Raw genomic sequence first — 113,251 nt, forward strand, 5'->3', positions numbered from 1 at the left:
TTATATTTGTACATGTTTATACACGTAGAAAAAAGGACTGAACAGAGAAAACATGTCAAAGTGTTACATCTGGGGAGTCAAAGAGAACAGGGTTGTTTCTGCATACAATTTCTACTGTGAACAGCATAAGTTCTTTTAACCTTTAAGGAAAGTAATAAGTAAAAAATAATAATAATAATAATAAAGAGGAAAAAATAAACATCAGTATAAATCTTAGAGAGAAAAAAGAGTTAATCTTTTTTTTTTTTTAAAAAGATTTATTTATTTATTTTAGAGGGAGTACTCAAGGAAGGGGCGGGGCAGAGGCAGAGTGAGAGAAAGAATCCCAAGCAGACTCCACGCTGAGCACGGAGCCGGCACGCTGAGTACGGAGCCTGCACGCTGAGTACTGAGCCTGACACGGGGCTTGATCCCACAACCCCAAGATCATGACCTGAGCCAAAACCAAGAGGAGGACACCAGCCAAATGAGCCACCCTGGTGCCCCGACAGTTAATCTTTAGAAGCACACACAAATATTTCATAGAAAACTTTTATTTTAATTTACTATACATATTTAAATTTTAGGAAGTTACTAGGTCGATGCACTTTCCTCTGTAGGTTTAGTTTGATCTTCAGTTACCTGTAAATACATGAATACTTTAATTTTCTAATAATAACCACTTTTAGTTTTACCCTTAGCCCACCATTTTAAATCATTCCACAGTCCTCCTATAATGACCCTTGGTCTTTCTCCTTTATTAGTAATTATTATAGAAAGTTAAGCAGAAAAAGAAGAAAACGTACAAGGCCAGGTTCCCAATATAAATTATCAAGTAAGGTACAACAATTTCATTAAAAATATAATCTGAAGCATATAGCTAGGCTTCTCCAGTTTGTCATTTTATTTTTCAATTACAAAATGAAATCATTCATGTTAGAAAAATACCAGCAATGCTGTAACACAGTATTTTAAATCAACAGATTTTCTTGGGAGGTATAATTCTATTTTAAATATAGTATATTATGGGTTTAGCAGAAACAGGTATCTGTACATCCATATTTCTATTCTGTGTCACTCAAACACATCAAACAGCTAAACTTACTCCTCACCATCCCGACACCCACCACACCTCCACATTATCTATCTCAGTGAAGGTGTCCACGCCTGCCATTCGGGAATCCACGGTTCTCTTATGTGCATATTCAATCCACAGTCCTACTAATTCTACCCAAGTGGCTCTCACTGCCACACCTCAACTTGAGGATCTCACCACCTTCTACCCCTTTAACAGGGCTGCTGGGTTAAGTCACAGCTTTCTTCCACGCTGCTCCAGAGTAAGCTTTTAAACACGAATAGCTGACCCATAGTTTACTCCCTTTTTCAGATTCCCCAGTGACCCCCAATCACCTCCAGGAGGGGGATGTAAATTCTGTATTATGGAAGACAAGCCCTTCATATGCTATTTCCAACAGACTTTGTTGAACTCATCACCCACCCTACATAAGACTGTACGTCCAGATGGATCTTATACTCATCGCGCTCTCCATTCCTCCACCCCTCTAGGCAAGCAGCTTCCTCTGAGATATCCACCAACCCCTCCCCAAGCAAATTGTCTGCCGGGCCCACTTTAGTCATCCTCTCAAGCCAGCTTAAGCAACACCAATCCCTGGGAACCTCCTTTAACCAACCCGCCAGCCTGGTTTGGGTCCTTCGCTGTATGCCAGAACTCCACATGTACACCCAACTGTCTGCTTCCAAGTCTAGTCATCCGTTAAAGTAACTTCCCTGAGGCCAGTAAGTAGGTTTTGTTCATTTCTGTACCTACAGCTCCTGGCACCTAACAGACATCTCAATCAACGAACTGTATGTTTAACCTACTTTCTTCAAACAAACAAAATGGACAGAAGAAGGAAACCGAACCAGAATAAATGCTGCAAAAAAGCTACTCACTGATTCGTATTATATACTCTAGGCTACTTCCTCTACTGTTTTTCTACATTTATTATATACTCATTTCTTCTCTAGTTTCCTAATCTAAAATGATCATTATGGTGAAGGGGACTAAGAGCACACTAATCGTGATAAGCACTGAGAAATGCACAGAATTGATGAATCATTATATTGTATACCTGAAACTAATATAACACTGTATGTTAATCATACTTGAATATATATATATATAAATTAAAAATAAATAATAAAATGACTGTGACCAAAGAGACAAAATTATTCTATCCATTCAAAAATACTTTCTTTTCATGAGAAAATTACATGTAATCTTTACACAAGAACATTAGACTAAGTGCCTCAAAAATAAATTCTATCTGTAAATTCATTAATAAAGACTAGGTTTGTACATCATCATAAAAAATAACCAATAAATACTTACCAGGTAACCCATGTACCAAAGGTTGGGCTCAAAATTTGGCATGACACATACATAATAATCCCGGAATGGGTTAACAGACTGAATGTAAATGTACTAGCAAAAACAACTGGAAAACCATATGAGGAGGTATATAATCAAGTGGAGATTGTAAGAATGGATATTTGTTCAGAGATTACTTTGCAGCTTTAAAAAAAAAAGACCGCAAACTAAAAAAAAAAAAGAAGAGAAAAGAAAAAGTTTGATGTATGTTTGCAAGCTTGACTAGAGTGGAAAATTAGGATGACTAGGAAGGGTTCATGGCCAGATTACATGGAACAGCTATCAGATAATGTAAGTAAAGGATGAGCACTCAGCCTAGGAAAGAGTAAATAGGGATAGAATAGGTCAAGAAATATAATCATTCCTACTTGTGAAATCTAAATGCTAATGACACAGAATGAACTACAAAACACAAGTACTCAAATACTGTTTTTCAGGACATTTGCACATTTAATATGTCAACCAAAAGTCAAGGCATTTTTAAAATACATCTGACAAATCTTAACCTTTCAATGCTCATTTAGTTTACGAAAAAATTACCGAAGACCTAATTAACACCACTGGACCCACTAAGATCTATTACTACTATAAAGCAGTATTCTTATTCTTCTTCAAGTTCCACAGTTTCATTTCCATGATATTAACAAACAAAAACAGGAGAAATGCCAAATTACAACTCTTCTCTTGCCAAGATACTACTGGGGTCACCAACTATAACACCGCTTTAGCTACTGAGACAACTAGTTACTTTTTTCTTTCATTTTCTTTTCTTCCTTCTTTTATTTATTGTTGTGTTGTTGCCTGATTCCAATAAAAATTTCTTCATGGAACAGTACTCATTAGCTGTCAAAAAAACTTACCATTTTCCGAGATCTTCCCAACAGCTTATCCCAGATGGTAAAATGTGCCTTGAAAAGAAAAGATTCACTATGAATTAAATAAAGCAATAAAGTTAAAATAAAAGGAAATGAGTGTTATATAGGTTTTAAACAAAACAAATACATAAGTCAAGCAGTACTAATGAGGCTAAGCAGTTACAAAAGTAGATTCGAGTAGGGGGAAAGGTACTTTACGGGACAGCTGGTTTGTTTGGCATGTTAGAAAAACTGACGTAAGCACTGAAAATGCCATTCTTCCTCTTCTGTCCTTCCTAATCATTACCATCACACACAGCATTCCTTCTAATGGGAAGCAAAACTCTGCTCCACTTTCCCATGGGCTGCAGTTCTTTCCTTAAATAGCCATTTTCAACAAACTAGAAGTCATTCTTAAATCACTAGCAATCACAAGGAGAGGTTCATCAAGAACCAACGGTGACCAATGTTGACAGATGGTGACATCTTCACGCTGAAATGGCAGTTCTAGAGGATTTAGCAAATTACCCTAAAGAACAAGTAAAAACTAATGTAGAAAATAATAAAATCATAGAATCAATTTACTTAATCCTTAAAATTTTTATATAGTTGGGGATTCTCAGAATGCATAGATGAAAACTGTGTAAAATGCATTAAGGACCACATCAATTTTACTAAGTCATTTAAAGGTGATACTGAGGGATATAGGTGGGCCAGTGACTGCATCACACTGAATGACCTGGTAAAATCTATTATAAAAGGTAAAATTACTATATGCACGTGTAAGCCCTTCTGGAGAAAAGGGCAGTGTTGTATGTTTAAAAGGAAAACCACACCTGACTCCAGCAGAATGGACAGCTGGTGCAGACCCTACGGTGTGGCTGGAAGACCGTGGATGATGGAGAAAGTAGTGTGAGACGTCAGAGAGGCAGGCAGGGGCCAGATAATGTGGGGCTCTGTGAGACAAGATAACAGGGTTGGGATTTTTACAAGAAGCCCCTGGAATGTTTAGGGCAAAGGGATTACATGATCTGATTTGTATATGAAAAAAGTCCTTTTGGCTACTAAGCAGGGAATGTGCTTCAGGGGGGCACAGTGAAAGTGAGGAAGGGGTGAAGAGTAAAAGGGGCTTGGAAAGGGTGGTGGTAGCAGATGGGATGCTATGCAATGGAGGGACTCAGGGCATGTTTCAGAGTTAAGAGTTTAAATGCCTTGATGATGAACGGGATGGAGCATGGATGGGAGGGAAACAGAATCAAGGATTACCTCACAGCTAAGGAGATGATGGTGTCATTTACTGAAATGCAGAAAGCCAGGAAAGGAAACAGGTACGTGGAGAAAAATCAAATATGTCAAGGACAAATGCTAAAAAGTACAAAATGTTGATGAATGAGATGAAGGATTTAAATAAAAGATATACTATGTCCAAAGACTAGAAGATACAATTTAGTAAAGATGTCAATTCTCCCCAAATTGATATATAGGTTTAATACAATTCCTATCAAAGTCCCAGTAAGACTTGTCAATACAGAAAGATTATCCTAAAATTAAATGAAAAGGCAAAGGACCTAAAATAATTTAAGCAATTTTTTTAAATAATAATAACATGGGATGAATTATTCTACCTGATTTCAAGAACTGTTTACTGTTACAGTAATCAAGGCTGTGATACCAGCAGAAGGACAAACACACAAATCAATGGAACAGAATAGAGAACCCAGAAATAGAACCATACAGATACGGTTTTTAAAATGATTTTTAATAAGGGTACAAAAGTAACTTAATGGAGGAAGGACAGCCTCTTTAACAAATGATGCTGGAGCAATTTGACATGTATAGGCAAGGAAAATGAACTGCAACCTAAATCTCACACCTTATACAGAATTTAGCACAAAGTGGACCACAGACTTAAATATAAAACTATGAAACTATGAAACTTTTAGGGGGGAAAAAAAAGGAAGAAAATCTTTGGGATCTAGGTCCAGGCCAAGAATTATTTGAATTAACACCAAAAACATGATCCATAAACAGAAAAACTGATAAACTGGACTTCATCAAAATTAAAAACTTCTGATTTACAAAACTTCTGATCTTTTGTTAAGAGGATGAAAAGACAAACTACTGACAGAGAGAAAATATATGTGAACTACATACCTAACAAAAGACTAGTAGCCAGAATACACTAGGAAAAAAACTCTCAAAATTCAACGGTAAAAAAAACAAACAATCCAATTAGAACATAAGTAAAAAACATAAACAGACTTTTTGCCAAAAAAGACATACAAATGGCAAATAAACACATGGAAAGATGCTCAACACAATTAGCCAATAGGAAAATGCAAATTAAAACTACAGTGAGAAATCACTACAAGCCTATCATAATGGCTAAAAATAGTGACAATGTCAAATGCTGGCAATGATCAAAAAACTGATTACTCACACATTGCTGGTGGGAATGGTAAAATGGTACAGTCACTCTGGAAATAGGTTTGAGAGTTTCTTAAAAAACTAAGTACGTGCCTACCGTATGACCCAGCAATTGTACTCATGGGCATTTATCCCAGAGAAATGAAAACATATATTCACAAAAGCCTGTACACAAATGTTCATAGCAGCTTTACCCATAATAGCCAAAAAACTACAAACAACCCAAATATCCTTTAACAAGTGAATGGTTAAACAATACACAGTAGGTCCATACCACAGAATACTACACAGCAATAAAAAAGAACCAACTATTGATACACATAACAACTTCGATGAATCCTCAGAGAATTATGCTGAGAGAAAAAAGCCAATCCCCAAAGATTACATAATGTATGATCCCATCCATGACATTCTTGAAATGAAAATTTGTAGGAGCAGAGAACAGACTAGTAGTTGTCAGGGGTAAGGAGGTGGGGGTGGGGCAGAGGAGAGTGGATGTACCTATAAAGGGCCAACAGGTGAGGCCCTTGTAAAGAAATTGTACTGCATCCTCATTATGTCAATGTCCATAATCTGGCTGTGAAATCTACACAGATTTTGAATTATCTGAAAATCCGAAGCTGAATTAAAAAAAAAAAAGCATTAACAAGGGGTGGGAACAATATGGAAAATAACAGACTCTGGGTCATGAATAGATTAGGAAAATGAGGGAGGAGAGCCTGCCAAACCTAAATTCTCCAAAAGACATTCCAGAAGGGCTTACCAATATGCACTCCAATAATCCTCAATGCACCCTCCTCCCCTATACTAATTTGAAAAATTAAAATTACTATCTCAGTCTGATTCAACTTTTTCAACTAAATCAGTTTACATTCCGGGGAAAATTATTTTTATCATAAACCAGAATTTACAAAGTATTAGTGTCACACAACTTAATGAAAATTATAATGTATGTCCTTCAAATTGGTATAAAATCAAGACCAGACTCACACCCATGCCCAAACTGGACAACCTGAAACTTTAAGCTTTACTTACTCTTAAGTGTACAGGTAAAGACAGACCCTGGAATCTTCGTACAAGACTCAACGGGGTGGCTTGAAGATTGTGAACTGCTGACACTTCATACTGGAAACAAATACTTGTTCTTGGAATAAGAGGACCCTCACTCACATCAATGAAGTCACCAAATCTGATTTGATTTTAAAAACAAACAAATAAAACCTCAAAATCAAACCATTTACAGTAGTTTGGAAAAAATCTATTAATTCTCTTTGGGACAATGTCCCTAATCAAGAACATTCCATGTAGCTCTATTCAGTCTCTATTGCTCCTGACACAACAATCTCAAGTGAAGAGGCTAAAACTATGAAAATTAAAGTCAAGTGAACCTTGTTCTTTATTAGCACTGATATAACTTTATAGAGATCTTTAAGATCACTGAACACATCATGCTATCGAGTGAATCCAATGTCTAAAACTGATCACCTACAACCTTGTAACAACTCATTGTAATAGAGTTAGGAACTCAGCGTATACGACGGATTGTCCAAAGAGCAGCTTTGTAGAAGAAAAAAACTTAACTCTGAATCAAGAAAACATGAGGCTGAGAAAAAAGATACAGGTCACAAAGTCACTTCTGCATATGCATTATGCATTGTCATACCTCCCTCATCTCTGTATCAGAAAGCACATTCCCATTTTACTTACTTATAAGTAACGTAAGTAGTAATTAGTCAGTATTCATATTTGTACATACACATGAATTATGTTCAATTCATAGCAATGCATATTTTGCCCACTTTCAAAATTAACTTTTAAGAATCACATTTTTAAATAATGGTTTCAACTCTTGAAATGCAGAAATAAAAGTACAAACAATAAAATGAGGAACAGAAAACACAACTGCTCCTGAAGATAATTTAAATCTTCCAGTTACCACCATACCAAAATAATGAACAAAGCAACAGAAAACAAGGTAATAAGAATAACAAAATTCTTGGGTACAAATTCATCTTTTTCAGTCATACACTATATCCGGGTAACAATAAAGCTAAGTCTTCCTATAAATTAGCATGATAACCAATTTATTTTTACTTACCTGTGTAGCTTAACTATTCTCTCAGGGTTCTGAGATGCCTTCTCTTCTATGAAATCTGTTTTGTACCTAAAAAGCAGCAAAGAAAAAAAAAAGTTTTACTTCTAAATACACAAAAAGGAGTTTAAGGACCCCTCCCTTTCTCTTCCGCTTTAGCCATAGTTTTTTAAAGAGGGGTTTACACTTGGAGCTTCCCCTTCACACCTCACGTGCTTCAGTCTGGCCACAGCCTCACGACTCTCCCAAACTGTTCTCCCCAAAGCCCTAGGTACCTCCCTGGTTTGAACATAGCGGACACCTTCCTGTCCGTATTTCCACTGCTCACGCCCGTCTCTCCAAGTGCTCTCGTCCACCAGCTTCCTTGACACTCCCTACTGCTTGTTATTTTAACTCTCTGGCCACTCTTCCCCTTCCCCACCCTTCGGGGGACCCGCCCTACAGCCTCTTTTCACCAAGCATCCTCCCTGGGCTAGCTCCTTGACATGCACAGCTTTAATTCCCACTTCTGCGTTCCTCTCTCCCCACAGTTCAGCTTCTAATCCACATCCCTCTTCTGAGCCCTGAACTGAAACCCTCCTGAACATCTACTAGACTGTTCCACAAGTATCTTACACTCTGCAAGTCTCTAACAGAACAAAAACTTACTCCTTCTTTTCCCACCAAATGTATTCTTATTCCTGAGTTTCCTAGCTTAGTAAAGGACACCACCAACCACCCACATGTCTGAGTGAAAAACTTCATAGATTTCCATGATTCCTGCTTCTCCTGCCACACCCCCTCCATCCAATTCATTGCCAAGTCATGTCAATTCTACTGCCTAAATGTTTCTCAAATCTACCCAATCCTGTCACTACAGTTAATAGCACAGACGGAACTGCACAGCCCAGGTTCAAATCATAACTTTACCACTCACTACTAAGAACCCTCTTTATCCCAAAGCTAAACAAATATTAGGTGGGTGTATGGCAAGGTTGGGAAGCATTAGTTCACAGGAAAACATCTACTGACTGCCACACCCCTTCTGCCAAAGCCCCCCATACATTTTTTTTTTAAAGATTTTATTTATTTATTATTTGACAGAGAGACACAGTGAGAGAGGGAATACAAGCAGGGGGAGTGGGAGAGGGAGAAGCCAGGCTTCCCACTGAACAGGGAGCCTAATGCGGGGCTTGATCCCAGGACCCGGGGATCATGACCTGAGCTGAAGGCAGACGCTTAACGACTGAGCCACCCAGGTGCCCCAACCCCCCATACATTATTAGGGCAGCCAGTTCCCTTAAATATTTGTCCCTCTTGACCCACCTCTAAGAGATGCACCTGTCCCCTGGGAGTCAAAGCCACTCAAGGCTCCCCGTGCAGCAGAAAGGCCCAATCAGTGATCTACCTTCAACCATCCAAAATTCTCTGTCCCCTCAAACTTGTCCCCAAACCATCCCTACACCTCCTTCCATACATTCAATGTGGAAAGTGGGATGGAGGGAATGGGAAATCTCGTGGAATGAACATCTAGAGTACACTACGGTAGCTATGGAGCACTTAAATGTAATTAGCCCTAACTGAAATGTGCCTTAAGAGTAAACTACACCAGGGCGCCTGGGTGGCTCAGTTGGTTAAGCGACTGCCTTCGGCTCAGGTCATGATCCTGGAGTCCCGGGATCGAGTCCCGCATCGGGCTCCCCGCTCAGCGGGGAGTCTGCTTCTCCCTCTGACCCTCCCCCCTCTCATGTGCTCTCTCTCTCTCATTCTCGCTCTCTCAATAAATAAATAAAATCTTAAAAAAAAAAAAAAAAAGAGTAAACTACACCAGACTATAAAATAACATCAATTTTGTAATATTGGTTACATGCTGAAATAACATTTTAGATAAACTGTTCAAATAAAATGTATTATTAAAATTAACTTCAACTTTTCTTTTGACCTTTTTAATGTAGCTACTAGAAAATCTAGTTATATAGATGGCTTACATTATTTCTCTATTGGACAGCACGACCCTAGAACTGTAGCACAGGAAGTGTCTTGATATGTTTTAATAATACAAGGAATTTTCTTATAGTATCAATGGTGGTTTGGTTCTACAGAACTATCTGCAGTCCAGTTCAGTTAAACTAGTACATTCCTACTGCTTTCTAAGTACACTGGTTCTAGGATATGTGAAATATTATAAACTATCCCTATGAGAACTTACATTTCAATTTATAAATACCTAAAGAAATTCCAATCTATAACCTTGAACCATTTGCAGGGACGTATTCTGTCTTCAGAATCTAGTATCCATGTTATTTTTTTGCAATGCAGATTTCCCTACTTAATTCTAATTTGAATTAGATTAATATTAAAATATAGTTTACTTTGTTACAATTAGTAGAAGTGAGAAAGGGAACTGAGGACCCAGGGAGGATTTAAAACGTTGGCAAAGAAAATCCACCAGATGGATACTTCTGGTGCAGAAGACTAAGCCCTGGCTGTGTGAATGTTTTATTTTGGCGGTTAGCTCCCTCCAGAGCACTGGCATTCTCCATCTCACTCCTGTCATTTCAAGAGTAGGAGGGTGAGAAGGAAAGACTGCCCAATGAACAAAATAATACGGTTCCGTGTATGCTATCACCTGATGATGGGAGGAAAAAGGGGAAACACACCTTGGGGTTGCTGTGAACTAAAGGACTTCTCTGGCCAAAGAAACAGAAAAGTAAGACAAACAGAATTATCGAAGGCGGGGGTAGGTTTTTTTCTCTGTGAAATATATTATGAGATGAACCAAAGTAAATAGGCTAGTACAGAAAAAGAGATCTTAGATATACATCAGATATAAAGATTCTTAAGAGCTGAATTGTCTTCATTACATATAACTTTGGGAGGTTGAATCTCACTTCCAAGGACGCCAACACTTACTTGTTGTGCTGAAATATTTCTAATGCCACTTTTGCTTCCACTTCCAGAGTTTCAAATGGAAGGTCTTTATAAATTAAAGTGTGAGCATCTTTCGTGAGGGAACGTAGGTTCTCCTTCAAAATAAAAGTATTAACTTTTTGTAACAATTGACTTAAAAGCATTTCTCCATAAGGCAGATAAAATTGTATGCTAAATATTATAAATCCAACTAAAAGAAAAAGCAAAAGCAAATCTGTTAGGAAAGAAAGTTATTAATTTATAACAATTAAATATTTAGACCATAAAAGGTAGGGTTAGCAATTTATCTCAACTCTACAAACTATGAAACTTGTAATTTACTTGTAATTATTAGCCTATAATAATTATTAAAAATAATCCTACAAAGAAATCTTAATAAACATTTTATCCAAATTATACAACCTTATAGTTTATTAAAACGTGATGCAATTTAAAATGCTAATAAAGGGGTGCCTGGGTGGCTCAGTCATTAAGCGTCTGCCTTTGGCTCAGGTCGTGATCCCAGGGTCCTGGGCTCGAGCCCCACGTCGAGCTCCCTGCTCCGCGGGAGGCCTGCTTCTCCCTCTACCAGTCCCCTTGTTTGTGTTCCCTCTCTCTATGTCTCTCTCTGTCAACTAAATAAATAAAATCTTTAAAAAAAAATGCTAATAAAAAGAAAGATACAAAAATGTGCTTACATTGTGAGTAAAACTAAGCTTTTTTAAATGAACAGGGAAAAAAATTATTGTTTATGTCATTCAAAACGTTTTACCAGGAAATGTAATGCCATCATTTGCCCTGCCCAAAATACAGCATACATCTAATATTAAAAATTCCTGTTTAATGAAAAGTCATTTTTATGCAATTAAAATGATTGATTAGTACACATTAACAATATTTATGAGACTTCTAATAAACACTGTAATTGAGTTTTCATATTATAAATCATTACTAATACAGAAAAGACCAAGCACTGTTACGCAAGTAATTTCTGTAATAAAATTCTTTCCATAAGCTTCCTATTAGATTTTTTTTGCATGAAATGACTCTTCTCCATTCTAAAGGGACAATTTATTATATAACAAATCCACATTCATGATTTTATACAACTGTTACTTGAATGTAACTCTCCACCACTTTTTCTAAATGGTCCACCCAACCCCATGGTGCCTGCAATTAGCTAGTACACTTCCTTTTTTATTTAAAGTTTTGTATTTAGGGCGCCTGGGTGGCTCAGTCGTTAAGCGTCTGCCTTCGGCTCAGGTCATGGTCCCAGGGTCCTGGGATCAAGCCCCACCTTGGGCTCCCTGCTCGGCGGGAAGCCTGCTTCTCCCTCTGCCACTCCCCCTGCCTGTGTTCCCTCTCTCACTGTGTCTCTCTGTCAAATAAATAAATAAAATCTTAAAAAAAAAAAAGTTTTGTATTTAAAAAAAGGAAAAGGAGGCAGCAAGTTTCACAGATAATGAGAACTGAATCTTGATCTCATTAGTTTTTACTTAATTCCCCCAACAAAGTGAGAATCCTTTCTTAAATTTGAGGGCATATCTGAAAAAGAACTTACACTGACACAAGTTCAGAGTTCACAAAGAGTTCCAATACCTTCCCTGCATTCCCCCCCTTTCTTTCCTACATCTCTTCCCTCTCCCCTCTCTCCCTTTCTCTCTTTGTTCCTTCCTCATACCCTCCTCTCTCCTGATCTTAAGCAATTTGAGCAGGATTATAAAAGAAATAACTTCCAAAACCAGAATTTAAACCTGGATCTGTACTGACTCCAAAATTTTGCAATAAGGAACTACAATATTTCACTAAATCTAAAATGTACCACTAAGGAAAAAACACTACCAATTATAACATGCTATCTACCGTAAGACACATTTTTTTCCAGAGATAATAAAATGTGAAAAAAAATGTACACAGTAGCATTGATAAAATGGTATGGTACATCACCTTTCCTTTTCTGATCTCCAGACTTCCAATCTGGAGGACATACAGTTTTGCTTAAGAATCAGGCATTTGCCTCTTCTCCCCAGTGATAAGTGAATTTCTAGGCCTGACGTTTGAAAGTGATCAGCACACCCTCCTGACAGGGCATCTGATCTAGAACTTCCTTGTTAGCCAGGTGCTACCCAACTGCGGGACCAACAAGGAGAACACTTACTACGCAATCAGGTCATTCACCAAGAGTCTAGTTTGTTGCTATTTGCGTTAGCTTCCTCGAAGTCTGCTTCTTAATTCACTCTGTCCTCTACCCCTATCCCTCCTCCCAAGGTGACCTCTGTATGTAGAGAGACCTCACAGTATGCAACAGGCTAAAATGGTTTAGGGCAGTGGTTTTCACATTGTGCTCGGAGGATCCAAGAAATAAGGCTCCAGGCTTCCCACCACCACAACAACCAAGATGATTAAGCTTCTGTATTTTATATTCTGGGCATCTTGAAAACCACTATCTTAAGAAATAGAATGAACAGTATACCAGGAAGAAAGTACTTCAAGCAGAACAGAAAGCTTCCATACAACCGACCACACAGTGAATACCCCCATTATCTGCCTTTATCTTGAATTCACTGAAAAAGCAACAACACAGGTAGGTATGTAGGTATGTAAGTAGGGTCTTTTAAATTAAATATTCTCAACATGCAGTATCACTCAACAATATAGGAATCATTCTAACAACGAAAGGTACAGGTTCTAAAATTAATATTCCAAACACTATACTTACTTTTGTCGGCATCCACTCATCAAGTCGCTTATCCAGAACTACATCATAGCAGAAGGCTCCACAGATTACTGTAAATCCAACCAAAATGAAAGGCAAAGTCAAATCTGTTATGGTAGAGGGACTTACTGGCAACAATGGAATATTTAGACCATAAAACGAAGGGCCAGCAATCTCTCTCAACTCTACAAATTATAAAACTGTAACCATTATCCCAGCTCTTGACAGAGTTCTACCAACTTTCCCCACCCAAAAAACTAACTCACCTTTTGTAAACCCAAAATCACTAGTATGTTTTTAAACATTCATGTTTTCTTCCAGAATATCACTATAGAGATTTCAAATAGTTACTAGACATAAAAATTCCAAAAGCATGAGATATTTAATATGTAGATGAATGACTAAATGGATATAAAATGCTGAATTTCCTTTTCAATGTCTTCTAAACTTCTTCATTTTTGTTGTTTTGCTCTTCTTAGAATCATTCATTGAGCTTTTTAAATATTTTTGGTATATATACTTCTATATTTTTTAAAAAATTACAAATGTGATCTTAGTGTACATACTGATGCAAAATCCTAGTTTTACCAAAATTACAAAGAGTGTGTGTGAACTCTTCCATCTCCCCAAAATGGTTCCTCTCCAGAGTCATAGACATTTCTGGTGAAATGGTGCCACCTAAACATAGCTTTCTCCAGAATTCTATTTATACTCTCATTTCCTCCTCCTTCACACATTTGATTTTGAAATACATGCTTAAAGTGGTGGGAAACAAATACCGAGACAATATAATTATGTGAAATTCATATTCAAGAGAAACATTCTCCTCGAATTCCATTATGTAATTACTGACCTCCAATAATTCAGTAAGACGGATTTTGTTACCCATTATAAAAGGAACATATGTATGACAGTAATTTATAGTATATAAAATTAGACATAAGCTCAAAAAAAAAAAGAAGCTCTATAAAATATCAAAAATAGGTACCAAGGGGTGCCTGGGTGGCTCAGTTGGTTAAGCGACTGCCTTCGGCTCAGGTCATGATCCTGGAGTCCCAGGATCGAGTCCCGCATCGGGCTCCCTGTTGAGCAGGGAGTCTGCTTCTCCTTCTGACCCTCCCCCCTCTGATGCTCTACCTCATTATCTCTCTCAAATAAATAAATAAAATATTTTAAAAAAAAATAGGTACCAAACTACTCAAGGATTACAAAAATATGTGTGCATATGTGTGTGTGTGTGTACCTTACCAGGAACTTCGGGAGCTCTAACCAAACTGACCACATATTCATCTTTGAATGCCCTCTCTATCACACAGCCCATCATCATGGCACAAGAACGCCAATAAGCCTAGAAAAATAAAATACACACAAACATAATACACATTAAGATTCACTAACATTTCTTCAGTATTAAAATTTAGGTTAACTTTTGCCTTAGGAACTATTTGTCCATCCTCAGCATGTAGCAAGTGAACATCAGGCCATGACATTACCTCTCCCAAGCAAAAAGCACAAAAGAATGAAGCACCAACTTGTGCTGTTAGCGGTGTTTCTGTGCAAGATATCACACACTATAATGTTTGTCAAACAACAGATAGTTTTCCTATTTGGTAGCAACTTTATCTTTAATCCAAAATAAAGGTTAACAAACTTGTGCTAAAATTAAAAAAAAAAAAAATGTATTACTATAAACCTGTTTATACCACATATAACAGAGAGGGAAAAACAACTTTTAAGAATTTATGACTCCTACCCTCTGCCTAAGATCACACAGCAATCACTCAAGTTATTCATATTTACAGCAAAGCAACCTCACTATGAACTGGGCTTTCATTTTACCAGCACATTTGACCCATAGGCATGCCTAATATGGCTATCCATGCAATGACCTGATCAGAGTCATAAAGAGAAACACAAGTCCAGCACCAGACCTGCCCATCTTATGTCCCATACTGGACTATAACTGGGCACTTGAACTTCATAAGCTCTTCTCCACATCTGGAGACTAAAAAAGTGGGCTTACTTGGTTGTGTGCAGCAGAAACCGCTCCAGGATGTAGTCTACAGAACCACATAAACATACACTAACAATAAGTACAAACCCCGGCCTTGAAGGCAAGTAGCAAAATGCACCTCCTCGGGCGCCTGGGTGGCTCAGTCGTTGGGCATCTGCCTTCGGCTCAGGTCATGATCCCAGGGTCCTGGGATCGAGCCCCACATCGGGCTCCCTGCTCCGTGGAAAGCCTGCTTCTCCCTCTCCCACTCCCCCTGCTTCTGTTCCCTCTCTCGCTGTGTCTCTCTCTGTCAAATAAATAAATAAAATCTTAAAAAAAAAATGCACCTCCTCATCTATCCTACCTCAATGTTTTTAATGTCTGTTGAACTCCAGAGGCGGAATGCCTAGATTAAAATCCAGGGTCCACTATTTCCTAAACTGGTAAGCTTGGTCAAGTTACTGAACCTCTCTTTGCTTCAGTTTATTTATCTGGAAAACGGGAATTATAGTATCCATTTTTATGGGATTTTTATGAAGAGTAAATGAGTTAATATCTATAAATCAACCAAGATAGTGCCTGATACATAATTAATCCTTGATGTGAGCTAGTATTATCGCATCTATCATTTTCTTGCTTAAGTGTTTCATTTCCAGATGTATTTATTGAATACCTGTTGTATGTAAGTCAAGGACTAGGTCCAACAACGGACATGATTGCTGTCTTAACAGAGCCAAGAATCCAATGCATTCAACGGTTCATATTGCAAGGCAATATTAAAATGTTGTATCTAGAGACATTAGCCAGGTGCGATGAGGCCCTAAAGAAAGGAGGGATTCATTCTGACAAGATCCCACAGAGCAGGTAGCGCTTTAACTGAACTACAAAAGAGAAACAGGATTTTAACAGGGAGGAAAGAAAACACCCAGAGTTGAAGAAGAACATCAGGAAAAGCCAGGAGGCCAACACAGCCTAAACCATTAGTGACCAAGTCCTCTAATGTGGCCAGAGCAAAGAGGAAGTGGAAAGCTGCCGTGAAAGTGAAGCTCGAAAGCCAGGCTGGTGTCAGATCACACAGGGCCTGGAAAGGGACAGGAATAACTTTCAGGTCATTCCTGAAAGTTACCAGGTAGGGAAAAAAGTGACACAATCCTTGGTCATGTCACTTAATAAAACTCCTAGTATTAAGACTTTCGTATTAAAAATGGGGGCAGAAGGCAGAGTTAAAAAGTTACTGAAATAATCCAATGATGATCAAAGGCTGAATTCAAGCAATAGAGGGAATGAAATACAGAGAGTGATCAATAAATGTTAGTAGAACAAAGACATGAATATAAAAGAGAAGTCATATAGTTTTCCCAAACCAAAATACAAGTTCAAGGATTTTTTGAACTGTGAAAATGCTTAATCTAACAAGCAAAACATTGATTATCTAGTACAACACTTGACCTTGGCCATATTTGCCCATTTCAGGCTCTGTAGCAAATGGATTTTAATAAATAAAAAAAGAAGAAGAAGAAGAGAACTAGGGGGGAAGAAAAGAACATAGAGGCAGAAATACCTTATTCACTTCTCCTGGATCACGATCTTTGAAAGTAAGAAATTCAATTTCACAGGATTTGGTCAAAGGTTTATACATGTCCCAAGGCTGTCCGTCCACAAGAGCCAGAATGGACTTCCTGCAGTACCACTCACTTAAATCTAGGAATTTAAAATAGATCGAAGGTCTAAATCTGACAAAACCCAAAGTGAAAAGTTACATGTTTAAGTGCTACATTAAGAAATAAAACAACAGAAAAGCAAGATTCTGCAATGACTTCCTTCAGGAGAAAAAAGTCTTACATCTTACATCTATAACTAATAAAAAAAAAAATAATACCCAACACATCCAATGTATTCTTAACAATATTGCCCAAACCATTTACAAAAATCATTAAGGCTAAGTCTAATTTCAAATTAATCTGTCAATTATTAAGTAGTAAAACAATTTTCCAGGAGCGACACTTAAATATTAAGAGAGCAGCATCATGGATATATTTGGATATGTGCACACACAACTTAAAAGAGAAAATATATAAATATACATCCATAGTAAATCTGGTCTAAATGGGTTTGGGGTCTTGCTCCCAAACCACCTCTTACTTCCCTAACATGGCCTGTTCAAGTTAAATACCGAAAACAGTTTTTAATTATCAGTATGAATTCACATATAAGCCAATCAGCTCTGGTCTGTTCTCTGAGCAGAATGCAAGTGCAACTCCAACCCTGATTAGATGTTTTTCAAGTATACAGCTAGTGGTCAAACCACAGGCACAGGGTCTAAATAAGTTCCATACAGAGGGGATCAGATTTGTTTTTGTTCACTCATTTGTATATCCAGAACCTAGTACCACGCCTGTAGCATAGTAAGTACTCAAAAGTGTACTGAATGATCAAAGGTATGAATGATAAGCAAGTGTCAACACAGGAGTCATGCTGAGGTTGCTCATAGGCTTCATCTCTACGTGTGAAACGTATAAAACTCCTTAAGGACCTGTGCTTTGTCTTAACTTCCTCTGTAATCTTAATGCCCATCACACAGCAAAGAAATGTTCACAAAACAAGTAAACAATGATCATAAGTACTAATTCAAGTACCCAAGTAAAGGCAGATCCAGAGCAATACACTAGCTTAATCTTTTAACTAAAACTGTTAATTACTTAAATGGAATCATTACTGAGTTTTCCAAAAGTTTAAACGATGCAGCTAGTCACATATATGAGTGAGCATGCTGGCGTACAGATCTATGTTGGAAGCTTTCTAAATTTCAATATTACCAGTTCTATCAAAGCTACTTTAAAAGCATTTTGATCAAAAATAATCTATAAAGAGGCCCTGTTTCCTTCATTCACACACCGAATCACACAGAGGGCACAGTTATCTCCTTTAAATATGAACCCAACACATACTTTGACCCTCATCACATTCACCCCATGCACATTTCCACTTACACATTTACTACACACACGTGAGTATGAACAAAAACAAAACACACAAGGAGGCAAGTGGTAAGCAGATAAGATTTAAGGCAGGCCATAAAGAGCTAGAAAGGAAAAGGAGGCCCAAAAAGCTGGTCATCCAAGGCTAGGGCAGTCCCTCTACCCAAAATTGCTTTGATGGGAACCATCACCCCAGAGTGCTGTCTAAAAAGGGCAAGGGCACTAGTAACACCTCTTCCTCCTTGTGCCTGAAACAGTTACAGCACCCCAAACCCAGCCAGATTCAAGCAAGTCCCGGGACAACCTGTGCATGACAGGACCAGTGTTTCAAGACCCACAGGACCCTCAAGAGCTAAAGACAGCGAACAGAGAGTAAGAAGCTCTGTAAAGGAGAACTTCTCCAAGTTCAGGGAGCAATGACCAAATCTTGCCTCCTCTGAACCATTCCTTCCGTATAGCTTATGTAAAACAGTCAAAACTGGATCCTGATTTGCTACTTACGCATAGCACAACTAGAGGGAGTTGAAATGTTTTTATTCATCACAAAGATTGTGCCAGGGTCGGTTTTCCCAACGTGTTTAACTTCGATCTTCTCAGTGCGAGGAGTTAATGATAACTGCCTGTTCTTCTCTTTATTAAAGAGATCATTCTGCATTTCTATCAGTTCTGTCAGTGACAGCCGAGAAGCTGGCGAGGTTGCTATCAATCCTGGGTAGAAGTGACAAGAAATAGCAACAGTGAAAGAATGCCTAACACAGCCCGCACCATGTTCCTACAAGGAAAGAATGGGAGGCAACAGAACTGTAAAACGCCGCTGGCCAAGATGCACTCAAGAGATCAACTTCAACCGCTTTCTAAGATTAATAATTAAAACGCCAACGGAAAAAACCGCAGCTAGCCCAGATCCACACCTTTCAACTTTGCTCTTTCCCCATCAGATCTGTATTGCCCACCGATTTTCTGTCGTATTCCAATCTGTGCTTTACAGTAAGAGGCAAAAAGTAGCCAGGAAATAGAGTCAAAGTCAGACCAGTCATTGGGAAGGTGAGCAAAGTTGTCGCTTTCTAAGACCTTGGGGACAAGAAAGCTCCAGGGGACTGGAGCTCCCTCGCCAAAACGAACAATACCTAAAGCGAGAAATGCCGAGCTTACTTGCCAAACCCTAAATCACAGAGGATTTGACAAAGCCAGTACGAGTACTCCAACGGGAAAATAAGGACATGCTTGCACCGGGACGCGGGCTCCTTCCCAGAGGGGCCCTGAGCTCCTCCCGCGGCCCCGTGCCCCCTGCGCCCCCAGATTTGGACCCTCAGGCCGGGAGGGGGCGTCCGCCACAGCCGGGACCGAAAGACCCTCCTCCGCCCTTAGCCCCGTTGGACCTCCCAGGACCCGCCTCAGGCCCCATATGAGCAGACAATCCTTCAAGCCTCGCTTTCCGTCCCCACCGCCGCCGAAACTCACTCCAGCGAGCCCGGCCACCTGGGGCGGCCCGCCAGAGGCGCAGCGCCCACATCCCCAGAGCCATTGCCTCCTTCGCCGCCGTAGGAACCGCCTCGCGCAGGTCCTCTCTTGCCCTCCTCCCCGGAAACTCTGAGCACGCACCCTGCGTTCCGTAGAACAGTTTTGTTCCGGTCCCGACGCTCGGGCCGCGCGCCGCCACTAGGGGTGCGCGTTTGCGCCTCGATGAAGATTAGTGGCGGGAGGTTCCGCGTCAGGAGCTGGGGTACGTTCCAGGGGTGCGGAGGGTGACCCGTCCGCCACCCCCGGGGGCTCTGCAGGGAAACACACTTCCTCTTTGGAGTCGCACAGTTCGGACGGCTCCATCACCCGCTTGCCTCCGCGGGTTCGAGCCCAAAGAGCTGGGCGAAACCCTTGCTTCCCGCAAAGAATATTTCTGGGGAGAAAAACTGGGGAAAGACGACTTCGGTTGACTCTTGCTTTCGTGGTCAGCCCGGCGGGTCACGCTGATGACATCTTAACTCTCTGTTTTGCAAGGGTGAGTTCTTAGGTGGGCGGAGGGGCCTGTGCCAGGGTTCTCCATTTATTAGGCCATTGAAGGGAACTCTATAAGCCATAGAGCTCTTTAGAAATTAAATTAGTTGATGTAGTGTTTGGAGAATAGAGAGAGCATGTTAAAGGCTCGTGATGCTCGCAGGCCCATCTAGGGACCCAGAGACAGCGGGTACCGCAGGACCAGCCTCTCGAGAGGATCCCTGGCTGTGTGCAGGATAGAAATCAAACGCGAGCCAGCAGGAGGGGAAAGCAGAGTTTGTTGAAGGTCTAGAGAGAGTGCAGATACAGAGAGAACGGAAAAGAGAGAGCCTCGTCTTTGCTTGGGGCCTGGGAGTTTTTATCGAGGACCATGGTGTCCTTGTAGGCATCCAGGAACCAGTTAGAACAAAGATGAGGGCTCAGGCCTTATTTCTTTGAGCCAGGGGGGTCTTGGTGTCCAGATATGTAGCTCTGGTTGTCTGGAATACCATATGATCGCTTCCTCTCCATTCTCACCAGAATAGGATAGAATAGAATAGATGTTACCTATTCTAAAGAAATCATTCACTCCTTGTCCCTTACAAAGAGGACACACACTATTTGTATTATAAGACGTGTAAAGTGGGGGTGCAGGTCCTAGCAAGAACAGAAGCAGGAAAGGGAGCAGAAAGCAGATTTTTATGGAGTCCTTCAGTTTCCCTGTCTCACTGGGGTGGAATTTTTGTCTCTTATCCCAAGGGGCCAGAGTAGTGCATTGCGCACAGTAGGCACTCAATAGAATGTGCTGAATGATTGACTGCCTTTGCGGGAAGTTCCAGCGCAGCGTCTAACTCCTTTGCCATAACAGCATGTTATTGCTATCGAAGCAAGCATAACCTAGGTGAGGTATGATAATGATTTTTATTCAAAGTTGTCGAATGCTGTGGCTTTACTTGAGCCGTTAAATTTACAAATTAAGCCCGTGGCCTTTCCTCCTCCGCTCCGACTTGCAATGGGAACACAGTGCCTCCAGGGGGCGGCACCGGCTAGAGAACAAATACTAGGCATTGTTTCCCGCCCTCCCCGCCCCCCCCTCAACCCCATGCCTTTCCCTGGGGAATTGGGTGAAATGTGGTCAGGAAGTAGACTTCCAGCTTTAAGATAAATCAGTACTGGAGAGGTAATGTCCAACATGATGACTATAAGTAACAATATGGTATATTTGAAAGTTGCTAAAAATATAAATCCTCAAAGTTCTCATCACAATCTCTGTGAAGCAACGGATACTAACTTACTGTGGTAATCCTTGTGCAATATGCATGTATTTCAAGTCTTTGTGCTGTACACCTTAAACAGTGTTGTGTGTCAGTTATAAAACTGGAAGAAAAATAAAAGACTCCCTGCCTCCATACATGTGTCTCCTTGTTCTGAATTTGATATTCACAATTGCTCAGGGAGTGTCATTCCCTTCACTTTTAAAATGAGAAACCTTAAGTAAGCAGCCGATCTTGGACTTAAAGCCGGTCAAGTTTTTCTAGGCCATTTCTCATTTAAAATCCTATTGCAAACCATGAAATATACATATACATCTGTGTGGGATGTGTGTGTGTCTTTTGCTTCCTCCTTAAATTTGCATACACTTACTCCCTCAAAAGATCTTTGTTCATCAGTCTTTTAGATTTTAACCCCATCTAGTTGCCTTCAGAACATTTTAGAGCAATATTGAACCAAAGCCTCAGAACATAAATTTAAGCAAGTTTAATCAAAAATCAATCACAGTGGGAGCAGTAATTGGAAGCCCAAAGTATCACAGAAATTAACTTGGTTGGAAGGATGTTAGTAATTGTAATGTCCAACAAATGTTGAACATATGCCATTCATTCAGGTTTATTCATTTTTGCAAACCTACTCACTCAATAGGCATAATAATCTTTATTTTCCAGAAGAGGAAATTCAGGTTTGGAGAACCTGAGAGACCTACCCAAAGTAGATCTTTGGTCAAGAATTCCCTCAAAATATTTCCTTATGCTAAATCTCCTTTCCGGCCTCCTTTATCAGCTTTCTCCCCAAATCTTAGTCTCACTCTCTTGAGTCTCTCTCCCAAACACAAAGAATCATCAGGTAAGTGGAAGTAAATATCAAAGGTCAGCCTAGAACATCTTACTGTGCCAGAAAACAAGAAAATTCTCAAAAGACAGGCAGAAGCATGTTAAAAGGATGCAGGATCTAGCTTGACAAGATCCAGCTTGACAAGACCTCCCATTGTACAAATTCAGGACAGTTTAAACAACAAAAAGGACAATGATGAAGGATTATAACATTATATATGTTAAAAAAAAAAAGTCCATGAGTCCATAGTGATACTCAAAAATAAATGGGAGCAGAGAGGAAGTTTTCTTTACAAAATCCACATAATAGAATAACGGAATGGGGAAAAAAAACTCACCACTCTGCAACTACCCATACAATAATTGATTCAGAAAGGGATCACCTATGGATGCTAAAAGCAGTGGGGAAAATTTGTTGGGAATCAGGATATTCACCAAAGATCTAAGTATCACCCCACAGATTATCCCCACAGAGGGATAAAGGAAACGTCATTGGAGAAATCTGGTGGACACTGCCTTAACAAAGTGGTCAAAATTTATCATCACCCCAAGGGGGACAATCTGACATTATTTGCGCCTCCTGGTTGTGATATAAACAATGTGGCATGTGTAGTATTCCTACCATAACTGTTTAATCTAAATCTAAAGAATCATGAGGAAGAGAAATCGGATATATCCAGGAAATGATACATTCCACAAACAACTGGCCTAAGCTCTTCAAAAATCTCAGTTTCATGAAAGAGGAACCAAAACAGTTCAGGAACTGTTCTAAATTAAAGGAGACGAAAGAGATAGATGACAAGTAGCCGTGTAGGATCCTCACTTGGGTTTTGGATCAGAAAGAAAAAAAGATTCCAAGGATATTATTATTACAAACTTGAACATGAACTGTATGGTAAATAATAGCATTGTAACACTGTTGTGTTTCTTGGACCTGATGACAGTATTATGGTCATGCAGGAGAAAGTGCATGTTCTTAGGGTACAATGTGGAAAGGTTTAGGGGTACAGCATCATCATGCCTATAATTCTAATGGCTCAGTAAAAATCAAGGGCTTTATATCTAGAATGGGAGCAAGAGAAATATAGCAAATGTGGCAAAATGTTAACAACCGGGGAAGCTAAGTGAGGTGTCAATGGTACTACCCTTTCAACATTATTCTAAAAATTTTCAAAATAAAAAATTGAGGGAATAACCACAGTGGTTTTCAACCACAGAAGTTTGTTTTGCTCACATGGCACATCAGGGGGTGGCAGCTACAGGACAGTTGTGGCTCAGTAACTTTATTCCAGAATCCAAGCTGTCGAAAGCAGCCCTCTGCCCGCCCCCCTACCCCCTTCCCCTCCCACCGCGCCCCCACCACCCCCACCAGCATGAGACTTGTGGTTCCCTGGCGGAAGGAAGGGAGAGCAAGGTCCGCTCAGTGCACTGGTTCTTTTTTTTTTCTTTAAATTTTTTATTGTTATGTTAATCACCATACATTACATCATTAGTTTTTATTGTTATGTTAATCACCATATATTACATCATTAGTTTTTGGTACATCATTAGTTTTTGATGTAGTGTTCCATGATTCATTGTTTGTGCATAACACCCAGTGCTCCACGCAGAACGTGCCCTCTTTAATACCCATCACCAGGCTAACCCATCCCTCACCCTCCTCCCCTCTAGAACCCTCAGTTTGTTTTTCAGAGTCCATCGTCTCTCATGGTTCGTCTCCCCCTCCGATTCACTCCCCTTCATTCTTCCCCTCCTGCTATCTTCTTCTTTTTTTTTCTTAACATATATTGCATTATTTGTTTCAGAGGTACAGATCTGTGATTCAACAGTCTTGCACAATTCACAGCGCTCACCATAGCACATACCCTCCCCAATGTCTATCACCCAGCCACCCCATCCCTCCCACCCCCCACCACTCCAGCAACCCTCAGTTTGTTTCCTGAGATTAAGAATTCCTCCTATCAGTGAGGTCATATGATACATGTCTTTCTCTGATTGACTTATTTCGCTCAGCATAATACCCTCCAGTTCCATCCACGTCATTGCAAATGGCAAGATCTCATTCCTTTTGATGGCTACGTAATATCCCATTAGTGCACTGGTTCTTGAAAGCTTCTCAGGCTCACTAGCTCCTGGCCTCACAGTCCCTTAGCAGGTCCAACGGCCAAGCTCAGTGGCAATCGGGCAGGCAGCCTTCTTGGGAGCTAGTAAATGAGGTTATAGAATTCAAGGAGAAAAGCAGCTCACTGACATCTAGACCCTCCCAAGATCCGTTATTCTCCCAAGATCACCAGCTGAATGCGGACTCAAACTCAGATCCATCTCCAAAGCGTATGCTTTATTTTTCTTTCTAATTCATGGTTTGTTTGGGGTTTTTTAATCCAAATATTTGATTTTACATTTTCAAGTTATTATGCATTTACTTGCTTGGAAAATCAAGGAACTATATATTATAGGGCATACTTAGAAAAGTTTCGCTCCCAGCTCTTGGTCCCCATTCATTCTTCCCAAAACCTCACACGGGATACCACTGTTACTAATTTCTTGTGCGTTCTTGAGAGTTCCGGGTGCCTCTATCAGCTAACCCAAATAGATAAACTCCCTGTCTTCCTCCTTTATGTTCCCAAATGCAGCATACCAAACACATAGTTCTTTGCCTTGCAAAACCGTGCTTTTCATCAGCTTGAATGTGTTAGTCTGGTACTCCTGAGGAGCAGATGCCAAAACAGAATTAAATATGCAAGGATTTTCTTCCAGTGAGAGAAGAGGGGAAGGCTGGCTCCACATGAAGTAGAGGAGGAAGAGAGCCTGGAGGCATTCCTGACTGCCAGAGCAGGCTAGGGAAGCTGGTCAACACCATGAAAGGAGGGGGCACAGTCCTTGAGCCCAAGTCCAGAACTAGAAGGATCCCAGATATTCCCAGCCTGCCAGACTCAGTCTCCGGCTGGGAACAGTGGGTGGGAGGTGTGCCCTCGGAGCAAACAGGGTGGATTTCAGAGTTCAAAAGCAGGGGCTCATGACCCCCCCACCCCCATAGGTGGAGGTCTATGAAGCATTTGAAATAAACCATATTTAAGAAATCAAATAATTAAAGAAGCACTTGCTATGCATTTTATATTTACTATGTAATAAACACACACACACACACACATTTCTATCAATGATCTCCATACCCTCCACTTCCACCTGGCTTGAAAGGTACAGACAAACACACAACTCCTAAGATTATAAGAACAGAGGGAAAAGCAGGTGCAATCCAAGCCTTTTCTATTAGTGTGATACCATGGGGCAAAATGGTACCTTCACTTCAACATCAATCCTTACTAACTCCTTAACGGGCTTAGGTAGCAGTGGAGTGTGTGTGTGTGTGTGTGTGTGTGTGTGTGTGTGTGTGTGTGTATTTCCGTGGGCTTCTAGAGAAATGAAATGCACTTGAATATAAAAATGTACATACAGATGGGGCGCCTGGATGGCTCAGTCAGTTAAGCCTCTGCTTTTGGCTCAGGTCATGATCGCAGGGTCCTGGGATAGAGCCCCGCCTCGGGCTCCCTGCTCAGCAAGAAAGTCTGCTTCTCCTTTTCCCTCTGTCCCTCCCCCCACTCATGCTCTCTCTCTCTCTCTCTCTCTCTCTCTCTCAAATAAATAAAATCTTTTTAAAAAAATAAAGATTAAAAAAATGTACATATAGGAGCACCTGGCTCGCTCAGTCAGTGGAGCATGCGACTCCTGATCTCAGGGTTGCAAATTCAAGCTGGGTGTAGAGATTACTTAAAAATTTAAAAAAATTTTTTTAATATACAGAGTCCACTCCTGCTAGCATTCCTCCTTTAAACTATTCTATTCTTCCTTACACCACAAGAAAATATTATCAGTTCTTCCTTATTAGTAAAGAAGAGAGAACCAAGCATACAGATCACCGAAGTATAGAGTTTCTTCTTAGGTAGTATTTTCTATTTCATTTTACAAATGTACATGCGTGTGTGTGTGTGTGTTTGCCCATGTGTGCATGTGTAAGAATTGTGTTAGGAAAGTAAAATTTTTGTTTCTAACCTTCATTAATAAAGACCAAGTTATGTTTATTTAAAACACTAACCATTCAGTAAGCCTTGAAAACTATAAATTAAATTGCAAGTTGAACGGAGAGTCTGGATCATTTATTCCAGCCACCTCATTTACTAGAGAGAGAAGATGACTCACAGAAAGACTAGTATTTGGCTCAAGATTGTACAGAATGCTGCTGTAGCATCTGGGATCACTGGAAACACCAGGGCATGTGGAAAATGCCAGGACTCCCGAAATTGGCATACACTCCTTAAAATGCTCTGAATCATCCCACCCCGCTGCAGCCACACCAAACCCTTCATTTCATAGTTCTGTGAATGCTGCAAGAATTCTCTTCCCATTTGCTTAGGATTTCAAAGATGTACTAATCCCTCAAACACATGTTAATATGGATTTTCTTTGATGAGAAGGCACAGATATATTCTCCAGAAGTAAGCTCCTCCTTCAGTCCTATTTGAGACTGAGAAAACCTATAAGAGTACCCTCAAGTTCACTTAGAGTCCTTTAGGACGAGGGTTCATGGTGAGCGAAAATGGGGAGTGGGGTGAAAATTGGCCAAGGTGGTGCTTTTTTGGTGAAACAAAATCCTTTCCTCCAGAATCCCTCTCCCTAATTATACATAACTTCTTTTTTCCCACTTTTTATTTTTCTTTTAAACTCTTGACTTTCCCTGTCTAATTCACTATTCCTTGACTATGACACTGGCCTGTCCTCCCTCCTCTCTCCACCATCCAATCTTGACCTGCTCTGGGAAAACATACAAGCTGGATCCTGAACACCCAAAAGCAACCCACACCCACTGACTAACTCATGAAATGTGGTATTGGGAGGAAGTGAAAGCCTCTGTTAGATCCCAAATGTCTACTTCTTAGCCCTGTGACCTGGGGACAGCTGGACCATAATTTGCTTAACCATACTCTCTTTCATGTACACTTAGGATATTTGAAATATTTTGCTGCAATGAGCATCTGTCTATCTAAAATCTGTACACTGGTGTATTTCTTCAGAAGAGGTTCCTAGCAACAGAACTGCTTGGTCAAGGGTATATGTGTTTGAAATTTTGATAAGGGCTGCCAAAGTGTCCATCAAAGCCATTAAACAAGACAAAGCAGAGATAGGTTTATTCCAGATGACAGTTGCAAATATTATCATAGTGGTAAAAGGCCACACTTTCATACATCTTTGACTTGGTGAATGAGGTCCAAGGTCACACCCTCTAACCTTCCACCTTCCCCGTTTCATATACAAGAGCCTTCTTAACTTGACCTGGCATTCATCTGTTGGCATCATCAGAAAAAACGCAAACTCAGAGCCAGTTATTTCTTGACAATCTTTATTTCAAAGGGCTGGATTATATCTCTCAATCCTATTATAAAAGCATATACCACCTTATTGTATATCTTCAATAGCAATGAGTTGATCTCTCCAGACTTTGTGTTTTCCTCTAGATTCCGTCTCAAATGGTTTTACATTTTTTACTGCTGTTTTATGTTACACAAACAACATAGTCTCTCTATAAAAGTGCAAACACATAGAGAGTAAAGCATGAGTCATCCTTCCCAATCTCGCTGCACTATATATCTCTATATTTCTATACCTAGATCTCAGATATTCTTAGTTTCTCAATCCATTCTTTAGGACTCAACTGCTCCATATACTGTTCAGGTTATTCAATAAATCCCCAAGAAGTGGCAAAGGCAATTAAATATAGGAACGACAAGAATAAAGAAACAGAAACTCCCTGAACAGTTCTCTCTGTGACAACTGTGGGAGTATTTTGATAACCGTTGGCAGCAGGACGCTGCATGTGATGTGGGGAAGGAAACCTTGGCATTCAAACAAGCAAATGGTTTGGCGACAGTTTATTAAATTTCTGCAATGCTTGCAAATGCCAGTAACAATTTCTCAGACTGCAGACTTACGACATGTGACAGGTTTGAGAATGGTTCACAATTGTCATCAAATAAATTACCCTTCAAAATTAAAAATCATAGGGACTCTGAATAATTTTCACTATTAAAACAAAAGCTCCCTAGAGTTTATGTATTTAACTTGTGTGTTTTGGTTGTTTCCTTGCCACAGAATCAGAAGGCAAGCAAAGGCATCCAAGTAAAATTATAATTAAATCTCACTGGTAAGTTTTTATCAAACTATTAGATCTTTTTTGTGCAAAAAAAAAAAAAAGAAGTCCACATTCCTTCCTAAATGTATATCTGTAAATGCCTTAATTAAAAAAGATTTTCAAAGCAATAGCTAACATTATACTGTAAGGAACAAGAATAAGAAGACCAAAGCTAGCAAAAGGTAGGAAATAATAAAGATTAGAGCAGAGATCAGTGAAGGAGAGAACAGAAAAACAATACAGAAAGTCAATGAACCAAAAGTCATTTATTTGAAAAGATAAATTTTTTCTTGGTTAGCTAAACTGACCAAGAAAAAAGAGAGAAAACACAAATTACCAAAATCAGGAATAAAAGAGGAACATTACTACCAACCTTATAGTAATAAAATAGATTATAAGGAAAACTATGAACAACTATATGCCAACAAATCAGAGAACTTAGGTGAAATGGACCAGTTCCTAGAAAGAAACTACCAAAACTGACTCAAGAAAAAAGATTAAAAATCTGAATAGGCCTATAACAAGTAAAGAGATAAAATTGGTAATTTTAAAAATTTCCTACAAATAAAAGACCAAGTTCAGATGACTTTATTGGTGAAGTCTACCAAATGTTTGAAGGAAAATTAATACTAATTCTTTGCAAACTCTTCCAAAATATAGGAGAGGCAGGAATACTTTTTAGTTCATTTTATGAGGCCAGAATTATTCTGATATCAAAACCAGAAAAATATATCACAAGGAAAAATAAAACCACAGACCAAAATCCCATATGAATATAGATGCAAAAAACCTTCAACAAAATACTAGCAAACTCAATCCAACAACATATAAAAAGATTACATACCAGGACCAAATGGGATTTATCCCAGAAATTCAGGGGTAGTGTAATATATGAATATCAATCAATGTAATACACTATACAGAATAAATGACAAAAAAACCCATAATAATCTCAACAGATGCAGAAAAGGCATCCTTTCTTGATAAAATCCAACAACCTTTCTTGATCAAAACACTCAACAAACCAGGAATAGAAATGAACTTGCTCAACCATCCATAGCTAACGTCATACACGATGGTGAAAGACTGAATACTTTCTCTTAAATCAGGAACAAGAAAGAAAAAAATGTTCACTCTTTCACTTCTGTTTAACATCATACTGGAGGTCATATCCAGGACAATTAGGCAAGAAAAAGAAATAAAAGTGCTCACTTCAGCAGCACATACACTAAAATTGGAACAACACAGAGAAGATTAGCATGGCCCTTGAATAAGGATGACACACAAATTCATGAAGCATTCCCCCCCCCCCCAAAAAAAAAGGAAAGAAGGAAGGGAGAAAGAAAAGCATCTGGATTGAAAAAGAAGCAGCAAAAATATATTTGCAGGTGACATGATAGTGTACGTAGAAAATCCTAAGGAATCCACTAAAAAAGTATTAGAACTAATAAAAAAGTACAAGAAGGTTGCAGGATACAAGATCAATACAAAAAATCAATTTCTATTCCTATAGACTAGCACTGAAAATTCTGAAAATAAAATTAGGAAAACAATCCCATCCCATTTACAATAGCATCAAAAAGAATAAATCACTTAGGTATAAATTGAGTAAAAGAAGTGCAAGACTTGTTCACTGAAAACTATAAAACATCACTGAAAGTAATTAAAGACCTTACAAAATGGGAAGATATCCTATGTTCATGGACCAAAAGACTTAATATTGTCAGGATGGTAATACTCCCCAACTTGATTTGTAGATGCAGTATAATCCCTATCAAAATCCCAGCTGGCTTTTGAAGAAATTGACAAGATGATTGTAAAATTCATACAGAATTGCAAAGAACCCAGAATAACAAAACGATCTTGAAAAAGAAGAACAAAGTTAGAAGACTCATACTTCCTGATTTCAAAACTTACTACAAATCTACAGTAATTAAGACAATGTGGCACTGGCTTACAGATGGACATATAGAATGGTGGAAAAATTGAGAGTCCAAAAATAAATCCTTACGTTTATGGACAATTGATTTTTGACAAATGTATCAAGACATAATAGGGAAAGAATAATATTTTCAATAAATGGTGCTAGGACAACTGGATATCCACATGCAGAGAATGGAATATATTTACCAAGATATATCTCCCATACCAGACAATATACACAAAAGTTATATGACTACCTCACAACATATACAAAAAGTTAATTCAAAATGAATTACAAATCTAAATGAAAGAGCTAAAACTAGAAAACTCTTAGAAGAAAATATGAGTAAATCATTTTGACCTTGAGTTAAAGCAGTGGTTTCTTAGATTAAAAAAAAAAAAGCATAAGAAAAGAAAAAATAAATTGTACTACATCATACTTTGTGCACAAATCATCAAAAAAGTGAACAGATTTCCACAGAATGGGAAAAAGAAATCTGTAAACCACATCTGACAAGAAATTTGTATCCAGAATATATAAAAAAAACACAACCCAATAACAAAAATGGGGCAACTAATCTAAATTAAAAGTTGGCAAAACATTTGAATAGACATTTATCAAAGAAGATACAGAAAATAACCAGCAGGCATGAAAAGCAAGGAGAAGATGCTCAACATCGTTAACCATCAGGGAAATGCATGTCTAAACCAAATGAGATACTACCTCACATCCATTAGGTTGGCTTTAATTAAAAAGGCAGTTTTGACCAGAGCTGAGGAGGGTATGGAGACACCATAACCTACACACTGCTGGTGGGAATGTCAAGTGGTACGGCTGCTTTGGAAAACAGGAACTCCTCAAAATGTTGAGCGTACAGTTATCATGTAACCTAGCAATTCAACTCTCAGGCATACACCAAGAGAAATGAAAACATACATCCACACCAAACGTCGTACCTGAATATTCATAGCAGCATCAGTCATAATGGCCAAAAGGTGGAAACAACCCAAATGTCCATCAACTAATGGATGAAAAACAAAATGTGGTGAATCCATACAACAGAATATTATTCACCAGTGAAAAGGAATAAAGTATTGATACATGCTACAACATGGATGAGTCCAGAAAACATTATGCTAAATGAAAGAAGCCCATCACGAAAGATCACATAGCGTATGGTTCAATTTATATTAAGTGTTCAGAATAGGAAACTATATAGAGACTGAAAGTAGGTTAGTGGTTAATTACGACCAGGGAAAGGGGGTTGAGAGTTGGGGGTGAATGCTAACAGATACTAAGTTTCTTTTAGGAGAGACTAAAATGTTCTAAAATTAGATATGGTGACGGTTGGGGTGCCTGGGTGGCTCAGTTGGTTAAGGGTCAAATCTTGATTTTGGCTCAGGTCATGGTCTCAGGGTCCTGGGATAGAGCCCTGTGCCTTGGAATCCAGTTGGGATTCTCTCTCTCCCTCTGCCCCTCCCCCCCCACTTGCTCGTTCTCTCTAAAATAAATAAATAAATCTTAAAAAAAAAGATACAGTGATGGTTTCACATCCCCCTAAATATACTAAACACTGAATTTATGCTTTGTTCAAATCCCTGCTCTCCACTTCTTAACCCTTGACTTGTATTAGCTTATTTGCACCTCATGTTTCTAATTAATCATGAAAAATTGGAGTAATTATAATACCTTGTAGCACTTGGGGACAATTAAAGCATTGGCATTCAGCTCATTAGTAGGTATACTCGGGCGCCTGGGTGGCTTAGTTGGTTAAGCGACTGCCTTCGGCTCAGGTCATGATCCTGGAGTCCCGGGATCGAGTCCCGCATTGGGCTCCCTGCTCGACGGGGAGTCTGCTTCTCCCTTGACCCTCCCCCCTCTCATGTGCGAGGGGAGAACGAGAGTTCTCTCTCTCTCTCAAATAAATAAATAAAATCTTTAAAAAATTAGGTATGCTCAAGGAGGTCGGTTTTTGTTATTGGGAGTAACTTTCACACTGTGACCCTCGTGGGTGGGACTTGTTCTGGCCCAGATTTGGATGATTTCTCATTTTATTTCACATGGTGATGACAACAGTTGCCTTCGCTGGGCTCCCTAACCTAGCAGAAGGCACTAGATCTCTCTGCTACGCCGTGTGTTGGCCACATGGTCATTTGGATACAGGAGGTAGTTTAGCGCTTATCCATAGTTAAATGGAATTATGTGTTTTTAATTAGAATAGTCTCTGCATCAAGTGTGTAGCTAAGGGTACTCATTACCTCATTCTTAGAAAAATAATTACACATAAATAAGAGTATAAAGAAATGCATTTAGAAGGTAGTGAACATTTAAAGCATCAGGAAAAGGGAGTGTATTTACAATTCCAGTTTGTAAATCTCTCACTTTTTTGTAATCTGATTGTTTTTTATTCAACTCAGGTTAATTTTCCTGTTGGTATAAGTCATCTCTGATAATCATTCTATATTTATTCTCATCCCTTTCCTTTGCAATCCACAATATTTAGATGCTCGACAAGCTGGAAAATTCAACCCATTGTCCTCTACAATAAAAAATTTCCATCATGTTTGTCAATGAGAATTTGAGAATCCAGGTAGTAATATACAACAGATATCCCAAATGTTGGTAACTGAGTATTTATAAACAGGTAGTCTGGCTGACTTTAACCTGTGCCACTTTCATGAGACTTTATAATAATTTAGGGCAATGCTTCTATACCTTCCCTGAGTAGCTTTTTTAGACATTTTTCCTGTAGCCCTTCCTGACATTTTATTTTTAAGATTTTATTTTTAAAGAACCTCCACACCCAATGTGGGGCTCAAACTCACAACCCTGAGATTAAGAGTGGCATGCTCTCGGGGTGCCTGGGTGGCTCAGTCATTGGGCGTCTGCTTTCGACTCAGGTCATGATCCCAGGGTCCTGGGATCGAGCCCCGCATCGGGCTCCCTGCTCAGTGGGAAGCCTGCTTCTCTCTCTCCCACTCCCCCTGCTTGTGTTCCCTCTCTCACTGTCTCTGTCAAAAAATAAATAAAATCTTTAAAAAAAAAGAGTGGCATGCTCTACCAATGGAGCCAGCCAGACACCCCCCACCATGACATTTTAATATCACTGATATACAGTTGACCCTTGAACAATGTGGGGGTTAGGAACACCAACCCCCCACACAGTCGAAAATCTGCATATAACTTTTGATTCCCCCCAAAACTTAACTCCTAATAGCCTGCTTTTGACCAGAAGCCTTATGGATAACGTGAACATAGTTTATATGTTACATGTATTACATATTGTATTCTTACAATGAAGTAAGCTAGAGAAAAGAAAACGTCATTAGGAAAACCATAAGGAAGAGAAAATACATTTACAGTACCGTATTTATCCAAAAAATCCATGTATAAGTGGACTTGCGCACTTCAAACCCCTGCCGTTCAAGGGTCAGCTGTACTATATATCTGTTTAAGCTTTTTTTACCTCCAACAAAATAATTTCCTCCCCCTTGGGGGCAATATTGCGCCCATTGAGAACTGATGGCCTTATTCTAGTATTCAAATTTCATATGGTAAGAGAAAGTAGGATGAACTAACTTCCTCCTGCCACCTGTGATTTCAGTAGCAGAAATGCATTCGAAAAACATTCGAATATTGCTCTGCTAATTCGGAGTGGTCCACGGATCAGCAGCATCACCGTCACCGGGTAGTTGGTTAGCAACGCAGACTCTCAGCCCCACCTCAGACCTACTCCATCAGCAGCTGCGTTTTAACGCAATCCTCTGTTAATTCAGATGCCCGTTAGCCTGAGAAGCATTGGTTTACAGGACAACCCTCTACTCAGCTGGGAAACATTAAGATAATGTGTGAATGGAAAAAATGCATAGGCCTTAAAACCAGTTTTTAAGTAACCCACACCTTCCTCTCAAATTCTGACTCATACACAAAGTTTCTTTGGTCATCAATATTATTTTTTAAATGTACAACTGGGTGTGTTTTGTTTGTTTGAGAAATGATAATTTCATTTTCTTCTAAGCAAGTGAAAAATCCCCATGAGGCCTCAACTCGCTGCCCCGCCTCCTCACCCCCACCCCTGTTGTTTCTCTCCCAAAAAGCAGGTGTGTTCCAATTAGTTGGAAGAAACAAGATAAATAAAGAGAAGTTTCTCTTTTTCTCCCCAATGAATTAGCTTTCCAACTTCCAGTCAAGGCCTCCATAAAATTAAGCTTGTTTTGTCAGTGATAATTTCTCTTGGATCAAGTAAGTGGGTGGAGCAGATAATAAGGCAAAGAAGTTTTATCTACTTTACCGGTTCGAAGAGCCAGCAAGTCAGCGTGGGGGAGAGAGGATACTGAATTAATTCAATACACTTTGGTTCCTTATTTATAAAAAGAGTTAATTTTTAAATTAATTTTTGAGGGGATAAGAATGAAATTTTGAAATGTGTGTGAAATAAATGAAAACTCTCAGCCATACAGAGAAGAAGACATAGTCTGACAAATGCCATGGACCCACCACCTACTTTAACAATCTGCCACATTTAAGTGCTTCTAGATTTTTCTGAAGCATTTTAATATGAATTATAGAAGATGACAGTTCACCGTAATCTTTCAGGGTTTTTTTTATAAGGATTTTTTTTTACATAAAACATGAGTTTTACTTAACTAAGACTTTTGAGGTTAAAACAAAACTTCCATTGTTATTCCCATCACTTTTTCCCCAACCAGCAGGAGATGAGAAAAAAAACCTGGACCTGTTAGAATTGGCCCAAGTACCAGCAGCTGAGACTTTATTTTTTGATGTTTCCAGAAGAGCCTTGACAGCAGAAAGCAAAGCTCTCTAATTCTACACTATTGATGAAGACCGTGGTCAAGTTAGGCCAAAAGCCAAAGCTCTCCCCATGGAAAAACACTGTGGAAGATTTGGCTCAATACCAGCCACTTTTTCTTAGTTAAGACTCTCAGCTAACATGTTGGAGCTTTTAAATGCAGAAAGAAGGGAGTGTGGAAAAGAGATAAGAGGCAGATCAGAAGAGAGAAGACACGGAGTGTCTTATAAACCCCAACTCAAATGCCAGGCAAAAGGCATCTCTTCCTTCTATCTCCTGATATCCCTTTCTATTCTAACACTTGACTTACTAGGATAAATTTAAATATATTTTATTTATTTTTAATTTATTTGACAGAGAGAGACACAGCGAGAGAGGGAACACAAGCAGGGGGAGTGGGAGAGGGAGAAGCAGGGCTGGATCCCAGGACCCTGGGACCACAACCTGAGCCAAAGGCAGACACTTAACGACTGAGCCACCCAGGCGCCCCCTAAATATATTTTAAACAGTTAATGAGACGTGTGTGTTGGTGCATGCGTCGGTGCGTGCACTTGCGTGCGTGCGTGTGTGTATGTGTAGTGGCTGGGGGTAGGAAGAGAAAGAAAAACTCTGTAGTTGAGTGGAGGTTGCTTATCATATTAACATCTTTCCAGCCCCAATATATGGTATTGTTTTTAGAAGACTGGCTTATTCTTCATTTTTAAATTGAAAGACTAGAACATAAAAGTTGTCCAGTTTTATTGTTGAAAGTGCCTTTACAATCGCATACCTCAGTCCCATCTTCTATATTTGAGGAACTGAAGTTCCAGAGGGGTTAGCTGTCTCATCTAAGAGTATATCTAGGAAAAAAGAAATGTTGCTTTTGGAATGGCGCGGGTATCCTCACTTCTGATTTTCAGTACTCCAGGCTGTTTGGTCCCTATCCTAGGAAGGAGTAACCAGGATGGCCACTTACCCCAGGGGCTCTAACCCGGGCATCCTGCTTGTTAAACAGCATCCATCCCCATGGGGCATTTTCAAAGCCTCCAGTGTTCCCCGCCATTGTGTTCACTGGCTCCAAGCCAGCAGACAAGCATTTGAACTTCTGTGCCTGGGATGATGCCTAACACTTCAGGGAATCAACAGCCTGGCTTTCTTTATGATATTACACTTCCAGGAAAAAAAATATTTTTGAAAAGTGTTCTAATTCCTAAGAGGATTTACATCTAAAAGGCACAAGACAAACCTTAAAAATTCAGTGAGATGACAGGGTTTTAAAGGATATCATGTGAGAAAATATGCCCTCTCTTGACTTTTCAAAAAAAATAATAATAATAAGTCTTGGTTTGTGCGGTGGACAGAATGTTGTCACTTAGAGTATTATCAGTGTCGAAACTAAATGTTAATTTGAACTACTTTTCATCAGAGCCAAAAGAGCATTCTGGAAAGACTGAAACTATCCACCTGGCCTAAAAGAGACAGATCCAAGAACACAGTGGAATTCCTAAATCCTTGCGAGTGAAAAGGCATCATTCTGTCCCTTGTCCATCCCGTCCAGTTTTTGCCAGAGCAAGGTAGATCAAGTTCATTCGTGTTCTCCAACACCTTCCCAAGGATCTTAAAGATGAAAGAATGCACTTGAGATGCTGGTAAGAAAAGTTCTTTTAAGTATAGAGTTCCATCAGCATTAAGAATTTGATGATTATGGGGCATCTGGGTGGCTTAGTCAGTTAAGTATCTACCTTGGGCTCAGGTCATGATCTCAGGGTCCTGGCATTGAGCCCCACATTGGACTCTCTGCTCAACAGCAAGTCTGCTTCTCCCTCTCCCTCTTTGATCTCTCTCTCAAATAAATAAAATCTTTAAAAAAAAAAGAATTTGATTATGCAAACCATTAAAAAGTTTATACAGATATATTAAAGAAAAATGTTTGGGATATAAATATCAAATAAATAATAAACAGCCTGTTTTGCTACACGCACTTCTATTTATCTGCCTCAGTTGGAGTACATACTAAATTCCATACTTCAAAGAAGTGCCTTGAGGACTAGGCCCAAAGAAAAAGGGCTACTATCTTTTTCAATCTGTAATTCAAGAAAAATGAAGCAAAATGCAAAGAATATTTTTTAAGTCATCTGTTTCTTTGTTGGCACAATGGCAGAAATACTCTTTTGGCAAATAGGTAAGAGACTCTACTACTAAAAACTCAATACTGCTATTGCCAATTTGAATCAAAAGCTGGCCAATTTTTTACCCACCAACTACCTTGAGGAAATAATTAGACAAGAGCACAAATGTATAAGAATGTGCATCACAGTATGTGCTACGGCAAGTGCTGTGAATTGTGTAAGAATGATGAATCACAGAACTGTACCCCTGAAACAAATAATACATTAAAAGTTAATTTAAAAAAAAGAATGTGCACCACAATTTATGATGTTAAAAAAACAAAACAACCTCAAAGTATATAAAATATGAATCTGTAAAATAATTATTATATCCCTACAGTAAATGCTAAGTCACCATAAGGACCCATGCTGCAGCAGATTGATTGACTTGGAAAGATGGTTACAAGAGTGGAGGGAACATGGCAGTGTCAGAACTGGAACCATGTCCTTCGGCCACGGACCAACTGGGTGTCCTGGGGCAATCTTTTGGACCTCACTCCTACCCTCACTTCCTCTGGTATACAATCAAGGAGATAATAGAAATACAGTACTTAGCAATGAGATTAGCGTATAGAGATATTGAAGCTATTGACTTTACAAAGATATTGTTAGGTGCTTATGGACCGAAAGTTTGTGTCCCCTCAAAATTCACATAATGAAACCGTAATCCCAATGTGATGGTATTTTGGATGTGGAGCCTTTGAGAGGGAATTAGGTCATAAGCATGGAACCCTCCTGAATGGGATTAGTGCCCTCATAAAAAGAGGCCAGAGAAGCAGCCAGTTCTCATTCTGCCATGTGAGGATACAGTGACAAAGTGGCTATTTGCAACCCAGAGGAGGACCCTTGCTAAAAACTGATCATGCTGGCACCTGGATCTTAGACTTCTGGCCTCCAAACTGTGAGAAATAGATTTCTGTCATTTAAAGCCACCTACTGTCTGGTCCTTTGGTATGGCAGCCTAAAGAGACCAAATTATTGGGTTAAAAAAAAAAAAAACAACTTACAGTCCAATCACATTCTCATCAAAGATATAGGGATCTGTATATTCATCCAGTAGTCAAATATTTATTGAGCATTTAATAACTGACGCTTTGTTAGGAAAAGAGGCTATAATAATGAACTCTGCCTTCATGGGGTTCAATCTATTACTAGTGCCCGAGTGTGACCACTTGAGTTTAAAATCCCAGCTGTGATGCTAGAGAGGAAGGAGGTAATGCGAACTTGTAACAGTAGGATTTGATCCAATCGGGAAAGGCAGGGAAATTTCCTGAGGAAACTGTACTTTAGCAGAGACAGAAGAATAGGCCTTGACCAGAGGAGACGGGGGTGTATGGGAAACAGTGCACACAAATGGTTAAGCACATTGAGTCTGTAGTGCGTCAGGTGCTCTTCCAAACCTCCCTCTACCACCCACAGGCTGTTGTGAGTCTGGTCTGTGGCTCATTCTCTCTGTCCCAATGACCTCACCTGTAAAACAGACATAATAGCTTTCCTTATTTAACGTGATTGTCATAAGAGTTAAAATAGAAAAAATGAAAAGAGCTTAGCATGGTGCCTACTACTTGGAAAATGTTTAATAAATACTAGATAACACTGAAAGCGGGGAGAAAAGAATGAAGATCCAAGCACAAAGGGGGAGCAGGGTATGCAAAAGCCCTCTGGGAGCATGATGACAAAAAGGGAAGGAAGCCATGTTGGTCAATCTGCTTTTATTCTGAAAGCTCCTGGAAGCCACTGAAGAATTTAAGCAGTGAGCATTCCATGGTCTCCATCATTCTCCCTTTCAACCTTGGTGCTACAGCCCCACCTGCCAAGGCTCATTCTCCAGCACTTGTCACAAGGCCCTCACACATGATGTTTCCTCATCAAAGACTGTTCTTTCTACCTATTTTCTCCTACCTCCTTCAGATTTTAGGCCATGTCACTCCCTCAGAGAAACCTTCCCTGACCTCCCAACCAGGCAAAGCTTTATTAACAACTATCCTAGTGTGCAAGCTTGCTTTGCCTGATTGAGGTGTACCTCCCTAACCTACAACTCCAGAGATGAGACACTGTCTGTTAACATGCTTCATTGTGTCCCCAAACATTAGCACAGTGGTTGGCCTCTAATTTCATATTTCATATTAGGTAATGGAAGACAGAAATGTTGAAAGAGAAGGAGAAAGGTTAAAAAAAAGTGGAGAAAAAAATGAGGTAGGGTGAAGAAGTGATGAAATCGACTCAATTTTAGACTTAATTTTAAAATTTTAAAATCAACTTAAATTGATTGTGGGTGGCCCATCTGTGTACTGATGTTCTAAAAACAGGGAAGAGTGATCTGGAGTTTGAGAGATCTAAGCTAGAGAGACATGTCTACTAAGGAGTCATTAGGACATGGGAGAAAACCCAAGCAAGGGAATGGGGAATAGCAGGACCTGTGGCGACAGATGGTTTGGGGTCACTACCTGCATGAACGGGGGCAGGTTGCTAAGTCCCTAGGTCTCCTTTAAGAACCAGAGAAGGATAGTACCCTATCACAGCCAGCCACACATCCAATAGCATGCTTCCCATATGTCTAGGTTGTCTCATACCCCGCTGGTCACCCAGAGTACCCTGAATATTAATCATACAGAAATGAGACTCTCCTACTGGCTTATACTGGAGTTTCTCAAGTACGGACTGATATCTGTCAGTTATAGATGGGACTATTAAAATATGCATCATTTTACCTTTCCCTAGCTCCTGCACTGGGTTGTACAGAGATCCAAAGAGAAAATGCATATGAAAGGACTTTGAAAATCTCAAAAGAAGTCAAACAAATGAAGATGTCATTATCATGACAGAGATCAAGTGACAATATTCATGATGTCTTTTTCTTCATCCTAGGGGAAGTGAGAAATGCATTCCGTTGGAGTCCATCTTTTCAGACACGTTAGCAGTTAACATGGGTCTTGTAAGTACGACAAACCTGGGTTTAAATCTGGCTCAGTGATTTCCTAGTTGCCCCAGTCCTGAGTCAGGGACTTAATTTTTTTAAGTCTTTCTTCTCATCTGTAAGATAATAATAACAGCACCACTTCACAAATTTGTTTATTAGATAACACCTATGAAGTGCTTTGCACAGTGCCAGGCATAAATAGTACTTAATAAATATGAACATTTATTCATTATCATTATCTTTAGGAGTGTTCTGGAGAGCAGTGAGCAAATGGAAGAATCACTGAATCTTGCCCAAATTCTTTCAGCATCCTCTCCTCTGGGCTGTATTGCCCCAGATCCAAGATGTTGAGTTAGATGGCAGAGCTCCCTGCAACTCAATGGAGAGTTCTCCATTCACTCTTTAATTAAGGACATATGTGAAGTGTACTCTTCCCAGGCAAGGGAAGAAATCAGGTGATAACTTGTGTCAAGTTGTATACAACAAGGCAAACCTGTTCCCAGACAATGCAGAGGGCTCCATGCTGTTTTGGGGACTGCATCAGAAAAGATCACAAGTGTTCATTCCAGGCCTGGCTGTCTTCTTATCTTGCTGTGTGATCTTGAGTAGGTCATTTCACCCTTTGGGTCTCATTATCTATCATATTTTATTTTTTTAAAGATGTACTTATTTAAGGGCACCTGGGTGGCTCAGTCGGTTGAGCGTCTGCCTTTGGATCCGGCCATGATCCTGGAGTCCTGGTATTGAGTCCCGCGTTGGGCTCCCTGTTCAGTGGAGACCTTGCTCCTCCCTCTGCCCCTCACCTTGTTCATGCTCTCTCTTTTTCTCTCAAATAAGTAAATAAAATCTTTAAAAAGAAAAAGATTTACTTATTTACTTGAGAGAGAGAACAAGCAGGAGGAGGGGCAGAGTGAGTGGGGGAAATAGACTCCCCGCTAAGTGGGGAGGTCGATATGGGGCTCAATATGGGGCTCGATCCCAGGACCCTGAGATCATGACCCTGAAATCATGCCAAAGTCAGACGCTTAACCCGCTGAGCCACCCAGGCACCATCATTATCTATCATCTTTAACTGTGACATGAGAAAGGGGAGAAATGGAGGGAGGAATGGAGTTGTGAATTATCTCTAAGTTCTCCCCAAGTTTTAGTTGTCATGATTCCGTGCTTATAGACTAACTGGTGCCTGTCCATTCTTCATTGACCCTAGCAAATGTTTGTTAGATGCTAGCTCCTCCCCGAAGGAAATTTCATGTACAAAAAAATCATTTTCATATTATCTAATTCCTTATGAAATTGCTAATTGTCACTCAATAAAGAAGCCAGCCATTGAGTTGGTAAAAAATGTGCTTTTAAAAAAGAAAGAAAGCGTTAATAATTTACTGATTGCTGGTGAAGTTCACTTAGTTGGTACCTCAAACCACCTTAGTGATGTTAAGTCATTTGAGAACAAAAATGTGAAAGAAAGATATTCCTGCTTGTAGTAATTAGAACCAGGGTCTAGTGAGGGGTTTGTTTGTTTGTTTGTTTCTCTTGGAAGAAAGTTTTGCTACGATTTACCTGAAGAAACGCGTCACTTTGGGAGAGTAATGAAGGCTACATGCTGGAGACACTGTGGGTTTCTCTGAATAGGTTTATTTGACTGGAAAGGGATGTGGTTTGAGCATGAGCCATGAGTGTGCTTGTGGGCATATCAGAATGAAATGTTGAAATGAGGATTATTCCGGAAAGTGATCTGAGGAGAAAATAATGAGGGATAAGTAATGAGGATCCCATTAGTTAAAGACCTTAAATTCTATCCATAGTTTAAAATTATAGGAGAGACACGGGAATTTGTGTCGTTCTGGAAATGAAAGGCTTTTTTTTTCTTTTCTCCAAATTGCAGAATGTAGACACACTTTCCAGCACCTTCTCCACACCCATGAAGAAAAATAACCCAGCCAACACAGAAATACCAGATCTGAGGTGTTGTGAGAAGTCCCTCAATTTAAACCCAGCCCTTCTCTCTATTGTCTGTTTTAGTAAATGTGCCTTGACACCCTCTTCAACATTACCTTGAATTCAGAATTAAAGTGGGTGGAAAGAATAAAAAATGGTATGATGTCCAAAAGCACCATGTTCCCATTTATGTTAACCTGACAAAACTGTTTATAGTGTCAGAGTGATTATGACACTTGGGGAGAGGGGGAGCCCAATATGATCACAGAAAAAAAGCGAGTTTGAGGGACTCCCTGTATTTCCTCTTCATTCCTCCCTACAAGCTGCCCCATGCTCCCTGGGGCAAGGATTCTTACAAGAAGAACAATAATGAAAGCAACTCCCAATTACTCATGGATGAAGCAATATTAGCTCTTGCTAATCCTTTCATCATCTGGCTCCTGACATTTGTAAGCATTTCCTTGTTTGTTTTTATCTTATGCACTAGTTTTATACCTTATTAAGTATAGAACACAAGTCTCTTAAGTTTTTTCCTACAAGTTTTTCAGAGGCTTGCTTTCTCTATTGTTCAAGTGGTCAATGCCTTCATAATTGCTAACTGCAAGAGAAATTCTCGATCCCCTTTTTTGGCATGTGATGTTGTAAACACCTCTTTGCTCTTATTTCTCTCCCAGTTTCTCTCACACTTTCTGACTGCTCTTTTCTGTGATCATTCCCTAGGTCTTCTTTTGTTTTAATTTTGTTGCTAGATTTTGCTTTTTTTTTTTTTAGAGCAGTTTTAAGTTCACAGCAAAATGAAGCAGATGGTTACAGAGACCTCCCATATACCCTCCCCCCATTATCAACATCCTCCTACCAGAATGGTATGTTTGCTAAATTCATAAACCCACATTGACACATCATAATCACCTAGAGTCCACAGTTTACATTAGGGCTCACTCCTGGTGTTACACATCCTATGGGTTTGGACAAATATATATTGGCATGTATTCACCACTGTAGTATTATACAGAGTAGTTTCACTACCCTAAAAACCCTCTGTATTCCACCTATTCATCCCTCTGTCACCCCTAATCCCTGGAAACCACTGATCTTTTTGCTGCCTACATAGTTTTGACTTTTCCAGAATGTCATATAGTCAGAATCAAACAATATGTAGCCATTTCAGTTAGTGGCTTCTTTCACTTAGTAATATGCATTTAAGGTTCCTCCAGGTCTTTTCATGGATTCATTTCTTTTTAGCTCTGATTATTATTCCACTGTCTGCATGTACCACAGCTTATTTATCCATTCGCCTACTGAAGAACATTTTGATTGACAATTATGAATAAAGCTGTTCCATGAGCAGGTTTTTGTGTGGACATAAGTTCTCGACTCCTTTGGATAAATACAAAGAAGCATGATGGCTGGAGTGTATAGTGTGATATTGTGATATAATAAGAAATATATATTTGATCTTCATCCCTGGTTCCTTGTACAGAGCTTCTAAAATCCTTATCATTTCCTGAGTGATGGGGTGACAGGAGCATCTTTTGTTATATTTGATCTTAGTCCCTGTTTCCTAACACAAAAGCTTCTAAGACACTTGGGAATCTCCAGAATCATGAATGTCTTTTGAATGCTAATGAGATGTCTAGAGGTTGGGGGGCCCTAAATAGGCTGGTCACTAGAAAGACCAAGGCATGATTAGAGGGGAGAGGGGCTGGAGATTGAGTTAATGACCAATGGCCAATGGTTTCATCAATCATACCTGCCTAATGAAACCTCCATAAAAACCTCTAAACTACAGGGATCAAAGATCTTCCAGGTTGGTGAATGTATCCATATGCCAAGAGGATGGCACATCCCAATTCCATGGGGCAAAAGCTCCTGTGCTCAGGACGCTTCAGACCTCACCCTATGTATCTCTTCATCTGGCTGTTCAGTTGTATTGTTCTTTATAAACAGGTAATAGTAAGTCAGTACATTTCCCTGAATTCTGTGAGCCATTCTAGCAAATCAGTCAACTCATTTCAAACCTGCTGGAACTATGCATGCTCCCCATGTTTCTTATTCAGTTAATGTGCTATTTATAACTACCACATACATCCATCCAGGCTAAAAAACTCAGTTCCCTTCTCTGCTTCGTCCCCTCTATACCTAATCAATGACCTAATCCTGCTACCCAGGTTTATGAAATATCTTTTGAATCTACCTGCTTCTTTACTTACCCTATTTACTTCATACCTCATCTCTTTCTCAGAATATTGCAATAGTCTCCAGACTTGTCTAACATTCTGATTCTCTTATCCCTAATCCAGTCTATATTTCCATACGTGTCATCATTTTAAGGCAGCAATGTCTTGTAGAATGTTCTGAAATGATGGAAATGTTCTATATCTGCACTGGCCAATAGGGTAGCCATTACCTCCTATGTTGCTACTGAGAACATCAAATATGGCTAGTGTGACTGAAGAATTGAATTTTAGATTTAATTGATTTCAAATCTACATAGCTTCATGGATCTAGAGGCTACCATATTACACAGCACAGTTCTAAAACGTGGATTTTTTTTTCATATCCTACCCCAGTGCTTTCAAAAGGTCTTTAACTATAGGATAAGGTCTAGGGTTTCTAGTATGGCACTGAATGACCCCCATAATCCAATCCCCTTTTCAGTTCTTGCCACCTCTTCTGCACCAATCCCACATATAAACCGGCACTGTAGAACATTGCTTTACCTAAACAAACCATAATTTTTAGGTCTTCCAGCTTTTGATCCTGCTCTATCCTCTACCTAGAGTGCCCTTTGCTCATTTTATTCCTTTCAAAATCTGTAACTTTCCATGCCTAAATAAAGCCATGCACACACCCTCCAACAGAGGAACATTTCCCTTATCCTTGACCTTGAACAAGCCAGTAGAATCTCTCAGCCCAGTTTTCTCATCTGCAAAGTGGGAGTGATAACATTTTCTGCCTTACAGAATTGTTGGGGGATTAGATTAGCACTATCCAGACTCCACCACTGAGAAAGCACTCAATAAGAACTGCTGTTACTTTTTTCTGTTCTCCCACAACACTTATCACGTAGTATTAGAGGTCTTTCCAGATGGGACTCTTTCTCTCTCTCAAGACTATGAGCTCATGAGCAGCAAAGACTCAATCTTGTTCATCATTGTACACCAGCATCTAGCACAATGTAGCTATTTGGCAAATGCTTTAACTGGGTGACAAATAATGGAGTGAATCAATTATTCACATAGGATGTCACAGAATACTAATTTAAAAAAGTATGCCTTTTTTTGTGTGTATCTTTAGGGAGGAGCAAAAGAGATATACAGTGGCAAGAATGAAAAAAGAGAACGCCATCAACTTCTCTTGTAAAGCATTACATTTTTCTGGTTGCTACCCAGAAAAACTGGCATAGGCCTGTTGTTAAATCTGTGTCCCCTCTCCTTGCTTGACTGGAGTATAGCTCTAACGTTTTGGCCATTTTGACTATTTGGGTCCTCTGCCCCTCCCTGCCTTGGGCATCAAGCTTCCATCACTGTCACCAAGGAAACAGCAGGGATGTCTCCTTTCTCACAGCTCTGCATATCTCAACTCTGGTCGCCTTTGTCCAGTGAGCTAAATTCTTCATATGCACCCCCACTAAATCAACTGTCTTCTATTCAGTATTTTATTCATTATTCTACCTTTAAAAAAAAACTGATGTATAACAATTTCTTCTCTTGAGGATGGTCCAGATCTGTCACTATTCTTGAATGCACTAGACATTTTTGGTCCCTGGGGAGCAAATACAAAAATTGTTTAGCCCTTGGAGTGTGTGCAGTATAAGTGCAGGTCAATTTTAAAGAAGGCAACAGGGCATTCATAATGGGTTTCCCTTTTAAAAGCACAGTAGACCAAAAATAAACCTGACAAAGCGCAGCTGTAGAGTTTTAACATGTGGAAAACTCCACAGGCAGCGGTTATATAACTGGAAAGAAACATGATAAATATTTTACACCGTTAGATGAACTTCCAACTCTGACACGTGAAAAGCAAAGAACACAAAACACACCTCAACTCTCCAAAGAGCAAAAAGCTTACACTGAGAAAGGGCCAAGACTATTGCTAAAATCGGAGCCCTGCCTTCTAGCAAGAGTCTTGATTGCTTTTTTTTCTTTTTTCTTTCTCTGGCGTCCAAGGCGGAGCCGGCGAACCCCATCTCCCCCACAGCGCCTCCCCCGCAGCTTCGCCCGTTGGCCAGAAATTTTCCAAAAATCTCCACCCCTAGGCTGAAAACCCAAAAAGTTTTGTGCCCAGAAGAAGGAAGACAGGAGTTGGAGCGAGGCAGGCAGAATTGCCCTCCACCGCCGCCTCCCCCCCCACCAGCCCCCGCGGCCCGCGCCTCCCCCCCACCTCGGCTCCTCGCCCCGGGGACAGCCGGCAGCCCCGCGCCGGACCAGACACAAAGCCGATCAATCCCGGCGGCGCGGGGGCGGGGGGACGCCCTCCAGGGCTTCCCTTCCGCTCCTCGCCTCCTCCTGCCCCCTCATTAGGACCCAGCCCACACCTCGTCCGGCATCCACCGGCCCTCCCCCTCCCACCCTTCACCCCACAAAAGCAACAGCCCAGTCCCCCCCCACCCCCAGCCCGGGGACAGGCCAGACCTGCCCCTAGGCTGCCCGCTGAGAAGGCGCCCCCGGCAGGGGGAAACTGACATCCATCAGGGTCCGCCCACCTCTCCCCTCCTCTCCCCGGAGCGAATCTCTCCTGCGCTCCCGCCCCAGAAGTTGAGGGGCTCCCGCCCGGCCTGCCGCGCTCCGGCCGCCGGGACCCTCGGCCTCGGAGGAGCAGCCAGCTCGGACCCCGGGAAGATGGCGAGGAGGAGCCGCCACCGCCTCCTCCTGCTGCTGCTGCGCTACCTGGTGGTCGCGCTGGGCTGTGAGTTGCTGGGGTACCTCCACCCTCCCACCCACGCGTGCTGGGACCCGGCCCCCCAGACCTCCAGCCCCTGGACGCGGCGCTAGCGGACGGCTGTCTCCGGGGCCCCGGGCTGCGGGTGCGCCGCGGGGAGTCTGACTTGGCACCCAGCGAGCGGGAATCAGGGCGCAGGCTGGCGCGGGGGCGGTTTATTCGGCTTACTGTAAACAGCATCTGATTTTGTCAATTCTGGGTGGAGAAAATTAAGAGCCCACACCAGCAGGTTTCTCACCTTCTTCCAAAGTTCGGGTACGTTTTCAAAGACGCAGGGACGCGAACAGAATGCAAGAACTCACTAACTACTTAGAAGATGCTAGGATCTCAAGATGGCATCACAGGGAGGCAGGCGCCGGCCACACGCGAAGTGCCAGAGAAGGAAGCGGGTAGTGCTAGAGTTGTCTTGGTTTCTGAAGCTTCCTACTGTACGGGTAAAACGCAACGCACTTGTGGGGCAGGGGGATGAGGGGAATTCGTGGCCGTTGGGCCAGAATTACTTGTATCCTCCCCACCTGCACATCTATCTATATTCAGTTAGGGAAGTCTGGTCTGGGGACTCCAGCCCGCTGCTGTGTCCTCCGGGGACGTCCGCAGGAATGATTGTTAAAAAAGAGGCAGAAGCTGAATGAACGAGTAGCGGGGGGACGTCCCAAAGCCTGTTTCACGGGGTGGTTCTAAACAGGATTTTCACGGATTCTGGGCTCATGAGATTTAAAATCCTGGGAACGTTTCCTATTAGTTTGTTTTCTTCGCATTAACTTTTTAGGAAAATGGAGGAAATCGACATAGATCTTAAGCACTTAGGCAATGAAGTCCTTTTTTCTATTGTTTTTCTTGTTTTCCTTTATCTTTCTTTTTTTCCTCCCGCCCCCCCCCCCTTTTTTAATAGAATGGGTTGTTATTGTTGCTATTCAAGTTCTGGTAATATTTAAAATAACCCGCCGGATGAGTGTCTAATGCCATAATAGAAAATGACTTTTTCTCACGCTCTTATTGCCGAAGTGGGTATCGCTGAACTCAACGTGATATGAGTTTTGTTTCTTAGTGGGGGAGGAAGGTGCAAGTTGTCTCAGTGAAGGGGCATGTGCTGACCTATATTATAGAAAATTGAACCAAGAAGGCAAATCTTCACAATAAAACCATTATGCAATTTTGAAATTGGTATCGTGTTGGAAACACAAAGAAAAAAAATGCAGTAATGGTAAAGGGCAACAAAGAGACAGGCTGGAGAAATTGTCACAAAACTGCTGGGAAAGTTATGTATTTTGTTGACGATCCTAAATTTCAGTTAAAAGAGACTGACTTTAGAATTGCCACTAATTAAAAACAGAGAACATGGTTTTTACTCTTCTATTCTTATTCAGTGATCAAAATAGAAACAATACACCCTAAGTTTGAAAGTGTAGCCAAGAAATAACCAAGAGGCAAACACGGGCTTAGATGAATGAGCAGAATAACCTCTTCTTCAGACTTTGGGTAAATCAAACCATTGGCTCTTCTAACCCTGACTCCTATGGGGGAATAATTTGGGAGTATGTGTGGATCTTTTCTATGCTGTTCCCAGGATGCCAAAAGGTCTGGCATTGCAAGAATGCTTTCTTTTCTTTGTGTGTGTGTGTGTTTTTTTTAATAAACAGTTATTTTATAACAGTAGATTTAAAGAAATATTGTGAAGATAGTATGGAGAGTTCCCATGTATACCACATCCACTTTCTCCTTTTATTAATATTTTACATTAGTATGACACATGTCATAATTAGTGGAGCAACTTTGGTAATTATTATTAACTAAAGTCCACACTTTATTCAAAGGTCCTTCATTTTTTTTCTAATGTCCTTTTTTATTTCAGGATCTCATTCAGGATACTCTATTACATTTAGCAGTACTGTCTCCTTCGGCTCCTCTTAGCTGTGACAGTTCCTCAGACTTCATCTTGTTTTTTATTATCTTGACAAGTTTGAGGAGTACTGGTGAAGTATTTTGTAGAATGTCCTTTAATTGGTGTTTTTCTGATGTTTCCTCATGACTTCTGTATCAGTATGGGCTTATGAATATTTATTTTATACTTTGGATTATAGTCCAATATGATTTTATTTATTTTAGTACTAAAGTTCTTCCAGCTTTGGCCATTGGGAGTTCTTCTAGTGGTTTCTGTATCCTCTGACATATCACCATCATTTTATATATATATATATAATGCATTTTATATATATAACTTTATATATATAATGATGGGGGATATGTCAGAAAATACAAAAATGTGCATATATATATATATATGCATCTTTGTTTTTAGCGCTTCCTTAGCACTCTGTGTTCATTTCTGGCAACACAAAGTGCTTCAGGCTGATCTTGTATATTTCCTGCTCCAGTCCTAGGATCAGCCATTTCTCCAACGAGTGCTGGTTCGTTTTATTGGAGAATGGTATTAGAAACCAAGATGTGAGTCTACCACCATACCACCCTGAACACCCCTGATTTCATCTGATCTCAGAAGCTTAAGCAGGGTTGGGCCTGGTTAGTGCTTGGATAGGAGAAACCAAGATTTAGGCATTGGGTATGCTCATTGCTATCAGAGTGTTGTTGAAAAACAAGAATGTTTTTCAGGGCTAAGTTTCACTCCACAGTCCTATTTGTGATTGATCCATTCAGTTTTCATGTCCAACTCCAAAAACAGAATATTAAAGGCTTTGTATATATCAGACACTGTTCTAAGGGCTTTCTTGAATATTCTCTCTTTTTAAATTCTCAGCAGATGCATGAAACAGAACAAATCTTCAGCTTACATATAGTGGCCCCCAAGGCTCAAGAAAGCTCATTCATGTAGGCTGGAAAGAAATGGAACTGGGGTTTGAAGACCTGAGAATTTGTTCCACAGATAATTGGACTTCTGTCTGAGCACTTAACTCCTTCCACTGTCTTCATTCAAAAAAAAGACTCTGTGTATTTCTTACTCTCTAATTACATACTCATCTTCTTAATATCCATCCCCAATATAACTACCACCCTTTTGTCCCAGTCCTATTTTATATAATATCATGCTTATTCCATTCTTTCCTTTTATTTCTGTTTGTCTGTATTCTTATTTCTTTCTTAGTAGACTGGAAGACTTTTGTTGTTGCTGCTGCCACTGTTATTTGGACTATGAGTTCAGTGTACCTGTTGATACATGGACATTTACTTGTATGTTTAGTGAAACTCTATTTTTCTTTACCATGAAAGTGGGAACTCCACGAGGGAAGGAATTTCTTCATGTTTGCTCACCACTGTATATACAGTGCTAAGCAAAGTGCCTGGTTAATAGTAGGTGTAAATAGACACCTGTTGATCAGATGGGAAGGGCATGAGGTGGAGTAGGTGGAAAAATGGATGGATGCAATTAATGATTTGCTATATAAATCATGAAGCCCTAACTAATGCTAAGTAGGTGAGGTGTCCGATTTCTCAGAGGTGACACTTAAGCCAAGCAGTTGAATGTGAATGAGAGCAGTGTGCTGTTCCTGACACTACATGGCTGGTAGCAGTTGGTCCTCAACTCTGGACTGGAACCCAAGCCAGGCTACTTAGCCTGAGTCTGTAATCTCTCATCAACTGATAAGGGCTTTGGAGCAGGGAAAGGTCTGGATCTTCTGCAAAATCACAAAGTCCTGCCCCGGTGGTGAAACTGACCCAAAAGAGCACTCCAGGGAAGCAGTGCCAGGAAAATTTTGCCCTCTGTAAACATTGTTAAGAACAAAGCATCATCATCACTTTGCGGAGGAGGACTGGTTCCATCCTGGCATGGTCTTAATTATCTGATGAACATAAAGGTCAGATTGGGCTTGCTGGTAGACCTGATAACGGTTTTAAAACTGAGACAGAAATGACATTCAAAAGGAAGAAGTCTAAAACAGAAAGTAAGCATAAAGAGAACAGCAAATTCCCTAAGGCTGATAATACTCATTATCCTTCCACCAGAGCAGTTTAGTGAGAGGAGCCTATGTGCATTTACATATGTTTTCTCTACCCATGGTTTCTATCACATCGGTTTCCTCCGGTTGGTCGGCATTGTTGGTAGAGAAGATGTGTTGAACTATGGAAGCTAGAGCTGCTGTGTTTGTTGAAGTGGGACCAGAAGAAATCTGTAAAGGCCATTATTTAAAATAACCTTTTCATCCCATAGCACTACTGAGTCGGTACTCCAGTATATCTGTATTGCCAGATTGATGCCTTGAGGAAGATGAAGGTGAATATAGAAAAGGGGAATCGGAATCTAGGTCAAGTGCTTTCTTTGGCAAAAGCAGAAAAAGAAAACTTAAAACTGGGTACTGTTTTCCTGGGAGGTGTTACTGTTAACGTGACCAGAACTCAGAAAAACAATCCAACTATATTTGTTTTCTATTGGTGCAGAAACAAATTACCACAAATTTAATATAACACAGATTTATTATCTTAAAGTTCTAGAGGCCAGAAACCTGAAATAGGTCTCCCTGGGCTGAAATCAAAGTATGGGAAGGGCAGCTATCTTCTGGAGGTTCTAGGGGAGAATCAGCTTCCAAGCTGTTTTTTCCAGCTTATAGAGGCCATTGGCTGGTGGCCCCATTCCTCCAGCTTCAAAACCAGCAATGCTAGGCTTCTATAAATCTGGTTTTCTTCCATATACCTCCCTCTTGCACTTACAAGGACCCTTATACTTACATTGGACCCACCTAGGTAATCCAGATTAATCTGTCCATTCCAAAGTTAGCTGGTTAGCAACTTTCATTCCACCTACAACCTTAATTCCTATTTACCATGTAAAATAACACGTTTTAGGCTCTTGGGATTAGGATGTGGACATCTCTGGGAAACCATCACACCAACCAAAATTAGGATGTGCACAATAACAGTGTAATCAGCATTGTAGCCAAGAATATTCTAGATCCCATGGAGCAACCTTAACTTTAACCTTTAAATTACAATTTATAGTGATATAGAACTGTATGTTTTGAGTTCTATTTCAGATCACATAGTGTAGCAGTAATAAACATGTACTCTGATGCTAAAATCTGTGTCCATTTACTAGCTAACTGTATGATCTGGTACAAGCTATTTGATTTCTGTGTGTGTCGGTTTACTGACCTGTAATGGTGACAATCCCAATAATAGACTTACTTTGTAGAGGTAGGTGTAGGGAGAATTAAATGTGTACACATGTATAGCACACTTAGAAAACTGGTCCTGTTGTTGTTGATAATATTTGGGGTCAGTGGAGTTAAAGATTCATATTACCATTTATAATGGATCTCCTACATTTCTGAGAGTCCTATCCAAACACAAATAATAGGCTGTTACATAAGTATTATACTAATATAAACAGTTTGTTTTATTCACTTTTGTTATTTAAAGGGTTTATTTTAAAATGTGTTTTTTAAAGTTTTATACACATGTATCTGTATTATTATAAAATACTCACACGTATATATAGACACCTGTCTATCTAACTACATGAGAAGAATATGCTAGGCAAGTGAAGGAGGGGGGAAGTCGTCTCAGATATGGAGGGAAGAGTGCCGCACAGAGGTACTTGAGCAAAAGAAATCAGGAAATGGAAGAAGTTCCTTATGGCCAGAGCATGGAGGACAGGGGAAGACAAAAGGCAACAACCAGGGGGCGAGAGGGCCTTGTGGGACAGATTTAGGATTTTGAATTTATCCCAAAGACTAGGAGAAGCCACTGAAGGCTTTTAAAGACTGAGTATCGGATTTGCCTTTCAAAGAGAACACATTGGATGGAGTGTGGAGAATGGGCAGGATGGGTGGGTGGGACATGGAAGTGGGGAGCCCAGTTAGATGTTATTGGAACGGTCCAGCGTTACTTCCTAAGTATTCTTTTATACGGCTTATTGAAAACATGTACATGCACATATAAAATTAGACATTTACGTTCACCCACAGAAAATCTACATTCACCCACAGAAAATCGTTTCAGATCTGAAATGTAGTTAATTAAACTTAATCAGGGATTTGAGAAAAACATCTCTTTGGTTTTTAAGGACTTTTTAAAAATGGTGTATACTACACGTGTTTCCAACTCTCTCTTCAGCTCCCAACATCTAAACGTGAAACTAGCTTTTGGGGCTACTATTTATCATCTTTCAATATTACTCTCTCCCCTCTGCCCCACGGGGTTTGTCTTCCTTCGGCACTGTTTTACCTCATTCCTATCTTACCATCCTTAGGAGGGTGATTGGATTAGATTTGATGGAGAGAAGAGTGGCCTTCTGTGTTACTAAGTGTGTGAAGGTATGCCTGTATGAGAGCGACAGAGACACAGAGAGAGATAGACAGAGGGATAGAGGTGGAGAGAGGGGGAGGAGAGAGGGAGCAGGGGAGAGAAAGAAAGAGAATGTGTGTGCTCAAATGAATGCCTGCTAACAGGACCCGACTCTTGGAATCCTCAGGCCAGTGAAGGGTTTGGAAATGTTTACAGTTTTAAATTGTTCCCACATTTTATGAACAGAGAAGCAAAGAACTACGGAACCTAGTCCCATGAAGGTTTTTCAAGAGCTACACTCTTAGCTCTCCACTGTCTTGGCTCAAACAGTCCTGAGCAAGAATTCTTGTGATCTTTTTTTTTTTTTTTTTTTTTTTTAGTTTAGAGGGAGAGAGAGAATCCTCAACCCCAAGCAGACTGCCCACTAAGCGCAGAGCCCGAAGTAGGGCTTGATCCCAGGACCCCGAGATCATGACCTGAGCTGAAATCAAGAGTAGATGCCTAACCGAGTGAATCACCCAGGCACCCCAAGAAACCTTGTGATCTTAACAGATGGGAGTTTTAGTTCGTCATTGAAGAATTTTGCCTTTCTCTCTCTCTTATGTCTTGGCAGTTTTTATTTGTTTTGTTAGATTTTCTGTTTTGTTTTAGTTTTCAAAATTTTTCACAGGGACAGTTTGGGACTGAGTTGTTTTTATGCTGGCAAGGAGTGAAAAAGCCTAATCTGGTCTTTCTCCTTTATTCTAGGTGTTTCCAGTTCACTCACTTTCCTTTTTCCAACTGAGCCACCCAGGCGCCCCATGCAAAAATTTATTTTTACTATTATTATTTATTTTTACTAGTAATTAAACCACAATGCAAAGCTATGTCTCACAAATAGGACTCATGATAACATCTTGCAGAGGCCTTTAAAATCCTTAAGCCAAAGTGCAGCAGGGGTTACCTTCTAGTTAAAACCAACAAAAGTAAGTCGTGAAACAAAATGAATATAACGAAACGAAGGGAAATAAACTCCCAAACCAGTGACCAAATCTAGAAAGGGAAAAATCCCAACTCTCATGCTATGAAAAAAGTCCAGACCAGAAGGTAAGGGCCAATGCCGAGAAGACCAACACCAGCACTAGCTGAGACTTATAGACAAGTGCAAACTGGTGCTATTTTTAAAGGAGACCAAAGAAGAAGTAATGGCCTCAAATAAAAAGGGAACATGTTGAACTACTGGGAAAGTGCTAAATTTGAAAAGGGAGAATTGTGCTAATGTCTTTAAAAATGCTCTAGAGGCGCTTTAAGATAGGAATGGATTCTAATCAGAAGTTGAACTCCCACCGTGGAATAAACAGTAACTCAGGGTCTATATTTGTTCAGTAATCTAAACATGCAGTCGGCTATGTCATTAAAAAAAATAGGATAAAAATTCTACATAAGCTGGTGGGAGCCGTGGATCATTGGACTTTGGCCCCACACAATGCTTTTGGTCCCAGAACAAGTCAGGTGCTTTCATGCCCTGCCTGTGTGGGTGTGTGCCAGCGAGTGAACAGCTCTGCCATTTTGGATACAATATTTCTCCTTCCCAACCATCTTCTCTGCTGTTGTGTTGTCATTGTTGCCAAATGCAATTACTCCCTGAAGGTCTAAACCCCTTCTCTCTAACCCTCTCCAGCTCATCCGTTCCTCAAAGCTGAAGTCTCCCACTATATTACACTCCTGGTGTTCTTGGTATGTTCCTGGTTCTCTTTCGTACTTACTGGGCGACACTGTTACCATGTTTACATGTGTTTCTCTCTGGATTGTGAGTTTGTCAAGGACAGAGATAATACATCTGTCTCTAGCACCTAGAATCCTGCCTGGCACATAGTCATTCTCTAATACTTAATTGAATAGAGGTAAGTAACCTGGAGTTTAATGTTTATTTGTTTCTTAGCTTTGTAAAATGACATTTTAATACTAAGGCTCCCAGGACATGTGTAAAATTAATATTCCCTAATGAATGCATAATTTGACTGCTCTTAGAACTTCCTTCTCCCTCATGAACCATAGCCTCCTTAGAGTTTAGACTTACAAGGTAATATAGAGACTGGTCTGCCCTATAGAGTTTTAAGAAATTTTGCTGATTGCCTGAGGCCTTCTTGTATTGTAAAAGACAAAACAAAACAAAACACACACACACAAAAACCCGACATAAGCTCCTCTTGAATTAGTAAGCATTGATTAAAGTTTCAGAGGAATCCAACAATACCTTTTCACAAGTTGCCTGAGATAAACTACAACACAGGCTGTTGGAGAGTTGTACAAGTACTCTCTACGAGTACAAGCAGGCGATTCCAGACTTCACCCTCATGGTCCAATCTCTTTGCCACTCAATTGATAGCTTAGCAATCCATGTCCCTCAGTAGGCAAAAGTTTACTAAAAGAGAGGGGAGGGCCTGATAAAGTGATCTTTATTTCCAAACCAAAGATGGTTTTCCTAGGCATTCTTGTCGAGTAATCATATCTTCTTGTGGGATCTTGACACCTGCTTATTAGCAGTGAAAAACTTTCTTCTGGATCCAGGTGACTCATCAACTAGGTCCAAGGGTGTTCTTTCGTTGCAAATGCCAAGATTAGATGCATCCTAAGATTTTCAGCTCTATTGTGCTACTCTCCCAGAAAATCTGAATGAGGATGCTGAAATGTTCAAAAAATACTGCCTGGAGCACTGGTTCTTCAGACTTTTTTAATCCCTTGTTCTCCTTTTCTTAAAAAGAGCGTATGGCCCAACATATATTTTTGGTAATGAATTATATATATGTATTTCTGTATCAATAGATTGTATTAATTATAAGATACATATAAAATAAGTATCAGACAAATGAGATAATGAAAAATAAATCAGCAGAAATGCCCTTGGGCAGAAATGAGGTAATGGTTGCCCTATATTACAGCACTTGATAAAACCTCTATCATTAAAACACTGTGAGACTAGCACATGAATAGAATGACAGACCAGTAGAACAGAATATGAAGTCCAGGAACTGGCCCAAGTTCATTTGGAAATTTAGTATAGATGTGAGATGTATCTTTCCACTTATTTATCTATATATAAAGTAGGAGCATCTCAAACCATAGAGAATGCTTAATAAATATTGTTACAATTGGGTAGCCATTTGAGGGGGGGGAAATGGGTTGGATCCTGACAGTGTACATGAGGATGAACTCCAAATGAATCAAAGATCTAAATGTCAGTAAGTAATAAATTCACCCTCCAAAAAATAACAGAAGCATGGATGCATTCTTTTAAAAACTATGTATCAAAAGGACATCTGCTTGAAAAAAATAAAATACCATACAAAAATCAAAAGGCAAGTGACTAATTGGGAAAAAGATATCTGTACCCCTAAATCTCAGCCAAAGAGTATTGTCACTGATATGCAACAAGCCCTAAAAATGGAAAGAAAATAAAAATATAAAGGACAAAATGGAAAAATGGCACACATACAACACAAACCCCAGAGAGTTCCCAGAATAAAAATTTTAATAGTTCTTCAGATATGACACTGCGCTCAACATCACTTAAATGCAAATTAAACTGTCACAAAGATAATATCTCTTCCCTGCCAGATTAGCAAAAACACATAACTCATCTGCATCCTCAATTATTGAAGCTGTGTGCAAGCAGACATTCTCACTGCTGAGGGGCTATGTAGTGATCTATCTGCTATGGAGAAGAATTCAGCAATATGTAGACAAATTGCATGTCTACTCTGACTCATCAACTCTACTACCGGGAGCCTGTTCCAAAGCTGTATTTGCAAAAAACAGGACATGATCCAGGCATGGTATTATTTATTTCAAAATTCTTTATTATAAAGAAGATTGAACACAATCAAAAGCCCATCAGTAGGAGATTGGCTGAATAAAGAAGAGAATGGTATGCAATGTAGCCATAAAAAGGAACGAGGGTGATCTCCATGTAGAGGTATAGCAAAGGAAAAAAGCAAGGTGCAGAACAGTATAATGTAGCATGCTCTATTTTGTGTAAGAAAGAAATACTGGAAGGTTAAATGAAAACCACTCACAATGGGTGGCAAGGGGCAGAAATGGAACTGATTTCTCTTAATAACTTATTACATAGATTTGGTTGTGTAAACTTAAATGTTTTGTTTCAAAGATAAATTCACCAAAACAGCCATCTAAAAAATTGAAAACATATGGACAGAAATGAACCTACTGTGTCAAACTAGTGATGTAACCATGCGGAGGAAAGAATTTTTCCCGTCTGAGTTTGGAATATAATATTCCAATGAGTAGTAGAATTCATTTTAAGGATAAATAAAGCTGCAAATATACTTTCAATGAAAATTATTGAAAGCAGTGGTGTTATTTTGAAATTACACTACAGGATAATGCAAATCAATAATTATAATATAGATATCAAGATTTTCAGGGAAGGAAAAAAGAGATACAAGTGTTATGTTTTAAAAAACAGTAAAAGTCCTATCATGTATATTTGAATTGGAAATATCAGTATGAACTCCTAATGCTTTTTTTGTTCCCAAACTGCATATTTCCTATCTCTGTCCACTAAAAAAAAAGCCTAGATGAAATCACAACCTGTATCAGTTCATTTTAATGAAGTAACAACCTAAAAAAATCTCAGTAGTTTGCCACCATACACATGACTTCTGCTTTCATCCCCTTTTGGTGGCTCCATGTCAGCTCTGCATGTCCTGTTCTCATTCCAGGCCCCAGGCTGAAGGAGCTGACCCCGTTTGGGACAGACAGTCCTCGTGGCCAAGGGAAAAGTGAGAGACGGACTAAACTACGTGTTGGCTCTTAAAGCTGCCACTTACCAGGGCATATGTTCATTGGTCAAAGCAATCGCATGGCCAAAACTGCAACTGGGTTGGGGAAGTGTATCTTGCCAGCCAGGAGGCCCTGGATATCACGTGATAATAAGTGGGAAGGGAAAGAGTAGTTGGGAATAATAATAAAATCTATCCTACAACACTATGAGAGTGAGCATACACACTGTGATCTCTAAATACCATTCCACACTAGCAGTGACCGGGGAATCTTTGGAGGAACAACTGATTCCATGTTTAGGGTTGGGTGTATTTGAGTCTGGAAACACTTATTTTGTTGTGCCAGAAAGCCAGAGAACTCTCAAAGCTAATGGGGTCGTGTCTAAAGGACACAGGAATCAACATGAAAAGTCTCACTGTGGCCAAATTAGAGGCTGTTTTGAGAATCAAAAATATTGAAGGCAATTGATTTAAAGATACCACACATATTTTTAAATGTATCAGTTATAGACAGTAAAAAGAGTCGATAAAATTAAAAAAAATAAAAAAATAATCATTACACTTTGGTCACCATTAGAACCAACTACATCAGTGGCTCCCTACCCTGATTTTTAACAATCAAACTAAAGAAGCCTTCATGCTGCTTTCCTTTATGTTTGTATATATATATAACATATAAACTTAAGTGACAGAGAAAATTTTTCTTTATAGAAGTCAAGCTAGTAAGTGTGCAAACATAATAGGAAAAACAGAATCTAATCATCATCACCTTGCAACATGTCATTGGTTCAGGATGGGATTATTAAAAATTAGACAAAATGTGATGGGGACCTTTAAAATGGAAGGACCAGTCTGTTATCATCTAAAACCACTGATTAATCTTAGCATTATTAAAAGTAGGACAATCACTGTACGATACAACAGGAAGCATGTGGCATCCCCTATGTAGTGTTTGTGCTCATCCCTCAAGAAAATAATAATAATAATTGACCTTTATCTGAATCAAGCTTCTAGGCAGGCTACCTTTTCTTTACAGGAGGGTAGATGCACAGATTAAAGACACGGACAAACTTAGAAAGTGAGTTGTTCTACAGAATAACTGGCTAGGTTTCCTCAACAAGTCAATGGATGGGAGGAAAGTATATGGAGCAGGTTAGCTCTGGATTAAAAACAAAACAAGACAAAAAGCTTAAGAAGCAAGTGTAATGCTGAAATGCAGATGTTGATTCAAAAAAGATATTAGGTGAATTTGACTAGGGCAGGGTATAGATTATACTAAGGAATGAATTATAATTTGTTATTTTAATGTTATTTTAGCCATATGTCTTTAGTTTGTATTGATACTTCCTAAAATAATAAAGAAAATTGATACCTATATATGATTTGCTTTAAAATTTCTCAACAACAAAAAGGATAGACGAAGTAAACGTGGCCATCTTTACAACTGTCGAATCCAAATAATGAGTATATGGAGTCTATTGTTCTGTTCTACTTTTGTGTGTATTTGAAAATTTGTCACAGGGGCACGTGGCTGGCTCAGTCAGTAGAGCTCTTGATCTTGGGGTTGTGAGTTCAAGCCCCATGTTGAGTGTAATGATTACTTAAATAAATAAATCTTAAAAAATTTGTCATAGTAAAAAAGCTAAACCTATAAAAAAAAGAATGTGATAAAAATTTCAGTATTTCTTTTCTTAAGCCCTCTGGGTTTTATTGGACAATCCACCTTAGGGTCTACTGGTTTAAAGAGAACATAAATAGACCAAAGTGAGTCTACTTGAAATATCTGCTCTCTTAAACTCTAAACCATCTTAACCAGTATAAGAAACCTGAATTCTGTCTGAATGGGCCCCTTTTTAATCTAGCTAGTCTGTTTCACACTAACTGAAAAATAAAATGCCTGCAAACAAACTGAACATGCTGTCATTAACGAACTCCAACATCCTGGGTTATATACAAAGTCTGTTAGTAAATCTGCATTAACAGCAATATTTTTCTTCATAATGTGGTGTGGACTTTTCAGTTCATTTCCTTTGAAAGGGACTTTAATATTTTATTCCCTAAAATCTAAAAGTACCCACTGGATGAGTACATGTCAGAGTCATAGACCGATGACAAGAAAAGATGAATATGAAAAGGAGAGTTGATTAAATTCCTAAAAATTTAAAGTTTTTCTCTTGCATTTATTTAATTGAGGACGGTCCAATCAAGCCTCTTTCGTCCACCCTCTGGCTCTTCCAAACAACAGAAGAGACTACTTCAGCTTTTTTTAGTAGGGTAAAGGCATATCCAGTGCTTAACATGCCAACTCAAGCACATTTCAGAATTGCACACACTTCCTAAAATATTCATTTAATGCTCAAATTCATGTCATTAAAACTTAATATCAAGTTCCAAATGAGTTCTTTATATGATTTAATTTCCCATAGTTCCTTTAACCTTGAAGACCCAAAGCTCTAAGGATTCTCTGAAGAAGACTCTGGTTGTGGGGAGAGAATGAAAGAATTAGAGGCATTTCGAAGCCGCCCAGAGCCTGTGCCAGGAGCTTAGGCACACTCTCATTGTAGCCATTTATGTCAGAAATGATTTCTATGTGAAATAACACGTTCCCCAAATACACCATGAATTCATGAGCAAGAGAATGTAGGCATTAGTAGAGGCAGGAGTTCACCTCACCTCCCATCCCATTACCTCTTAGAGTGGAAGCAAGACTGCATCATATTCCTTGAATAGAATTTAGAGTCCTAACTATATGAACAAGCAAGCCATGTCCCTCTTGCTTGCACCATTCCACACATTCAACTATTTGTCTTTGGGGGTGAGATACTGGAATCTGCTGAGTGATGATGAGATCATTCAAGACAAGCCTTTTTCATTCCATGGGCTGGAACATTTGAGGAAATTGATTTCTTATTATTAGAAAAATAAAAGGACACATAATTTTGGAAATCAGATACAGAAATACCTCTTTTAGAGAGTAAAGTTACCTCACCAATGAGTGTGTTGAATATATTTTTTTTTTCCCAGAGGACGATGGATTTTCATCTTTTACCTGAAAGAATATCAGTTACATTTTCCATGACGGAGTAACTCAGGGGTACATTCACACTGACTGAAATGGTGGGCAGAATCACGTTCACTTTTTATGTTGATTAATTTTATAAATTAGGGTTCCCAGTCTATTTGGCAGGGGTACGTTATTGGATTCATAAGTTAAATGTCCAGGTGAAAGGTCTCTACTGGAGGGTCAGAGGACCTCCTTATACTTCAAACCATAAAGGTTACTTGTTTACAAGGAAGCAAAAAGTATGGCATAAATAAAACGGAGCTTGGGATGCAAAGACCTAAGATTGTGTCAGTTCTGCTTAGTTTTTGATAAAGCTAAAAAAAAAAATAGAAAACTATTTTATTTGGATCTTGTTTTCCTTATTTGTAAAATGAGAGGGTTTGATTTAACGATGATTAGAGTTCTTCATAATTTAACATTTTGTTTTCAAATGGGAAAAAAAATGTACCATACTTAGATGCTAAAATTATTTTGTATGGTGTTGAGAACTTGTTTACATTCTAAACGGCCTCTTTCAGAGTTCTTATTGGTTAGAACACAGAGCTTGTTTTGAAAAGGAGGAAGAAATGGCTTGGTATTCATGAAGTTGATTGTATATTATGTATAAAGTCTCTATTTGATGCCGTAGTCGTCAGGAAGTTGCTAGAAGTTTTGAAGAATGAAGCAGTATACCAAAAGATGGTATTTAGGCTAACCAATAATTTTGAGCCTTACATATAGGATAGACTTAGAAGGAAAGAAGTGACAATAGCCCAAGTATTAGGTAAAAAGGTACAGAATTAAGGTAGCAGCTGCCAAAATTGTTTAGGAACAGTTAAATCCAGAAGACATAGAAAATAGAAATTGGTAAGATTTAGTGGTTGATTAAATATGGGGGGACATCAAAGACATCAAAACAGTAATTTCAAGTTTGTAAATTTGAAGAACCAGAGAAATCATAATGTTTACATTGAGAAGGAATGATTATTTTGTGTATGTCAAGAGGCAACAAAATATCCGACTACACATGTCTCTATAGAGCATTGGAAAGAGGATGAAAGTATAAATCCTCTTGTACTTATCCCCTGTACTTAAGTGGTAAACAAAAATAGGGAGATTCACTCTGGGAGAAGACATTCTCCGGGAGAATACTCAGAGGTTGGATTAGTAGGGGCAAAGGACTGAACTCTGGAGCATGTGCTCAGTTAAAGAATATAAAATAGCAGAGACAATGAAGAAAAAGTGCCCAGGGAAATAAGAGACAAAGTGGGGAGAAATTTTGCCAAGTCAGTTGTTATCTGGAGGCCAGAAGTCCCAAGGGACTTCAAAGTGAAGCTATGGCTAACCTGAAGGATTAAAAAGAAGACATAATTAGCATTTGAATGGAACTTTACGATTGGCAAACGCTTCACACAAATTATATTACTTAATTCTCCTGTAAACATTCCTGTGACGTACCGGGAACTATTTTTATCAAGGTTTCATAAATGAGAAGCAGAGGCTTGGAATATTTTTAGGGAGACACAGAGGCAGGACTTGAAGTTAGAACTGCTGACTCCAAATCCCATCTTTTTTTCCCCCCTATGTGGGAGATGGAAACACTGGAAAGTGTAAGGGAAGTTAGAAGGCTGAGGAGATTTTTAGGGGAAATGGAAGGCAATCTTTTCTGGTGTTCAAGGGCACAAGGAGAAGAGAGGGGAATCTCTGTCTTGTCATGTATGGATTTAGAATCAGCATACAGTATCTCACAGGGGCACTGCAAGGATGACTCATTTTTTCTGTCATAATAAGAAAATAATTTGAGTATTCCGTTTAGAGTGTGGGTAATGGCTTAAAAATCTTAATATGTTATTAAAATGCCTTCTGACATTTAATGTCTGACATTTAGTAGTATAACCACTACAAATGTGTGGTTGTCTCTTAACACATACAAATGTCTTCTGTTCACAACTCAAATTGAATTCAAAGCAATATTAACCTGAGGGTAAGCCATAAGCCCGAAATAAGTATTTCATGATCTGAAAATATTGTTTCACTAAATGGGAAAAATATCCAAACATGAGCTCATCCAATATTGTTGAGGGATTTATTATGAAATTTAGTCACACTGTAGCATCACAGATCATTTGAAAGGGAAATAGAAAAAGTCCCCCATAATTTTCTGGCTTTTTTCCTAGAAGTTAATATCAAAAGAAAAACATGAATATTGTCATAAGCAAAAATAAATATTTTCATATATCACACACTTCCTAAATTTTTTGTATGTATTATATTTTAAATTGCTACGTGCTATCTGATAGTAGGACACAAAAGATTTTTTTTTCTTTATTTTGAAAAGAAGAATAACTCTTTCAGCTAATTTCTGTGGTACCATTTTGTAATTTCTTCTGTCTTTTACTACTTCCCAACTTTAGTTTCCATGGGAACAGGATCAGTCAGAAAATATTTGGGACTCTTTCAGAATGTTGAGTCCAAGATTCCTAATTAGGCTTCAGGCACTTGCAGTTTAATTATGAGTGTCTGCGTTATATCTTTGAAGGTAACGAAAACTGGGTTAAGATTTCACGATATGTTTGCCATTTCAAAGATTTTTATTAAAAGATTTGGATCAGAGAGCTTTAAAATCATTTAAGTATGTGGGAGAACATGCCTGGAAAGAAAGAAAGAAAGAAAGAAATATCTTTGGGCATACTATTCTTGACCAAAAAGAAAACTTAAGAGACACCAAGTATCCCAGTTAGATGATCAAAATTGGTTAAATGTTTCTTAGCTGAAAATGTTATCCTTGGAAATACAGCATATTGTGAGTAGGCAGAATTATATTGGGCTCAGATTTGGAGCAGGGAGTAATTAAAAATCAAAAGAGGTGAGAGAAAATTACAGAATTGAAAAGTCACCAAACTATACCAAAAAGGTCTCAATAAACCCTGTGTCCTCCCCAATACCTCCTTTCGTAGTTTTATCGTGAGAACAATTACCACCAGTGGAACATGGGAGATCATAGGTTTACCCTTAAAATATTAGCTTTATAGGCCATGTGACATCAGCTGTGTAAGTGGAGAATACTCAGTTTGTAATAGTTTGTAACGCAAAGCTTTCAGGTTTCTATTAGCTGAATGTGGGTTCAAGGAATTTGATGGGGAACTACCAGTGGGTGCTGCTGCCCCAGGGAGTGTTGCGGAGTTTGATTGTCACAATGTTGGGTGGATGCTATACACCTGCTGGGCAGGGATCTTTGTGCTGGACAGTGTTGTAAAATGAAGAACTTCCCTGTGTCCCTCGCCCTTCATCCTTCATCCGGCAGTTCCCACTGCATGTTCATATAAGTGAAAACTTTATAACTATCTGAGCCTATAACTTACATTAATTTAGCTGTAAACAGAATTTTTTTTTTTTTGCACAGCCTTAATGCATAACTAAATATCCACAGTGAGTCTGTTCTTTATTTTCCTGTACCGTTTGGAATGGCTTCAGGTCTTTTTCTCTTAAATCGAGTTTAACATATTAAGTATAGACAGACTAATACCTGAATTCTTCATCATTGTGTATGCTAATGTACTCATGTATAAACATTTATAAATTGAAATATATAATATTTTACTATATATTGTTCTATTTTTATTTCTCTTTAATATTAAAGGAACATTATGTTTAGTTTTCCAAATTTTATACATGCATATATGTTTATATGTGTATATGTATACACATATGTACATAGAAAATGTTATATTACCCATAAATTTTGTTTCAGGATAGTAAAGGGGCATGAAAAATTTATTAGAAAAAGAGGTCTGGGGTGCGTGGATGGCTCAGTTGGTTAGGTGTCTGCCTTTGGCTCAGGTCATGATCTCAGGATCTTGGGGGGGGGGTCCCTGCTCAGCAGGGAGTCTGCTTCTCCCTCTCCCTCTGTCCCTCCCCCACCCCCCTCGTGTGTGTGTGCTCTCTCTCACTCTCTCTCTCTGTCTCGCTCTCTCTCTCTCATGCTCTTTCGCTCTCAAATAAATAAAATCTTTAAAAAAAAGAAAAGAAAGAAAAAGAGGTTCTGGGAGTGCTGAAAACCAACCAATTAAAATAAATGGTTGCAAATTACATGTATTTCATGCCTGCAGTAAATTCTTCAGTTTGTGGAAGACAGGAAACTTATATATTCTATTTTTAGGGAAGCAGTTTTTTCCCTTTTCAGTGTTCATTTTTAGCTGATGTGAGAGAAAAAATTAAATGGGAGAAAAATATTAAAATAATGACTATAGAGTGCACTGAAGAATAACTGTTCATACGCACCCGTGTTTCACTAAAATATGTCATTTTTTTCCTTTTATATGTAGTTAGAGTGAGGGTAGTTTAGAGTTATGCCATGTGAAAGTTACTTTTAGATTTTTGTGCAAAGAGACTATAAACTTTAGTATTATCAAAGAATTATTAAAGTATCACTAGAGCCTAATACTGTATTTTAATTCAACTAGTATTTGTGGGTCTAGTATGCCAGGGGGTGTGCTAAATTACAAAGATACGTAGTTTATACCATCTTTAAAATATCTTTCATGCTCTATGTAAATATAGTTTATAGTATATATAAAATGTACTAAAAAAGTTGATACATCTCATTTGAAGACATGTTTAGTTTTGTTTGCAACAGACATTTAATTATCTCTTATTGTGTGTGAAGTATGAAATATGTCAAACAGTTCCTAACATTGTCATGTTCCTAATGCTATTCAGTGGAAGACACAGATATGTAAAAGATAGTTTGTAATAAAAAATAATAAAGGCTTATAAAAGTGCTGTATCAGAAGAAGGACTAACTATGTACAGAAGGATAGAAGGGGTTGGGGAAGGCTTTGCCTTTCATAATGTTTGAGTGGGGCATTGAGTTATCTGTGGAAGTTCCCCATTTGTCAGGGGAGCGTTGGAAGGAGGGGATTTCAGAGAGAGAGAATGGAGGATGCAAACACCCATGGTGTTCAAAGAGCAGTGGGAGCCCTCTGGGGGCAGGGGGAGGACTTGAACGCATCGGGCTCCTTGCTCAGTGGGGAGTCTGCTTCTCCCTCTGCCTCTCTCTCTCTCTCTCTCAAATAAATAAATAAAATCTTATAAATAAATAAATATAATCAGAGTGTATTGTGAGAGGGTACCTCATGAAGGAGTGAGGCAGATGAATTGAAGCCTGTGCACATTCGTGTTCACCCTTAGCAATTTCCCTCCTGAACCAAAGAGCCATCTCTCCCTCCGAAAGCTAGTTTCTTCCTGTGCTCAGGATGACATTCCACCAGTCTCCTTGGGTCCTTTGTTTCATCCTCCCTTATCTATCTTCAACTTATCTTTATTACTAGCTCTCCAATCATGGGCTACAAACATGTTAAAGTCTCTACAATTGCAGTGGGAAAAAAGCTCACTGTGATTCTGTAATAAAATTCTTAAATTGGGGATCTGCATTTGTCTCCGTTTTTGTAGTGACCATTCAGCCCACCGCAAAGTGCTCCTTTCCCATGCCACTGAAATTGCTATCATTGTATCACCAATGATTTACTAGTCTCTAAATTTCCAGCTTACTTTCAGTTAAAACCTTACTTGACCTCTCTGGAACATCCAATATTGTTGACGCTCCCTCCTTGAAAGTGTACCCACCCCTGACTTCCATGACATCATTCTGTCCTAGTTTTTCTTGTTTCTCTGATTACTTCTTCTCAGTCTTCTACAGAACTTTCCCTTGGGCTTTTTCCTCTTTTACTCTACTCCATTGTTCATACTCTAAGTTATATTTCCCCTTGGAGAGTCACAGTGCTCCTCAGCATGCTAAAGGCTCTAATAACTCCTACAATAGAGAGTTTTGTTTAACTCTTTTTTTTTTCATGGATTTTATCTTTAATCTCTATATCCAACATGGGGCTCAAACTTACAACCCCGAGATCAAGAGTTGCATGATCTGGGGTACCTGAGTGGCTCAGTTGGTTAAGCATCTGCCTTTGGGGTGGGTCATGATCCCAGGGTCTGGGGAAGGAGCACAGCATCAGGATCCCTGCTCAGTGGGGAGTCTGCTTCTCCCTCTCCCTCTGCCTGCCTCTTCCCCTGCTTGTGCTCTCTCTCTCTCTCTCAGTCAAATAAATAAATAAAATCTTAAAAAAAAAAAAAAAGCTGTATGTTCTACCGACTGAGCCAGCCAGGCACCCCTGTTTAACTTACTAACTGGGTGTTTCCCAAACATTTATGACCACAGAACCCTCATCTTTCTTTTTTTATTTTATTTTATTTTATTTTATTTATTTGAGAGGGAGAGAGAGAATGACAGATAGAGAGCACGAGAGGGAAGAGGGTCAGAGGGAGAAGCAGACTCCTCGCTGAGTAGGGAGCCGGATGCGGGACTCGATCCCAGGACTCCAGGATCATGACCTGAGCCGAAGGCAGTCGCTCAACCGACTGAGCCACCCAGGCGCCCAACCCTCATCTTTCTATAAGACACTAAAAGTCAGTGGCCAGTCTGAGGAGAGGAAACAGGAAAGGAGCATCAGAGAAGAGAACCAGGAGAGAATGTTGTCACAAAACTATCAAATGTGAAAAATCATACAAGGCTATTTAATTTTATCAAAGTGGATTTTGTCAAGATGTTACTTAAGAGCTTTGACAGGAGAATTTTTTTTTAAAAGATACTTATTTATTTATTTATTTGATAGAGAAATTGAGAGAGAGGCAGAGCATAAGCAGGGGGAGTGGCAGGCAGAGGGAGAAGCAGGCTCCCCGCTGAGCAGGGAGCCCTATGTGGGGCTTAATCCCAGGACCCTGGGATCATGACCTGAGCTGAAGGCAGACGCTTAACTGACTGAGCCACCCAGGTGCCCTGACAGGAGAACTTTCTAGAAGTGGTGAGACTTAGGAGAGGCCTTGAAGATTGGAGAGAATTTTAATGGAGAGGAGACAGAGCCTCCACTCCTGTGCACACCTCCCCTCCAAGGGAAGGCTGTGTGAAAAGGATAAGGAAGACTATCCATTGTCCTTGAGATGTAGGCATGGCTCAGAGGAGGGTGTTTGTTAAGGTTTAAAGGGGAGTGATTGACTACATAAGGTTGTTCTAGGTCATTATTCTTGGGACATAAATGACTATGGAACATTTAAAAAAATTTACAGTGTATCGCTGAACCTCCAAAAAGAACTCCTAAGACACAAAGCACACTTGTATTAAAGTAGACACCCCCAAATTAATTTATTACTTAATACATTTATGATGCTTGTATTAGAGTTCTCCAGAGAAACAGAACCAATAGGAAGTGGATATAAATGAAAAGACTTATTTTGAGGACTTGGCTCATGGGATTAAAGAGGCAGACAAGTCCAAAATCTGCAGAGTGGGCCAGCAGACTGGAGACCCAGGAAGAGCCAGTGCTGCAGTTCAAGGCCAATGGCTGTCTGCTGCAGAATTCCCTCTTGCTCAGGGGAGGTCAGTCTCTTGTTCTGTTCAGGCCTTCAGCTTATGGGAGGAAGCCCACCCACCTTATGAAGGGCAATCGGCTTTACTCAAAGTCCATCCATTTAAATGTTAACCTCATCCAAAAACACCTTCACAGAAACATCCAGAATAATGTTTGACCACATATCTGGACATTCTGTCCCATCCAAGATGACACAAAACTAACCACAATGCTATTTTAAATTATATATCAAAATTTTCAAGCAAGTAATTTTACTTTAAGAAATAAAACTTCTTGGGTGCCTGGGTGGCTCAGTTGGTTAAGCAACTGCCTTCGGCTCAGGTCATGATCCTGGAGTCCCGGGATCGAGTCCCACATCGGGCTCCCTGCTCGGGGGCCGGGGAGTCTGCTTCTCCCTCTGACCCTCCCCCTTCTCATGCTCTCTCTCTCTCATTCTCTCTCAAATAAATAAATAAAATCTTAAAAAAAAAAGAAAGAAAACTTCTCACCTTGTGTTATTAAAATAGAATTTATTAAATGGATATTTAAAAAAATAAGAACAGTGATATTTGGCTTTTAAAATCACATTTTAGGTAACTCTTCCATATACTACATACTACTACTACTGTGTAATTTTTTGCTGCAGCACAATATGAAAATTAATTCCGCACAGTGATGTTGTGATAAAGTGTTTTCGATTTCAAAATTAGCTGCTTCAGAATCTTTCATTGATTAATCTTGTGCAGCTCATCCCTTAATTCAAAAAAATTAAGCATAGCACTTTATATTCCATTTCCATTTTCTCCATAATTAACTTTGTTTCCATTCATTTGGCAAATATTTATTTAGTATCTACTACAAATCAAGCAATTCTTGGGTTGGAGTATCGGTATAGGCAAGAAAATAAAGCTCCCTGCCTTCAGTGCATAAGTACATTATATAGTGTGTTAGAAGGTGATGGGCATTGTGGAAAAAAGAAAAATCAAATCAGAATTAAGGAAATCAGGGAGTTTGGAAGGAAAAAGGTCAGATGGAGGTGGGGTTGCAATATGGAAGATGGTGGCCAGAGTAGACTTCATTAAGGAGGTGTCCTCTGAACAAAAACTTGAAGAAGTAAGAGAGTTCATAGACATCTGAAGGAAGAGTCTTTCAGGCAGAGGGAACAGTCAAGCCTGGCCTGTTTTGAGGATGAGTATGGAGGCCAGTGTCCCTGGAGGAATTGAGGAAAGGAGGTTGAAAGGAAGCAAGGCCAGACTGCATAGGGCTTCCAGGCCAATGTAAAGGTGTCTACCTTTACTCTGAGGAAAATGGAGAACTGGCCCAAGGTCTTGAGCAAGAGTGCCATGATCCGATTTAGCATTTTAATGGATCTCTCTAGCGGATGCGTTGAAATTAGATTTTAGAGGGACAGGATAGAGTAGAAGGCCAGTCAGGAGTCTACTGCAGGGATCCAAGCAGAGATGATGGTACTCAGAGCGGGTGGCAATGGAAGTGGTAAGAGGTAGTTTTGGATGCATTTTGAAGGTAGAGCTAATAGGATTTGCCTGATGAATTGGATATGAGCCATGGTAGCTGCAATCATTAAGGGTAAGTGCAAACTTTTTGGCCGGAACAACTGAACGAATAGACTTGCCATCATCTGAGTTGGGGTAAGTGGGGCAGATTTAGAAAGAAAGATGAGGTTTGGACATAGTGTTTGAAATGTCTGCTAAACCTTCAAGAGGCAGAGTTAAATAGGCATTTGAATCTGAGTACGGAGTTCAGCAGAGACATCTAGACTGGAGATATATATTTGGGAATTGTGAGTATCTGGGGGCATTCAATGCCATGAGTCGGGATGACCCCATTAATGCAGGAAGCCTAGGCAGAGAAGAGGAGATGACCAAGGATAAGACCTGTGAGAAGGAAAGCTAGGGAAGTGTGCTGTCCTGGATGTTAAGTGTGGAAGGTGTTATCAAGGTGAAGGGTATGGTGAACTGTATCAATGAAAGTAGTTAGGGAAGACTTCGCCATCGTAAGTCATGTTTTATAGATGATGAGGCACAGCCCAAAGAGGCTGCAGCTGACCCAAATATGTCACAGCAAAGATGAAGAGGAGGTCGAATTTAGACACAGGACTTGCCTCTCGGAGCAGCCACTGTAATGAAGACACCATGCTAATCCTTCAAAGAAGGGAGACAAATATATAACCCTGGCCATGCATTCTCTGTGTTTGCAATCCATCCGAATACGTGATTATGGCGGAATCATTTGTAAAACACTACACTTGCCTCGGCACATTGGATAAAAAGCACTGTTGAGCAAGAGGGGAGAGCTAAGAGTCAAGTATTTGTAGAGAATCTACTGTGTGCCAGGAAGTAGGCCAAGCAATTACATACTTTATTTAATCTTATAACCAATTAGGGAAGGCACTATTAGGTTCATTTTACTTCAATGGAAACTAAGGTTTAGGTTAAGGCTGTCGCTTGCCCCAGGCGATGTGACCGGTAATTCAGGGCACTGGTAGTCAAAACTAGCTGGGTCTCATTTCATGTCTATCAGTTGTGACTTCCTGAAGACAAGGAACGATTCTGTCCCCAGCTGTAATAAAGCCTTGGGCCACCTTTCTAACAGATGACCCTTTCTTCACCCATCTGGACTTTAATGTTGCTTTTTGTTTGATTTCAGATATTTAATCAAAAAGCCAAGCTGTTGAAAATGGTGCTGGTGGTGGTGGTGCAATGCTATTTAGCACTTTATCCCATTGGATGAGAAGCCAGGTCTGACACCACCTTATCAAAATATGAAGGGCTAAGGTTGCCTCTACAGCATTTCAAAAATATCCGGTGGATTCTGTCATAAATGCAGTCATCCTCAAGCTACATGGGACACCCAACAACAATTTCACCTGAATTTTTTGATTACAATTACTTTTAGACACCATATTTGGGCACAACTACCTTTGTCCATTTTTTAAATACTTCATCTGAAAAAGTTTCAAAAATTGGATCTCTAACGGCACATACTCATTTCCTGACCTGCTCAGGATGCAGCTCTGATTGGAATGTATGCAGATCGTCTTAGTTCCGGCTGCTATAGCGAAAATACCATAGGCCGGGCAGCTCAGAAACAAATACCTATTTCTCACAGTTCTGGAGGCTAGAAATTCCAAGACCAAGGTGCTGGCAGATTCCGTATCTGGTGAGAGCCTGCTTCCTGCTTACGATCTGTCACTTTCTTGTTGTGTCCTCACATGGCTGAGATGGAGGTCCCTTGAGTCTCTTTCATAAAGGCACTATTCCCATTCATGAAGGCTCCATCTTCATGACCTAATCATCTCCCACAGGCCTCCACCTCCTAATCTCATCATACTGGCCGTTAGGATTTCAACACACGGATTTTGGGGGAGGGGACACAAACATTCAATCCATAACACCGATTTTCATTAAACCATTCCTTTTACTGGTCTAGATGACTGACCCTAAAGAGTAGGTTTTGGTGTTAGCTCATTGTTGGATGTGTAGAACCCGTTTTGAAATAAAAAGAGTGAATCTGGGAATTGTCTTTATGGAAAGAGAAGGGAAATTATAGTACCTGGTTGTAAAGCACCTGAGAAATCAGGGTAACTAATTCTGAGTAGTGTTACCTGACAGTTGTAAAATATGACAGCTAAGCAATGCCAAACCATTGTTTCCATGTTCAGCATTTCAAAATAAATCATTCTTGTTCCTCTGGCTTCCTGAAGACTAATCAAAGGAAGTGTGAAGCAACAATAAACTGGGAGGGTTTCCCTTAGGTTTCAAATCTCTTCTGGAAGCATTTATGGTAATAAAAGTTAATTAGTAACATATGTATGAACTGTAAGGGTGAAAGCTTTTATGAACCATCATCCAGCAGAAGAGTTGAAGAATAAAATTCATACAACCCCTGTATTTTCCAGAATTGAAATTTGAGAGGGAGAGAGAGGGCAGGGATGTGCTAAGTTGTTGGTCATATAAAATCCATAGTATTTTAAAGGTTGAACTATCAGGCAGTGAACTCTGGAGATCACTTTCTTGATTATAAGTGGTCAAATCCAGAAAGCTAAATAAACTCATTAATAAGAAGAAGCCCATAACTGTGTGCAAAGATGGATTATTAGAGTCCTCACTAAGAAAATTGTACCCCCAAAGTCTTATTCTTGCAAGTTTTGTTTTTTTTCCTAGAGAGAGTGCATGTACAGGCGTGCTGGGTGGGGGAGGGGCAGAGGGAGAGAGAGAATCTCAAGTATACTCTGTGCTGAACACAGAGCCCAATGCAGAGCTCGATCTCACAACCCTGAGATCATGACCTGAGCCGAAATCAAGAGTCGGGTGCTTAACCGACTGAGCCACCCAGGTGCCCCTTATTTTTGCAAGTTTTACAAAATATGCACACATTTCTAGGCCCTCCCACCTCACCCTCAGAACCTTAGGAGATGCTCATGCGAGGGAGAGCCCCAAAGCTTTCCCCTTATTAAATTCATGGTCAGTCCTCCTTCCTTTATGTGTTTATTCATTATATTTTATAAATCTTCTAATTCAGGAAAAGATTTAAGACATTAGCAGTGCTCTATCTTCCTCTGAGAAATGCAAAGATAACTTCATTTGCAGATTATAAATTTGACAGATTAGGAATATTAGAGAATATTTTTGACATTCTGTGCTGATCCCTGTAAAACTCAATTTGTATTGATTACTGCATGTTTGTGCTTTCAAAAAAATGAAAACATTGGATGCATCAAGTGATTCCCCAAATTCATTCAGTAAAGCAGAGAAGTAAGACTCTGGAGGTACAAAGATTGAAGATGGGTGTGAAGCCATCTTCAGAGTGTCTGACAGAATCACGTTTGGTATGACTTTCTCACAATGCCTCGTGCCAGTCTGAGAATGGGGGGAGGGAGAAAGGTCTGTGGAACCGAACTAACTAGATGTCAATGCACATCTTTGCTTCTCTGCGTTCGAGCGTTGTGACCTTGAGCAAGGACTTCTCTCGATCGTCATATCTGTCCAGTGAGGATTTTAACACAGTGGAGTCACATCTTACTTAGATGCTAGGTTCTTAAGGGGAAAATTTATTCAGAGTCAAAATCACCCTTTTAATTCTTTAGGTCATCATTAACTCACCAGAACACCAGCCACGGATAGCTCTAAAGCCAACCACAGCTTTTATTTTTCCTTGCACTTCGGTGTATGGTTTCCTTTTCTCTCATTAAAAGGAAGGGCCAGAAGGGTTGCCTGGGTGGCTCAGTCGGTTGGGCCTCTGGCTTTTGGTTTTGACTCAGATCATGATCCCAGGTTTGTGGGATCTAGCCTGCTCCCCACTCAGCAGGGAGTCTGCTTCTCTCCCTCTCCCCTGGCTCACATGCTCTCTTTCTCTCTCAAATAAAGAAATTAATCTTGTCAAAAAAAAAACGGGGGGGGGCAGAATATTCAGTTTGAAGACGGAAGGACAGGTCTATCTCTGTGTCTCTCTCTCTCCCCCTCTCTCTCCTCTCTAGACCTACTATGGTTGAATGATAGTGAGATAGATAAGTATATTAACCTAACTCCTGATTCCTACTTCATTGGGAGACTTTTTACCCTATAAATATTTATCCATAATAAATACTGGAAAGTACTCTATGTCTGAAACTAATACTACATTAAATGTTAATTAATTGAATTTAAAAATGCAAATATAAAATTAAAAAATAAATAAAAATTAAAAGTCTCCTTTAATAAATAAATACATACATACACACTGGATAGTGTTATTTTATCTGTTACTACTAGCCCTGTGCATCTTTTCTATATTTGTTAGTACAATAATTGTGTATTAGTGATTGTCAACCACATGGCTACTAATTTTCATTTTTGAAAACTTATGAAATAACTCATATGCACAGTTTTTATAACTTGTTTTTACCATGGTACTCTCTGTAATGTACTCTTAGAACCAAAACCTCTGTAACACATCAGTTTTTCCTCATCATGTTTCCTATTAAAAGTTACTTTTTAAATAACACTTTTATAGTAAATTTAAAAATTGTGATATAAATATAAATATTTATTCTTAGTCATACTAGATTATCCTTAGTCACACAAGAATATTTTAAATGATTGATAGACAATGTAAGAAATTTTATTCTTAGAGTTGAGGGAAAAGAAACACAAAAGATTTCATTTGGTTAGGGATTACTTGACTTGGAGTTGTTAGCAGTTATGGAAATAATCATCTCTTAACATCATTTTTTTTTAAAGATTTTATTTATTTATTTGACAGAGAGAGACACAGTGAGAGAGGGAACACAAGCAGGGGGAGTGGGAGAGGGAGAAGCAGGCTTCCCGCTGAGCGGGGAGCCTGATGCGGGGCTCGATCCCAGGACTCCGGGACCATGACCTGAGCCGAAGGCAGACGCTTAATGACTGAGCCACCCAGGCGCCCCTCTCTTAACATCATTTTATGAACTTCTGCCAGTGATTTTGGAACACATCCAAAACTATTAAAGATGTTTTGTAGCTAACTTTAAAACAATTGTTGACCTCAACCAGCAGACCTACATGACAATTTTTTGTTTGTTTTCTTTTTTCACTCACTCTGGAAAGGTGAAGAAAAAATAAAAATCAGTTCAAGAAAGCAGCCAACAGAGACTCTTCCTAACATCTGTTAGTGAAATGATGATAAAAAATCCAACATTTTGTTTTCATAAAGCTATTGGGTTCAAGTTAAAAAAAAACAAACAACAACAACACAACACAACTGAATTCCAAGACCAGAAAGGCTTAAAACAAGGTGGAAATCTTATAATGTATAATTGTCTTTTTAAGATTCAGAACTTTCTGTTTAAATAAGTTCACCATAAGGTACCTAATTAAAAAGCAAACCTTGAAGTAAATAGAACCAGAGGAAGCAATGTAGCTAGAAGACACTTAAAATCACAGAAATAAATATTCAGGTACCAAGAAATAATATCTATTTATAAATTTACTAAAACCAATCCCCTTTATAATTGTTTTGCATTCATAGTTTTGCCAATTCAATCAATCCTCTCTTTTTTGATGTTTGGGACATTTTTTTTCTATTCAAACATATACATGTAAAAGTAATGAAGAAATTAATAAAATTCCTGAGTTAGCAGCCACTATTTTCCACAGAACTTTTTAAAGTGATTTTTGAAAATTTGAGAAGTCTTTCTCAAAGGACGTTTTAGCAAGTAGGAAACTGGAATTGAGAAAAGGGGAAAATAATTGGACCCAGTTCTAAATCTTCCAGTCTCAGATTGGACTAACATTCACTTCAAATGAAAGACAACCCAAGCCTGCTGAAGAAAATAAACATTCTCAGTAGGCAGTGCAGTGTTTGAAAAGTTCAAAGATACGATGATGTGGAGGGAACAAAGATTATCTTTTTCTATTTTGCCCAGATTTTCCCCTCAACTGGTTTCTAGGGAATATGAGTCTTCATTGTTTTGTCTAAAAAATCTACTAAAGTAGTTCAAAAATCACAAGAAATGCCTGTCACAATCCGAATTTCTCTGAGGGCACTAATTTACGCATTGCTAAAGGAAAAAAGAGGCTTTTTCAAAGTGTGCTTTGAAAGTTTCACAGAATAATGATTTGGAATCAAAATTATTGGGAAAACATTCAGTGATCATGTCATTTAAACGTAGGTGTAACACAGAATGAACGTATGAGGTCCTGGCTTTCCTGGCTTGGTCAGCTTAGTGTCTTCCCTCCCTCTGTTCTCTGAAGATCTGGACCCTCTTTGGGATCTACAAAATAAAACTGGGGAAGGAGAGGAGAAACTGGAAAAGAAAGGCATATAGGGGTGAGGGTAGGGTTTAGAGGACTATGGGACATTCTGGTATGTGGCAGAGTATGTGGAAAAAGGAAAAGGGGGACACTTAAAAAGTTTGCTTGGACCCCTTCATTTTTTTTTTTTTTTAAACACAAGCAAAAGCGGTATTTTGAAATCACTCTTTGGTGACGTGACACCTCTCTTAAGACTGGGCCACGTAGGTCACTGCTTTATCCAAATGTATTTACAGCAGCTGTCAATGAAAGCAATCAGCTCAATTCTACATTCTTTGCAATAGACACCAGCTTTGCCGATTTGCCTAATGAAGATGTTTGCAATTTAGAGATATAGAACCTGAATAGTTGAACAATGTTAGATAGGAGAACTACACATTTGAGGCCTGTAGGTTTCTAAGAGTTTTCATTTCACAATTACATTTGCTGTCCAGGCTTCTCAGGGAGGGGGGGGGAAAAGTTACCCCAAATAGCATGTATTCCTTAGGAGGGATGAGGTCTTAGGACAGTGTCATAATTTACATGTCAGTGTCCATATAGATGAATAAATCAAAGATGGCGTGTTCTATGAAACATTTTTCACTCCTTCCCAGAAATGTAATACGTTATTTCATATTCAAGAAATTCTGATCTCTTAGGTACTTTTTTTGAAATCCTTGAACTCATGGTTTTTTGGTCCTCCTTTAGTCTATTTATTTCTATTCCTGGGTCTTCAGTCAGCCTACCTGCTAAGTCTAAAGCAGTGGTTTTCCACCAAGTATGATTTCCCCACCCCCACCCCCTGGGGGCATTTGGCAATGTCTGGAAACATTTTTGGTTGTCATGACTTGGGTTTGCTACAGGGGAGATGGAGGTTCTACTGGCAGAAGCCAGGCATACTGCAAAACATCCTGCAGTGCACAGGACAGCCCCCCACAACAAAGGATGAGCTGGTTCCAATGGTTAATAGTGCCAAGATGGAGAAACCCTCATCTAGAGCCTCCCCGCTGAGATTGCCATGCCCTGCTACTTCTCCTACTTTTCCAGTTACCGCCGCCCAGCTTCCGTCTTCCTGTTGTGCCTTCCTTATAACCACCAATTTCTCACCTTATCCCATCTTCGTTAGATCAATGGACCTTTCCACCCAGCGTCCTTGCTAATCTGCAGTCCTTCCCCATAGTTTTGCTTGGGGGAAACACGATGTGGGGCCCAGTGTAGTAGTATAGTAATAAACTCCATGGGCTTTGGGAATAGACTGGATGAGTTCAAATCCCAGCCCCACCACTTACTACTCGGATAACCTTGACCGAGGTTTCTTACCCTGTCTGGGTCTCAGTGTCCCCACCAGCAAAACAGGTGGATAAAGGGGCGCCTGGGTGACTCAGTTGGTTAAGCGGCTGCCTTCGGCTCGGGTCATGATCCCAGGGTCCTGGGATCGAGCCCCGCATCGGGCTCCCTGCTCAGCGGGGAGTCTGCTTCTCCCTCTCCCTCTGCCTGTCTCTCTGCCTACTTGTGCGCTCTCTCTCTCTGTCAAATAAATAAATAAAATCTTAAAAAAAAAAAAAAAACAGGTGGATAAAAATGGTGGTACCCGACCACAGAGAATTGTTGTGAGAGTTAAATGAGTTAATACTTGCAAAGCACTGGGAATGTTGCCCAACACCTAAGTGTGTAATAAATGTTAACTACTGTTGGAGCGTCTGGTTGGCTCAGTCAGTTAAGGATCTGACTTTTGGTTTCGGCTCAGGTCATGATCTCAGGGTTGTTAGGTCGGCCCCACGTCCATTGTGGAGCCTGCTTAAGATTCTCTCTCTCCCTTTGGTCCTCCCCCCCCACTCTCTCTCTCTCTCTCTCTCAAATAAATAAATAAATCTTTAAAAAAATGAAATTTTCTATATAAGTTTATGAAAGCAATGATGATCTCATCATCGTCATTGTCGTATTATAATCAGATCACACCAGCCACTGGAATTGGTCAGTCATTTCAATCCTATAGACCAATCCTGGAAAATCACTGAAATTTTTGGGAGAAAAATAAAGACGTTCTGCTTGCATTTTTCATCATATTTGTAATACAAGGTTTATATACAGTATGTATTATATATACATTTCCTAGTCAAAAATATGTTAAATGACCCATTTCTATACGATGTAGGTATAATCAGGGATAAGTTTGTAAAGCGACTTAAACCCTTAAATAATTAGCTTTTATCTTAAAGGGGCAATACCTTAGGCGCTAGATTGCATACTAGGCTAAATTAAGGACAAAGACGCTTGTTTAACGATCAGGCTTGGGGCGCCTGGGTGGCTCAGTCCCTTGAGCGTTCTTGGACTCTTGGTTTGGGCTCAGGTCATGATCTTGGGGTCCTGGTATCTAGCCCAGAGTCAGGCTCTGCACTCAGTGGGGAGTCTGCTTCTCTGCCTCTCCCTCTGCTCCCATGTTCTCTAAAATAAATAAATAAATCTTAAAAAAACAACAACAACAACAACAACAAATCCTTTCACAATCAAGCTTGTGAAATTGTGTTGTCTGTCATGGGCCCCTTACAGATCCATGGGTTTTGCTTTGTGAAGGGAGGGCAGAAAACCACAATACAGAAAATGGAAGAGACATAGAGGGTTTGGCTTGGTTTTTCTTATTTTGATACTTTAAAACCTATGGGTTATGAATGTGTGAAACCGTCACCAAACTTTAGGCCAGTTTTCCTTAATGTTGCATCCCATTCAGATATTTGCAAGTGGCCTTTGGTACTATTTTAATTATCCTATCTGTTTTAATCTTTCAGATCATAAGGCCTATGGATTCTCTGCCCCAAAAGACCATCAAGTGGTCACAGCAATAGAGTATCAAGGTAGAGTAACTTATGCTTTTCACGGACTGTGTTGTTCAAAGACTCACAAGCATGACGTGGGTGATGTTATCTATTTGTTGGGACCCTGTAGTGTTACCTCACACTAGTTCTTCCTTCCAAAATGCTGCTCTGTGCTGTTTCCACTTGAGAACTCTTTCTCCACCTCCTCAGTGGAAATGAAAGACCTGATGTACAAAGAAGGCCTCTAATTGCATAAATTATCTGCCACAAAGCAGATCTAATTTGTGAAACTGGTAGACAGAGGTTTTGCAAAGTTTCCAGCCAGCTGGATATGGCAAATGGAAATTAACACCGCAAACCCCACTCTACTTAATGTTTTTAAGATGACATTAATATAGCCTATTTTGGGGTGCCATTTTGTTATGTATTTTAGCTTCTTAAATATTTTTACAATAGGGAGTTGGTGTTTAAAGGATATAAACTTTCACTTTTGCAAGATGAAAAAGTTCTAGAGATTGGTTACTTAACAATGTGAATATACGTAACACTACTGAATCATTAAAAATCATTAAGGTGGGAAAAAGTTAAAAAGTGTTAAGATGGTAGGGCACCTGGGTGGCTCAGTCGTTAAGCGTCTGCCTTCGGCTCAGGTCATGATGCCAGGGTGCTGGGCTCGAGCCCCGCATCGGGCTCCCTGCTTGGTGGTGGGAAGCCTGCTTCTCCCTCTCCCACTCCCCCTGCTTGTGTTCCTGCTATCACTATGTCTCTCTCTGTCAAATAAATAAATAAAATCTTTAAAAAAAAAAAAGTGTTAAGATGGTAAATGTTAAGATCTGTGTACTTAACCACAATTTAAAAAAATTTTTTAAAGACTCTAATACCCAAGGGAAACTTTATAAGGGCTTTTTTAAGTTTACTTCAAATATTGACCACCTACTACTATTCTGAAGGCTCTTTTACCTAGAACACAATAATACTAGGCAACCAGGAGAATTACTATGTCCTAAGTGTGATGCTAGTTTGGGCCAGAGATTGCAAACTTTTAAGAAACAAGTTTCAAATGTGTCTGAACTCTCGTCTTCAGGCATGTCTTAGGTTCCTGGAGTTGGGAGAGACAGGTTTGAAGGAAAGAGACAAAGATTAAAGGAGAGAACTGGGTGGGAAGGAACTAAGTAGATTAGTATTTAGCTAGTACTTACAACAGTGCCCAGCACACAGCGTTATATGTGCTTCTCCAGTAAAAATATGCTACAGTAAGAATGGGCCTGCCATTCACAAGTAACACATCACTTGATAACAAATCACTTAAGTCACTATTTCAGTTGATGAAGTCCTAATATATTACATGATTAAGCTAATAAAACACTCAACGCTTTATCATGAATTAGTTTTAAGTGGAGAGACGTGGGAAGAGCAAATTTGTGATTGGGAGTGATGTAGGGCTATGGAGCACTTGAAGCGGGAGATAATCAGACCTGGACAAGGGGTTGAAAAGGAGACTAGAAAGGCTAAAAGAGGGATCACACATTGAGAGGATGAGATGGGCCAGGACTCTGTGAGGACAAAAGAAGTGAATTGCCCTCCTTTGTACTTTCCTGAAGCTTCTCACTGTTGGGCCCAGTGGGTACCATGAATATACATCCCTGCTCTCCCCCACCCGCCGCCACGCAGGCCCTATGGCATGATACCTCAGTTAGGATGCCGAAGTTAAATTCTACAGTCTTACATTACTTTTAAAAAAAAATGTATGGAGGCAAAATTCACATAACATCAGACCAGCACATTCACGTGAATGGGTCAGTGGCATTTAGTACATTCACAATGCTGTGTAACTACCACCTCTGTCGAGTTCCAAAAACTTCCAGCAACTCCAAATTAAAATTGTGTACTATTTACATTACTTTTTAATGTGTATTTTATTTTTAATCTAAAAGAATCCTTCTATAATTTATTGCAATCAAATGTTAGTCTTACTCCTGAGTAAGTGTTTTCTATTTTTATTTTTTGTTTCCCCTCTGCTCTTTTAAATTAAGAATTATAGGGGCACCTGGGTGCAGCGTCCGACTGTTGGTTTCGGCTCAGGTCAGGATTTTGGGTTCCTGAGATAGAGCCCCACATGGGGGTGTGGGGGCTCTGCGCTCAGCGGGAATCTGCTTCTCTCCCTCTGCCCCTTCCTCCACTCACGTGTGCACGTGCTCTCTCTCTCTCCCTCTCACACACACACAAATAAAATAAATAAATCTTTTAAGACAAAGATTTATATTTTGATCCTATTTTATATGTGCCCCAGTCGTTCCAACTTGGCTCTCCTTAAAGCAAAAATAAATTTCTATCTTCTTCCACATTTTAGTTGTAGCATATTTCATGCAATGACTTGATTTTAGTTAAAGTGTAAAATATCTTGTGATTTGTGTATATGTGTGGGTGTGTTCCACCTAATTCATTTCACTTTTTTTTCTCTTGTCTCTCTGATGTCAACAAATCATGAATTAATTCCTTCTTTGCAGTACTGCTGTTTTGTATCACTTCCCACAGTGGTGCCAAGAACAGAATGAGACTGAAGTGATAGCAGCTTTGCTAAGCTTATAAATTATATAAGCAGACTTTATGCAGAATGTCCAACCCTGTGAGCTATAAATCAGGTTAATAGCATGCTTTTCTTCACAGAAGTAATTTCTTGGTAATTCTTCAGAGCTGTGTTGGTCGTGTCAATTCTATTTTTGCTTGTATAAGATTTTGATGATTTTTAACTTGAGCACAGAGGCTAACATCAAAAGATAATAGCAGTACAGAATCCTAGAAAAATTAAAATTCACAGTGATTTCTATCGATGTGATCCCTAAAAGTGACTATTTTGCTACATGAAAATAGTTATTGCTAATACGTTTTTTCTAAACAAAAGAATCATCTTTCCTTGACCCAAAGGAAACATATTTTGGGGAATGAAATGATCATCATAATAAAAAAAACTTGGTGCATTTTTATGCGTTTGTATGCCTTGTTTTGAGAAAATATGATTTATGTCTGTATCCTATCCTTTGCTGTCTCAAAGGTAACGGTTTTAGTTCAAATTTGAGTGATTCTTAGGTAAATTTGGGTTGTAGAAAGCAGGGATTTCTATCATGTCAAGGCATACTTACAACTACAACTAAAAGAAGTTTCTCAGGGGTGAAAGCAATAATAACCACTGATGGAGCACGCACCATGTACAAAGTACCACACACACCCAAGTGTATTGATATATTACCTCACTTAAACTTCACACTAGCTTCATGAGATGAGCACTGTTATATTGTTTCTTTTTACAAATGTGAGTATAGGGACGCTTGGGTGACTCAGTTGGTTACGCGTCTGCCTTCAGCTCAGGTCATGATCCTGGAGTCCTGGGATCAAGCCCCACATTGAGCTCCTTGCTCAGGGGAGAGAGCCTGCTCTCTCTCTCTCTCTCTCTCTCTCTCAAAATAAATAAAATCTTAAAAAATATATGAGTATAATGTTCAAAAACAGTTAAGTAATTTGCCCAACCTCACACACATAGTGTATGGCAGAGGTCCAACTCCAAAAGGCCATGCCTTAAACTACTACCTTATGGGATAATAACCCTAAGGGCTACATACAAGATTATACTGGTTGTGAGCGTTGCATTTTAACTGAAAAGAGAGAAGAGAGTCCATGGTAGTTAGCTTCTCAGTTCATCTGGTTCTTTATCCTCAGATGTTGACCCCATGATTCCAGCTGCCTTACTGTTTCTCCCAGTTCCAGAGGTCATGGTGTTGGCACCTTCAGATCGAGGCACTGACCGTGGCCTTGCTTGGAGTAGTCCCAAAGAAACACGTGGTGAATTCCAATTTCGAATTCTACGAAATTTGTACTCAAATTCTAAGGAATTCTAATTTCTTTTTTTCAGTCTTTGGTCAAATGTCACTCTCTAAATGAGTTGAACTCTGACTACTCAGGTGTTTTGTAATTGAAAACCAACACTCCTGATCTACTCTGCTTTATTTCCATAGCACTCATTACTTCCCAATGTAGCATTTAATTCACTTTATGATATTTCTTGTGTGCCTGACTCCCCCTGCAAATTGTGAGACCTGAAAGAACAGAGATCTTTGTTTTGCTCACTGATTTAGCTCAGGAACAATGCTGGACACACAGTAAGTACTCAACAGTTGGATGACTTAGACCATCTCTACACATCCTCCATGGTAACTGTGAGTGAGGCAAGAGAATGGTGTCACTGCATTTAGGAAAACCATTGGTTTCATTTTTGAGTATAATTTCTGCAGAGGTTTTCCATAGAGCAATGAGGACAGAAGTCAAATCTTCTTGGTGAAAAGGGCTCTGTGTGTGTGTGTGTGTGTGTGTGTGTGTGTGTGTGTGTGTGTGTGTGCCTGTGTATGTAGTTAAATATATGAAACAATGTGAACAAGTACAAATTTATTCCTAAGACCTGAGCGTATGGGCTAAAAATGAGTGTGGGTGTGTGTTTAATTGTTGGAAACCCAACAAAATACGGGAAGGAAACCTATCTCAAACTCAAGACTCCGGAAAGTCACCACCCATTCTCCTTAATCAACAGAACAGAACTGTGTTTCCTCAGACAAGTCCCTCAGCACACATTTGTCTTTGTAGCATAATTGTAAACATGTCTGTAAAATGATGTCTCTTTGTCATGTAAAACCTGCTCTAAAAACTTTAGGCACCCTTGAAAACAATTTTGTGGGTTTTTTTCCCCCTTGCCTTTCTTTTCTCTGTCCTATTTTCTGTTTTCCATTACCTTGTATTCTGTTTCTGTATTTCTAGCAATGTGTGTGGAACTAAAAGGAAAATTAGAAACTACATATAACAAAAAGAAAAACCACAATTCTATCACGCAGAAATCATCACTGGGTTAATATTTTCATACATATTTTTTGGCTTTTTGTCCATATCTATGTGTATATTAATAAAACCTGGGATGATACAAGTATTGCTCTCTAATCTACCATATCATATAATATCCTGAATTTTTTTATTAACATATAATGTATTATTGGTTTCAGGGGTACAGGTCTGTGATTCACCAGTCTTACACAATTCACAGCGCTCAACATAGCACATACCCTCCCCGATGTCCATCACCCAGCCACCCCGTCCCTCCCACCCCCCACCACTCCAGCAACCCTCAGTTTGTTTCCTGAGATTAAGAGTCTCTTATGGTTTGTCTCCCTCTCTGGTTTCTTCTTGTTTCATTTTTCCCTCCCTTCCCCTGTGATCCTCTGCCTTGTTTCTCAAATTCCACATATGAACGAGATCATATGATAATTGTCTTTCTCTGACTGACTTATTTCGCTTAGCATAATACCCTCTAGTTCCATCCACGTCCTTGCAAATGGCAAGATTTCATTTGTTTTGATGGCTACATCTGAATTGTTTTTTAAAATGGCATTAAATCTTTAAAAATAAAATCTTAAAAAAATAAAATGGCATTTAATCTGCTACATCAGAATCAGAGGTATGGAAAGGATTTTGAACCTCCTCTAGTCAAAGATGTGTGCTTTTGGGATCAAACTGAATGCCTTGTGGGAAAAAAATGTCTCAGAAACATGAAGATGACACTCTAGAGAGCGTGACTGAAATGTACTTTAAAAATACTTACAACCAGAGGTTTCCTTTTGGCAACTCAAAGCAGTTGGCCAATAGGTGCTGGACTTCCCTCCCTCCCCCCAGTCATCTTGTTTGGACAGTTAAAAGAGGGGGTTCCTTCGGAGGTTCCAAGAATTCTTTAATGGCATAACTACAGTAAATTTCCTGCAATAAAGTGACTTAAATGCGCTACAGTGAGGCAGTTAAACTTGATGCCAAGATTAAATCTTCTCATAATTTATCTGGATAGAGATAAGGATTAGGAACCCATGATTTAGTAGAAGATCATATCGGGTTTGTACCAGTATATCCATAGAGAGGCTTATCAAAGAATGGGTCTGAGTGAGAATGTACATGTTGAAGGAATGTTTGTGGATCCCACAGGCTGCACTGAGTGCCTTTCTCTGTTTACCTCCATAGCGCTCATGGCACTATGAACAATGGAACAAAATTACATTATCTTATTTATCTCTTCTCCCAGGCTGTAAACTCCCTGACGACTGAGACTGGGAATAGTAAGATAAATGATAAATAATTGATCATAACTGCCATTTTTAAATTACTTAACATGTCCAGGCATGTGTGCTTTGCATGTATTACTGTATTTGAAGACTCACTACAACACTACGACATACTATCTTAATTCACAGATGGTAATTGAGGCTCAAGAACTAGGGTCAGTAGCCTAGTGTCATGCAGTTATTATGGAGAAGAGCTATAATGCTTTCGATTCATCTTTGGGTTAAGCCAACATGGTGCCCATTAAAGTAATTTATGAATGAATGAATGAAAGAATGAATGAATGAATGAATGGAAGTATAAAGAAATAGCTTAAGGCTGTTTAAAAAATTTACTTAAGTAAAATATAAATTCATAGGGACAATGAGAAAACAAGTATTTTTGTTGTTGTTCTTAGAGGTTATTTTAGCCTGTAAATATCCAAAGAAGACCATTTCCTCCAGATTAGAGTGGAAGAAACTGGGCCGGAGTGTCTCCTTTGTCTACTACCAACAGGCTCTTCAAGGTAAGAAGCTGTAGACTTGATGAGGTGAGAGCAAGAGAACACCAAGTGCAGCCTGGGTTCTTTAATTTACAAATGAGAACAGGACAGGACTAGTTACTGAGAATGTGGGTTTTTTAAATAATTTTATTTTGTTTTATTTTATTTTATGTTATTTTCATCGTGGTAAGTATACTCTTAATCCCCTTCTTCTATTTCCCCCATTCCCCTACCCACCTCCCTCTGGTAGCCATCAGTTTTTTCTCTATAGTTAAGAGTCTATTTCCTGGTTTGCCTCTCTCTCTCTCTCTCCCTCTCTCTCTCGCTCTTTTTTCCTTTGCTCACTTGTTTTGTTTCTTAAATTCCACATATGAATGAGATCATATGGTATTTGTCTTTCTCTAACTTATTTCATTTAGCGTAATACCCTCTAGCTCTGTCCATGTTGTCGCAAATGGCAAGATTTCATTATTTTTATAGCTGAGTAACATTCCATTGTATATTTATATACAATATATATATGGGCTGCTTCCATAATTTGGCTATTGTAAATAATGCTGCAATAAACACAGGGGTGCATGTATCTCTTTGAATTAGTGTTTTTGTATCCTTTGGGTAAAAACCCAGTAGTGCAATTCCTGGATTATAGGGTAGTTCTGTTTTTAATTTTTTGAGGAACCTCCATACGTTTTCCATAGTAGCTGCGCCAGTTTGCATTCCCACAGGGCACAAGGGTTCCTTTCTCTACATCCTCACCAACACCTGTTGTTTCTTGTGTTTTTGATGTTAGCCATTCTGACAGGTGCTAGGTGATACCTCATTGTTTTGATTTGCATTTCCCTGATGATGAGGGACGTTAATCATCTTTTCATGTCTGTTGGCCATTTGTCTATCTTCTTTGGAAAAATGTCTGTTCATGTCTTCTGCCCATTTTTTAATTGGATTATTTATTTTTTGGGTATTGAGTTGATTCAGTTCTTTATATATTTTGAATACTAACCCTTTATCAGAGACATCATTTGCAAATATCTTCTTCCATTCCGTAGGTTGCCTTTTAGTTTTGATTGTTTCCTTCACTGTGCAGAAACTTTTTATTCTGATGTGGTCCCAATAGTTTATTTTTGCTTTTATTTCTCTTGCCTCAGGAGACCTATCTAGAAAACTTGCTACAGCCAATGTCAGAGAGAGCCTGTGTTCTCTTCAAAGATTTTTATGGTTTCAGGTCTCACATTTAAGTCTTTAATCCATTTTGATTTTATTTTTGTGTATGGTGAAAGAGAATGTGTTTTGTAAGTGTGAGATGAAACCAGCAATGACTGAGACCTAGAACGCAATCACCACGAAAATGGAACAGAGAACAGAAGAAGGTGAACTCCATGGAGACCCTGGACCCTTCATGTCTCAGCTCAGCCCTAAAGGATGTAAAATGGAATGGTTCTTGCTGGCCCAGTAGATTAAACTCTTGAGAGAAAGGAAAAAGAGATGTTGTGGAAGTGAGATGAAGGGTCACTGCTCGGTGGTAATAATTTTACCCTATTTCCATATCACCATCTAGAAAGCTAGGCCATCACTAAGAAGCCTATGCAGTTAAGACTTAGACTTATGGCAGGGGAAGGTAAATACAACTACCTTTAACCAGTGCTGTATTTTAATTCTTTGTTATACATTTCTTTCCACTTACTGTTTTTCCCGTTGAATATATAATGAGCTTTTAAAGTATTGATAATAATGGATAAAATGCTATGATGTATGGTATTTACCTCAAAATAATTCATTGTTTAGATGTACAGATGGAATAGGATAGGCCATGCATGGATTACTGTTATCACTGGGTGATGAGATTTATTTTACAATACTCTGTAATTTTTTATGTGCCTGAAATTTTCCATTATAGACATTTTAAAAGTTGCAAATATAGTTTAACAAGTATAAGAAGCATGGTATTATTTTAGAATGTTATGCATCACTTTAATTTTAAAGAATTAAACACATGAACAAACGTCCAAAGTCCATAAAAAACTTAAAATACCCCTCTTGTTCTCATCAGTCAAGATAAGACCGCTGTGGGCTGCAGGGCTGTCTTTGTGTGAATTTTCTACTGTTGCCAATATATCACCTGAATGTTCTATAAAACGCTATTTTAATTCTGTACATATTACTACCAAAAACTAATCAAAAGAGTGTTTTTAAGACCCCTTCACCTTTTCTTTTGTGGCAGTATGATGTGGGCCACCACACATAAAGTTACTGTTCCAGCTAATTGAACTAGATGCTGCAGTGTCTTCTGAAGGTGGGAATGTTTGTATAAGCCTATTAGAAAGGGGATGAGGCAGGAATGAGGACTGAATCCTCTGAAATATGAGAATATTGAACTGAATGTTCTTTTGTGAACTGTACGTCATTCTAAAAAACAAGAAGAAATTTGAAATAGCAGCATCTGCATACAATGTTTTGAGTTTTTATTTTTTATTTAAATTCAATTAGCCAAAATATAGTACATCATTAAATTCAGATATAGAGTTCAATAATTCATCAGTTGCGTATAACACCCAGTGCTCATCACATCACGTACTCTCCTTAATGCCCATCACCCAGTTACCACATCCACCCACCAACCTCCCCTCCAGCAACCCTCGGTTTGTTTCCTATACTTAAGAGTCCTTTATTATTTTTTAAATTGAGTTTATTAATAGGAAAATAAATGCCTTCGTCACTGAATGAAGTGACTTGAGGAAGGTAGTATATAGAAAGTTATTTGCACTGTTATTAACATCATTGTCTTCTTTTTCTAAAAGGTGATTTTAAAGATCGAGCTGAGATGATAGATTTCAGTATACGGATCAAAAATGTTACAAGAACTGATGCTGGGAAATATCGCTGTGAAGTTAGCGCCCCATCTGAGCAAGGCCAAAACCTGGAAGAAGATACGGTCACTCTAGAAGTCCTAGGTGTGATGTGCTTGTATCTGTGGGATTACTGTTCCTCACCCTCATCCCCATCCCCCAGGCAACCTGGCACCCCAGTCAGGAAAGTTCTAGAAATCACCAACACCACTTTCCCTGTAAAATCTTGGCTATTGCCCCTTTTCACCTCATTCGCCGCTGAAATTTTACTCTTACAAATTTGTTCTGACAAAATCTCTTTTCATTTCAGATTAAAGTAAATCTTAATGGGCCTATCTTGTACATAGGAGCCTTTCCCCTAAGAGTTTATTTTTCAGTACCTTTCAGTATGTGCAGTCTATCTCTTACCGTATAAAATCCTAACACATGAGATGACAGAAAAGCAATAAATCAGAAAAGTAGGCCAGGGAAAGTATTAGAAGTTATTTGGTAGAAAAGAAAAGAAGAGAAGAGGAGAGGAGGGGAGGGGAGGGAAGAGAAGAGAGAAAAGAAAAGAGAGAAATTATTTGGTAAAGAAGGGAAATTAGTATTTATTGTGCAGCTAGTATGTGTTAGGCTCTTAATTTTGCTTAATTTTTCACTGACAACTCCATTTTTATAGATGAGAAAATAGAAGCTAAATGATTTTCCCAAGTCTACACAGCTAATAAGTGTCTGGACCAGGATTTGGATCCTGGTGGGATTAACTCCAAAGCCAATATATTTAGCTACTATGAGAATCATTGATAGATATTAACAGCTCATGTTGACAACTGGTGGAGGAACATGATCTTTTCTTCTCCATCGATGTTAGTATAAACTGCTGATCATAGAGAGTAAAATTAACTCCTCTTCCTTTTTCTATATAACCCAGGGTCTTTCTAAAATACTAGTGATGCACTAGTATAGCAGAAATTTAACTCAGAAAACCCTGCAGAAGATTCCACTGGTGTATTAGTCTTCTATTGTCACATAACAGATGATCACAAACCTAGCAGCTTAAAATACCACCCATTTATTGGCTCACAGTTCTGTAGGTCAGTCCAGCTCGACAAGGCGGGGCTCGCTGCCTAGGGTATCATAAGGCTGAAATCAGGGAGTCAGTGGGCTGAGTTCTTGTCTGGAGGTTCTGGGGAAAAGTCATTCTCCTTGTTGGCAGATTTCAGTTCCCATGGCTGTACAACGGAAGACTCCATTCCATGCTGGCTGTGAGCTGGGGGCCACACTCAGCTCCTGGAGGCACCACATCCCTTGCCACGTGACCCTCTCCATCTAGAGTCCAACAGAAGCATGTTGAGTCACTCCTGTGCTCTGAATCTCTGACTTTCCCTTCTGTGACCACCCACAGAAAACAACTTTTCAAGGGGTCATGGGATTAGGTCAGTCCTACCTGTGTAATCTCCCTTTCTTAAAAGACAATAGATTTGGGACCTTAGTTACATCTCCAAAATCTCTTCAAAGTAGTACCTAGATTCGTGTTTATGGGTCAGGCCTGGAAATGGCATAGATGACATTTCCCACATGCCATTGGCCAGAACTCATGCATATGACCCCATCTGGGTGCAAGGGGGCTGGCAAATGTGCCCATGAAGAAAGGAAGTGGATCTCTTGAGCAAGTAGCCAGTCTATCACAGGTGTCCAACAAGCCCATCTTAACATGGCTGTTAAAATCCTTGTTTAGCTTATAAATAACCAATGCCATTTGACTTCCCTCCGTCAGTGGCCCCAGCAGTTCCAACCTGTCAAGTACCCAATTCTGCTCTGAGTGGAACTGTGGTAGAGCTGCGATGTCAAGACAAAGAAGGGAATCCCGCTCCTGAGTACACATGGTTTAAAGATGGCGTCCCTTTGTCAGAGAATCCAAAACTTGGCTCCCAAAGTGCCAACAGCTCCTATACAATGAATACAAAATCTGGAACTCTGGTAAGGTCATTTCAAGCGTTGGTCTCATAGTTGTCTTATATTTGGAGAAGAAAAATTATTAGAACTAAAATCATGGAGAAGAGAGGGCTGATACCATTTCTTACCTGGAGAGAGGAAGGGGCAGTGGGAAAGATGGTTGTCCCTGCCCAGGGAAGTGATGGAAAAGGTACTACCAGAGATGGGAAGACAATATAGAGAACTAATAATAATAATTTTAATAAATTTTTAAAAGATTCATTCTTTCACTCTACTAGTATACAATAACATTTAAAAACTAGACCCTCTGGTTAATAATAAAGCATATTTGATAGAGTGGCTAAATCATAAAGCATATCGGTGGATGTGGCTCCTTTTTTTTAAGTTTTTTTCTTTTTTTAGAGTTTTTTTTAAGATTTTTTTATTTATTTATTTGTGAGAGAGGGAACACAAGCAGGGGGAGTGGGAGAGGGAGAAGCAGACTCCCCTCTGAGCAGAGAGCCCGATGTGGGGCCCGATCCCAGGGCCCTGGGATCATGACCTGAGCCGAAGGCAGACGCTTAACTGACTGAGCCACCCAGGCGCCCCTGGATGTGGCTCCTTGAGGAGGACCACACTCCCGCCCTTGCAGCACCAGCAGGCTCAGTCAGCAGGTCCGATAGATTTTACACTGAGAACTTGGGCAGAAAAACTGCCGTCACACATTGCTATATTTACTTTTCAAATTTATTTTTTCTCAGAGTAGGTGATAAAAGCCCCAAGGCAAGTTTGATATAGATTCACTTTCCCCACTTAGCCACAACCCTTGAAATATCTTATGATGTCAAAGGGATGCACCAGGGCAGAACAAGGGTGGGTTCTTTCCTGAGAAATAGGCAACAAAGACTCCAGTGTATGGATGACAATGACTTCCTTTTAATTACCAGTTATGTCCTAGTAGATCATTTATGGTTTTAGTCTAACTTACCGTTAATACTTACCCTTGGCCTTCATTCCTGGTGAATATTTTTATAGTCTGGCTTTTGGGACAGTGAGAGAGGATTTCATAAAGTGAAATACACGAGGGGAAGCTTTCTGTCCCATCATGTTAAAGTATACAGAAAGAAGGGGGATGTAGGTAGTGGGTAATGACAAGTGAGAAAGAAAAGGGAGTTAGTAGATCAAAACCTGGCTGCTTTTAGGAACATGTATTGCCTGAGGATCCAAGACAATGAGGAGGTGCTCTTTAGAGATTCATGGCTGTCACGGCTGCGGTCAATGGTGACCATGGCAGTATTGAGGGTGTGACAGGAGGGCACTAAAAGCATGATTCTGGGCACCCCTCTCTCCCTCTGTGCTGGTCCTGGCAGGATCCTTTAAGGCATTCATGACCCACTGCATCCCCTCCCTCCCTGCCTCTCTCCTAACTAACTTCCTCTCTCCCTCCCTTCCCTTCCTTCCATCCATCCATCCATCCATTCATCCAGCCAGCCATCCATCTTTGCTTCCTTCCTTCCTCTCTTCCTTCCTCCCTTTCTCCCTTCCTTTTTTCCTTTCATCTATCCTTCCTTCCTTCCTTCCTTCTTCCCTCCCTCCCTTCCTTCCAGAAATTCACCAAGGGGATAAATCCACTAATAACACTTATGAAGCCTGTTACACCAAAGTCTTACCTTTCAGTTGTTTTGGCAGAGAATAGAAGGAGCAAAGGTTAGACCTTTATCCTTTCAGAATTTTCAAAAATTCCACAACTGATAGAATTTTTAATCCTATAAGCTAAACTGATTAAGATTTTCCTCGACCCTCTGCTACTTCCTGGTAATAGCTCTGACCCTCTAGAGGAAGTCTTCATCATTTCCTGCTGTAATGAACTCACTTGTGGCTGAGAAAACTGCATTAGCCCTTTCAGGCCAAGGAGGCCTTCCTTTACAAATGGTGTTTCCTGGGAATTAGAAATACTGACAAAACTTTAATACTACCATGTGCTGTAAACTTTAAAATGCCCATCACCTTCCTAACCATACCACTTCCTCAGTAGCACAGAACAAAGACACTTCCCCATACATATTTAAGTCTTTCTCTGTCAAAATAAACAGGAAGCCAAGCCTACCCCTTGAAGGCATGGCAAAGTTTTGAATTCACAGTAAAGACATCAAGTCCTAAGTCATGAAAAAGGAGAGACCAACTTAATACTAAAAATCAAGAGACATATGGTTACTTGAGGATCTACTTACAGATTTATGGCTTAAAATATATATTTATTTTCCTTCCACAAATAGCAATTTAACACTGTTTCAAAACTAGACAGTGGAGAATATTCCTGTGAAGCCCGTAATTCTGTTGGACATCGCAGGTGTCCCGGGAAACGAATGCAAGTCGGTAAGCATGAAATATTGGGAGGGAACAATGGTTTGCGGTCAGAGCGCGCATGTACTTGGGGACGGGAAGGAGCAAGGGGTAGGATTGTGCCTGAGTGATTGGAAGAATAAACCAGAGGGAATGTTTAAAATTAGCTTGACATAATGTGTTGTAAAAAGCAAACATGCTGTTCTTAGTCCATGTCCCAAACAAGCCAAGAATATTTAGCACTCTACTTTTCAAGTTTTTGAATTTTTCAAATCATTGTTTTAAAAATATGCTTGTCTGGGCAATCTTCTTTCAAACAGAAGCTAAGAGTCTTGTAAATTGCTCAGGGTCAAGGATTTGGTATGGAGTTCAATTTCCAGCTCTGTCACTTACTAGCTACATATTCTTGGGCCAGTTATTTAACCTCAGTCTCCTCAAAATAGAAGTAGTAATATGCTATCTTTATTGGGCTATGGCTCAATCAGTAGAGCATGTGACTCAATCGCGGGAGTCGTGAGTTCAGGTCCCACATTGGGAGTAGAGCTTACTTAACAAAAAGAAAAAATAATTTAAAAGAAAAAAGAAACGGACCTATCACTGGCCCAAAGGATAAGTTTTCCAAAAAAAAAGGAAGAAAAAATAATTGATATTTGAAAGTGTTAGAATAGCACTGGCATATTGTGAACACTCTCAAGAGTTGGCTATTTTAGTGGTTGATAATTTTTTCAATCCCCTAAAATACAGTGCTTTACTTATCCCAGTGTGGGCTCTCAAAAAAGACATGTCAAATGTAGTTATGAATCTCTATTTGCTATAAAACATAGCTGCCATATATTTCACAAAATAAGCTTCCTAGTAGTCAATAAAAGCAGACTCAGGAATCTTTTCAGATTATATGAGTTTCAGAGCAAACATGTTTTTTTCATTTCGTTTTTAATAATTTGGTTCAATTCTCCCTTTGTGAAAGCCCTGTGTTTTGAAAAAGACTGTGTAATAGGGCCAGCTGGAGATGGCACCTGTGGGGTTAAAGGTCACTCAGGAAGGCTGCAACCTGAAGCAGAATACCCACGGCCCCCCTTGGTTCAGGAGCTTGTCCTCATCTTTGTTAGGTCAGAAATTCATGGTTTCAGTGTGCTCAGAGATATGCAGATCTATGCACACTAATTTGTGCTGTTCATGTACAGTTAAACTCTTGGCATTATTTTTTAAGTAAAATATAATCTTATTAGACCTCAGAATGCTCTAAAGTGTAAGATATTCAATAGTGTATTCTAATTTCCACAAGTGTCTTTTTAAAATTCAGGGATACATATTATCCACCCAATTCACTCAAGTGTTGGTAGTTATAGTCAAACATAAGCGTTTGCTTAAAATACCAGAAGGTATCCCTCTTAGTGCTCCTTTGGAGTTATTAGAAAAATTCATCAGAACATGTTTAAAATTAATGCATTGATACAGGGTTTTCCTAACTTCATTCATTCATTCACATACTACCCTCATGTTTTTTTTACTGTAACCTTATACCACCTGCACTATTTATTCTTTCTTTAAATGGTCCCATTTAATTTCAATGCCTAATTTGGCCTCATCTCAAGAAATGATATCTGTGATGTCGTGGTCTTAACATACTAGTTACATTTTTTCCAAGCATGCAGTAAATAAAGAACAGTTAAAATTTAATACTTTGTGCTTTGCTAGTCTTACCACTTTAATTTGATCACTATTTTCACATATCTACTCTTTCTGTATAAGTTGGCTTAAAAGTTAAAATTCGTTCATTCAATGCTCATCCATTGATCTCAGATGTTTCATGCCCTTGGGTTGAGATTTATATCTTTTGATACATAAGAATTCATGAAATCGCATGTCAAGTTTCCTTCGTGAGTTAGCACCAATAACTTATAACCCAAACCAGAATCTGTTCTAAAGAAGCTCTTTTTGAAGTATAGAAAGAAAGTCAGTCATGGATCTGATGATTATTCCCAAGCTGCCCACTGGAGAACTCCCAGGAGACCCCACTCATACTTAGCATTTTAACAGTTTGGTTCCTTTCCTTTCAGTTAGAATAATGATACCTTCCTTTTATAGTGCCCCTTTTTTTTCAAATAAAAAAATATTTTTGTACATGTTGTTACATTTTCTCTTTAGTGAGGCATAAGGCAGTTATAGAACTTACTCAGTAACTCACAGTCAATGGCAAATAGCATGAAAACAACTCAGCTCTAACTTACAAGGGTTCTTCCATTTCACTGAAAAAAAGTAAAATAAAATTTATACCATAACTTACAGGATAGGACAGTTTTTTTATTAGAATCTGCCTTTAGGTTGAATCCTTCATAGATGTCAAGTTCATTGACAAACTATGGGACAGATTTTTGTCCAATAATAGCCCTAAGATTGAAACCTTCACAGATGACTACTACAAAGAAAATAGTAGGTACAGTTTGGTTCTGTAATTATTAACTTAATTTTGCCTTAGATTATGATTATTTTAGATTTTTCCCTATTAACTCTATTTTGCTTTAGATTATGAAGAATATTATGGCATTTTTTCCCCTGTCCACTATTTTTTTAAGTAAATAAGTAGCTGGATCTCAATGACCTCTCAATGCTTAAGCAAAAATGAACTGAATTTTTTTTTGTTGTTTGTTTGTTTTTAAGATTTTACTTTTAAGTAAAATCTATACCCAATGTGGGTGGGGCCTGAATTTACAACCTTGAGATCAAGAGTCACGCGCTCTACTGACTGAGCCAGCCAGGTGCCCCTAAAACTGAACTGAGTTTATGCCAAGCAATAATTAATGTTTTCTACTCTGGTCAAATTGCTCAGCCTTCCAAAAGAGGTATTCAATTTTCTTTTGTAAAAAAATCAATTAATATTTCAGATTTATGAGAAAATTAATAACCCTTGGCATTAGAAAAAAATTTTGAGACCAGAAAGTTTTATGATAAGCATACTCACTTAAATAATATTTCTTAAAAAAAAAAATCTTTCCCAAAATGTGCAGTGCTTTTAAATACCTAAAATTACTGTTGAGAAAGTGCTACCTAATATTTTCTCCAAATTAATCACACATTAGTTAATACTTGCTTTTAAAAACAAGAACCCTTTTATTATGCTAAGCGAAATAAATCAATCAGAGAAAGACACGTATCATATGATCTCACTGATATGAGGAATTTGAGAAACAAGACAGAGGATCACAGGGGAAGGGAGGGAAAAATGAAACAAGATGAAACCAGAGAGGGAGACAAACCATAAGAGACTCTTAATCTCGGGACACAAACTGAGGGTTGCTGGAGTGGTGGGGGGTGGGAGGGATGGGGTGGCTGGGTGATGGACATTGGGGAGGGTAGGTGCTATGGTGAGCGCTATGAATTGTGTAAGACTGATGAATCACAGACCAGTACCTCTGAAACAAATAATATATCATATGTTAAAAAAAAAAAAGAGAGAGAGAGGTAGTAGGAAGGGAAAAATGAAGGGGGAGAAGTTAGAGGGGGAGATGAACTATGAGAGACTATGGACTCCGAGCAACAAAATGAGGGTTTTAGAGGGGAGAGGGATGGGGGGATGGGTTAGCTCAGTGATGGGTATTAAAGAGGGCACATTCTGCATGGAGCACTGGGTGTTACACACAAACAATGAATCATGGAACACTACATCAAAAACTAATAATGTAATGTATAGTGACTAACATAACATAATAAAATAAAATTTAAAAAAAAACCAAGAACGCTTTGAGGAATTGTTCCTTTAAAATGTATAGGTAATTTATATATTAATCAATACATAGGAAGTATCCAAATGACAGAAGGGTGTGGCTCATGAAATCCTGAAGGACAAGCTGGAGAAATGTGACCCAGGTTAAATATTTAGATGGATGGATTCACACAGTTGGATCCCATACCCAGAGGGTGTAATAAATTCTATTATATGAAGGGAGGTGTATAATAGCCTGTTCCATAGTTCTTTCCCTAACAAAGTCATAGTCATCATTTTAATTAATGCTTTGAATGAGGATATTTTTGATGCTGTTCCCAACTACATAAATATTGATCTTGGAAGATTCATAATCTGATTCTTGGACAACAGAATCAGTATCTGAGAAAACCTTGCAGGTTGGTCACATGGTAGTGATTTCAAATGTGGGTCCAAAAAATCCAGTTGTATTAGGTTAGAGGAAAGATGACTTAATAGCAACAGGAAAAAGTCTTGGGGAGTTTAGTTAATTTTAAACCTAATGGGATGACAGTTTAATGGCATATATGTATGTGAGTGGGTATGTGTATGTAAGTACACACACACAAGCCCAATTAAATTCAAGAAAGATGTTTCCGACTGTTATCTTATAGAACAAGAGTGGCATGGCTTTCTTTGGGGCTGAATGAGTTTTCCATTATTGGTAAAATTGACACAGATGATGGTGTAGAAGAATTTTGAGTAGAACTGGGGGTGTGTGTAAGTTGAATACTTGACCTCACTGAACTTTGAAGATCATGATATTTAATCCTTTGAAGTATTATCTTCCCAAGTGAATGCAAGAGAATACCATACACGTTATTTCTGAATCATGGAACTTCTTTCAATTTAAGATTCTTGCAAAACTTAAGTCTGTTAATATTTTCAATCAATTTTGAACCTTGTCCTGGAATGAATCAGTTGAACAGGCTTCAGCAGCATGAAACTATCCATGTTTATGGTATAGCTGCCAAGGGGAGCTTATTTGAATTTTTCAATTTAATAACTACATCTGTCCATCTCTTTGGCCCAAATTCATGCCTGGTTTATTTTGCATTCCAGATGATCTCAACGTGAGTGGTATCATAGCAGCTGTAGTGGTTGTGGCCTTAGTGGTTTCTGTTTGTGGCCTTGGCGTGTGCTATGCTCAGAGGAAAGGCTACTTTTCAAGTAAGTGAGTTTCACTCTTCTTCACTGGACAACTTCCTGTGGATGTAGAGTTTTCTTACGAGACCTTGTTTCTCCTAATTAGCTCTAACAAACTCTAGAGTATTTTTCCTTGCTTTTTCTGCAGTAGAAAATGTCCCAAGTGACATGTAGGTGAGTTATGAAGCACCTTGGCAAACAGAGGGAGAAAAGGCAGAGTTTCCTCATGTCAACATTCAGGAAACACCACAGACTATGTGAGAGGCACCTTGGGATGGCATAATGGGGTGATACTGATGGATAGTCAACGTACATGGATATTTATAGTATATGGGCATGTATTTAAGAGCCCTTTAAGTTAGGAATTATATATCTCAAGATGTAAATTGATTTCCAGTTTTATCATAAGTCTCATTGAAATAAATCAGTGGAACATTTTATCAGTGTAGAACAGTGGAATGTTGAATGTCAACTTTAGCACAACTGTATATAGGATTGTTCAATAAAAACTAGAAACCTGTAGTATTACAGTTGCTTCTGGACAAAGTTTTTAATTCTTTGAGTTTAGACCTCTTATAACTCCAAACCCCCATTTGATGATAAAATACATTTGTTATGAATGAGATGAAAAATAATGATGTTTTATTCTCTTAGTGTATTTCTTTACTCCCAGTCTTTAAAATCATCTGAGAGCTCAAAAGCTGCAGAACTACATCGAGTCCATTGGGGATAATGTACAAAGCAGAATGTTTTCATACAATAGTAAATCAATTTATAGCATAAGCAAGTTTTAGACCCATTGTTTTACAGTGAACATTAATTTTAGAATTTCGGTTTAAAAAAACATACTAACATAAAACTTAACCTATAAATAGATATTCAGTGTCATAAAATGTTTCCATGGCATTGTTTCAGTAATATTCCCTATAATTAAGAATAGCTGCTCTGTGAATTAATAGCTCTTTTCCTTGGTGCTCCAATCTTAGTCTAGTGTAAATGTAACTTTATGAATGGAATCCAGCTGAGGCCCCCTGCTGGTCACTAGTGAAAGTACAGACAGATAAGATTACTCCTGCAAAATTCTTGTCATCCTTATCTCTACTTGCAAAGAGTATCTGAGTATTTTTATCAGAAACTTGGTAAACACATTTTTCTTAAAATACTGAATTAATTAAAGAGTTGACTTGGGTATTAGGAACTCATTAGTGAAGAATATTACTCCCATCCTCAGCTGGCAGAAAATCTATCCAAGGGGATTCATTTTCTTGAACTTGATTTCAGACAGGAGTTGGCAAACTATGACCAGTGGACCAAATCCAGCCTGCCACCTGTTTTTCTGTGGCCCACAAGCTAAGAATGGTTTTTACAAATGAACATTTACAATCTGTTTGATAATAAGGAACACTAACTTTGAATCCCAATTAAGAGAAATGTTATCTCCCTGTCAACAAAAGAATTCTATTTTTCTAATTAATAGACCTATACTAAAGGCTTTGATTATTATTATTATATTTTGAATTTTATTAATAAAAATTTTTGGAAACTTGGTCTCTCATATTATATAAGTACCTACTTAATATCCTCAATTCTACCTCTTGGCCCAGACAAAGCCTAAATGTTTGCCTTGTGGCTCTTTACAGAAAAAAGTTTGCCAACCCTTGATTTAGGAAGTACAAATGTCACCAAGAGAGAAACAAGACTGAGTAAAAGAAATTAAGCCTACACTTGCTTTTATATGAATATGTATCATACCGTATTAACTCTTGCATTAATGATATACACTTATTCTTTTGTAGAAGAGACCTCGTTCCAGTAAGTATACTTTTCTTAAATGCATGCCTTTCCCCCACCTTAGCTAATTTTCTGTTAATCATCTGTTTAAAGTCAAACATGGAAAGTTGGGTTATTTGTGAAGGTTTTATCCTATGGGAAATGACTCAGATTCATCAAGAAATACATCCCACTTCATTCCTCATGCCTGTCAATGTTGTTTAATTACCTAGAGAAGACATATAGTCACTAATTTGACACTGTAGGCACTTCCATAGTACTACTTTAAAAAATATATTTGTTGTATTTTGCTAAATTAAAAATTTTCAAATAAAATTTTACTGAACAGCCATTTTCACATTGAATTGAATACTTACTTTGTGCCCAACACTTCCTAGAGAGTGGCAGTACAACAGTGAACAAAACAGGCCACACAACTCTCTGCCTCATGGAGCTTATATAGAGAAAGGTGGAAAGTAAAAACACTTAGGTAAACTCTACAGTATGTCAGACTGTGATAAGTATCGTGGAGAAAACTAAAGTGGGTAAGAGAATAGAGAATGCACAGGGTAGGAATGGAGATTGTCCTTTAGGGTGGTTAGGTGGTTCATTCACAGTGATGTTTGAGAAGGACCTGAAGGAGCAGAAAGAGCAAATTAGGCAGATACTCATGAGAAGAGCGTTCAAGCAGAAGAGAAAGAACAGATGGAAAGTTCTAGAGGCCAGGCACACCTGGAGTAAGTATCTGAGGCACGTTGAGGGGATTTGGTGTGGCTGAAACGGAGTGAGGACAATGGAGAGAAGGGAAGAGTGCACAAAAGTAGTGGAGGCCAGATTACATGGAGCACCTTCTAGGCAGTGGTGAGGAGTTTGACTTTGATTCTGAGTAAGATGGGAAGTCATTGGAAGGCTTTGAGTCAGGGAGTAATATCCTGTTACTTAATTCTTAGATGCTCACATTCACTGCTCTGTTAAGAACCAACTATAAGGTAGCAAAGAGTGGAGGAAGCAGGGCGACCAGTTAGGAAACTACTCAGTAATTATCCAGCCAAGAGAAAATGGTGGCTGGTTCCAAAGTGATGGTGTTGGAGATGTGAAGTGATAGGATTCTGGATACATTTTGAACAAGTTACTGATTGGTTGGTTGTGGATGTGGGAGAAAAAGAGAAAAATCAAAGAGAGCTCCATGGCTATGGGAAGAAAGATGTTACCAATTACTGAAATGTTTAAGACTTTGAGAGGAGCAGGTTTGGGAGCATTAGGAGGGAAGGTCTGGAAAATTTGGGAATTTTAATATCTGAGATGCCAATTAGGCTTCCAAGTAGAGATAATTAGTAGATAACAAGATATATAAACGTGGGGCTTGGAGAAATAACTAGGGTTAGCAATTTAGGAATCATTGGTGCATGAGATCACCAAGTTTAGTAGATAACCAAGATATATAAACATGGAACTTGGAGAAATAACTAGGATTAGCAATTTAGGAATCATTGGTGTATGAGATCACCAAGTTTATGTGCACTTGATTTGTGACTGTCCTTCCGGTGTACATAGAAATGGCAGACCCAACGCGGGGCAATGGGCATTCCTTTCTACTCTCAGCGGCCTTAGCTGCCATTGATTTCCTGTTCCTAGACTTCCTGCTCAACCCTGGTCGCTCAGTCTAATCCTATCCCAGTACAAGTCCAAAATGAGCTCCAAGTTATCAGGACTGGCAGTAGCAAAGGGGGAGAGTTCAGAAAACAGGGTTGCCTGATGGCATAGCTATCCTACATCCCACCCCAGGCAATTGTGAGGGCTTCCACTTTTATTGAGGAAGATGGAAAGTAATTGGAGGGTTTTGAGCAGAAGAGAGCATCCCTACCATGGGGAAGATTATTCTTTTCTTTAATCACATTGTCTCTTAGGTAGGTAGGAATCTGGGAGGCAGTATCTTTACTCCTAGACACATCTCCTGCCATTTGTCAGATCCATGGCCCTTAAAATTTGTTAGATAATGAATTGGGTGTTATATTAATTTGCTACGACTGCGGTCACAAAGTGCCACAGATGAGTAGCTTAAACAGAAATTCATTTTCTTACAGTTCTGGAGGCTGCAAGTCCAGATCAAGATGACAGCAGGGTTGGTTCCCTCTGAGGGCTGGGAGGGAAGATCTGTTCCAAGCCTCTCTTTGCTTGGCTTGTACATGATCTTCTCTCTGCTTTCACATTGTCTTCCCAATGCCTGTGTCTGTGTCCACATTTACTCTTCCTATAAGGCCAGCAGTCATATTGGATTGGGGTCCACCTAATGACCTCATTTTAATTTAATTTAAAGACCTTATCTCCAAATACGGTCACATTTGGAGGTATTGGTGGTTGGAACTTTAGCATGAGTTGTTAAGGAAGACACAGTTCAGTCTGTAACAGATGACTAGAACCTTAGTTACCATGTAAAACTTTCTTTCCGTGGGGAAAAAAAAAATGAATTTTGATTATAGTGCTCAAGTTTTCAAAGGGCTAAATGTTAAAAAATTGCTAAGTGAAAAGCAAGTCTCTGTTTGCACATCCCAGAGAAATCTTTAGCCCCAGGCTACAATGAGATACATAGGGCTTCACAGGCTGATACTTTGTTATGTGGCTTTCTCTGTGGAATATTGTCTATAAATATAAGAAATTCAGTTAGGCTTGCTGGCATGTTTTAATATTGTCTTTTATATTCCACAAACAGGAAGAGTAGTTCTGCATCTAAAGCCACCACAATGAGTGAAAATGTGAGTATTTTTAAAGCATATTTATAGATCAGATGTGTTTAGGAAATAGGGCAGGGGAAATGAAATAATTGTACAGAAAGTGATGGATTTTCACTTTTAATATACTTTGTGCGAGAGTCTACGACTGGTCCTCAGAAGGAGGTGAGTGACCGTTAGCTTCCATCCTCTGCCTGGAATGGTATGATAAAGTTGCCTGGCACTTGTAGAGCAATGGGGCTTTGCCTACCATTATTTTTCTCATGATGTTTGCTATCATTAGCCTCCTTAGCATCATTAGGTCTGGTGTTATCAGCTCCATTTCATAGATGAGAAAATTAAAATCCAAGTTCTCACAGGATCATAGTTGTGGGGCTGGATCCAGGCACCTGGATTCCTGTCAGCTTGCCCAAGCAGATGGCTTCCCCCAGATCTATGATTCCAGGACTCTCCTTTGGTTATTCAGAGAACTTGGAAAATTTAGGAATATGGAATATCCTCCTCTGCTATTGCCGAAAGGAGTATTTCAGAACTCCCTGAAGGGATACAATAATTAGCCAATTCAGATGGTTTAGGCAACATAATTTGGACCCTTGTGTACTTTTGCATTTGTGAACACTACAGTGAAGCAGTAAATACCATCGTTGCTCAGATTTTGTAGCTCTTTGGATGGATATTCAACCTTCTGGATTTTTTTCAGGAATATGAGAGGTAAGGGAGGAAGGTTTCCAGTGTTTTTGGAGGTCTAAGCCCTTTCTTGAGAAATGGAACACTGGTTCTCTGAACTCCTTGGCACTCAATGGCAAGGATTCTCTTAGATTTCCTACGTAAAGCTCGGGGTAGGCAGTGGACACTGGTATTTTAAACACTTGAGTGACTCTAATGGACACTAAATTTACGACCCATTTATTGTCCCATAGACTTTTTTTCTGTCAAAATTTGATTTTTTTTAAATTGTCTACTCCAGAATCTCTCACAGAAGTCATTTGATTTTGTAGTTTACTGTACCACAGTCGTATTAAATTCTTTGATTAGCAGATAAGCAATGTGTAACTCAGTCATATTTGTTCCTACAATTTATAGAAAACACTCCTTAAATGTGGAACAAAGTAATCTCATCCTTCCAAACAGTAGGAGACACTTTGCGGCTGAGTCGGAAGAGCAGAAACCTTTTATTTTTTCATTGTCTTCCTCTTGGTTGCTCTCATCCACTGAGAGGTCAAGCCTTCCATTCTGGTTTTGCCCTAGAGCACAATTTCTCAGTCTTGGCATTATTGACAATTTCTCATCATTCTTATATTGTAATTTCCCTTTTGAATTCTTACATAATGATCTCTTACGTTCATTATGTATGAATTTTGCGTAGTTTCCTTTTGGGGGAGCTGTACTGTGCATGATAGGATGCTGAGCAGGAGCATACCCCAAGCAGATAAGATTTCTCCCATTCTAATTCTCACTCTGACTTCTTTACTCTTTAGGCAAAGTTTCAGAGACCTCGTCTCCTAGTATTTATTTAATTCCCCATAAAATAGATTTAGTTAACTATATGCTGGTTTTTACCTACCAATTCTCATAGTGCACATAGCTTTATACTGATAAAATTTATATATTTCTTTAAATATGAATTAATACATTATACTTAAACTTGTTTTTTTCCTTTTCCTAGGATTTCAAGCATACAAAATCCTTTATAATTTAAAAGAATTCCACCTTTGAGATACACCAAAACCACAGTTGTTACACAAGTTATTAAAAGATTATAAAACTCTGCTTTGTCTTACACTTGCAAAGAGGTACATGAGGAGATGAATTTGGTATTTCGTGATAATTTTTATGATCATTAAATTACTTGAAATTGTTATTTTAAACAAATAGTTCTGTCAGCACCTAAATAAAATCCAGTCTGGCTTCTTACCTCTGGACTAAGTTAAAAGAATCACAAAACTTTGTAAGATTCTGGGATTTATGAAATGTTAAATGTCCTAACTCCTAGAGAAACTTACTAAAATATATGATACTGATTGTGAAATTAATCCACGGAGCATGAAAATACAAACTGTGTGCACCCTCTGTGCAGGAGTCTGATTTAGAGGGTTCAGAAACTACTGACAGACGCAAAAGGAACCTCTAGTCTCATTTCTACCAGAATCCTCTTTTCTCCCCTAATACAATCCTTACTCCACTGCTCATTTGTCACTAATCTATTCACAGAAGGGAGGTAGGAGGAGTGGGTCTTATTCCCAAGGATTTGTACTTTGTGTTTATTTTTATTTCTGGGGAACCAAAAGCAACATGAAGAAAAATACCTAATGACCAGAGCTCACTCCCTTGGCGTGTGTCATTGATTTTTTTCATTAAACGTAATTTTGAGAGTCAAACACAAACCCAAGTGTCTTATTTCACTTGAGTTGTTTTTTGCTCTTTCCTTCCTCTAAGACCCCTTTGAAGAGGATCAGGGACCTTGACCTCAGAACTCATCACTGGACCCTCCACACATAACCTTGCAGATACCTTTCTCTGCCTGATGGTAACTTCATATTGATTTTCAAATAATTTTCTCTGAAAACCATGCAGTGAAATTCTGGGCTGGGCCGAGTCCCTTGCTGGCCAATCCTGCTTATTGCAGAGCTGGGGATATAGAGAGGAGAAGGGGCTGTGCCCTACACCTGTGCCCTGCTTGATACATAGAAGACACAGGAGAAACACTGGCTGAAATGAAAAATCAGTCTCATCATCTGGTTTCTCCACTGATTAATCATAACGGCGTCCAAGCTAGGGTTACAGAGTGAAAATTCTAATGATCCGTGTAATAGTAAGAGCAATGAGACTGTGTTAAAAAAGCATAATCTTCTATAACTTAGTGTGCTTATTCAATTCATGTAAAATATGGGTGATAAAATATGGGTAGGGGATTTCTAGTTCTGGGCAAATCTGGGTGAAAAGGTTACTCACAAAATTTGTCAGCTTTGAGCATGGTTAAGCTGCTTTTAAAGGAGTCCGTTCTTTTTTCCCCTCAGACAAAGCAAGTCCCGGGATTTACTGGACAAACGGCTTAAGCACTAGCGTGTACCTGGACACCACACCAGGTCCCTGGGAAGATGCCTGTTGTCAGACTATACCTTGTGCCCCACTTGTCTGTGGCACTGGGTGCTTCTCACCAGACTCCTTCCAACATTTTCTATAAAGGGCCGGATACTAGATATTTTAAGCCATACTGGCCTGTTACAACGACTCAACTCTGCCTTTGCAGCACAAAAGCAGGCATAGACAGTAATAAACAAATGGCATGTTTGTGTTCCAATAAAACTTTATTTCTAAAAACAGCAGGCACAGACAGGATATGGCTCCTATACGTGGTTTCTCAACTCCTGGGGGTGAAGCACGAGAAAACCACCTGTCTATAAACTTTTGCAAAAATTAGGCTAAATGTTGCTCATGCTTTGATTTGCTTTGGTATGAGGAATGCTTTCTTCCTGCATTGCCAAGTGTCAAGAGTATATGTGAGTCTCGAAGTTGGCCCTTCAGTGGGCGCCTGGGTGGCTCAGTTAGTTAAGCGTCCGACTCTTGATCTCAGCTCAGGTCTTGATCTCAGGGTTGTGAATTCGGGCCCTGCATTGGGTTCCTCGCTGGACTTGGAGCCTACTTAAAGAAAAAAAAAGAAGAAAAAAGATGGCTCCTCAGGCATACCTACCATCACATAAGATCAATTTCTTCAATTTAAATGACACAAATCTATATTGTGGGGAAAAACACACAGTGCCTTAGCTTTACTAACAGATGAAAGCTTCTGATCCACTTGGCTAGAGGATTCATCTTATAAAGTATTAACATATAACACTTTCTTTGAGTTAAATATGTATTATACATTATCTTAATATACTGTATGTAGCTAAGTAGAAATCGTTGTGTGGAGAATACCTTCTCCCACACAAAGGATACAATATAATATTGTGCTCAATATTATATTCACTTGTGTCTGGACTTGTGTTTTCCATTTGCTTTTGAGGGACTTGAATATTAACAATTGGTAAAACCTCATTATAATTCATAGAGCATTTTGATTTTATTTTCCTGCAGTGAAGTTGTGTTGTATAAGGATTAGGGCTCTGAAATCTCTAATAGCAACTTCTGTTTTAATTATCATTGTTGCTTTTGTAACTAGATTTAATTTATTTTTAGTGGGAGGTTTAACCTAACTAAATGTGGAACAATTGTTTTAGTACAACTTTGCAAAGAACTTCCTTCATCTCACGAGTGCTTTTGTTTGATTAAAGGCTACATTAATAAAAAAAACTTGTTCAACTTTTTAGACCCATTTAACTGGTGCAGGGCAAGAGTCATCCACCTATTGTTCAGCAAAACCCGGGAAACTACACCCTCTACCATCTGTAGCTACAAGGCTAGCTCTTTAGCTGCTTAAGATTAGAATCTCATCTTTCTCTGGATGCCTGCCAACCTCTCAAATGCAGACGAAAATGCTCTGCAGAGAAAAAGTCAAAACTATTGAACATTTTATATATGTCTGCCGGGGGCAGACGGAGGTGAGGGTGTATACAATCTCATTCATCTCAACGATACTATATACCACGAGGCACCTGCGTGGCTCAGTCAGTTAAGCGCCTGACTCTTGATTTCGGCTCAGGTCGTGATCTCAGGGGAGTGAGATGGAGCCCCGTGGAGCCTGCTCAAGATTCTCTCTCTTCCTGTCTCTCCACCCGTCTCCCCTAGCGCGCTCTCTCTCTTTCTCGCTTAAATAAATATATATTTTTTAAAAATAAAGCTGGTCATGTCATCACTGGCAGACAAGGAATCTGAGACTCAGCGTCAGTCCACCAAGTTCAGGGAGGTAAATGAGGACTCCCGGTTTACAAGACCCAGGTCCATGTGATGCAGGATGTTCACACTGGGTGTTTTACTTAGCTCCTTTTAAATTTAAATTTACATTCCTTTTAACTTCTTAAGTTCTCCTCTGGTGCCACACCTCCCCTTCACCCTTAGTAACCTCTGGCAAGTGGACCCCTCCGTAGGCTCACGGCTGGTAACACTGTTCCGTCTTCCCTGTCCGCACAGCCCAGGCTCAGTGCTGTGGTGGGCCGTTCTGTTCTCATCCACTTTCCCCTCACCACGGATGCCCAAATCTCTAATCTTATTATTATTTTTTTTAATGTTGAAGCTAACCGTGATGAATACACTTAAATGCTAGCACTCCTACCATTCCTGTCTCTACATCTGCCCAGCTTCTACCTCCCCTTACTCATCACTCCGCCCTGCGCTGGCTCATTCCGGGACTGTCACTGCTGTCACCCTTTTCACTCAGGCCTTTGTTACTATCTCAAGCCTTATCTTCTGGGACCTTCCTCCCTCAAATACGCTCTCTTCTTAGTCGGGACTTCTAGAGCAAGCAGTCCCCGTCTCCCTTTTCGCCCTTCCCCTTGCTAAAAATCTTCCGCTTTTTTCCGTGGGGGCTAAATGCCTGAGGCGGGAGTTCAGGGCTTCCCCCGCCCCCTCACATACACGTCTCGTCCTATTGTCACAACCTATCTATCTAGCCAAATGTTCCACTGTTCTACTTTGCCTGCCTTATGCACCCGTCAAACTGAACTAGGGTCATTTTATTTCAAGAACGCAATGTTTTCCTCCCCTGGAATGCTGATTCTCCTGATCAACAAAATTGGTAAAATCTATTTACTATTTAAGGGACAGCTCAAATTTCACCTTCTCTATGAGGCTTTCCCTCATTCCTCCCGCTGGAAGAAGTTTCTTCTTTGAGTCTCCATAGCACTTGGTTGATTTTTTAATGGCAATTATTGGTTTTTAGTTCATAATACACTATGCATGTATTAAATAGTATCTGATGTGTAGTTGGTATCTAATAAATGCTGAATGAATTTTTAAAAACCAAGAGCACTTGTGAAAGGGCAACTAAGAAAATATTGATAAAATTTCTCCACAGATTTATATTATTAATAAAGTATTGTATTCTGCAATGTTATTATAATCCAGTTCATTTATTATGCAAAGTGACACAAATTATTGCTCCATGAATTAAAGCTGGACAGAAACTCTTTCCCTCTTCTCCCGCTCCTTTGTTATTAGGCATCCATTCCCACGCAGTTCTTAAAAAGATTTTAAGATACTTTTCCAACTTTCAAATTTTAAAATTTAATTTTCCATCCTTTGTTTCTTGTTTCCAGTTTTCCATCCTAATTTTCCATCCTTTGTTCTATAAGAGTTTGGGACACTTTTAGTAGTAATAGCTGGTTAGGAAATTCAAAGTATGTACATTTTTATTTGTTGACGATACTGTTAAAAAAGAGACAGCGTACTCTCGTGTTGGGCGCATGAGCCCGGTGGGGCCGGGGAGGCACCAGCTGCCGCGCGGGGAGGAGGCCGCAGCTTGAGGGAGGCCCTGACCCCTCTGCGCCTGTGTCTGGCAGAGCCGGTGTGAGAGGAAGAGACAATCCTTCCCTGCTGCCCAGATAATCAAGAGTTTTGGCCGGACCTTTGAGCACACACCGAGAGAGTGAGGAACCAGACGAAAAGCAGACTAGGGCGCTGAAACGGATTAATAAGGAACTTAGTGATTTGGCCCGTGACCCTCCAGCACAATGTTCTGCAGGTCCATTTGGGGATGATCATGTTTCATTGGCAAGCCACACTTATGGGACCTAATGACAGGCCATATCAAGGCGGTGTATTCTTTTTGACAATTCATTTTCCCACAGACTAGCCCTTCAAACCACCTAAGGTTGAATTTACAACAAGAAGTTATCATCCAAATATTGACAGTAAAGGCAGCATTTGTCTCGATATTCTAAGATCACAGTGGTCTCCTGCTTTAACTATTTCTAAAGTTCTTTTATCCATTTGTTCATTGCTATGTGATCCAAACCCAGATGACCCCCTATAGCCAGAGATTGCACGGATCTATAAAACAGACAGAGATAAGTACAACAGAATATCTTGGGAATGGACTCAGAAGTATGCCATGTGATGCTACCTTAAAGTCAGAATAACCTGCATTATAGCTGGAATAAACTTTAAATTACTGTTCCTTTTTTTGATTTTCTTATCCGGCTGCTCCCCTATCAGACCTCATCTTTTTTAATTTTATTTTTTGTTTACCTACCTCATTCAATCACACGCTCATCTGAGAAGACTTAAGTTCTTCCAGCTTTGGACAATAACTGCTTTTAGAAACTGTAAAGTAGTTACAAGAGAACAGTTGCCCAAGATTCAGAATTTTTTAAAAAATGGAGCATGTGTATTATGTGGCCAATGTCTTCACTCTAACTTGGTTATGAGACTAAAACCATTCCTCACTGCTCTAACATGCTGAAGAAATCATCTGAGGGGGAGGGAGATGGATGCTCAGTTGTCACATCAAAGGAAGCAGCATTATTCTAGCATCCAGTCTTTTTTTTAAGCTTTCCACTGTTAGAGATTTGAGGTTACATGATACATTTTTTTTTAAAGATTTTATTTATTTATTTGAGAGAGAGAGAATGAGAGATAGCACGAGAGGGAAGAGGGTCAGAGGGAGAAGCAGACTCCCTGCTGAGCAGGGAGCCCGATGTGGGACTCCATCCCAGGACTCCAGGATCATGACCTGAGCCGAAGGCAGTCGCTTAACCAACTGAGCCACCCAGGCGCCCTACATGATACATTTTATGCTCATAACTGATGTGGCTGGAGAATTGGTATTGAATTTATAGCATCAGCAGAACAGAAAATGTGATGTATTTTATGCATGTCAGTAAAGGAATGACCTGTTTTTGTTCTACAGAGAATGGAAATTGGAAGTCAAACACCTTTTGTATGCCAAAATAGGGTCTCAAACATTTTGTAATTCTCATTTAAATTGTTAGGAGGCTTGGAGCTATTAGTTAATCTATCTTCCAATACACTGTTTAATATAGCACTGAATAGATGATGCAAGTTGTCAATGGATGAGTAATCAACTAATAGCTCTGCTAGTAATCGATATATTTTTCTTCAATAAAGTTGCATAAACCAAAAAAGAGAGAGACAACATACTCTAAAATGGAGACATCTGTGCTAAGTCCAAATCATCAAACCAAAACTTTAATACCAAACTTAACTAGAGTTTCAACCTCTCCCAGGAGTGGCATCTAAAACCAGTCAATCTGGAATTGCCTGGTCTGGCTAGTGAGGTAATCTGCCCCATAGACCCCTCCAGTCCCCTAAAGGAAGGTGACCTTGCCACAGCCAATCCACTCTGCTTGTTAACTTCCTTGTCCCACCCCCTTCTGCCTATAAAAGTCATTTTGTATAGCTCTTCAGGGCACTTTTCTATTTGTTAGACTGGATGCTCCCTGGTTCATAAATTGTCAAATAAAGCCACTAAGGTCTTTAAGATTTCTTCAGTTGGATTTCGTTTAACACTTTCTATTTACTCTTGTTTATGACTTTTAAAAATATGCTGTATTTTTATTTGTTTTTATTGTTTTTAAAAAAAAGTACTAAGACATACTAGACTCTAAAATGTCTTTATGCTTGGGGCGCCTGGGTGGCTCAGTCGTTAAGCATCTGCCTTCGGCTCAGGTCATGATCCCGGGGTCCTGGGATCGAGCCCACATTGAGCCCCGCATCGAGCCCCGCATCGAGCCCCGCATCGGGCTCCCTGCTCGGCGGGAAGCCTGCTTCTCCCTCTCCCACTCCCCCTGCTTGTGTTCCCTCTCTCGCTGTGTCTCTCTCTGTCAAATAAATAAAAAAAATCTTAAAAAAAGTCTTTATGCTTTCTACTAAGAAAATGCTCTCAAAATAAGTGAATAGTTGTGTCAACAAAGGACTTAAGTTCTCTAAAATTGAGGGTGGATGGTCTTAAAGGTCCACCTCATAATGTTTCTAACTTGGAATATGCTACCTCTAAGTGATTCCTAAAGATGGTGTAAAAACTGAAGCTTCCTAAGATCTGTGGTTGGATTTCTCAAGCTGCCCTTCCCATGTGACTTTGCATTCTCAAACTCAATTTCTTTCCAAATATTTAACGAGCAAAAATTATACTAAAGTTACTATAGGTCAAGAAAGTGGTTTTTCTAAATTTTAGGATAACATATAGCCAAAAACATGAGAAAAAGTATTATACATAAAGATATGGTACATTCATGTTAACAGAATGTTGATTGGGACATCTTCTGTTGCCCGAAGGCCAAAGACAAGTACATTTTCTAAGGTACAAATACCCCCTTTGATGTTCACGAAGATAATGGTGCTACCCCGAAATCATTACCCCAGTCCTCTCCCTTTTCCCTACCACACAATCTCTTATAAAGTGTGTATGGATGGATTGAGGGTGGGAAGGAATGGAGACAGAATGAATTGTCCAAACTGTGAGACAAAATGAATTTGTCCAAATTGTACATTCTATTACCTGACTCATCCCCCAAGGCAATTAGAATTAAAGAATTTTAAATTCTTTAAAATTAGAGAATTTTGAAGAGAATCACTTGCAAAAACTGAAGGTGGCTGCCAAGAAGGAAATAGCTATTTGAGCAGGGAGAAAGAATTGGAAAAAGATATTAAGCAAGACAGCAGGGGAATGGTGAAGCACCTATTTTCCCATGATTTCTTAGGGCAAGGATATATGAATTTCTCATGGTCAAGGAGGCATCATTGAAAGCAGTGGGCCTTGAGGCTCTTGCCAGTGTCTTACTGAGATAAAACATCTGCAACAAGACTGCACCACTGGGATGGGAACAGAGGGGAGTTTGGAAGAGATGAGTTGGAGTGGACCTCCCACTTAGGGTAATCTGTGCAATGGGAAGACCTCCTAGCCCACAGAGCCCCCCAAGAACTTATGCACACAGCACCTAACCAGAGACAGCCAGCATTTATAAGCCCACTACAGCAAGGGCAGCAAAGAACTAGTAATCGCTAACACCAAAAAATCCTACACTAAATGGATTTAAGTAAGAATTGCCCGAAACAGAAGCTCTCTTTGCTTATTATTAAAGCTAACCCTAGGTAAGTAACAGACATTATGTCCCTTTCCAGTTCTCTGTACTTTTCAACTCAGATTTCCTCTTAAGAATGCTAGTCAGATTGGATTCAGGCCCACCCTAAAGACCCAATTTTTACTTAATCCCCTTTAGAAGTCCTATTCCCAAATACAACCACATTGTGAGGATCTGGGGCTTAGGATTTCCGCAAATGAATTTTAGGGGAACACACTTCAACCTGTAACACCAGGCATGGGAGAAAAGCCATTTTCAGCACTAAGGCCTAGAAGGTTGAGGTTGCTTGTGACAAACATCTAAGGTGTTAAGTCCAGGATAAGGAGTGCACTGGCCGACCAAAGTGGCGGAGAAGGGCTGGAGTTGCAGAGTCGTGGCAGCCTCACCAGAGAGGAAGGGGCTCTGCAGATATGGGCTTTCACATCCAGCTGGAAAAAAAGGCACTTTCCGGGTCAGAAGTTAGTAATAAAAGCCTTATGATGTAGGGCAGGGGACTAAGGTACTCAACACAGTGTTCTTATAGTCAATCACAAACAGAATCCTTATGTTTACAGAATGAAGAGACTGGGATGTTCCAGCAAACTCCAAATAGTTGCAAGACAGATTTTTACAAAGTGTATGAGAAAGTAGGTGTGAAATTATAAAAGGTAAAATAACTAAACCAAGTGGGGGAAGTGAGGGGAGTATAAGGGAGGTGAAGCGTGTGCTGACAAGGGTCAGGCCCTTCTCTAGACGGGCAGTTGCACTATGGACTCCAAGGCACCTCGCCTGCCACAGGTGGGTGTTGTTTCGGTGGAAGTTAGAGAAAAGACCTGAG

The 113,251-nt window shown here is 39.4% G+C and overlaps 2 protein-coding genes, 1 non-coding gene and 1 pseudogene across 6 annotated transcripts; 3 read left to right on the forward strand and 1 right to left on the reverse strand.

Moving 5' to 3' along the window:
• Positions 1 to 470: 470 nt before the first annotated feature.
• Positions 471 to 19,938, reverse strand: MRPL39 (mitochondrial ribosomal protein L39). Its single transcript, XM_027587294.1, has 10 exons — positions 19,821 to 19,938; positions 18,861 to 19,067; positions 16,943 to 17,082; positions 14,637 to 14,736; positions 13,392 to 13,459; positions 10,676 to 10,788; positions 7,790 to 7,855; positions 6,727 to 6,880; positions 3,271 to 3,318; positions 471 to 621 (listed from the first exon to the last, which is right to left on the reverse strand). Exons 1-10 carry the CDS (start codon positions 19,882 to 19,884, stop codon positions 574 to 576), a joined length of 1,008 nt encoding a protein of 335 aa, XP_027443095.1. The 5' UTR covers positions 19,885 to 19,938; the 3' UTR covers positions 471 to 573.
• A 9,888-nt stretch (positions 19,939 to 29,826) lies between these two features.
• Positions 29,827 to 29,933, forward strand: LOC113919034. The gene has a single exon (XR_003518779.1). It is a non-coding gene; the product is annotated as a U6 spliceosomal RNA (small nuclear RNA).
• Positions 29,934 to 46,707: 16,774 nt separating this feature from the next.
• Positions 46,708 to 107,053, forward strand: JAM2 (junctional adhesion molecule 2). Of its 4 annotated transcripts, XM_027587298.2 has the most exons (11): positions 46,712 to 47,266; positions 79,316 to 79,381; positions 85,884 to 85,991; positions 88,763 to 88,915; positions 90,570 to 90,772; positions 93,004 to 93,103; positions 97,875 to 97,982; positions 99,755 to 99,770; positions 102,439 to 102,481; positions 104,894 to 104,984; positions 105,475 to 107,053. In XM_027587298.2, the coding sequence occupies exons 1-10, from the start codon at positions 47,200 to 47,202 to the stop codon at positions 104,954 to 104,956; spliced, it is 927 nt and encodes a 308-aa protein (XP_027443099.1). In that variant the 5' UTR covers positions 46,712 to 47,199; the 3' UTR covers positions 104,957 to 104,984; positions 105,475 to 107,053. The 4 variants fall into 4 exon arrangements, with proteins under 4 accessions (XP_027443097.1, XP_027443099.1, XP_027443098.1 ...); XM_027587296.2 differs by lacking the exon at positions 85,884 to 85,991 and having other exon boundaries at positions 46,708 to 47,266; XM_027587295.2 differs by lacking the exons at positions 104,894 to 104,984; positions 105,475 to 107,053 and adding an exon at positions 104,124 to 104,836 and having other exon boundaries at positions 46,717 to 47,266.
• Positions 107,054 to 107,298: 245 nt separating this feature from the next.
• Positions 107,299 to 109,912, forward strand: LOC113918660 (annotated as a pseudogene).
• The last annotated feature ends 3,339 nt before the right edge of the window (positions 109,913 to 113,251 follow it).

Source organism: Zalophus californianus, chromosome 1 (genome assembly GCF_009762305.2).
Source record: "Zalophus californianus isolate mZalCal1 chromosome 1, mZalCal1.pri.v2, whole genome shotgun sequence".
Lineage (NCBI taxonomy): Eukaryota > Metazoa > Chordata > Mammalia > Carnivora > Otariidae > Zalophus > Zalophus californianus.

Excerpts from the sequence above, each read along its gene's own strand:
- JAM2 (XM_027587298.2), top strand. The coding sequence starts at position 47,200 with ATGGCGAGGAGGAGCCGCCACCGCCTCCTCCTGCTGCTGCTGCGCTAC. Across the intron at positions 93,104-97,874 it reads CGGGAAACGAATGCAAGTCG|ATGATCTCAACGTGAGTGGT; the intron begins GTAAGCATGAAA and ends TTTGCATTCCAG. Across the intron at positions 102,482-104,893 it reads CCACCACAATGAGTGAAAAT|ACCCCTTTGAAGAGGATCAG; the intron begins GTGAGTATTTTT and ends CCTTCCTCTAAG.
- MRPL39 (XM_027587294.1), bottom strand. The coding sequence starts at position 19,884 with ATGGCTCTGGGGATGTGGGCGCTGCGCCTCTGGCGGGCCGCCCCAGGT. Across the intron at positions 10,789-13,391 it reads ATGAGTGGATGCCGACAAAA|GAGAACCTACGTTCCCTCAC; the intron begins GTAAGTATAGTG and ends TTTATTTTGAAG. Across the intron at positions 622-3,270 it reads TGGGAAGATCTCGGAAAATG|GTAACTGAAGATCAAACTAA; the intron begins GTAAGTTTTTTT and ends ATGTATTTACAG.